Source organism: Pinus tabuliformis, chromosome J (genome assembly GCF_031772625.1).
Source record: "Pinus tabuliformis cultivar Carrire ecotype Pingquan chromosome J, CPIR1, whole genome shotgun sequence".
Taxonomy (NCBI): domain Eukaryota; kingdom Viridiplantae; phylum Streptophyta; class Pinopsida; order Pinales; family Pinaceae; genus Pinus; species Pinus tabuliformis.
The window spans coordinates 797,490,068-797,634,246 of NC_142295.1; the positions used below are offsets into that span (position 1 = coordinate 797,490,068).

Below are 144,179 nucleotides of genomic sequence, written 5' to 3' on the forward strand. Positions count from 1 at the left end.
CTCTGACACTCCTCTGCACAAACTAACCATGGTCCATCCTGCTACTTCTGATATGGGCTCTCGTAGGCAAGGTATTGATCCAAGAGGTGGACTCCTCAAGGATCCTACCCATCTGCAATTCTTTTGAACTACAATATTAGATCACCCACTTCTCCCCTGGAGGTATTTGGGCAATCACGATGAACTCCTCTTCCTCGAACTTTGCAATTGCAGCCTGCGGATCATGTTTCTTGTCATTATCCTTCTTCTTGATAGAACATTGTATAACATAGTGACCAAATTCACCACACCATAAACATTTGATCTTTGAGACATCTTTCTTCCTCTTTCGTTGCTCCTACTAGCCCTTTGATGCAAAGGTTGCATTCTCTTCCTCCTCCTTGGGCTTTGTCCCACTGTTGTTGTTGTCATCAAGTTTGCACTTGACTAAGTCTCGCCTCATCTCTTTTTGCTGAAGAGTGGCCCACATTCCCTCCCAATGTGACAATCTCTCTCTTCCCAACATACTCTAGACAAATACTTGTCATTCTTCTAAAACTGAATTCAGGGCCAACCTCACCATTTATGTAGATTGAGGTGTTGATCCTACCACTGCCAACTAATCTCGAACTTCCTGAAGCTTTGATAAGAATAGATCAATGTGTTCCCCTTTCTCCATCCATGTTGATCTTATCGTCTCCTCCAAATACATCTTTCACTGCTCGGAAGATCCTTGATATAGCATAGCCAAGACATCCCACATCTCTTTAGTCATCTCTTTTCCAACAATGTGACATACAACGTGATCCCTTGCTCCATTGAGGATCAATCGCTTGGCCTTTGTAATCTCAACCTTGTACTTCTTGAGTGGATATGCATCACAGGGTACAAGTACCACACTATCAACATACATCTTGAGATCATATTCATCCATAAGGCATGTGATCATAGCCTTCTAGATCACATAGTTGGATGCTCCATCTAACCAATCTTGATCTCTCAGCGCGTTAGCTGCCATCTCTACCAACAAAATGTTGAACTTCCTTCGCTCTCCTCTGCGTTGTTGCTCAGCAAATGAGAAATCAAATTCCAAGGCTAAGAATTCTCTGAAGAGAAAATTCCCTCTAGTAGTGTTTCCTTCCCTCTTCTAACGTTTTTCTACCTTTGCAACTACTACAGAAAATTGCAACTCACCAAAAAATTGCTATGCGTTGAATTTGTAACTACATTGCTCTCTCTACCACTCACAAATCATGAACTAGAAATCTTACCTCTGTGTCAACTCACTCAAAGAGAGATTTTCCTCTAGAATCTTTCCCTCCTGGCTTGGATTGCGCAATCCCTCTAGGGATTCAATATGTTGCCTGCATAGCACTTCGATCTCCCTCCTCTTCAACACTGGGCTCTTTCAGTCTACTCTTTTGCTTCACCTGCCCTCTGATACCATGTGAAAATCTAGTGACCCAACTCTTCAACATTGGGCTCTTTCAGTCTACTCTCTTGCTTCACCTACCCTCTGATACCATGTGAAAATCTAGTGACCCAGATCCCCCACTGCAGCAACTGATTATATTTATCCTACTAAATCAAGTTATTTACAGTATTATACAGTAGACATCGAAATAAATACAACTACAGCGTTCACAACTGAAATAATATGCAAAAACAAGAACTGAGCAAGAAAGGAATAGCACACACAAGCAACACCATTGTTTTTGGACAAATGTCCCCAAAGAAACCCAATGCGGAAAAATTGGTGCAACCGCTGAGGGTTTGTATTATTATGCAGTAGTTTTTTAATACAATCTTTGGATGTCTTAATGGCTATCCGATACAGAGAATATGGTTCGCAGAGAATTAGTGAGAAGTACATCACACTATCACTGGAGATTCAACCTTGATCCAACCACTGAATGGCTAGTCCCAAGCTGCCTCTGCACAATCACTGTGTTGCTCTGCGTCACATCTTTTGGGCACTGTGTCACTTCATCTTGCTGATTGATCTGTTGGATGGACTCTAACCTTTGGCCCTCCGGTCTCACACCATTGATCCCAACACTGGATCTGATCTACTCCTTAGCAAATCCATGAATCTACTCAAGGGCTTTGTGATGCCATAGCGTGGCTTTACGTTGCCCCTTCTAGATCTCTCTCTGCCTCCTCTGCAATGTATCCCTGAATTAGGAAACTCTCCAACCGAAAAACTATCCCTGCCCTTCACTGTAAGAAATCTCCTCAATGACCTCTCCAACAACTGTTGTGCAAGACTCTTGAGAAAATCGACCTTTTGATCTCACTGGATGTGTCTTCCAAATCCCCATTAAAGCCTCTTCTTATAATCTTCTTGTTGAGTAACCAATGGCCTAGATTAGATTCTAATCAATGGCTTAGATCATTTTGGCTTGATCCTCGTCTTCTTCTGGAAGTTTCACCCTCAGTGTAATTAATATTTTTTAATTATTTTAATTTCTTAAGTTTAGATTTTTTAATTATTTTTTATTTACAGTATTTGTTTCGCCTCATCTCTTTTTGCTGAAGAGTGGCCCACATTCCCTCCCAATGTGACAATCTCTCTCTTCCCAACATACTCTAGACAAATACTTGTCATTCTTCTAAAACTGAATTCAGAGCCAACCTCACCATTTATGTAGATTGAGGTGTTGATCCTACCACTGCCAACTAATCTCGAACTTCCTGAAGCTTTGATAAGAATAGATCAATGTGTTCCCCTTTCTCCATCCATGTTGATCTTATCGTCTCCTCCAAATACATCTTTCACTGCTCGGAAGATCCTTGATATAGCATAGCCAAGACATCCCACATCTCTTTAGTCATCTCTTTTCCAACAATGTGACATACAACGTGACCCCTCACTCCATTGAGGATCAATCACTTGGCCTTCGTAATCTCAACCTTGTACTTCTTGAGTGGATATGCATCACAGAGTACAAGTACCACACTATCAACATACGTCTTGAGATCATATTCATCCATAAGGCATATGATCCTAGCCTTCTAGATCACATAGTTGGATGCTCCATCTAACCAATCTTGATCTCTCAGCGCGTTAGCTGCCATCTCTACCAACAAAATGTTGAACTTCCTTCGCTCTCCTCTGTGTTGTTGCTCAGCAAATGAGAAATCAAATTCCAAGGCTAAGAATTCTCTGAAGAGAAAATTCCCTCTAGTAGTGTTTCCTTCCCTCTTCTAACGTTTTTCTACCTTTGCAACTACTACAGAAAATTGCAACTCACCAAAAAACTGCTATGCGTTGAATTTGTAACTACATTGCTCTCTCTACCACTCACAAATCATGAACTAGAAATCTTGCCTCTGTGTCAACTCACTCAAAGAGAGATTTTCCTCTAGAATCTTTCCCTCCTGGCTTGGATTGTGCAATCCCTCTAGGGATTCAATATGTTGCTTGCATAGCACTTCGATCTCCCTCCTCTTCAACACTGGGCTCTTTCAGTCTACTCTTTTGCTTCACCTACCCTCTGATACCATGTGAAAATCTAGTGACCCAGCTCTTCAACATTGGGCTCTTTCAGTCTACTCTCTTGCTTCACCTACCCTCTGATACCATGTGAAAATCTAGTGACCCAGATCCCCCACTGCAGCAACTGATTATATTTATCCTACTAAATCAAGTTATTTACAGTATTATACAGTAGACATCGAAATAAATACAACTACAGCGTTCACAACTGAAATAATATGCAAAAACAAGAACTGAGCAAGAAAGGAATAGCACACACAAGTAACACCATTGTTTTTGGACAAATGTCCCCAAAGAAACCCAATGCGGAAAAATTGGTGCAACCGCTGAGGGTTTGTATTATTATGCAGTAGTTTTTTAATACAATCTTTGGATGTCTTAATGGCTATCCGATACAGAGAATATGGTTCGCAGAGAATTAGTGAGAAGTACATCACACTATCACTGGAGATTCAACCTTGATCCAACCACTGAATGGCTAGCCCCAAGCTGCCTCTGCACAATCACTGTGTTGCTCTGCGTCACATCTTTTGGGGACTGTGTCACTTCATCTTGCTGATTGATCCGTTGGATGGACTCTATCCTTTGGCCCTCCGGTCTCACACCATTGATCCCAACACTGGATCTGATCTACTCCTTAGCAAATCCATGAATCTACTCAAGGGCTTTGTGATGCCATAACGTGGCTTTACGTTGCCCCTTCTAGATCTCTCTCTGCCTCCTCTGCAATGTATCCCTGAATTAGGAAACTCTCCAACCGAAAAACTATCCCTGCCCTTCACTGTAAGAAATCTCCTCAATGACCTCTCCAACAACTGTTGTGCAAGACTTTTGAGAAAATCGACCTTTGATCTCACTCGATGTGTCTTCCAAATGCCCATTAAAGCCTCTTCTTATAATCTTCTTGTTGAGTAACCAATGGCCTAGATTAGATTCTAATCAATGGCTTAGATCATTTTGGCTTGATCCTCGTCTTCTTCTGAAAGTTTCACCCTCAGTGTAATTAATATTTTTTAATTATTTTAATTTCTTAAGTTTAGATTTTTTAATTATTTTTTATTTACAGTATTTGTTTTGCCTCATCTCATCGCCTTATGTAAAAACTGCTTTCTTGAATGGAGATATGAAAGAAAATGTTTTTATGTCCCAACTAAAAGAATTTGTTGTGAAAGGTCAAGAACATTAAATATACAACCCTGTAAAATCCCTGTATGGCCTCAAGCAAACTCCACAAGCCTAGTACGAGAAGTTAACTGAGCATTTTTTAAAATTCAACTTCAAGCATTATGATTTTGATGATACAACTTTGCTTGTCAAGAAAGTTGACAAAACAATTGTATATCTTGTGGTGTCTGTATGTGATTTTTTTGATGACAAAAAACAATGAGAGTTATATTGCATTCATAAAGACGGAATTGAAATGACAGAGTAGAGATATGTTCACTACTATCTTGGTATTGAAGTAATTCAACCTCTAAAATTTATATTCCTCTCTCGAAAATACATTGAAGATCTGTTGAACAAGTTTGGCATGACTAAGTGCAATCATTTAACCACTCCAATGGAACAAAATTTAAAACTCTCATCCGCTGAAGAAAAAAAAAAATGATGCAACAAAATATAAACAGCTCATACAAAGTCTCAACTACCTTACTACTACCATACCCAACATTTCATTTGTTGTTGGAATCCTCTCCAAGTTTATGCAAAAGCCTTGTGAGGGACATTGGTCTGCTGCAAAAAGAGTTCTAAAGTACTTGAAAGGAACTCAAAACATTGGACTAAGTATACACAAGTGGGCGACTTCAGTGTGATTAAATACTCTAATTCAAACTTTGATGGAGAAAGAAATTGAAGTGTCTACTTCAAATTATGTTATGAATCTGGATCAAGAGCTATCTCTAAGAGATCACAAAAACAATCAGTTCCAATGGGTTCCACCACTCAAGCAAAATATGTGGTAGCAACAAAAGAAATTGTATAGCTCAAAAAAACTTTGAAAATTTTGCAAGAGAAACAAGTGCATTCAAATCCTCTCATGATTAACAACACTTTTGCAATAAAGTTAGCCAAAAACCCAAAGTTCTATTGAAAAAAAAAAAAAATCAATACAAAATACCATCTGATTAACATCATGTTGAAGCCAAGACAATCCACCTACACCATTGTTCCACATATGAGCAAATCACAGACATCTTGACCAAAGTTTTTGGAAGATAAAAGTTTGCAAAATTCATAATGATGTTTGGACTCGCCAACATCCTTTTAAATTAAGAGAGAGATGTTGACACTCAATCTTTGGAATTAGATAAATCCATGTAAATATTGTAAATAGAAAATAAGAATAGGAAAATTAAAAGATAAAGAGACATCAGGAGATGAGTCATAAGAGTCTCTCCTTCCATGTATATATTTATAATCAATCTTAATGTAAAAACACAATTATATTTGAGTTACATCCTAGCCTCTCTGAATGCCAAACAAATCAATCACCCATTTAGCATCCATTTGTGTCTTTTATTAATGAACTTTTGCTTTGTCCCCTTGAAACTAGCTATTAAAGTGTGACCTTTAGCTTCAAATAATCCATGAAAAATTTTGCATTCATACTTGAAACTAGTAAATATTGGATATGATACTATATTGAATATTAAGTATGTTACTAAATTTGAAATAAGAATTGGATTGGGTAAATAGAGGATACTTTAAATCGCTACAAAACCAAGCTCTAAATTTACCAAAACAATAATAACACTACTATTTTATTAATAAAAACCCATTACCCTATAGATATACTACCTTTTAAATATAGTATGTCCTAGCCATATAAACCAATCTTGAGCAGTGTCAGCGGAGCATTTATGTTGTTTTTTCAAATTTACAGTTACATCATTTACACGAATTTTCTCAGTATTCGTGTTTTCAATGTTGTATTTTTTTTATTTTAGATAATTATTCACATCTACACATTCTTGGATGGCCATGTTCTTCTGTGCCCAAGAATTTACTTAGCATATTAATGACTAAATAGAATTTTATTATTTGTTTTTTTTTTTAACAATTATTCAGATCCACCCATTTCTTGGATGGAAATCTTCTTATATGGCCCAAGAATTTACCTAACATATTCATTGCAAATAGAATTCATGTGAAAAGTGCAACCTTTGGCATATAACTTTACTTAACATATCCATTGCAAATAGAATTCAGTGAAGAGTGCAACCTAACATATCCATTGCAAATAAAATTCAAGTGAGAAGTGCAACCTTTGGCATATGACTTTACTTAACATATCCATTGCAAATAGAATTCAAGTGAAGAGTGCGATCTTTGGCATATGAGCTCAACATATATCAATTGTAAAAATAGAATCCCTTAGAATTATTTACACAAATTTTGCAGAAATAAAATCTCTTAGAATTATTTACATGAATTTTCTCAATATTTATGTTCCCAATATTACATTTTTATTATTATTTTATAGTTATTTATAATATTTATATAAATTTAAACAAACAAAGAAAAATTGCAAATAAAATTCAAGTGAGAAGTGCAACCTTTGGCATATGACTTTACTTAACATATCCATTGCAAATAGAATTCAAGTGAAGAGTGCGATCTTTGGCATATGAGCTCAACATATATCAATTGTAAAAATAGAATCCCTTAGAATTATTTACACAAATTTTGCAGAAATAAAATCTCTCAGAATTATTTACATGAATTTTCTCAATATTTATGTTCCCAATATTACATTTTTATTATTATTTTATAGTTATTTATAATATTTATATAAATTTAAACAAACAAAGAAAAATAAATAAGCAAAGTGTCTTTACTGTGATTTTTTAGCAGTGTTTTTCAGTAAATTTTTCTAATTTAATTTCTCTAAAATTAGGCAGAAATTTATTGAAATCACAAAACTTGATGGGTAACCCGTGCACAATTGAAGTGCCCTGAATCCATATATACAATTAAAAAAACAGTTTAAATAACACAAATCAAGATTACACCACAAATTTTTTTGTACTCGAAAATCCAAAAAATACACTAAAAACAACTCATGCACAATCGAAATGCCCTGAATCCGTATATACAATCAAAAAACCAGAATCCATATATACAATCAAAAAAACCAATTTAAATAACACAAACCAAGATTTCACCACAAGTCCAAAAAATTACACTAAAAACAACTCCTTCCATAAAAGCTAAACATAAGCTAAACATATCATTTGTTTAAACATATCATTTGTTTATGAATAAAATCATCAATCTAAGAAAATCAATCTGTATGACGCAGAAAATCAATCTATACGAGGCAGGATAAACTCCAAATAAATCCAATTGAAAATTGAGTAATAAAATACTTTAAAAATAATTATGCTGTGCTCATTCGAGTCCCGACCGCTAATTCGGGTCCCGACCGCGAGGCAGACAACAAATGTTATGACAACGCATTTTGTGTCGAAGTAAACACTAAAAGCTACCTTCTGATGACTTAATAAAAAATTCAAAAAAACAGAAGACATGTTCAAAACAGACATGTCCTCACATAAAAAACATAAAAACAAATTACACTAATATCTTGGTTAACTGTTAAAAAATAAATAATAAATAAAAAATCGCTTACCGACTCATAGGCAGTGCAGTTAGCAAATGTGATAACGACGCAGTTGCTGTCTAAGTAGACACTAACTACTAGCTTCTAATGATTCACCAAGAAATAAAATCCAAAGCCAGTGACAAATTATCGACCAATTATGAAATACAAAATTCAACATGCAGATCACAAAAAAAACGCTTGAGATCTAAGACAATTCCCCAGCTATAAAGCATAGTGAACACAGAATCTGCAAAAGCTATAATTCCCCATAACAATCGAATTATTAGCAACTAGCAGATATATACCAACAACCAATAGACTGTAAACATAATTCCCAGCTCAAGTTGGGACTTCAAAGCTTTACAGAATAAAGAAGCTGCAAACTATAAATCCTCGTAACAATAGACTGTAAACATAATTCCCAGCTCAAGTTGGGACTTCAAAGCTTTACAGAATAAAGAAGCTGCAAACTATAAATCCTCATAACAATCACAATATTAACAACTTAATTAGATGTTATGCAGATATACACCAACTTTCAATAGACTATAACGTAATTCCCAGGTCATGTTGGGACTTCAAAGCTTTCACCAATGGTGCAACACTACATCTATAAAGCTATTTTGACCGATGGCCAAGCCATACATCTATAAGTAGAAATTACAAAGAATTGCTCCCTCCCCGGTTTACATTTGTTAAGTTTTAGTTTGATTTTCTTTAAATAGAAAAATTAAAAAGAGGAAGTTGTTCAAATTTATCATATAAAAGAGCTACCCACATCTGAGAAAGTAGTTTGAACTTATAAAACTGAGACCAAGTGCCCCGCCTGTCATTCTCATCCTAAATACGTGGAACTTTTTCCATATCTGGAAATTAAAGAGAAGGATCAACATACATTTCCCGAATGCGATTCTATTTTGCCCTAAAATTAGGCTAGAGAGAAAAACTACACACGGGCTGAAACCTTCGGCGAAAAGACTCTCCAAATAGTTCATCTATTTAAATGCGACTAACAGAGACTCAAATAATTCAATTGTCAACTATTCAAATGCACCAACAAATGCCAAAACACTTGGAATGACTACAGATCACACCAGTCAGATATAGATGGCTACAGGAACGGACATCGTAGAATAGCCATAATCAAGTCCAGTCATGAAGACGCACACAACTCACAGTCCTGGATTCTTATAATAATATTGTGTACTTATTCCTCGAAGGATCAACAAAATAAAATTAAAATACAACACAAAGACAAAGATAAATACAATTATCATTGGAAATAACTCCCTTTAAGAAGCCACTCATAAAAATAACTCCCGTTAAGAAAGCCATTCATAAAATTAAAACTTTACTCATTACGTGAAAACAAAAATTAAAACATTCCAAATCAACCCTCAAATCTAACTGAACTTCCCCATTAATTGAAAAAAAAACAAAACACACATAAAAAAGCATTGGCTACAGTTGGACAAACTATACAAATCTGGCAGAGATGCAGTCAATCATACAGACTAGATGGGATGGCAAGATATTTAAAATCTGGAAATTCTTTATTGTGAATGCTAACGTAGCCCGCTGCAAAATTTAAAAGACTAAATGGGATGGGAAGATATTTAAAATCTGGAAATTCTTTAGTGTGAATGCTAACGTAGCCCGCTGCAAAATTTAAAATGAATATACTTTCTGTATGCAAAAGCTCATGCTAAAAACCCAACAGTTAGGAAGCCGTCAACCGTTAGTATAAACCCACATTTTGTAACATCCCTCGAGCTTCTTCTTGCATAACGCAAATGCCTCATTAAGTGCCTTCACACTTCCAAATCGTTTGTGTTAAATTAACCCCTTGCGGTTTGTCCATTTTCCATTTATATAATGGAAATGTTCTGTTTTCCCTGCGGCCCAATATTCTGGCCGCTTATTATCAGGGTTTGACTTCAAATATACAATCTAGTGCTTTGGCTGCCCACCTCCACACTTCGTAACCAAGAAGAGTCATTACAACCATGCCAATACTAGATTTAATATAACAAAATAATAATAAAGCAAAAACAAATAATAAAAACAAACAAACTAAAAGAATGTAATAGATCGAATGCCAAATAATCCAAAGCTTTTGCATATAATCATAGATTCAAAAGTCACGTCATTATATCCCGAAGGAACCCCTTATAAATCTTTGACAAATAGCTAATTCCCAATAGAAGATACAAAGGAAACCATATAAACAAAACTACAGGATCAACTTTATGCCGTAATTACAATTCTACTGTGTTCTACATTCTCCAAATACAATCCATGCATACTCTCAACGGATACGTGAAGATTATAAGTCACCAAGATTACTACATAGCTTTTAGCATTGTGATGAAGTGATTTACCTAATAGGCAAAAATAAAAATCGCATGTTCCCCCATCCAACATCCTAACACTTTTTTACTGATATCTGCTCTAGCTTTCATACATCCTTTGGTGGGTGATCGATGATCGTTCATGGGAAAAAATATTTGATCACATCTACACTGCCTTGCCTTTATCAGATTCACCTTCTTCTATGTGGGCCTCTTTCTTTGATTCTTCTATTGGTTCTTCCACTACCTCGTCATCTTCTGCTCGTGGCTCTTCATCTGCAAAAATATGATGGATAAATTTTATAATAAAAATTCAGAATCAGTATACAATCTTAAATAGGTCACAGATAATATTTTAGCAGAGAGATCAGGAGATACCATCTGCATCACCGTCATTCTCATCATTAATATCAAGGTCGTCATCATCATCACCCATGCCCAGTTTCTGAATGTACATGCAATTGAAAAAAATAAGTTCATGGCTGAACAAAATCTAAGTATTGACTTGACTAAATGTATTATAGATTTATAGCGAATAGGACATACCGAGAAGTCCATGCCACCAAAATCCATGTCCTGCCCGACTGGAGGCACTAAAACACATACATGGGGTTAGTGCAAATGAAATAAACAATAAATAACATAGGAACCATAAACAAATAAAGTACATCATTTATGTAAACATCTTACTAACATTTAGCATCTTTTTCTTCATCCTCATCAACCCATTTGTCCCAGTCAACTTTAAGGAAAGGCAGTCGCTTCGCTTCACTCTTCAACAACTGTTTCCACCATTTCTTTTCCTCTTTTTTAACGATGCAGATGATGTTTCTCAAACCAACACTGATTTTGCTTTCCTAAACAAGAACAATGGAAGTCAGTATTACTTCGATAGGACTCACGATAAATAAATATTGTTCAACTCTATAAATACAACTCAAATGAATAATGTATGCATAATATCCTCTATTTTCCTACCTCCGCATTCACCCTATCATACAAGTAAAAGTCAAGCTCATAATGTGTTTGCTCTTGCCCAGTAGTTGCAGAGAAAGTGAACTTTCCATCGGCTTCAAGCTTCACTTTTGGATTGTTTGCATCAGGTAACTCGATTGTGATATACAATTTATCAGACCTCTGGGCCCATTTAACTTCCGGATGTCGACTGAAAATCAGTTAAGTCCAACAAATTTCAGTTAACAAATAAGAGTGTTATATAAAAGGATATATCTCAAACAATAAAAAACAGTTACCTCCGTCAAGATGTAATCTTACACTCCCCTAACATGAAACAGATCTGATTTAAAACCAAACATATCCTAAAGAAAACACAAAAAATATAGCCAAAAACCTAACATATGCTATAACAAAACACACACATATATATACCTAACCACACTTGAAAACAAATTGAAAATCACCACTGTCAAAGCTATTTTTGGAATACTACCATCCTCTCATTGTCCTATATTTTTGTATTGCTATGAAAGTGCTTTACATTGGATACCATCGACGTTTAACAAAGGTTTTACTTAGACTTCACTAATATTAAAAATACGCACACTGCATAACCCAAACACAAATGCATACAGTTCAACTTAAAAGGTAAGTGGGAACAATAGGCCATACGAAGACTACCTTTCAAGGAGGAAATACATACTCTTGACACACATCATATCTAGGTCTGGCAGAATATTTATACATACAGATCACATCTAGCTCTCGCAGGATATTTCTACAGACACATCTTTAATTCCCCATATACCACACGTTGGCCTTACCAATAAACCGATATAGCCATCCACGTTCTCTTTTTGATGATCTACATTCCCAGTCCATATCAATTAACCCAATGATCTGAAATTTCATAAGTTTTAGTAGTTCCCAATGGTCTGAAATTTCATAAGTTTTAGTTATACAACTACTGAATTTCGAAGTCTGAATCCTCTTTCATGGGAGGAAATTGATATTGCATTCACAAAGACAGTTTGACTCCCAAAAGTGTTATGCTTCGATATGGATAAAGTTTAGACACCTTTCTAATATTTTGAAATATGAATTTCAAATGTAACATTCTTGCGATCAAGAGATTACGCAATAGTAAACAAATCCCAGAAGTGAATGTTGGAAGCAAAGATTGACTTCCAAAAGTGTCATGCTTGGATATGGATGAAGTTTAAACACCCTTCTAATGATATGAATTTCAAATGTAACATTCTTGTCATCAAGAGATCGAGCTATAGTAAATAAATCCCAAAAGTGAATGCTGAAAGCAACGAATATGCCAAATTATTTTACCTACAGGTAAAAAAGCATCTTCAAAGGGACTTGGTTTTCTATTCTTAATATATAGAGCATTGGTTCTATAATGAAACCCGAAGATTCTCGGGCTGTCCACCAGGGTTCCAATATCCTGCCCGGGTCACAAACATACGTCATGAGTTTCAAACGAAAGGAATGGAAAGGAATGAGGCTGGGCGCAAGACCTAGGCGAATTTGGCTTGCTCACTTCGGTGTATACCCTCAGGGCATGTTTCTGGAAACAATGAAAATAAGAAAAGTTAGACATTTTATTAGTGAACAGAGGCAAAATCTTCATTTTCCATTGTTTCAATTACAACTGCTAACTAACATGTTTTTCCAACAGTCTCAAATCCAGAGAATTCAGGAAGTGTTGGGTAGTTACACCTCCCTAGACTATAGGAGTCGAATCAGATTCTTTTTCTTTCTCAATACACAAAGGAGGTTCTCTGTCACAGAAAGAAAATGTCTCATACACCAGCACTCACCACCAATTGAATCAAATCACTGCACAGAGGTGGTTCTTTCTCACTACACAGAAAAGGTTCTTTGTCACAGAAAGAAGGGACCTCTTACACCACCAATCAACACGAATTAAGTGATTGTCTGGCTCCCTGCTGTGACTTTAAAATCCGATTATTATTTATATTGATAACATGCAATTTCATAAAATGGTATGGACATTAAGGGTCCAGCCTATAAGCCATTCTCAATCAATTGTATGATTGAGAACTTGATTGTTTAAAATCGCACGATCACCTATTTGTTCACCCCTCGCATATGCGAATGCCAAAAACAGAGGCACTGACAGAAAACAAAATAGGGAATACAACTTAGACACGAAAGTCCCAACAAAACAATATCATACAAATTATCAGCTTTGCTGTCATTTCAGAGAACGAAAGGGAAAAATTAGTATTACCAGAAGTGATGTGGCATTCTATTACTGCATACTTCTGAATTTTACATTACAATATCGAAAAATGCAATTCTCAATTTTAATTTGGCACTGTCTAGATGTTTTGGGATTCTTCTTAAGACCCTACAAAACAGCTAACTCCCAAAAAATAACAAAGGAAGTGCCAAGAATCCTTGGAAATAAAGGCATTGCCCCCTGTATATCAAAAAAGCCTTGACTGAAACCCTCCATGCATGCTAAATAAAAATAAGAAGCAAGGGCCAGCCAAAGGCTTATCACAAGTTCGAACAAAGAAGATAACACAAAGCCCGGGACGCCGATGTTGCATTTAATCATATAAAACTAAACTACTTCTTGGTATTGAAGGATATAAACCCTCAGAAGACATTTGAAACCCCAAATAAAGCAAACGAAAGGCAGCCATAATCAGAACTCAAAAAACACTTCATTGAGCTCAAGAAGCTTACCTCATTGTGCTTTAAATAGCTGTAAAACCGACAGAGAACGCTTCGATCCTCAAAACTCCCGGGGAAAATACAGCAAAACCGATGACAGAATGGCTTCTGAGAATAGCAAAGAGAAGAGGCGGAGGAGGAGCCTATAAATTTAAAAGGGTGAAAGGTCTAGAAGGTGCCAGAGACATAGATAAACGGACGGAAACAATACGGTAGGCTCCCGCCGTGATCATGGTTACCATATCAAACCCTCGTAGAGTGCCACGTCATCATTTCCTTGTACGTTAGTTGGGATCACTAAAAAGTTGTATGCCGCCTCTTCGATTGATTCTCTCTCATCCTTTTACCATATACGTAACGAATTTACCACTGTATTTGTTGTGATGCAAATTTACTTTACTAATTCATTCATGTGCTATCTCGAACATAAAGCATATTGTTACATTTTATTGTGACTAGTGATATCAAGTATCAATTCTCTTTAACACTTTGCATCTCTTTTCAAATAAAAGTAATGACTTTACCTAAAATATTTTTTTATTTTTATGTGAGGGCAAAATTTATGATATTAATTTAATCGTTAATCATTAATTAGGGCATCAATTTTTAGTTGTTATGTGTTAATAAAGGTCGATTCATTAAGGTTATTTAAGGGAAATAAGTAAACTATTACACCACTCGATTGTTGATGGTTCATAAAGGTAGAAACTTGATATCTCTACTTTTTGGGTTATTAAAATATTTCTTTACGTCAGATGAAAATGAGCTCTTACCCAATGAGACGAGTTGAGACGTATGCGGCTCGTTTAGACGAGATAAGAAACGTACGAGTTTTCTGAAGGATTTATGGACAGTCGAAAGACCGAGCTTTTGTAATGACTTGGGTTTTGGTATTGATTAAGGTGCAAGGTGCATAAGCAGCACACAAATTTGGATATTGGCTAGTTAGTCGTGCGAACTAAGGCTACACAAACCTGATGAAATTTGTCGAAGTTTTGAAGGTTTTTTGGCAGCGAACTACATAAGGGTTCAGCCCAACCTGTGTATACATTCTAAAGTTGTGCTACCTTGTGACAACAAGTCATTTGGGGCTTGGTCCAAGGCATGCCTTTGTAAACTAAAGTTAACGTAATAGAAGATTGTGGGGAAGCTTTGTTTGGGAGTTTCCCCTCCCTTTGCATATTGTTGTGTACTTGTACGTTTATTGTTGTTCATGGTTATTATGAAGTTGTTTGTTTATGAAGTATATATTGAAGTTAACAAAATTTGAAGATTGATACCAATTATCTTTCACGTCCATAACAATAGAACTGCGATCAGCTCTGAGCGCTGCTCCACGCCCCAGCTCGGCCCCTATTCGGCCTTTCCTGATCCCTGCGCATCCTCCTGACTGCGTGTGAGCCCGATCAGTCACGGATCTGCCCGAGCGAGGCCCCTCTGGCCATGGGGGATTGATTGGTCCAAGAGCAGCTGTCAAGCCAGATCTAGCGTACATGGAGGTGTTGGGCATTCCTCAGGCCCCTCCTTCTCCTCCTCCGTCGACGATCTCCTCAGCTGAGGCGTTCAGCCGGCTTCTGGATGGGCTACCCAAGAAGAAAAATGTAGAAGCGGCGAAATTCGTCAAGAAACTCGATGATATCCCTGAGATCTCACTTCCTCCGGCAACCCCGATACAGGTTGCTTTGTCCTTGTCCGAGCGGGCTCTCATAGGCCAGTTCACTGGTCTATGGCCATCCCCCAAAACCACAGAGAGTTGGGTCAAAAGAAACTGGTCGCTGCTGATCAAAGAAAGTGTGATCTCATACTTTCTGGGGCGAGGATTCTTCCTCTTTGAATTCACCTCCAAAGACGACAAAGATCTGATCTTCCGAAACGGTCCTTACTTTATGGGCCCCCAGGGTCTGTATCTGAACAAATGGACTCCTGACTTCGATCCAGCAGTAGACGTACCCAAAGTTGTCCTGGTATGGGTTAGGCTTCCTAACCTCCCAGTTCATTACTGGAACTGGGATTCTTTGATGCACATCGGAAATGCCCTGGGGAAATTCATAGACCGAGCGAACAGCAAGGATCAATATGACTATGCAAGGATCCACGTTGAGGTGGATCTGGAGGAGGGGCTCCCAGAGGCCATCAAAATCAAAGTAGGAAGCTGGACGCATGTGCAGAAGCTAGACTATGAACAGTTGCCCTTCAAATGCCGGAAATGCTAGGTTTATGGGCACTTCGCCAGAAACTGCCCAACGGTCAACGAAGCAGCTCAAGGGAAGGAGGTCGGCTGGAACCAAGTTAAACGATCCAAAATGTCTTCTAAGATCCAGAAGCCGGGAGGAACTAGCGGCAAAGGCCCTCAGCAGGATCCAGTTCAACAGATCCAACAGACCCAGCCCAAGTTCACCCCAGAGAACCGGTTCGATCCTCTTAGCTCCCAACCAAAGGACTCCCATGAAGTGGTAGCTCAAAAGCCAGTGTCCCCAGACAAAGGTTCCCAACCCCCCAACTTTAAAGACACGGGAGCTGCAGAAATCTCAAAAGGAACCCCCGATGTAGTCAAGGAGGAGGATCAAGAATCAGAAGATTCGGAGGAGGAAGGAGAAATAGGAGAATCCCAATCCTCTGTAAGGAGATCTACAAGAGGGCGCAAAACGGATCGGGAGAAAAGAGAGCATGAAACGTACAAAGATAAACTACAGGGCAGTCAACCAACTTTGGAGAAGCTGTTAGCAAAAAAGCCGAAGATGGTAAGAAATCAGCATCAAGGCTCCAAGGGAGCCCAGCCGAGCAAAGGTAAATAATGAAGATAATCTCCTGGAACTGTAGGGGTATGGGCAACAAAATCAAAGAAGAGGCTATATGAAATCTAATAAGAATAGAGGCCCCCGATATACTCCTTCTCCAGGAGACTAAGATGGAGGAGTCAGATTTTCTTCAGGTAAGAAAAAAACTTTGGAAAAAGAGTAATGCAACAGTTGTCTTAGCCCGAGGAGCTTCTGGAGGGTTGGGTACTCTTTGGAATGAAAACAGGGTTTCGCTGGTGTCAAAGGCATCAAACATCCACTAGGTGATGTTAAAGATGCAGCATCTAATTACAAAAGAAATCTTTTGTCTTTTCAACGTTTATGTACCGGTCAATGCTGGAGAAAAAAAGATCTGCTGGGACTCCTTAAGGCAGCAAGCAGATCTGGGCAATCTGGAAAATGTCATCATAGCAGGTGACCTGAACATCATGTTGCACTCTTCTGAAAAGCGAGGAGACTGCATTTTGCGAGACCCGGCAAGGGAATGGGTAGAAGATCTCCTCCAAGACTGGGATCTGCTAGATATCAAGCCTGTCTCAGGTAAGTTTACTTGGTCCAATAAAAGAATAGGTCCTGGCCATATTGCAGCAAGGCTGGATAGATTCTTTGTGCATAGCTCCTTTCTTTTGCTTGGTCTAGACGCTAGCATGCACATTCTTCCCTGTAGCACCTCTGATCATAAGCCAATCAAGCTAATCCTTCGAGCTCACACTGACCTTGGCCCCATTCCCTTCAAGTTTAGTCCTTTGTGGATCAAGGAACCCAGCTTCTTGCAGATTGTCAAAGAAAGCTGGTCCCAGCCAGTCAGCGGATCTCCATTTTATATTTGGGAAGAAAAACTCAGGAGATTGAAATCAGTCCTAAAGTGCTGGGCCAAATCTCTTGCCAATCCAGCAGCTGAAAGGAAAACTATTCAAAATCAGCTTGACGCCCATCAATTGATCACGGAAGAGGCATATATGTCTAGAGAAATCTTAGACAAAGAGATTCATCTCCAACAGCAGTATCATAAAACATGTCTGGCCGAAGAGGAAACGTGGAGGATCAAATCGCGCTGTCTTTGGCTAAAGGCAGGCGACAGAAATACCTCATTTTTTCACAAACAAGCTGAAGCCAGGAAAGGTTTCAATTCCATAACTGAAATTAAAGAAGCCGCTATCATACACAAAGACTTTGCAAGTATTAAACATGCAGCCCATCAACATTTCAAATGCCTGTATAGTGAAGAGACGAATACACACCAGAACTTTTGTCTGTTGGACGGGGTTCCCACTTCAATATCTGCCGAGATGAATCATCATCTAGAAAACAAAGTCACAATGGAAGAAGTCAAAAGTGCCCTCTATGCTATGGACCCAGATAAATCCCCAAGCCCTGATGGTTTTTCCGCCTCTTTTCTCCAAACCTGCTGGCACATAGTGGGGAAAGATTTATATAAAATGGTTCAAAAATCACAGGCTTGCCATAAATTAGGAGGAAGCACTAACTCCTCTTTCCTTGCTCTCATTCCCAAGGAAAAGGGAGCCAACTCTTTCAATAGGTTTCGCCCCATATCCCTGTGTAACATTGGCTACAAGTTGATCACAAAAATTATTGCTAACAGGTTGAAGCATATTCTTCCTAAAGTCATTCCAGAGAACCAAGGAGGCTTCATCCACGGAAGGCATTTGGTGGACAACTTCATCCTAGTCCAAGAGGCAATTCTGTCAAGTCAGCAGCGCAAAGAACAAGGTATGGCTATCAAACTGGATCTAGCAAATGCCTTTGACCGAGTTAATCATAGCTTTCTTTTGAATGTTTTGAAAAAATTTGGTTTTGGGGTGAGATTTATCAATTGGATCCGGGCTTGTATCTCGGAACCATGGATTGCTCCTTTAGTCAACGGTAGATCTGCAGGTTTCTTTAAAGCTACAAGAGGACTAAGACAGGGTTGTCCCATGTCTCCTCTGTTGTTTGTTATTCAAGCTTCAGTTCTCAGTTTCCATCTAAACAAAAAAATGCAAGAGCAGGAGATTTCAGGGATATCCATAGCGAGGGGGTTCCAAAACATAAACCACGCCCTATTTGCAGATGATACTCTGCTTCTTGGGGCAACTTCGATCCATTCAGCCAGAAGATTTAAAGAGGCGCTTGATGAGTATTGTATGGAGTCTAGAAGCAGTCTCAACAAGGGTAAGTGTCATACTTACTGCTGGAACACTCCGCCCTCTTTGCTCAATACCATCACCAGATGCCTAGGATTTGCAGCCTCCTCAGAATGGACATTGTTCAAGTATATGGGACTACCTATTTTCCTCAAGCGCGCCTATAGCAGGGATTGGTTTCCACAGGTAGAAAAATTTAAAAGCAAACTCTAGGCATGGGGAATTAATTGGCTAAATATGGCAGGCAAGACCGTTCTCATTAAAGCCATCCTTAGCAGCATCCCATTATATCAGTTCTCAGTGCTTCTAGCGCCCATTGGTATACTCCAGAAAATGGATCAATATATTAGAGATTTCTTTTGGAAAGGGGGTAAACACAATGAGAGAAGATTCCCACTGGTTAAATGGGAGACCGTCCTCAAACCTCAGATGGAGGGAGGGCTCAATTTTAAGAAGCTCCCTCTGCAGAACATAGCAATGGGAGCCAAGCTCCTCTGGAGATTAATTGCGCCTAAACCAGGCTAGGCACAGACATCACTCTGGAGAAAATACTTCAAAGGCACGAGGTTGAGATGTTTAGATGGACCTTTACCTCAAGGAGCCTCGCCTTTCGTCAGCCTCTGCTCCAAAGCTGCCCCGTTGATTCAATCCAAAGCTTATTGGATTCCCGGAAACGGGAAAAAAATAAGCATATGGAATGATCGTATCATGGACCGTGAGCCGATAGGAGACTGCCCAAAGGTGAAAACGTTGAAAGAATGGTTGACGGCAATTGGAAAAACCAAACTATGGGACATATCCGCATGGAACGGAATGCAATGGGCGGGTTGGAGTCTGTCGGATCCGCCTTCAGACCTCCACCAAGAATCCATCCACCTCCGCGAGCTTCTGAATGGGATTGCACCCACGCACATCAGCAGGAAAGATAGGCGAGGCTGGGGCGATCTGTCGGGCGGCTATTCAGTTGCCCAGGGATATGCGCACCTTGCTGCAATCCCAAATGTGCCTCCGGACCCGGCCCCGTGGAAGGCTATCTGGGGTATCTCTTCGTTGCCAAAAATTGACATTTTTTGCTAGTTTCTATGCCACAGGAAAATTTTAACCGAGGACAAACTCCAAAGGCGTGGCTTCTACGGTCCGTCCAGGTGCTCCTTGTGCAAAGAATCTGAGGAATGTGCCACGCATCTGGTCCTCAATTGTAGGTTCTCCAAACAAGTTTGGAGAGAACTGATGGACTATTGGAACCCCAAATTCGAGCTCCCTGCCTCTATAATAGATCTGTTCGCCACTTGGAAAATCTGCTATCCTGGACCCTCTCCTAAAAATAAAGTGATCAAAGCGGCCTGGGCATCACTGCTTCAAATTTGCCTCTGGCAGCTATGGCTAGAGCGCAACAGCAGAATCTTCAGAAGCATTAAGCATAATGCCAAGACGGTGGCGGCCAAGGTAAAGATTCAATTAAAAGAATGTTTGGGAGAACAAAAAGACGACTCAAACCTCAGCCAGCTAGACATAGATTGGGGGACCTCCTTGAACCTGCAATTCCACCAAAATATCAGAAGCATGGTTCCTCCCGAGGAATGGCAAATAAGGGGAAAAAATAGCGAGGATTTTCAAAACTGGATCCTCAAGCAAAAGGTGCACTCCCTCTTCTTCGACGGGGCAGCAAAAGGAAATCCGGGCAACGCTGGAGCAGGAGGAGTTATTAAAAACATTGATGGTACATCGATCCTCCAGTTTGCCTGGGGTCTAGGAATCAATTCCAACATCCAAGCTAAGGCATTTTCCCTCTACCAAGGACTCAAGCTGCTCTTGAAGCTGGAAGCCAAGGAGGCAAATATTTTTGGGGATTCCGAAGTGATCATAAAACTCATGGTGACTAATTCTACACCACGGGATTTAAGATTAGCAAGGCTGATCCAAAGAATCAGAAGCATGGCGAAGTTGTTCCAAAATCTGAAATACTTTCACGTGCTAAGAGACAATAACAAAGAGGCAAATCTTGAAGCCAATAAAGCTGCACATCTATCGGCCGCGGCAATGAAAAGAGACGGGGAAGAAACATGGGTCCCAATTCCTTAAATCATTTCAGCAGATATGTTTCTTTGTTTAATTCTAAAGCTTTTTGTATGTATATTTAAACTTGGGCAAATTGCAGAAATAAGCTCAATAGTTGATCACAAAAGGAGCTGGAAGTGGAAAGCAAACCTCATAGTATCTTAGAAGGACGAATCCAATTGGATCGTGCCCACTCCTAATGTAATCAGAAAATTGGTATTCAGACCGACCCATTAATACAATCCATAACCGTTCTTGTAAAAAAAAAAAGTATATTATTAAAGTTAAAAGAACTCTGAATGAAGTAAAATTGTTAAACATGCTAAGTGTTGAATTAATCGAAGGGCTGATCCAGGTGGATATTGGTGGCCACCTGCCAAGTCCACCTGGACCCCCACCATTGTCTTTCTCAGCATTTTCAGTTTCCTTAATTGTAGCACAACTTACTATTTTTAGCAGTTTTTCGGGTCCTAAACTTCCGGAGCCGTTTTGAGGCCCTAAACGACGTTTTTTGGGGAATCCGGGGGCAACATGGGTATGGACCGATGTTGCCCGTTCCAACAATGATAGTACTCGGATAGATCTTTCTAACGAGCTATTGTACGCGTCAAACGGAGATCATATGCCAAAGTTACGACCCCGGGAAGTTGATGTACCAATTTACCCCAAACGGGGCCCACAGTTTGGCGTTTCATCTCCTAGGGTTAGGTTTTGGAATGTTAAGGGTTTTCCATTGTTTCTCAACAATAAATAGGCCTTCGAGCCTCATTGTAACACAGTTCAGAGGCATGTAGCCATCACATCTCTTCACAGAGATAAGCTACCATCGCCCTAGCTGGTTTATTTCCATTTCTGGTTGTAAGCATATTTCAGTATTTTCCATTAATGAAATGAAGTATTATTTCCGCTGCATCTTTGTGTATATGGTTATCTCTGTAATTTGTTGCGTTCCTGTTTAAATCCGGATCAGTGGTATCAGAGCGGTCTGCTTTTTCTCTGTTTTTCTTTGCATGTCCCCAACAAGGTCGGGATATAAGGAGTTAGGGCTTGAACTGGTTGAACCTTTGCAAGACCAGCCTCGCAAATCCCGACGGCCTCCCATGGCGGACGAGAAGAAAGACGAGGGGGCAGGAGATCCCATCAAAATCTTGCTCGAAGAAGCCCTCGAGCGACAACGGAACGCGATGATGGACAGCTTTGCCCAGATCCTTCAGTGGCTACCCAGAAGCAACGCATCGGCTTCCAGCAGCTACTCTGGAAACGCCACACCCTTTAAGGTACAAGTTAATTTTGAAATCCCCATATTCGAGGGTCAGATAGACGCAGATGCCGTAGATAAATGGTTAAATCTGCTAGAGGGTTATTTTTCTGTTCATGAATTTTCGAGTCGGGAAAAGATTGTTTTTGCTCTTCTCAAAGCAGCCCCCCACGTCAAGGACTGGTGGGAAACCTACTGCGAGCAGAAGGATGAAAGTACTGGCTCACTATTTTCAGCCGCACCCACCTGGGATTCGTTCCGGGATGCCATCAAGGAGCAGTACTACCTTGTTGGAAGCTATGAGGATGAATACATAAAGTGGACCACGCTGCGGCAGGGAAGGGACCAAGACGTGCCGGAGTTCACCAATCTTTTCCATACCCTTCGCACAAAGTTGGGTATCAAGGATTCGGAGCAACATTTGATACTCAAATACCGTGGCTGCCTGCACAAGTACATCCAGGAAGAAATACAATTCCTAAACATCCCCTCGCTCGGCGCAGCATACCGATATGCCGTCAAGGTCGAGCAGAAGTTTAAACAAAAGAAGCGAGACTTTGGATCTGCGAATCCAAAGCAGGAGAAAGGTGCCCCTAAACCACAGAACAAAGGACAAAGCCAAGGCGGGACAGCCCAAGACAACCAGCCGAAGCTGCAAGCAAAGAACAGCGCCGCGAAGCCGAGAAAGGACACTGGAAAATGGTGCGAGTTCCATAAGAGCTCCACTCACAACACAAGTGAGTGTCGGGCCAAGCAGTCACTGGTGGCTGAGCTAAAGGTTTCAGAATCAGATGCATGTTCCGACTCTGAGTCAGAACCCGATAAGGGGTATGAAAAAGGGAAGCAGATCATTGATGCGGATCCCAGCGCCACTGTTGCTACCGCAAAGATCCAGAAAAATGAACCCGAAGATCCAGAGGAGGAGGAGCGTCTCTTCCACTCCCAGATGTGGGTAAAGGGCTCCCCGATACAGTTCATTGTTGATAGCGGGAGTCAAAAGAACCTCATTTCAGCAGAGGTCGTGAAGCGGTTGGGCTTACCGACCACAGCACATCCACAACCATACACCATTGGGTGGCTTCACCAAGGACGAGATCTTCGCGTGAGCCAGCAGTGTCGCCTTCCATACAACATCAAGCCCTTCACGGATGAGGTATTGTGTGACATTGCTCCCCTTGAAGTTTGTGATGTATTACTAGGACAACCATACTTGTGGAAGCGACATGCTGTGTATGAATCAAGGCCCCGTGCTGTTATTATTACATTGGGAAATAAGTTGTTCAGGATACTAGAGGTAGCACCACCTGCCGCCATCTCTTTGATTACTGCAAAACAATGCAGTAAGATCATTTCCAAAACCAGGAAATTTGTTTTCCTGATGATACGCCCTCAAGGAAAGAAGAAGACAGTGGCCGCGGCCTCCAGACGGGGTCCCTCTGCACGACAACTACAGATGGACAAGATTGTGGAGGAGTACGAGGACATCTTCACCTCCCCGGCAGGGGTTCCTCTGCACTGTCAAGTCAAGCACTCCATCGATCTGACCCCAGGTGCGCCGCTACCCAATGGACCAATTTATCGGCGCTCCGTTCTGGAGAACAATGAAATCAAGAGGCAGATTCAGGAGCTCCTGCAGAAAGGTCACATCCGTCCGAGTTCATCGCCCTGTGGGAGCCCGATCGTGTTGGTACAGAAGAAGGATGGGACGTGGAGACTCTGTATTGACTATCGGGCGCTGAACAAGATCACTGTCCGTAATAGGTACCCGATCCCGCGGATTGATGACCTCCTAGACCAACTAAAGGGGCAAAATATTTCAGCAAGATCGATCTGAAGTCAGGATATCACCAGGTACCAATCGAACCCTCTGATGTGTGGAAGACTGCCTTCAAATCCAAGGAGGGCCTCTTCGAATGGTTGGTCATGCCTTTCGGATTGACGAATGCTCCTGCAACCTTTATGAGGCTAATGGATGAAATCTTGCAGCCATTCACCAACTCCTTTGTAGTAGTATACTTGGATGACATTCTGATCTTCAGCCAGAGTTGGGAAGAGCACCTCCACCACATCCGACAGGTTCTCCAAACACTGCGGCAACACAAGCTATGTGCCAATTTGGAGAAATGCACTTTTGGCATGACCCAGGTTCAGTATCTGGGATACATTATTGATGAACAGGGGGTGCATGTCGATCCAGCCAAGATCCAAGTCATTCGGGATTGGCCCTCTCCAACCACTCTAACAGAGCTCTGCAGCTTTCTAGGTCTTGCCAACTTCTACCGCAGGTTTGTGTTGGGGTTTTCTCATATTTCTTGGCCCTTGAGTCAAGTCACCAAGGGAGGGGCTAAAGCAAAGTTCTTTTGGTCTGAATCTCAACAGAAGGCATTCATGGAGTTGAAGGATCGCCTCTGCACGGCACCAGTGCTCGCGTTACCAGATTTACAACAACCATTTGAGGTCGAGACAGATGCCTCTGACTATGCTATTGGGGTAGTCCTTACTCAACATGGACATCCAGTGGCATATCACAGTGAAACACTTTCAGACACAGTCCGGAAGTACCCGACTTATGATAAAGAGATGTATTCCATTGTACAGGCCTGCCGACAATGGAAGCATTACATTTTGGGGAAGGAAACGGTCATCCACACAGACCACCGACCCCTGCAGTTCATACAAACCCAAGGGAAATTGCAGAATGACCGCCATCAGAAGTGGTCTACATACCTGCAACAGTTCCATTTGAATATCAAGTATAAGAAGGGCAGCACCAATAATGTTGCAGATTGCCTCAGTCGACCACCGATCATGGCGTTAACCACCGTGCTCAACTCTTGTGGGCACGAGACTTCTGATTGGCCACTTCTCTACAAAAGTGACCCAGAATTCGGCCACACATACTAGACACTCTTGGAGGGTCGGCATGTTGCAGATTTTCACCTCCAGGATGCCCTATTATGCCACCTCGGTCACCTTTGTGTTCCTTCAAGCGAGCGTGCCAAGATGATTTGGGAAGCACACTACAGTCGGGCTGCTGGGCATTTCGGGGTTGAGAAAACAGTGGCAGTACTGCAAAATTATTTCTATTGGCCGAATCTTCGACAGGATGTTGGGAAGTACATCAGATCATGTACTGCCTGTGCCATTGCCAAACCGACCATTAAGAAGCACGGCCTCTATACCCCGTTGCCTACCCCTAGTCGACCTTGGGAATCCATCTCCATGGATTACATGTCAGGCCTTCCTTCCACTAAGCATGGAAATGACTGTGTTTTTGTGGTCGTCGACAGGTTCTCGAAGATGGCCATTATGATGGCCTGCAAGAAGAATATCACAGCAGAAGCCACTGCTAAACTCTTCTTTGAACGAGTGTGGGTGCACTTTGGGATCCCACAGTCTATCATCTCAGATCGGGACAGTCGGTTTCTCAGCACATTTTGGTCCAGTCTCTGGTCAATGCTGGACACCAAACTCACGAAGTCCACAGCCTTCCATCCTCAAACTGATGGCCAGACAGAGGTTGTCAATAGGATGATTGTGCACATTCTGCGCATGTATAACTCAAAGCATCCACGCACATGGGACGAGAGCCTCCCCTATGTTCAGCACAGCTACAACCGAGCTCTTCACAGCTCCACTGGCCATAGCCCTTTTCAGGTGGGTTTGGGATTCCAGCCACTATGCCCCATTGATGTGGCCATGCCACTTGCAGCTACTCACATGAATTCAGCTCATGTCCAGTCCGAAACAGATAAGGCCACCAGCTTCATTGAGCGCATCCAACATATTCGCCAGAAGGTCCATGACATTCTTGAGAAATCAAATGCCAAGTACAAGCAGCGACATGATCAACACCGGGTGCCACACAAGTTTCAGGTGGGCGACAAAGTCTGGTTGCATTTGCAAAAGGAACGCCTTACTGGAGCCTATCGGAAATTGAGACCACTCCGATATGGTCCTTACACCATTACTAAGGCTATGGGAGACAATGCATTTGAGCTCAGCATTCCCCCATTCCTTGGCCTGCACCCAGTGTTCAATGTGGACCGCCTTCGACCATACTTTCCACCATTGCTAGACACATCCGACATTGCAGAACAGCTCAAACCCACAGAATTAAATCCAGATTGCATGGAACAAGCTGCAACTGATCGGATCATGGACACACAGATCAAGAACACTCGCCAACAGAATATCCAACTGTATCGAGTTGTCAAAGCAGGCCAACTCCTTCAACAGGGCAAGTGGCTCACCAGGGAACAAGTTCAGCAAAAGTTTCCTCATCTCATGGAGGAGCTCAACGCAATGGGGACCATTGCTTCCTAAGGGGGGAGGAATGATCCAGGTGGATATTGGTGGCCACCTGCCAAGTCCACCTGGACCCCCACCATTGTCTTTCTCAGCATTTTCAGTTTCCTTAATTGTAGCACAACTTACTATTTTTAGCAGTTTTTCGGGTCCTAAACTTCCGGAGCCGTTTTGAGGCCCTAAACGACGTTTTTTGGGGAATCCGGGGGCAACATGGGTATGGACCGATGTTGCCCGTTCCAACAATGATAGTACTCGGATAGATCTTTCTAACGAGCTATTGTACGCGTCAAACGGAGATCATATGCCAAAGTTACGACCCCGGGAAGTTGATGTACCAATTTACCCCAAACGGGGCCCACAGTTTGGCGTTTCATCTCCTAGGGTTAGGTTTTGGAATGTTAAGGGTTTTCCATTGTTTCTCAACAATAAATAGGCCTTCGAGCCTCATTGTAACACAGTTCAGAGGCATGTAGCCATCACATCTCTTCACAGAGATAAGCTACCATCGCCCTAGCTGGTTTATTTCCATTTCTGGTTGTAAGCATATTTCAGTATTTTCCATTAATGAAATGAAGTATTATTTCCGCTGCATCTTTGTGTATATGGTTATCTCTGTAATTTGTTGCGTTCCTGTTTAAATCCGGATCAAGGGCTAATGTGTTGAGATTGTTTGAAATTAATTCCACAAGTTAAGATAATGATCTCATCAAATAACACATAGGCTAGAGGTGTAGTCTGGGAAAAGTAATCTCAATTTGGTTTTTCCTTTAAGAAGAAAATGCTAGAGAGAACCCCTCTCATTTAACATGACTCCTCAATAGAAAGCTACAATTCTAAACATATTGTGCCCCATAATTCTTGCTAGAAATCAAGTCTATTGAGTAGATCTTTGTAAAAAATCACCAACTCCATTTTAATCTATTTTTGGTCTTCTAGTTGTTATCCTATCGTTCTATTAGGTTTCCTGCGAACTCAAGTGGAGTGGTTGAAAAAAATTGTATTTTTGTCTCCCTCCCACAACCACCTTACTTTAGATTTGTATTTCCATAAAAAAAAATCTTCCTTCTTCTATTGTATCTATTTGTTCTATGAGTTTGGCTTCTTAGGAGTGGAGCTCATTATTTTATTTTGTTGTCCATAATTCTTTCTTGGATTTATGTCATTCTTGTTTCTAATTCTTGATTGCACTAGAAGCTATTGTTAGAGGTAGTATTATTCTATTCCTTTATCTTGACTCTAAGTTTCTTGAGTTTTGTTAAAATATGGACATCTTGGTTCCTTAAATGTTTCCCATAGAGTGCCAAAAATCATTTACCCACTCTTTAAGTTGTCTTGGTTCAGCTACATCTTTTCAAATGGAAATGAGGGTTTCCTATGAGCCTGAGTGGTGTCATGGAAAAGTGTTGTATTTTTGTCTCCCTCCTACAAACACCTCACTCGAAACTTTTGTTTCCAAAAAAAGTATTCTTTCCTTTCTAGTGTATCTAGTTGTTTTATGAATTTGGCTTCTGGAGAGAAGATCTCATGTATTACAACCATTGTCGATAATCGTTTCTGGAATTTCTATCATTATTGTTTCCATGTCTCACTTGCATTAGGAGCTATTGCCAAAGGTAGCCTTATTCCATTCCTTGAGATTGACTTTAAGTTTCTTGAATTTTGTTGAAATATGGACATATTGGATCCTTTAATGTTTCCCATAGAATGTCATTGATCATTTACCCACTCTATGAAGTAATCTACGCTTAGCTATAAATTTTCCAAAGAAAACGAGTGTTTCTTGGTCCTTTTTGGGTGTTCCATCTAGATTATGTGTCAATGGTTAGATCTAACTCTTCTAGTATGTTCAATTCTCGATCAAAGTCTTGTGAAGAAGGATTATGCAAGAAGGAGCTTGTCTGGCTTTTCTGCAACTAGATTGTTCCCTCCCCTTCTATTGTTCTAGGTAAATATGCAAGATTTGGGATCCATAACAACTAATATGGTTTGCTTCGAAAAAATTACAAATAACACATTGCTTTTGTTATGTCACTTATCACTTAATGTCACCTTTCTTTTCTCTTAAACTCTTGATGATGTTAAGCATCCTCCGAGAATTTTGGTGGGTTATCTACAAAACTTAGACTTTCAAGAAACTTGTACTTCTACCCTAAGATAGTGGGACCATAAACATTTGTTAATGAATTTGCCTCCCTAAGATCCACAACTTTATAAGCCCAATTATCTGCCACCTAGTTTCAATAAACTTGTCAATTTGCAACTTTTAGAGCTCTAAGGGATACTCTGTTGGGTCCCTATAATACTAGTGATTACCCCATTACTATTGTAGTTATACCCCTTATTAATATTGTTGTGCCCCTATTGCCCCCATATTGTTATTACTATGCCCCATAGAATCCCTCTATTGTTATTTTTGTGGCTTTATATTATTATTGTTAGGTCGGCTGGATTATATTGTGACTCCTTAGACTCCTATATATAGAAAGGAGGTTTTGTAATTTGAATCATCCAAGAATTGTTCATTTATGTAATGTAAAGGAGGTTGCCCCCTCGAAGAGGCTGAATTCTAAGGCGTTGATCTATCTTTTCTATCTTTTCTTGAGCTGGTTTCATAACATTTGGTATCAGAGCTTTGGATTCTAGGGTTTCGCTGCTCCAAACAGGTCATCGTGGCATTTTCGCTATAACTTTTTTTCTGTGATGTTTCAGAAGTCTAAAAAAAAACCCATTTGAGAAGAAATCGCGCTGAACCTTGGGTCCGAATTTTAGATCTTTTCGCGCGATATTTGCGGAGATATGCTCTGAGGAAGTTGGTCTTTTTGCAGACTCCTGAATTACATTTAAAACAGGTGACCTGGGGAAAATCGTCATAACTTTCTCTTTGGGGATCAGATTGAAATTTCGTAAGAAGGTACAGAAAGAGGACGGATTATAGTTTCTTGTATGCATGTTTTAGATCCAAAGGTCGAAACAGTGACTCGTGGCACGTCGTACAAGTTCGCTCTACTGAACTAGTCTATAAGCAAGTCACTGTGGGAGATTTCACATAACTCTTCCTTGGAGAATCCAATTTGGGTCAGACTTGTGGCATTGGAAAGAGGACACAGAGGGCTACTACAACTCAAAAATTTAGAACTAGATGATTGGAAAGTACAGAGATACATTAGAGGCGATATCGAGCTCCTACAAAGTGAAAAAAGGTGTGTAGATTTTCTTAAATTTTTGCTTAAGCTTGGTTTGAAAATTTATTTTGAAGGATTTCAAAGGGCATAGTAGAGCATTATTATCGGTAACTGATGCCCCGAGGAAAGAAAATGCAAACACCTAGTAAGGAACCTGAAAGCTCTAGCATGACTCATGAAGAAGAGGAAGAAACGCAACATGATATATCAAAATTACAAGACCAAGTGCAACAATTGTCCCTTGCACAAAAAGGAACAGAATCTAAGATGGATGGTTTAAAGAAAGATGTAGAAGCTAAGATGGATGGTTTAAAGAAAGGTGTAGAAGCTAAGATGGACTGTTTAAAGAAAGGCATAGAAGCTAAGATGGATGGCATGGAAGCTAAGGTGAATGGCATGGACGCCAAAATTGATGGCATGGATGATAAGATGGAAGAATTGAAGATAAATATGAATGAGTTGCTACAAGAAATGGTCACTAAGGGTGAAAGGGTACTAAAGGAAACTCATGATGAGAACAAAAGAAATGTTAATCATGATTCCATAGACTCTAATGTTGGATCGAAGACTCACCATGTTCCAAAAATCGATATGAGGAAGTTTGATGGCAAGGATCCCGCCACATGGATATTATAGATGGAGCAATTCTTCGATCTCAATAATGTGCAAAACACACAAAAGGTACGTATGGCAACTTTATATTTGGAACCAAATCAGTTTGTATGGTATCAATGGCTTTGCTCTCGTAAACAATTTATCACTTGGGCAATTTTTACGGAAGAATTGATAGCACATTATGAGGATACAAAAAGCAACACTTTTTTTAGCCAATTGATAAGTCTCAAACAAAAGGGTTCAATAATGGAGCACATTGAGGAGTTCCAAAAATTGAACATAAGGGTAAAAGATATTCCAGAGGAGCATAGGATTGATGTGTTCATAGGGTCTTTAAAGGATAATATCCAACATGATGTTCGCCTTTGGGAACCTGATTCATTAGAGAAGGCATTCAGGTTAGCAAGAAAAATGGAAAGCAAAATTATGGCAACCAGGAAGCATACCACTCACAACTATAAAGATGGAAGTGTTGTTGCCCCTAGTCTTCCACAACCTATAAGGTTGACACCACAACAATTGGAAGAAAAAAGAGCAAAAGGGCTTTGTTACAGTTGTGATAGCAAATACACTAAAGGTCATAAGTGTGCTGAGAAGAAATTATTCTACATAGATTGTGAAGAGGAAGAAGAAAAGGAGCAAGAAAGGTCAAAAGAAGAGGATATACTCCAGGAACAAAGCCTAGATGAAGAACAAATAAATCCGACCATATCTTGTAATGCATTGGCAGGAATTACCACTCCTCAAACCATCAAGATAGAAGGACAAATCAAGAAGAAAAAGGTAATAGTATTGATTGATTCAGGAAGCACCCACAATTTTATTCATTGTAAGGTAGCAAAAGAATTGAATTGCTTCCTATATCCAGCACCAGAGTGTCAAGTGATGATTGCAAATGGAGGAACAATAAATTGCTCTGGAAAGTGCCATAATATCAAGCTATCCATGGGAGAATATGTATTGACTAGCCCAATGCTTTCCATTCCAATGGGAGGTGCTGATGTTGTACTAGGAGTCCAATGGCTACAATCCTTGGGTACAATAGCTTTTAATTTTCAAGAACTTTTCATCAAATTTTCTACGGAAGGAAAGGAAGTTGAATTAAGGGGTATTGCAGGGAAACCAGGAAAGATAATCAGCTCTAATGGTATGACAAAGCTTCTAAAAAAGGAGAAAAGAGGTGTAATTGCACAATTATGTTCACTAGATGTTTCCACATTGGAATCATCTATTTCTCCAGATCTCCAAAAAGTCTTGGACAATCATTCCAAGGTATTTGAGACTCCCAAAGGTCTCCCACCTATGCGTGATCATGATCATGCTATTCATCTGATTCCAGGAAGTGTTCCTCCAAACATCAGGCCGTACAGATATCCCTATGTCCAAAAGAGTGAAATTGAACGTATGGTTGCAGAAATGCTAGAGGCTGGTATAATTCAACCGAGTCAAAGTTCTTTCTCTGCTCCAGTAGTATTGGTGCACAAGAAGGATGGATCATGGCGCATGTGTCCGGATTATAGGGAGCTCAACAAGCTCACTATTAAAGATAAGTTCCCCATTCCTGTCATTGATGAATTACTGAATGAATTGCATGGATCAATTTACTTCACCAAGTTGGATCTTCGTTCAGGATATCATCAAATCAGAATGAAGACTGAAGACATTCCGAAAACAGCATTTAGAACTCATGAGGGTCATTATGAATTTTTGGTCATGCCTTTTGGCCTTACCAATGCACCTTCAACATTTCAAGGTTTGATGAATTCAATTTTCAAACCATTCCTTAGAAAATTTGTGTTAGTATTTTTTGATGATATACTAATCTACAGCAAGTCTTGGAAGGATCATGTTGAACATGTTGACAAGGTGCTACAACTATTGGAGGAGAAACAATTATATGCAAAAAGATCCAAATGTTTCTTTGGAGTCCAGGAGGTGGAATATCTGGGTCATATTGTATCTCATGAAGGAGTTAAGGTAGACCCTAGCAAAATTAAAGCCATTAAGGAATGGAAAATCCCCACATCCATAAAGCATCTGCGAGGATTTCTCGGGTTGACAGGGTATTATCGCAAGTTTGTTAAGAATTATGGGAGAATAGCAGCACCTCTAACAACATTATTGAAGAAAGATGCATTTTCATGGACTCCGGAAGCAACAAAGGCCTTTGAACATCTTAAAGAGGCAATGTGCCAAGCACCGGTCTTAGCTACACCGGACTTCACAAAAACCTTTATTGTGGAATGTGATGCTTCAGGAAATGGAATTGGTGCTGTTCTAATGCAAGATGAAAGACCCATTGCTTTTGAAAGTCGTCCAATCAAGGGAAAGTTTTTAAGCAAAGCTATTTATGAGAAGGAAATGTTGGCAATACTCCATGCACTTAAGAAATGACGACCCTACCTAATGGGAAGACACTTCAAGGCAAAAACGGATCATGATAGCCTTAAATACTTTTTAGAACAAAGATTATCCTCTGAAGAGCAACAAAAGTGGGTCACAAAGATGTTGGGTTATGACTTTGAAATCATCTACAAAAAAGGGAAGCAAAATGTGGTGGCAGATGCACTCTCAAGAAAGGATGAGGATGTGGAAGCATTGTTGTGCGCCATTTCTATTATCCAACCAGATTGGATAAACGAAGCAAGGGAGGAATGGAAGAATGACGAAGAAGTGTGGGCACTTATTCGAAAGTTACAACAAGATTCCAGTACGTATGATACATTTAGCTGGCAAAATGATTCATTATGGTACAAAGATCGCTTATACCTCTGTAAGAATTCCCAGCTAAAACAAAAGATTCTTATGGAATTACACACTTCTCCCTTAGGAGGGCACTCAGGATTTTTAAAAACTTACCACAAGGTTAAGAAGGAATTTTTTTGGGATGGCCTTAAATCAAATATTCAAAAGTTTGTGGCGGAATGTTTGGTTTGCCAACAAAATAAGGTTGAAACAATTAAGACACCGGGTCTATTACAACCTTTATCCATTCCAAGCCAACGTTGGGAGGAGGTTTCAATGGATTTTATCACAGGTTTACCCAAGTCTGAGGGAAAGAGTGTCATCATGGTGGTAGTTGACAGACTTACCAAGTATGCACACTTTTGTGCATTATCACATCCATTTAAAGCCAATACAGTTTCTACTGCATTTATGGAAACAATTCAAAAGCTACATGGAAACCCAAAGATTATTGTAAGTGACAGAAATCCCATTTTCACTAGAAATTTTTGGACAGAATTATTTTCTTGTCTTGGTACTCAGTTAGCTCATAGCTCATCTTATCATCCTCAATCTGATGGGCAAACTGAGATAGTAAACAAATGTTTGGAAGGATATCTTCGTTGCTTTGTATCTGATAAACAGACACAATGGGTCAAATGGTTGCCTCTGGCTGAATGGTGGTATAACACTTCCTTCCATACAACAACAAAAATGACCCCATTTATGGAACTTTATGGGTATCAACCACCATCCATCACATCATATTTAAGAGAAAATTCTAAGGTTCAGGCAGTGGAACATCACATCGAACATCAACAACAAGTCCTCCAACTCTTAAAGGATAACCTCGTGTTGGCACAGAATAGAATGAAACAACAGGCAGATCAACATCGCAGTGAAAGAAGTTTTGATGTAGGTGATTGGGTATTCCTACGGCTACAACCATATAAGCAAATGTCCCTCAAGCAAGCTAAGAAGGATAATAAATTATCACCAAAGTATTATGGTCCGTACAAGGTGTTGCAAAAGATTGGTAGTATGGCATACAAATTGGAGCTTCCTGCAGCTTCTCGATTGCACCCAGTTTTCCATGTTTCATGTTTAAAGAAGGTTATAGGCGACAAGCTCCCAGTTCAAACAATATTGCCAGAACTTGACGAGGAAGGAAAAATTATATTGGAACCGGAAGCAGTCACAGAAACAAGAACTCAACAGCTACGAAATCGATCAATTTCAGAGTATCTTATCAAGTGGAAGAACTTATCCGCTGAAGATTCCACATGGGAGGATGAGAATTTTATGCAGAAGTATCCAGAACTACTCAAGCGTTGAGGACAACACTTTTTTGAAGGAGAGGGGCATGTTGGGTCCCTATAATACTAGTGATTACCCCATTACTATTGTAGTTATATCCCTTATTAATATTGTTGTGCCCCTATTGCCCCCATATTGTTATTACTGTGCCCCATAGAATCCCTCTATTGTTATTTTTGTGGCTTTATATTATTATTGTTAGGTCGGCTGGATTATATTGTGACTCCTTAGACTCCTATATATAGAAAGGAGGTTTTGTCATTTGAATCATCCAAGAATTGTTCATTTATGTAATGTAAAGGAGGTTGCCCCCTCGAAGAGGCTGAATTCTAAGGCGTTGATCTATCTTTTCTATCTTTTCTTGAGCTGGTTTCATAGCATACTCAAAACTCCCAATGAGGCTCTAGAATTAATGACTATCATTTTGAAACATTTATATATTAATAAAACCCTTCCCTAAGGAGTTTGCATGGCTACCAAATTTCCCTCTACCTTTGGCTAGTCCTTTGTGTAACACCCTCCTCCCACATCCACCCAAGTACCTATGCCAACCGAGGTAAACATGAGACAAGTGGCTACTATGATCATATTCGACCTCCTAGGTGACCTTAAGGAAGTGGAATCGACGAAACATCACACACAGTCATCCAACATCATCAATAGAACCCTCAAATGACAAGTCAACCACTTAGACAACCTATCCTTGGGTCTCACTATTGTTCTAGACCTCTTAGACCATAGTCGCTCTCATGTTATGGGCAAGGGAGCGACCAGAGACCTAAAGTCGCTCTCATAGGCTTGCCTGCGAGCAACTATGGACTAAAGTTGCCAATTCTGTGCCAGTGACCCTGGGATTTAAGCCACTTTTTCAAGCCCAAAGCCCAGGCCACTACCTAGAATGGAATGAAAGCTCAGAATCAAGTAAAGTACAGGGAAACAATGATGCAAAAGCAATAAGCTCAACAAGACCTTAACCAAACCCCTACTAGCCATGACAGGTATTTCGTCAAACATATCATCGACATGTAACCTACAGGTGTAAACAACATAATTAAGTGTAGGGATCTCATACTTATTTGAGAATCACTATGAACCATTGTTCCCTCATGCCATTTGTTGCATTATCCTCTATTAGGTCATAGACACATTATCCATTCATATATAAGTAAAAACATGTTGAGAGCCATACATAGTTGTTGTCATAAAATGTGCATATAACCAACATAATAGGATCAGAAATACAATAAACATATCGGCCATCAAAATCCATATATACACAACCAACCAACCAGGGAATGGATTTCTCATTAATGAATGTAATAAACCAACCAGGGATGGGACTACCACGTTCCACCTAACCATAGAATGGATGAGCCAAATATTTCTTCAGCCATTCACCCCTGTGTCATATTCCAAGCATGAATGTGGGACTCAAACCAAAAGAACTCAGCCAAGGCATATCGAGGCTAAACCACCTCATCCTCATCGAACCAGGCTTTGTTGTAATCCATCCTGAATCACTAGGCCAACACAATGAACACATCATAACAAACTTTACCATGATCTCCACCCGATCACTAAGCTAAACAAGCATGGATGCCACCGGATTTCTCCACCTACACCGTGAGGAATTTTCTTGTCTCCTAGTCTCTCAGGTTTTACCACAATCCAAACCTAGATCACTAGGCCCTAAACCGAGACCCATGGTGGGCCCCAGTATTGCAGCAATAATGCTACAACTCCTGGAACTCCCTTCTTTAATTTTATCAACCCAGTAGTTCGTAACAAACTTGGAAGCGATGGTGCTGTATGCACAAGTACTAGCTCTTGCCGCAGCTGTCACTTGGTCAGCTGGCACAAGTCCACTAGGAGCTTAAGCCAACTTCTATGAGCTCTTAGAAGAAGCTTTTTAATTGATGGATGAAAGTTAACTCGAAGGAAGCTAATCTAATTGCAAAAAGAAACTGAAAGCCAAAAAGAAACGCAAACCCTAGCAAACCCTAATTCTACCAGCTAGTCCTACTGACGCAAAGGAGAGCATGCAAACTACTGAAAGAGATGCCATTACTTCTATGAAGGTAAAATACATGTGTCTAGACTACCTCTATCTGAAGAAAACATCTTTTTGTATTTTTGATTAAGTTGTTGGAATTATCATGCATGTGCTTTTAACTATTTTTGACTGTGCAGAGGTGGATCAAGGAGGAGAAATGCTTGGAAGAGGTCGGGAAGGTTCAGAGAGGGTCTAAGGAGTCCCCAACACCCTTCCAGAGAGTTCAACAGAGTTTGGCTATCAAGAAACCTCATTCGTGAGCTTTTACAGGAATTCTGCAGGGGTTCTACAGGATGTTTAGGATTTCTACAGGATGTTCTGTAATTTTTCTACAGGATGTTCAGAAATGGGGTTTTGAAGCATGGATGGAGGAAAAAAGGTGGAGGAATGAGTATGGAGGTGAAATAGGGGTGTAGGGGAGTTCAAGACTTGGAGGATGGAGTTGGGGAGTGGCGTAGATGGTGAGATCTGTTCAAGGAGGGATGAAACGATGTTGCACAAGAATATGAGAATCATGGCAAAGTAAGCGGATGAGGCAAATGTAAGGTAAGGGTTCTAAGTGAAGGGTGAAGCGAGTAGGTTGGATGGAGTATGGGCAGGTAAGGAAGGATAACAAGTACTCTGCAAGTGGTTTTTCAAACTAAACAAACAAACACTTATAAAACCTATGACCTAGTTACTTCACTCTAATCTGACCTAACAGCAAAAGGAAATGAACAGAAGTGTATTTGCAAGGAAACCATGTGAAACAACTATGCAACTAAGCAATCATAAACCTAAACATGCATCCAAAACTGATATCAAGTTCTGCAAATGAGTTTTGAACACTAATAATTGCATGGTGAAGTAAAGAATGTGTTTTTGTGGGCAGCAAGGTTACATTGGTCCCAGCTCATGATTCCACTGAAGGGGAGGTGAGATCCAAAGTACTTGGTAGCCTTTTTCTGAATATATTCCCTGTTATTAACCAATCAAGTAAATCTGAACATGAAGAACCTTTTTAATCATCAAGAGCAACTTAAATAACAACACAACATTTAAATCTAAATAGCAGATTTTATTCTAAGAATGCAGCAAAAACACATAAAGATAATCAAAGGAGGTATTGGGCGCTTGAGATGGGCCCAACCCCAAGAGCTATAGCCTCTTAAGAGAGATTTAGAGCTGGTGCAAAGCTGGATTCATCTTTATTGAGCAAAAAAGAAGAGTTACATCAAAATTGTCCACAAGGAGAACTTGAAAATGAGCTAAAAGCAAAGCTAATCTATTGCCTAAAAATCGAAATACAAACTAGCTAACTTCTGCCTACAAAATGACTAACCATTGGCTAAAAAATGACTAACCACTAGCTAACCAAAATGACTCACCACTAGCTAACCCCAAATGAGGCCCTAAGCCTTCTTATTTATACAAATTGAGGACCCCAACAGTCCTCCTAAACTTTAGGGGCTCGACTGCCCAAAACTTGTAGTTAACAGCAGTCCTACTTGACTTGCTTGGCTGCCCTTGTGCTAATTGATTTGGTGGCCCTTGAACTCCGAGCTGATGGTGGAGAATTCGAGGTAAGGGCCCATAAATGAAGGGGACACCTTCCTACAAATCCTCTCCCTTGTTCTCCCACGAATTTGGCTACCAAGTGCTCATTAAAAACTTCAATTTTGTCTCCAAATTGACCAAAAAGGTTACACAAAGCACACATTAGACTTGTTGGCATAATGACTAACCCAATTCACTCTATTAGCATAAATATAATAAAAAACATGCAATAAACTAATGAGAATGGTGGATTAAGTCGAATTAGGAGGTTGAATGAGCCCAAATAATTATCCATTTTTGGGGCTCATCAACCCACTCTTTAGGCTTTACCATATATCCTTTCATTCACCGGTAAGGATTCCTAGGCCATCTGAGGCAACACAAAATCTAGCTTTACCGCAACCCACAGTCCGGTTTAGGGGTTACTAGGCCATGTGTTCTATCATTTTGAAGATCCACCTTAATCAGTTTCGAATCCATCCAGCAATCCAGCTCAACTAAAACATGAGAACCCCATCACACCATGGCTATCCGGAAATGACAAGGCTAGGCTGAAAAACATTGTCACACCTGGAACAAACCCATGCCATGATAGAAAAGAACCACATGCATGCCAAATCTAGCAAGGAAAATACACATGCAAATCGACACCTGCAATGAAGCCCATTGTAGCTGCTTGATCATGCCTTTCCCTGCGTGATCTTTGCTTCCTCTTGCCTTCTTTGTCTTTCTTAATCCCATGCATAACCATATCAAGAAATTGAGCCAAAAGCTTACACTGACTAAGAGCTTAACATTGAAAAGAAGAAGCTTGCCAACTGATCCTCATAAGCCTTTTTATTAACGAGGCCTATTTTCTTCATTTTCCATTATTTTTCTTCATTTTCCTCTTCACATGCAACCTATGACCTTTCACCTTCATTTTCTCCTAATTTCCTTTATTTTCATAAATAAATGTGCCAAAATACATTTTTTCCTCTTTAACGCCTTAGCCATTGCCTTTGTCAATTTCCTTAGCCATAAACAACCAAATGAACACCCCACTAGGGTGTTCTGCCCAACATTCAGCTTGGAATATGTGTCTCATCATTTGTGGTATTTATAAATTTTTACATGGAATTTTCACCAGGGCTGTTACACTTTGTGTAACAACTTGAGTCGAGTCTATGTTTTATTTACAAAGAACTCGTGCCCATATTTGGTCTCTAACAAAGCTAAGTCTACCTCTTTCATAAATTCACATTCTTATTCTCTTCTTATTGTGTTTCCATCTCATACACTTCTTGAAGCTTGAGAAATGATATCATTAGAGTGTCCTCCTCTACCTCTAATTTATTTTATTCCTTTTGTGTTTCCCTATTATCTTCCTAATGTGTTTTCCTATACCACAACATAGTTACCGATCAAACGAGAAAATTACTGATTACCCATTATTTTGAGGTAGCAAAAAAATCACCCGATTTTGAAAAGTGGTTGTTCAAAACATACCTTTTTTTAGCATATTTCTTATATTTTAAGTATCAAGTACGAACATTTTTTTAAATGTTAGTGATTTTTATGCTAATTTTGAAAAGTGTTGATGCACATCAACCCACTTTTTTAGAGGGCTTAATTTTGACACTTCAAATTTTTTTATGTATCAAGTATGAACATTTTTTTAAATGTTAGTGATTTTCATGCTGATTTTGAAGAGTTAATGCAATATCAACCATTTTTGTTTAGAGGGCTTATTTTTTACACTTCAAAATTTTAATGTATTAGGTGTGGGTATTTTTTTTAAATGTCGGTGATTTTCATGTTGGTAATATATATATATATAAACATGATCCAAAAAAAATCAAATATATAAAAATATATAATAAAAAAATGGAAAGAAAAAACAAAATCAACTCGTAAAAACTAAAAATTTAAACAAAAAATTAAAAATATCAAAAAATAAATAAAACTATTTAAAAAAACACATAATTTAAGAAAAATATTAAAAATTAACAACAAACATCAAAAACAATTTTTTTTAAAGTTAAAAAAAAAAAAACAACAAAAAAAAAAGAAACAAATTAAAAAACTTAAAAAAAACACACAATTGGAAAAAAAATTATAAAAAAAATAAATAAAAATAAAAACTATAAAAAATAAATTAAAAAAATTAACAATAAAAAAAAAAAAAAAACAAAAAATTAAATTAAAAAAAAAATTGTCCCTGTGCAGCATAGGTCAATTACAAGAATCGGCCAGCCACCCAGGCTCGCAGGGTCTCGGGCTTGGGTGGCCAAGGCTGAGCTCAACCATGGCCACAGGGCCTCGGGCCCGGGCAAGGCTACGCTGCATAGCGTCGCCCCATCCAGGCCCAAGGCCCCATGGCCTTAGGTGGCAGGTCGATTCCCGAAATCAACTTTGGCTTAGGGGCACAAAAATTGTGCTCCGGTCGACCTAGGTTGATTCCTGGAATCGGCCTAGGCCGCACAGACACGATTTAAAAAAACAAAAAAAAAACATTAATTTTTTTTTTATATTATTATTTATTTTTATAATTTTAATTATCCCTAATTCTTTAATTTTAATATTTTCTTTTAAATTTTTTTTTTCAATTGTGTGGTTTTTAAAAAGAAGAAGAAGAAGAAGAAGAAGAAGAAGAGGAGTATGTTTCTGTGTTTTTTTGGTTAATTTTATTTCTTTCTTAAATTATGTGTTTTTTGAATTTTTTTTCTTTTTCTTTTTTGTTTAAATTTTTATTTTTATTTTTATATATTTTTTATGTTTGATATTTTTTTGTCATGTTTTTTATTTTTATTTTTTTACTAGTTATTATTTTTTAAAACTTTTTGTGTGTTTTTTTTTTTTTTTTTTTTTTTTTTTGAATTTTTTGTTTTCTTTTGTATTTTGTATATTTATTTATTTTTTGTAGGTTTTGTGTCGATGCTCGACTAGCAACCTGGTCCCATTATGTGCAATTTGATAGTGTCCTACGATGTGTCAATTTTATGGTTGGTCTTTAAATTTTCATTACAATGGGACGAGTTCCCTTGCATTGCGTGTCAATTTGATGGTTGATTTTTAAAATTTTTGTTGCAATGTGTCAAGTTGTCTTGATTTTTAAATTTTTGTTGCAATGTGTCAAGTTGTCTTAACCTGAGATTTTAAAATCGCTATACATTTAGCATTTAAAAAATAATTTACTCTTGATATAATGACTCTTTCATTTAGGTGTTCATTTTTTAAATTTTTTTAGTCATAAAGTTTTCCATAATGTCATGCTTAAAATATTTTGAAAACTTAAGGTTTTTTTGTAGTCATAATTTTTGGTTTTAATTCCATGGTTAAAAAATTATCAAGATTTTAATGTTTTTCTAAGTCATGATATTTTATCTTTAATGTTATGGTTGAAAACAATTATAAGTATTTTTTCTTTAGCACCATGACTGAAAATTGTTGGAATTTTATGGTTTTTCAAATACGTGATATTTTATATTTAATGTCATGCCTAAAAATCGTTGGAATTTTAAGGCTTTTCAAAGACGTGATATTTTATCTTTAATGTCATACTTGAAAATCGTTGGAACTTTAAAGTTTTTTGGAGTCATGATATTTTATCTTTAACGTCATTATTAAAAAATGTTTAAAATTTACCCCGAAAAAAAAATGTTATTCCAACATCAACATTTTTCATTTTTAGGGTGTCTTTTGCACACAAAAATTTGGTTTTTACTGCCATTTTTAAAAAATGTTGAAAATTTACCCTTAAAAAAAATTGTTATTCCAACATCAACACTTTTCGTTTTCAGCTTGTTTTTTCATGATTTTTTGGGGTTTTTTAGCTAGAGTTCTCGTTTTGAGGTAATAGTTCTCATTTGATTGGTAACTTTGTTCCACTAGGGTAAAATTATCAAGGTTTCCCAAACCACACTTCTCTTCACTAAAAGCTTCGAAGATATCAACCAAGCAAGTCACTACTATATTTCCATTCCATATCTTATCTAACACAACACTTGGCACTCACTCCCTTGCTCCATACACCATAGGAAGTCATCCTTTATCTATTGTCCATTCCCTTAGGTATGACCTTCCTCTTCGTGCTCTTCATTATAGCCAAGACATCCCAAATCACTGCCTACTCCAAAATTTCATAATTTTAAGCATCGGGGTGCTTGTTGGGTAAAGATTTTTAGGTTATTTAGACAATCTAATAGGTCAACAACCTTCAAGGATTTGAAATGGTATGTAGCTACTCTCCAATGGTGTCTAATTTCATGCAACAACCTTTCTCTCACCTCTCCAAGGATCACATATCAATTATGATGAGTTTTCCCTTTTTAAAACCTCTCATTTACTAAAAAACTCTCCTTTTCCCAAGTTCCATTTTCCAATTCAAATTTGCATGAATGAACAAATGAATGGGTGAGAGGAGGAGTCTTCCCTCCACTCCTTTTTTTGATTCCTTAAAGGTGGGAGGTGGTTACTACAAAATAGGAGGTCATGGCTTGGGTGTTGGAGATAATTATTGTAATATAGCAATTATGCACTATGGCGTAGGATTACTAAGTTCCCATATTAATATTTCCCCACATTAGACCCCCTTACCATTCCTTTTTGGTGACTCATAGCCCCATCGATGTCATCCTCACTAGTCCACCTTGACACTCTTCATTAACTATAAAGTGATCATGTTTGTCAATATCCAAAATTATGATAGCAACTACCTCTTGGTGTTGAGCAACATAGTAAATGAAAATCATAGTTTTAATATAAACATAATGAAGTTCAAAGGGTCGAGATTGGGGTATTAAAGTTGCCTCCTTCTTCAAATAACAGTGTCCTTAGTGTAGCCCCGAGGGTTAGCTCAGTTGGTCGAGTCCCCGTCGTTAAAGCACCTCTACTATTGAGAGGTCACAGGTTCAATTCTTTCAACATTCTTCGGGTCAGGCTTGGTGGTTGAGCCAACAAGAAGTGATCCTTTTGGGTAGATTTCCTGGTACAATATTATGTGGACATAGCGGTCACTGATCTCTGAGGACCATGAATGACATAGAGAAAAAAACATTATCTTTGGTATCCTTGTTTTCAACAAGGTTCCATATCTTCATTTTGCACATGCTTCTAAAATATCATTCTCTTCACTATAACTTTTTCTTGTTGTTGGCTATCTTGGACAATAGTGTTCAATGACATATCCCTAAGTGGGGCATATATCGGGTTAAATGTGCATGTAATGTGTAAATGTATATGTAATAGGGTCGACCTAATAACAAAGATGCCACATGTATAATGTGTGAGAATATATATATATATATATATATATATATAGAGAGAGAGAGAGAGAGAGAGAGAGAGAGATGTAATTTGGATGTATGAATGTATTTGGGTTTTTTGTGGAGTTTCACCTCTTCTTTAAGGAGTTATTGTGTAACTTATCTCTCTTATCTATCTTGGAGTTGTGCTTCATGCTAAAGTTGGTGTACATGGTGAGTACTTCTGGTTTATTATGATATTTTGAATATTTGAAGCATAATATTTGGTATCAGATCTTATGATCCTAACATTTCCTCCAAATAAGACACAATGCCATTTTTAGTATAATTTTTTGTTTTGGGGCGGGTGGGGGGGGGGGGGGGGGTTGATCTTGGGGCGGGTGGGGGGGTTGATCTTTAGACAACAAAATTTTAGGGATACTAAGGATAAATAGTGAAGTACACATGTTCAATATTTTAAGATCTGATTCATTACAATTTCATAGACATGCCTTATGGAAGTTAGGGATTGTGACTAGTCATGAACTCAATTTCAAACTCATCCCCCTGGAAAGTTTTCTATAACTTTTTTTCCAGCTAAGATTTAGATAGAAAAATTGTATGGAAAATTAAGAGATATATCAAGATACATTTGGTAAAAAATCTAGGTTTTCTTCATTACAATTTCAAAGATATACTTTGCAGAAGTTAGAGTTTGTGATTGATCCATAAATTAGTCTCAAATGAGTCATTGCTTTATTTTCGCTATAACTTTATCCCTAGGATGTTTCAAACAACAACGTTTTTCATAAACTGAGGAGACATATCAAAGTATAGGAGGTTAAAAAAAAACATTTTACTTTTGGAGATATACCCCGTGGAAGTTAAGATTTGTGACTAATCTAGAAATTAGTTTCAAACATGTTTGTTGTAACTCTTTTCCAAAGAAGTTTCACATTATGAAAATTTTGAGGTTCTAAGAAGAAATAATGAAGTACCTCTCACAAAAATTTGAGAATTTGGACATGTGGCATGTTGTAAAATTCACTCTCAAGCAGGGGCCAAAAATCAATGAGTTTTAGTAAAGTTACCATAACCTTCACTTGACACGTCAAATTTTGGTCAAACCTATGGAATTGTAGAGAATAAACATCAAGTACCATATGCATAGATTTAGAAGGATTGAAATTGTAGATATACATTAGATGAAAGGTCAACTAGAAGGACAAAATCCATGGCAAAGTTTTAAAAGGCATGTTAACTTAAAACTATCATAACTTTTGATTGAGATGTTTGATTGAGGTGATTCAACGGCCAATAGAAAGAGAAAACATAGGAAAATATAAGAGAAAATGATCATAACTATTTTGAGATCAATGTTGTTAAAATATTGAGTTTTAAGTTAAGTTTTTGCGTTAACCTCACTTAGCAATCAATAACATTACTTATATTTATAGCAGAGGAAGATAAAGATGAACTAAATCTTGTGGAATGGATGAAGATGATAAAGGTAGTTTTTTCAAGTCTTCTCTAGCCAACATTTTCTTTTGAGGGTGAAGCTTGCAAGTGGTGGAAAGGCCTTGATGAAGATACTAGACAACATGTCAATTGGGAAGTATTTAAAAATTGTTCTAAAAAATGGAACAGGGACTCAAAAATAGAAGGGATGTGTAGAATTGAAGATGAAGTAAATGAAGCTAAAAGAGAAATTTCCAAATTACAATAAGATAAGAAGGAACTAAACAAATATCCTAAGAACAAGGGTGATCAGTTGTGTTAGTTGTAATCACTTATTGAATCACTCATCAAGGAGGTTAATAACTTAAAGCGAGAGGAGAATAATAAAATAAAGTGGGAAAAGGACAATTCAATGGAAAAAGTGAAAAAGAAAGATAATATGTAGATTACTAAATCATAGTAGAAAACCACTAAATGACATCACAATATTAAAAGAAGAAAATAAGCTTATTTAAAGTCAAGAAGAAACAATGATCTTAGATGAAGAGACTACAAAAACATTTGAAGAGTAATTTTTCAAGAAGATTGAAGAAGACCTAGACATATATGAGGTAAAAAAAAAAAAAATGCATTCTAGACTTAAAGAAAGATGTCATAATTTGACAGATGGGATCATATTTTAGCTTCAAGAAAGAAGCCAATATTCAAGAAGGTCACTAAAAGATACTTGAAGAGCTTGAACTCCATTTAGAATATGTTTATGTCAAATATGATGGTGTTATCTTTAAGGCTATAGTAATAAAAGACTAGGAAAAGAGGATAGAGGAGGTTAATGTCTTTGAAATAAAATGGATGAAATCGGTATGCAGAGTGAATGAAAGCCATCAAATGTGAGACATATCCACATCCCCATTACCAAAAATTATTTCATGGAAGACAAGAAGATCAATGTCACCATTACAAAGGAAACAGTGGGAATACTCATCAATATTCATGGAACTTGTCATTTGAAAATCATTATTCAACATTATATTATCACTTACCAACAACTAGCACAAATTAGAGAAGTCACAACAACACTACATTGAATCGAAGGAAAGAAAATTATGCAACAACCGACCTTTGAGTATTAATGCTCAAAAAAGGAGTTTGGATGGTTGGACCATCATCAATGGCAAGAAGAATGTAGGAATATAAGGAAATCCTATTATTTGGTTTCATCCCTTGATTGCAAATATTTGAGACAAATCTTTTTGAAGGAGGGTACTATAATATGACTCCAACGGGGGCATACACGGGGTTAAATGTATCTGATATGACCCCAAGTTGGGGCATATATAGGGTTAAATGTGCATGTAATGTGTATATGTAAATGTAATAGGGTCAACCTAATAATGAAGGGGCCACGTGTGCAATGTGTCAATAGGTATATACAAAGATCATGTAGTCATTATTGAGGACGCGTGATTTGTACGTATACATGTATTTTAGCATTTGGAGGAGATTCTCCTATTCTTTAAGGAGTTAATGTATAACTTACCTCTCTTATATATCGTGGGGTTGTGCTCCATACTCACATTGGTGTAGATGGTGTGTATTTATGGTTTATTGTGATATTTTGAATTAGAGCATAACAAAATAACACTATCCTTGGTGTTCTTCTTTTCAACAAGGTTCCACATCTTCATTTTGCACCTAGACTTAAAAATTTCATTCTCTTCACTACAAATTTTTCTTGTTGATGGCTATCTTAGAAAATAATGTTCGATCATTCCTTTGAATTACGTTGGAACACCTCCAAGGCCTTTAGCATTACAATATATGCATATAACATCCAGTAAGAGAAAAACATGCATATCATAGTCGCTTTAAGAAGCAAATATCTTATTCATTAAAAAAACTTCTAAAATTTCATTCTTGAAGCATATATGTTCATAACACAAGATAAAATATGAAAATTAGCCCACTACTTGTCTATATGAACATATATATGCTCCATAAGGCTACCATGGGTGATATTTAGCTCATTGTCTTCTTTAACACTCCCAAGTGTGTATATATATATGCATGTATGCGTATAGATACATAAGTGTGTGTGTGTACATACATACATACAAACATGTGTGTGTGTGTGCCACCTTCTTAATCTCAACTAATATTAACATGAATATTTCATAGTCTCTTCCTTATAGTCACTTACCCTCCAGGATTAAGCATCCCCTTCTCCACTAAATAAGCCCTTGGGAAATCCATCATTTCCCAAAGATGTTTTGCAAAAGAAAAGTAGAGACTAATAGAGTCTTACTACTAGGACATTCCACTGGCTTGTTCTAACATAACATAACTCACATCAATCAAGGCATCTCAAAGGGTTCTAGTGTCATTATAGTAGCATCCTCCTTGTGATTTTCAACTTCAAAAAGCACCATCTACCTTTACTAAACATGTCCATCTTATTATTTTTATCATACGTATAATTACCATGAGATATAATCATAATAATTTCAATTGGAAAATTTTCCAAATATGTTTCATAATTCACAAGTATGAAATCCTTCTCATAATGTTTGGTCATTGTATGTGATAACATTTAGTATTCTAATATGACCCCAAGAGGAACATATATGAGGCTAAATGTATATGATATGGGGCCAAGGTGATTGCACAAATGGGGATGTATGAATGTATTGGGGTATTTGGAGGAGGTTCTCCCATTATTTAAGGAGTTTTTTGTACCTTGTGTTGACGTATGTTTATAACACCCTCCTCCCACATTTACCCAAGTTAACCAGTCCACTGGGGTAAAAATGTGATGAAGAGTTACTATATATGATTCAACTCCCCAAGTACAATTAAGGAAGTGGAATCGACAAACCAAAACCAAACTGGCCTTTCTCGGGAGCTACAGGAACTCCAGAGGTTAACCAACCACTCTAGTTGCCCAACCCCTGAGTTAACTTTCCTTTTGACTAAACTAGATCCCCAATCGCTCCCATGACAAGCCCTCTATGCAACTAAAACCCTCCAGTCACTCCCACAATAAGACCTCCCTGCGACTGCAGTCTTTTTTCAAGTAGTTTTGTGCCAACAACCCTAAATTTTGAGCCACTTTTTCAGGGCTAGGATTCAAGCCTCTACCCAGAACTTGATGAAATTCTTAGAAATTATAAATAACAAGAAGACAATGCCTCTAATGCGAAAATTGAACAAGGACCTAACCTGACTCATCCTAACCATGACAGGAATTTCGTCAAACACATCATGAACATGTAATGTACAAGTCATAAAAACACATATGAACATAGGGATCTCATACTTATTTGAGAATCATCAAGAAGGTTTGATGCCCTCTCACATTAGCTGCATTATCATCTATTAGGTCATTCATTCATTAACATTTCATCTACTAACCAAAACATGATGAGAGTCGTAACTCAAGACTGTCATAAAACCATACTTATAACCAACATATAACCAAATAAATAACAACAATAGAACAACCATCAAAGCCATATAATAATAAGTAAATTTACACGCATAACATAAGAGGAAAAGAGCTCTTATTAACATATGCAAATATAACCAAGTCAGGGACTTCCATGTACCACCTGACCATAAATTGGGCTGAACCAAACCTCTCTTTTAGCTAATCACCCCTGTGTCATATTCTAAGCATGAATGTGGGATCTCATGGAATAACCAATCAAAACCAAACCCAAGGCTTCTAGAGGCCAAACCACCTCAACTAGTGATTCCACCTCAAAGTCGGACATCACTAACCATCATCAGATTGGTCTCTATCCAATCTATCCAGGGCTCCAAAGCGTTTGTTCCAACCCAACTTCCAAGACTAATAACTCAATCGACAACCATAAGGAACACGAGTACCAACCAGAAACAAAAGATAAAATCCACAACACCATCGTTATCTAGGAAATGGCAAGGCTAGTAAAAACCATTTTCAATCTAAGCAATCCTCCATGCCAATGATAGATCATAACCAAGAAACCACATGCATGTGCCATGCATGCCAAAACTAGCAAGGAAATCATGCAAGCAACTCAGTACATGCAAGAAAAACTCGGTGTAGCTATTGATCTCGTTGTCCTCTTGCGCTTTCCTGTTTTTCCTTTGCCTTATTGCTCCAAATCCCAAGTATGTAACACTCCTCCAAGAGTGCTTCAAGAAAAATCTAAGTGTCCAGGAGTATGAGAGAGAGAGAGAGAATAGAATGAGAATGCCAAAGACTTAACTGACCAAAATTGTGTATTGATCCTCGGAAGCCTTTTTATTAATGAGGCCTATATTTTCTTCATTTTTCCATTATTTTTATTTAATTTCCTCCTCATATGCAACTTGTGACCTTTCACCTTCATTTTCTCCTATTTTCCATTATTTTCATAAATAAAATGTCAATAAATGCCTCATGCATCTCCAAAACCTTTGTCATTTCCTTTGCCAATTTCCATAGCCATTAATTAATCACAAGTGATCTTTTGTTAGGTACTTGACTCGGGATAGAGTCAAAGTAGGTTAAACAGTGATGGTTTTGGGGCACATGGTATTATGCACCCATGGTATTCTGCCCGTGGTATTATATGTAATGGAGCCTATAAAAGGCTGGAAGGACTTCATTGTAATGAAAAGGGCCTGGAGGTGAGCGGTGAAGACTCACTTGGCCGGATTGGCCAGGGTTTTGGCCAGGGATAATGAAATTTCATTATGATCGGGTTTTTCCCCAGATTTGGGGTTTTCCCAAATAAACATGTGTGTTTATGTGTTTATGGTTGCTGCTGGTTATTTTTGTATTTGTTTCTCTCAGTAATTCTCCGTAATTAACTTGTGTTCTTGGGTAAATTTCTTAACAATTGGTATCAGAGCCTGGTAAACATAAAAAGGATTGATGCATAGTTTGTTCGCAAATCTAATCTAAATGCAGCCAAAATAAGGTTCTATAAAGGCAGATAGCAGAAGGTCATGTGGACTGTTCCGGAGGAGCCCAAGGTCAATATAGATCCGCGGTTGCAGTGGCAACGTTGATCGGAGGAGGCACGGTATTGATCTCAGGAGGAACGACGTTCTCGCGGGAGGTGGAGTATGCATTGCTGCAGAGGCAGTGTTCGACCTGTGGTGGATCACGGGAGTGTGAGCATCATAGGATCGTGGCAAATCTGCTGTGGAAAGATAGTGATTTGATTAGATCTGTCACATCTGATGTTTGAAGATGTAGATTCAGTGGTTGCGGGTTTCCATAAAGTCAGATCTGGTGTGGATCTCAATATCAACTACCGAGAGTCTGGCATGAGATGTCGATAATGCATCGGAGGCAGGTTAGGTCTGAGGTACGGGGCTTCGATGACGAGATACTTGCAGGTCGTTGGAGTTGTTTACAGGTTTGAATATCCAAGAGAGATCCTGTTTCTTGTCTCCTTTCCGTGGTTTTCCTGATCCTTCCGAATGCAAGCTAATTCGAAGATTGTGGAGAGCGGCGCCCAGGGCGTGGGTAAGAGCTAATTGAATTTAGATTTGGTATGAATATGGATCAATGATGTGGTCAGGGCCTACGCTAAAGGACTAAGACGGGCCATCGGGCTTCCGATCTGATCAATTGGTATTGGTATCAATTGGATTTCTGCATGCCTAATCGTGGCAACATGGAATTATGGAGGTTGTGATTTATCTGAAGAAGCTGGTTCAGGATGCAATCAATCTCCAAGATGAATGATTTGTCAAATCTGGGAAGCGATCGGCGTGCTGGTCGTGCCTTTAATGGATTCTGACTATTAGTGCTCTCGCGATGTTCTGGATTGAAGGCTGATGTATTGTGCTACTGATTCCAAGAAGGCAGATTTGGAGAGATCCAAGGATCGATCTTTGGTGGGTAGTTTTACTAAAGCAGCTCCAAATGGCGCCAAGACAGTGGCCTGGTGCTCGCTGGCTAAGCATCAACGGATCGAAATTGTCTGTGAAATCGACAAGAGCGAGGGAATTCAGAGCGACCGGATAGGATGACGGGATCAGGTATCGAACCGTCACCTGTTGAGAGAGGATGGATCAAAATCACAGCAGCAATAAACAAAAAAAAAAAAAAAATATTAATGAAGTGAAAATTATTGCATATAAATGGGCATACTACTGTAAGACCTGGTAATGCATGCGTACCCTGGTGATCATCGGTAAAGTCTGGGTTAGACCTAGGTGATAGGGGGGATGTCAGGTTAACAATACCCCGAGTAAAAACTTTGAGGGGGGTAAGAGCTAGAGTGAGCGGGGTTGTCTCACTTAGCAGGATTGGCTGGAGTTAGTCAAGGAACCCTAAGTCAAGTTTAAGGGGGGAATTGTTAGGTAAACTTGACTCGGGATAGAGCCAAAGTAGGTTAAACAGTGATGGTTTTGGGGCACATGGTATTATGCACCCATGGTATTCTGCCCGTGGTATTATATGTAATGGAGCCTATAAAAGGCTGGAAGGACTTCATTGTAATGAAAAGGGCCTGGAGGTGAGCGGTGAAGACTCACTTGGCCGGATTGGCCAGGGATAATGAAATTTCATTATGATCGGTTTTTTCCCCAGATTTGGGGTTTTCCCAAATAAACATGTGTGTTTATGTGTTTATGGTTGCTGCTGGTTATTTTTGTATTTGTTTCTCTCAGTAATTCTCCGTAATTAACTTGTGTTCTTGGGTAAATTTCTTAACATCTTTGTCACTATGTTTTTTCCCAACATTCAACTTGGAATACGTGTCCCATGGCCTTGGTTATTATTTTTCCTTTATTAAATTTATTACATGTATTTTTAACTCGGGTTTGTTACGACGTCAATAATTGAAAACATAAGTTTCGAAACTCGAGAAGAAAAAAAGAAAAAAACTATTGAAACTAGTAGATGGTACCCTACCTTAAGGAAACTCTCTACCATCTCTAGAAACATATGACAAATGCATGTGGCAAAGCTCCAGATCAAAAGTTTTGACTGTGAGTTCTATTGATGAAAAAGTGACCTGAACCTACATCCATGAGATGCTAATTTTATAAACATTTTTGTACATGTACTACTTTACACATGCACAGGGTTTGAGCCTAATTTTCTAACTAGTGTGTTTTATAATAAGAAGGATTTCTAACAGGAGGCATATTACATACATTCATGTGAATAGAAGCATGTTGTAATAGTTAAGTTGTTTGCATCTTTATGATTTTATAAATAAAATCAGTTCATAATATCTTATATGATATGTGCATTAGGGTGATTCAAACTATTGTTATAATCTTATTGCGTTGGGTTCTATATTGTGCAATTATGTTATGTGATCGAGTCTATGGTTATGTTGTTAGGTGTATCGCCTCTTTATGGAAAATGTAAGTTGGATATTTAAGACAAATGACTCATTTGCGTAGTAAACCTAGATCATATGGTAGATTTGTCGTATGGTTGAAATTTCAGTAATGTATTGTTGGAAATATTGAGAGGGGGGGTGAATCAGTATTTCTTTTTCAATTATTATTTTACCAGTTGAAACATTTATATTCAGAACACAAGACGAACAACAAGTATCAATGCTTTTATTAATATAATCTTTGCTATAAAATAGATACAATATATAAGTGGTTGCAATCAGTTGCCAAGCACCAACTTGGACTTTTGTGAGGCTCCAACCTCCAGAGCTCCAACTCTGTTTCACCAAGGCAACAATCTTGGACTTAGGAGCACCAACTCCCAAGGACTTCAATCCTTACAATTCCTGAGACACCGCTCCTTCCTACTTCTGAGGCACCAATCCCAAGGACTCCAATCCTTCTTACTTCTGAGGCATCAACCCCAAGGACTCCAATCCTTCTTACTTCTGAGGCATCAACCCCAAGGACTCCAATACTTCTTACTTTTGAGGCACCAACCTCAAGGGTTTCGACCCAATCTTGTCAAGGCATGTTTGATAGTAATGTTCTACTCTCAGAACTCTTCTTTATTGAGTTCTGTCTGTTTACAACTTCACTATAGTCTCCATGCTATAGCATCAATGACAACCAGTCTTCTTATGAAAAAGTCTTTGCAACTCTTCATACTGTCCACACAGAGTCTCCAATAGATGACCTCTGATAATGTATCCACACAGCTTTAGTGAGTCTACTATTAGCTGCACTAAGCTCTGCATAAGAACCAACTTTCTGTTCAAGCATTTGTTCTTACTGTCACAATAAATGCTTCAGCATAACTGCTTCCCTGCTGGCTACTTCTCCCCTTCGAATGCCTCCTGTCCTGTTGGTCCTTCGGCTCTTTTCTGTTCTACTGGACGGCTCTTTTCAGTTCTGCTGGACCCTACAGTTGCCTCTATTTCCTCCAGCCTTTTCAACAACATTCAACTTTGCTTGTTCTCTGTTTTTGTAACTTCTTGATGCCTTTGACCGTCAGTTTCCTCTTTCCGCTAGCTCTTTGGCTTCCTCCTCGGTTGCTGTAGTTTCATCTGCCTCGCTTGATTTTCGGCTTCCCTCCTTGGTCGCTATGGCTTCCTTTGTCTCTTCATGCTTACCAATACTCCTGGGACACATTGATTGAACGACGAGGACCGAATACACAAAGAAAAACTGTTGCATATTAAAACTGTAACAGAGCCCCCTTTTTTTAATGATAATAAGCATACACAAAACTTTATTGTTTAACAGAGAGACTGTACCAATCAAGAGGCCCCACCTGCCACGTCATCATCGCAGTCGCAATTGCCATGATTAAGCCCACTGAACTATCAGAACTGTTATTCATGCATTTTTGCCTTCAAACCCAATGCAATACAATTATTGGGAATACACAGGAATGTATGGAAAAACCCGACCGAATGCTTAAGGCCGGACTTCAAATTCCTTATGCCTGCATCTATAAACTTTATCGGGTCCGCTGTGTAATCGCAATCGGAAGTCGTAGCTTTCGGAGGTCATGTATAAGTTGAGCCCATAACATCGCCAATTGCCGATGGCCCTGTTGGACGCGATATAGTATTGAGCTATGTTACAATCGGACCATCAGGTCCACGACATATATCACAATCGACGCTTTCGAAGCAGCAAGGCCTTAAGCTCTTGCGATATGGAAGATGCGACATACAATAAAGTCAAATTGTAATGTTTAAGCAGGTTCGCATGCTTTATTGCATTCGGCGCTTTACGAGGTCCGATAGGCGGATGTGATATACAATAAAATGTTTCATAATGTTGCAGCGGGTCCGCAATGTATCGCTATTTCATATATATATGTGTGTGTGTGTGTGTGTGTGTTGCAATTCGCAAGTGTTAATGCGGCAAGGCTTAGAGCCCGATATATATGAAATACACTTAAAACCCGCTTAGAAGCACTTACCCAAACTTCTGCTGTTTATACACCCGGACATATATGTTTCGTCGGGTCCGCACATATATATCATTGTTGGGGGTTTCGGGTAGTGGCTCATAATAGAACCCGTCGATATGATTTCTCTGATATATATGTATATTCCGCCTCTGATAGTGTATTCTGATATATATGTACACTCTTCCTCCGATAATGTGTATATATATCTATATATATATATATATATATATATATATATATATATATATATATATATATATATATATATATATATATATATATATATATACTGCTCTTCTTCTCTTCTCTATGCTCCGCTCCTTTTAACTCTTCCATCTTCTTTGGCTGGCATACATTACTCTTGATATGGCTCTGGTAGCTCTAATAGCTGTGTTTTGCTTCTTCGATAGCTCTGTTTGCTCCTCTGATAACTCTGTTTGCTCCTCTGATATGTTCTGCTTTGGTATATATATATGACATATATATGGCTCCTCATGTAGCTCCAATAGCTCTGTTTTGCATCCTCTAGCATGTTAACTCCTTTTTTTTTTGACTTCTTCTTCTCGGTTCTTCTTGGGCTCCTCCGATGTGGCTCCTCTTGCTCCAATGTCTTCCTTTGGCTTTGTAATGACCTCGTCTGATGGCTTCTGCCTTTTCCGATATGCCTCTCTTGCTATGATATTCTGCAATACTCTTAAGCATAAGCGATAGCTTTGATATACCTCCTTTGTTAACTCTAGCTCATGGCTTGGCTATCCTGATGGATTTGCTCCTGTCTCTTCATGGATCTATTCTGCTTCCCCTTCATGGATTATCTAGTATCTAGAATATTGCCATATTGACATCAATGACAACCTAGGTCAACAATCTCCCCCTTTGTTATTGATGGCAATATTCTTCTTCTCTCCCCTTTTGACATCAATGGCAAAGGAGTGCTCTGGGACTCCCCCTATCAAACTGCTTCTGTTATTCATGAATGGTAGGTCTTCATGGGTCTGTGACTCCCCCTGTCATAGTGCTCTTCTTTTTACTCAAGATAGAAGGATTGATGCTTTATCATCAATTAGCACATTATTCCCTCTTCATGTCTCAGAACTACTTTATCATGGCTTCAACAATGCTTAAAGATGCTCTACTTCAATGCTTTCAATCAGATCGCAAATAGCCATACCCCAAGTGTCCAAGTCCAGGTTTTTATGCTTCAATCCATGTTGTTATCTCCATAGTTAGAATTGAGAGGTCTTCATAGTATAAATCAAGAGAAAACGCCACTGAAAATTTTCTTTCTTGCCATCTTTCTCCATATCCAAGTTCCTTTGTGTTTATGTGCTTCTCCTTAAGTCACTGCCATCGAGTATTCAACATCATTGCATTTGGATGAAATGGTGAGAGGTTGTGCCTCACTGCTGTTGTATTTTCTAAGTGACCAGTATCAGCTTAAGTTATATTTGACTGCACAACATTCTCCTTTCTGTGAGTCATCTTTTCCTTGTGCTTTTGTACATATCTCAGCAAGTTATTTCCCTAGAAGATTTGGATATCCAATCTGTGACTGTCTTTTAAATTCATTTTGTTGATTTGCATCTTCTTGCAATGCTTCAGTTTTGTTATATGCTGCTAGCTGCTCTTACTTCAAACTCCATTCCAGATGTATCTGTTTGTTTGAAGATTGCCTCTATTTGTGTCCATAATTTACCTGTTCTCACATTAAATCCCTGAGTCAAGATATTAACATCTGTAATATCAGCACCATAGTTATTTGCCCTATTTCTCTAGCATTAGATGACTTTCTCTGTTGCTCCAAATACTACTTAGTGATTAAGTGGAAAGCATCTTTAACAACAGTCCAAAGAATGGTTACAGGATCATGTTCTTCAATGGAGTACCCTGAGAAATGATCTTTATCAAAGAATGACTGTTAATATAGCTCAACAAGGATTTCATAGGGACCCTTTCACTAATAGCTTCTACAATAATGATCAAGAATCACAGGCTCCCCCTAACTGTATGCATCATCTCTTTTGGCAGAGTCTTCCCATCAAATGCTTAGATTGTCAAAATTCAGGCCAATGCCATGTGTTGTTGGCTGGAGAGTTCAAGGGACTTTCGGATTATATTTTCTTCCTTCTCCATACTTGTCTAACTTTCTTCTTTTGCATGGTTCTAGCTTGTGTAAGAGCCCAAGTTAAGTTACAATCATGTGCCATATGACCAATGTTATGACACTTGAAGCATTATACATTGTTCATGAATAAGAGTTCATGATTTCTTCTTGCAAATTTGTTTCTTGGAGATTGTTGGGGACCATAATATATATCTTTATGATATGCTTTACAATGTTTTTCCATGTGACCAAAGTTTGTACAGGAATAACAATAACCAAAAAATGAACTTTAGTACCTAGGAGATGGAGATTTCCTTGATGTAATTCTGAAGCCTTTCTGCCTTGAGATCCTTTGATGATAACCATTGCCTCTCGTATCTTTGACATCATCTACATTTCTTCTTGGAGCAAGATTTCTTCTTGGGGCATGATTTCTTCTTGGAGCAGAATTTCTTCCATTGTAGCCTTGATGTTTCTCCTTGCCTTTGCTGGAACTGGGAGCATCACCATTTCTTTCTAGCTTCTTCACATCCCTTTTGTTTTTAGCATTATCATTCTTGTTTGAGGATTCACCTACATACCCGAGACCTGATTTATCAAATGCACATCTGTGATAGCTGAGCATGTCATCTAAGGCTTGAGAGCTCTTCAAGATTTTGTTCATCCCTTCAACCTTTTTCTGAGGAAGACAATCTCTTCTTCCAATCTTTCACACTCATTATTCTTCTTAGCAAGTTGTTTCTCAGTTTCTTCCTTGGTATTAGTAGCTTCATCTGTTTCTATTTTAAGGGAGATGATATCTGACTTCATTTTGAAGATTTCTTTATTTTCCTTTGCTAGACTGGTTTCCATTTCTTCCTTGATCCTTGTAGCTTTACATGTTTCGGCCTTGAGAAGTTTGATGTTAGATTTTAATTTGAAGATTTCTTCATCCTTTGCTTTTAGTTGACAGATCATGGTGTTTCTTTCCTTTCCTGCTTCATCAACCTGTCCTTCTATGATTCCTAATGCTTCCATTGTCTTCTCAGCTCCTTGTGCTTGTTTCCTTACTTCTTGTAGTTGAGATTTGGGAGAGGAGACCTCTACCTTGTACTAACCAATCTCTTCTTCAAGTTTGTTCAAGCTCTTGTGCCTTTGTTCAAGTCGACTTGACAAGGTATGTTCTCATTTCTTTGCTTTATCCAATTGATTTGTCATAGACATGACTTCTTCATGATGCTTTCTTTTGCTTTGATGAAATTCCTTCTTAAGCTTGGCAAGCTCTTCATCCCTTTCTTGTACTTGAAGCTTGACAAGGTCAACTGTATCCCTTGTTTGATCTTGGTCACCAGCTAGTGATATCTTCTTAAGTTCCTCATTTTCATTTTTCAAATTGTTAATCTCTTCCATGGCAGCCATAAGTTGAGCGAGGAGATCTTCTACAAAATCTTTTTCATTCTCTTCATCTTCTAGGTCTGCTTTAGCCTTGATGTCATCATTCTCATTTTCAGCTTCTATGATGGGTTCTGGATTTCCTTCTTGATTTCCATCATCTTCTTGACTGATGGTCATGGTCAATGCTCCTTTTGAGTGAAGGTCATGAAGTTTGTCCCATATACCCTTTGCTGATGAATATTTTCCTAGATTGTTCTTTATAGAATCAGGCAGCCCATTCAAGATTGCCTTCATTGCTTTTGCATTGTACTCCTTGGATTCTTCATCCATCGTGCTATAAATAATCACTGATTTCCAGATTTCAATGCCTTGAGTCTGTAAGAAATTCCTCATTCTTGATTCCCATATATTAAAGTTCCCATTGAACCATGGAGCCTCCTCAGATTGATTGTCTTCTATTTTGGTGGTGGAGGGAGACACATCCTTAGGAGGATTGGAGACTTTCTTCCTTGACTTAGCCATTTGTGTTATAAAGATCAACCTTCAAGCTGCTAGGCTTTGAATGAAGGTACTGGCTCTGATACCAATTGTTGGAAATACTTGGGGGGGGGGGGTGAATCAGTATTTCTTTTCAATTATTATTTTACCCATTGAAACATTTATATTCAGAACATAAGATGAACAACAACTATCAATGCTTTTATTAATATAATCTTTGCTATAAAACAGATACAATATATAAGTGGTTGCAATCAGTTGCCAAGCACCAACTTGGACTTTTGTGAGGCTCCAACCTCTAAAGCTCTAACTTTGTTTCACCAAGGCAATAATCTTGGACTTAGTAGCACCAACTCCCAAGGACTTCAATCCTTCCAGTTCCTGAGACACCAGTCCCAAGGACACCAGTCCTTCCTACTTCTGAGGCACCAATCCCAAGGACTCCAATCCTTCTTACTTCTGAGGCATCAACCCCAAGGACTCCAATCCTTCTTACTTCTGAGGCATCAACCCCAAGGACTCCAATCCTTCTTACTTTTGAGGCACCAACCCTAAGGGTTTCGACCCAATCTTGTCAAGGCATGTTTGATAGTAATGTTCTACTCTCAGAACTCTTATTTACTGAGTTCTGTCTATTTACAGCTTCATTGTAGTCTCCATGCTACAACATCAATGGCAACCAGTCTTCTTATGAAAGAGTCTTTACAATTCTTCATACTATCCACACAGAGTCTCCAATAGGTGACCTCTGATAATGTCTCCACATAGCTTTAGTGAGTCTACTATTAGTTGCACTAAGCTTTGCATAAGAACCAACTTTCTGTTCAAGCATTTGTTCTTACTGTCACAGTAAATGCTTCAACATAACTGCTTCCCTGCTGGCTACTTCTCCCCTTCGATGCCTCTTGTCCTGTTGGTCCTTCGGCCCTTTTCTGTTCTGCTAGACCCTACAGCTGCCTCTGTTTCCTCCAGCCTTTTCAACAACATTCAACTTTGCTTGTTCTCTGTTTTTGTATCTTCCTGATGCCTCTGACCGTCGGTTTCCTCTTTTCGCTGGCTCTTTGGCTTCCTCCTCGATTGCTGTAGTTTCCTCTGCCTTGCTTGATCCTTCGGCTTCCCTCCTTGGTCGCTGTGGCTTCCTTTGTCTCTTAGTGCTCACCAACAGTCCTGGGACACGTTGATTCAACGATGAGGACCGAATACATAGAGAAAAACTGTTGCATATTAAAACTGTAACAGAGCCCCCCTTTTTAATGATAATAAGCATGCACAAAACTTTATTGTTTAACAGAGAGACTGTACCAATCACGAGGCCCCACCTGCCACGTCATCGTCGCAATCGCAATCGCCATGATTCAGCCCACTGAACTATTGAAACCGTTATTCATGCATTTTGACCTTCAAACCCAGCACAATACAATTATTGGGAATACACAAGAATATATGGAAAAACCTGACCGAATGCTTAAGTCCAGATTTCAAATTATTTACGCTCGCATCTATAAACTTTATCGGGTCCGTTGTGTAATCGCAATCGGCAATCGTAGCTTCCGGAGGTCCTGTAAAAGTTGAGCCCATAACATTGGCAATGGCTGATGGCCCTACTGGACGCGATATAGTATTGAGTTGTGTTAGAATCAGACCATTGGGTCTGCGACATATATCGCAATCGGCGCTTTCAAAGTGGCAAGGCCTTAAGCTCTTGCGATATGGCGGATGCGACATACAATAAAGTCAAATTGTAATGTTTAAGCGGGTTCTCATGCTTTATCGCAATCGGCGCTTTGCGAGGTCCAATAGGCGGATGCGATATACAATAAAACGTTTCATAATGTTGCAATGGGTCCACAACGTATTGATATATATATATATATATATATATATATATATATATATATGTATATATATGTTGTTGCAATTCGCAAGTGTTAATGCGGCAAGGCTAGAGCCCAATTTATGAAATACACTTAAAACCCGCTTAGAAGCACTTACTTCTGTTGTTTATACACCCGAACATATATGTTTTGTTAGGTTTGCACATATATATCGTTGTCGGGGGTTTTAGGTAGTGGCTCATAATAGAACCCGCCGATATGATTTCTCTGATATATATGTATATTCCGCCTCCGATAGTGTATTCGGATATATATGTGAATTCCGCCTCCGATAGTGTATATTGCGCGCGCACACACACACACACACACATATATATATTATATACTGCTCTTCTGCTCTTCTCTATGCTTCGCTCCTTTTAACTCTTCCGCTCTTCTTTGGCTGGCATACATTACCCTTGATATGGCTCCGGTAGCTCCGATAGTTGTGTTTTTCTCCTCCGATAGCTGTGTTTGCTCCTTCGATAGCTTTGTTTTGCCTCGTCTGGCATGTTAACTCCTTTTTTTGTTGACTTCTTCCTATCGGTTCTTCTTGGGCTCCTTCGATGTGGCTCCTCTTGCTCCAATGTATTCCTTTGGCTTTGCAATGACCTCCTCCGATGGCTTCTGCCTTTTCCAATATGCCTCTCTTGCTATGATATTCTGCAATACTCTTAAGCATAAGCGATAGCTTTGATATGTCTGCTTTGTTAACTCTAGCTCATGGCTTGGCTATCCTGATGGCCTTGCTCCTGTCTCTTCATGGATCTGTTCTGCTTCCCCTTCATGGATCATCTAGTATCTAGAATATTGCCATATTGACATCAATAACAACCTAGGTCAACAATATGGTATGGTTTAAATCCTATGTGACGGGGTCACATCTTAGGTTTAAGTTTTCGATGGAAAATTGTTGTACTATATGGTTTTTAATGTGATGGATCTACATTACACATAGATGTGATGGTTAATGATATTAATATCCCTGAGGCAGGGGATACAAAGTGATTTTGGGTGCATTTAATTTGCCTCGACCATCGACAATAAATTTGGAATGTGGCAATTGTCTGTCATGTCAAAGCCTCCAAAAGAGGTGTCTGTCCACCATGTCATCCGCCAATGATGGCTCTCTGTAATTAAAACTTGCCACTAAAGATTGGACTTGTCTATAATGTGATATTTTAGAGTTTCTAGTGCCGGAATCTGGTGGAAAATTTTGAGATGAAATCTTAATTTGTATTATTTAAAATAATTTTTTGACTGTATATATAGATTATCATGCCAATTAATAAAAAGAAGTCTTTGTCTTTAAAAAAAAAAAAAACAAAACCCTTCTTCTATGAACAATCTGATTACTGATTATACAGAGCAATTGGTATGGCTTTATTTCTCTTACCTTTAACAATTGTATTTTTGGAAAAATAACTCGTTCTAACCCACGTCTCTTTTAATAAATATATATATTAAGAAGTTACAAACCATGATTGTGGTTTTTATTCTTTATTTTTTTAGTTAACACGAATAAGGTATTAAACAGGGTATTCAAACCCGTTACACAACCCTAAACCATAATTGGTTTCTTTTTTCGATCGTCCATGGTAGCCGTCGAGACCTAGGGCCTTGGGCACAAAACCTTGGGACGATTACTCGTGCGCAATACTTTTTCCTCTACTTCATATGACCTGGGCATAACCAAGTCCTCGTATTGCACCAAATACACTTGATATACAAAACCATTTCAGATGCATATGTTCAATAATGAAAATTGCTTCGTTTAATAAAAAGAGGATACACCGTTCTTTGGATTTCAATTGTCATAACAATCTAGTTGCTTCTCACAATTATGTTCCCTCTCGTTCAAAAGAACGAGTCTCAGTTTGCCCTAAGTTGACAATGTAAATAATTAAAAAAAAAGAGTTTTCCCACCCATGGCAAAGTATGTGTTGATATTCTTTGAAATTGGTATTTGTGTCACTACGGTTTTCTATAAAGCAAGTTTTTTTTCGACCTTCAAGGAACACATTATAATCTATTCATTTATGTTTCTATGGTTTGCTTATGAGCTAGGTACATGGAACCCTTATACTTGCATTAAAGCTTTTCCTGGTTTTGTCTCTGCAAGATAAAAAAAAAATTCCAAAATTTTACTCTTTCAAGCCTTTAACTCTTACCAACATTGTTATACATGTGGCATAACCTATGAAAATTTTAAAGAAATTCTTGAATTGTTTTTCAATGCAAACTTGCGATATTAGATTAGTTCTATTGACATGCCAATCAACTTCCCTTTTCCTTGCAAATTATATTAATGTAGGTGTGTTTTTTACTAAGGTAATAATTAATTTGTTAATGTTGTAATGCCTTATTTTACCTTCTCCTAGTTTTGTCAATAGAAATTGTGGTAGAAGAAGAGGAAACAAAGATAGGAACTTGGGGATAAGAAGAGAAAGGAGATCTAGGGTGTCAGTTCACTTTAATGGGGAATCAGAGGAACTTAGGCAACTGTTCCAAACTGGCATAGTGAATCTTACAGGTCAGCCTATCGCTGAAACTGTCGCCCAACCTATCACTCAAGCATTAGCATCCCCGTGCCACCCCACATGTCCGTCCCTCTTGTTGTTCCTAATAATGATGGTTGGAAAAACATAATTTAAGCACAACCCATGTGTTATGTTCAAGGTTGGCCTACTATTTCATTTCCCTCTCCTCCTCTTGAAGCAAATGTATCTCATCACTTGCAGTGCATTGCTTCACGCATTGTGCATTCCCCACTAGTAACACCTTATCCTTATGAACTTGTTGGTCAACCTCTCACATCTACTGTCCAAGTTTAAAAACAACCTATAGTACTTGCACATCCAGTTTGTCAATCCTCCAAACGTGTGGCCACCCCTCAACCTACTATAAGCAATAAAATACAAAAGGTTCAAGTTACCTTATTAGATCCCTCTCATGGTTCCTCCCACTTCATGACATCCCACCCTCGCCAGGAGGAGCAGCAAGCCGAAAGTGCTCCTTCCCACAGGTTGAAGTGAAATTTTATGGACAATTTTAGTATGTTTTAATGCAAATATGTATGTTCTTTGTTTTTGCTACTGTTGGATTTACTAGCACTGGTTTATATGGACATATGGTAGTTTATGTATATATGTAGATATTTTTACAACACTTATGATCATGATGAAGTGACAAGGGAACTTTAAGGAGACACAAGGAGGCTTTACATTGTTGATTGATGACGTTTCTCTAGCACACATTTGCATGTTTGATGATGTTTTATTTTTATGAATATGAAGAGGTTATATTTGGTTATGCACATTACATGACAACATGGTTGTTTTACATATTTTTACATGGAACACATGCTTTATAAACATTATATTATTACGAATTGAAAGTCATACTAAATGACTTATATTATGGAACAAGGGGGGTCCCACCTACTCTAAAACATAAACATATAATTTATAAACTTTGTTTATTTAACTTCACCTTTAGAACCCCACCCTCAACCTCTAACCTAAACTGGATTAGAGAATATGTTGTATTTAGTTTCTGAAAGTGGTTCAACAGTCTAACCACTTTCATGGAGTATAAAAGAGGGAGAGGGCTATGAAGGTAGGGGATAGAATTCTGCAATGATATGTATGCACTAAGCTAATTTTTGTCATTCATTCCTCCATATAACAATTCTCTGTGAGTTACAAGAAGTTGAACCTATAAGTGACAATAGATCACTTTTGAAGGAAGGACATTGTTCATGAGAAACTCCACTCATCTAATGGACACATACTTTAGGTAACTTGTTTTTTTGATATTATAATTGTTGTTTGAAGGTCTAATTTTTATATGATCAGTGCTAACATCCATTAATTTTGCAGTGAGACAAGTTGTCTACCTTTATATCAAAGCATCTGAAAGTGTTTTGAAGGTTGTTCATTATTTATTTTTCTTTCATAATTTTTTTGTATATGGTTTTGTACATTGTGATATTTTAGAATTTGATTTGATCAATGGTTCTTCGTAGGGAACTACCTTTATGGTTCAGTTGTACTCACAAGTCTTTTTATTAATAAAATCAACATGTTTTATCTAAATTTTATGTGCATACTTCTCGCAGGATTTTATATTTTTGTTATTGGCATTTTTTTTAATCTTATTTATTTGTTACCTAAAGCAGCTGAGGTTCTACAACTTTTAAGACTTTAAAAGTCTTGAAACACTGATTAGTTTATTGTTATCCGTGTCTGAATTTTTAATTTATATATGCATATTTTAATGTGTCTATTTATACTCTTTATGAATTTTCAGACATTATGTTGTGGCTTTTGTATGTTATTTCACCTTCTTCCCAAATATCCTATAAATAATCATTTTAAAATTGAAGGAAAATTGTAAATTCTCCTTTAATGCATTACATCATATGGCATAAAACTATGGGCAACCTTGTCCCACTATCTCACTTTCCCTGGTGAGATTCAAGGAGTTGGTTAAGAGAAGCGCACAAAACTTCTCTTTGATCAACACCTCATCTCTCTTATCTATCTTGGAGTTGTGTTCCATGGTCAAATTTGGTGTACATGGTGTGTACTCCACTATATATTCATATCTTAAGTATTTGGTGCATAACAAATAATTCAAAACCACATAAAATGAATTGGAGTATAAAATTCCATGTCATAATGAAATATAAAAGGAAAAAGGACTCGAAACATGAGGGAATAAAAACAAGAGTTTTTAAAACTATTTCTCCTGATGTGGAAGCTCCTCCTCCTCTTGGTCTCAAAGAATCAATGGAGGACATATCTATCAGTAAGTTATGAGTTTGAGATACATAGTTAACATATTTTGTTTTTCTTTCATCTCAAGGGAAATTATTGATGAACTTGCTGAATTAAAAAAACAAAAAATGAATTCAATAATAATATAGAATCAAATAGAAAAAGAAAAGGACTAGAAACATGAATGGCTAAAAAGAAGTGTAATTCAATCTAATGTGCTATCTACTTCTCCTCGTAGTCTTGGAGAATCTTTGAAGGATCCATCTATCACTAAATTGTGTTTGGAAACCTTTTACATAGATACTTTAATGCTCTTTACTTACTACCATTACTTATTTTAACTAAATTCTCATGGTGTTCATTTGATCACTCCTTAGTGACACTGTCAAAAAAGAAATTCATGGAATTTTTTTCCAAATCCAAATTTTAAAAATTATCATCATGAATTAGCTTATATATCTCCATGATAAATTGATTCTCTATCTTTTATCAAGACAAATCTTGACCTTGGGTCATCCACATCTCTATGCCTTGTTTTCAAACATTAATATACATGTCTTGGAATGAATAAGTACCATGAAAAATTAGTATATTTTGAGTCAATTAATACTACAATGTACACTCTAGATTTCAATTAAATTTTTTAGGATAATCATACCTTGGCTAACATGATTAGGATGATTGAAACTAAGACTCTTGGAACTTGATCCCATTGAGTATATATTCCTCATATGTATGTGGTTTCTCTTTTGATGTTATATCCTTTAAAAGTTACCAAATTATTTTCATTAAGCTTTTCTACAAATTAGAATATAGTAAGAAATTATTACAATTGTAAATGAAATTATTCGTAAAATGAATACATATAATTAAATATTTTATAACAATCATAAAATATGTAATTACAACTCATCTAGGACACTTTGAATCCTGCATTGAATACCTTTGATTTACCCATTATTTTACTATGTTACATGTTTCTTTCCCTACATCTATTATCATCGTCTAATCCCTTTACACTAGAAGCCATATGATATGTGCATGCATTACAACAATATGCTACCAATTCAATTGGGTTTATCTTAGGTGGTTAGGAGGAATGATTTGTATCCTCCTTATCCAGGTTCAATTCCTGCAAGTGACACGTTGAGCTCGTATTGAGTATATTAAAATAATGGCTTTAAGCCTTGTTTTTGGACGACCTTGAGTGTCAAAGAATGTCTTACCCTTGCTTGGTTACATGGAAAAATAAAAATATGCTACGAAGGTAAGTTCATAGAGTTGGAATAAAATATAAGCATAATTTGGAATGACCATTGAAAATACACACATAAAATTAACATAAGCAAAGGTATTTTGATGACAAAACATGGTAAGTAGAAGATTATTTATATGCAATCAACAAGATACTTAAAGTCTTGTAGTTCTTATATTAATATAAATCAACTATCATATCATGATTAGTGTCATTGTGACTTGCTCACATTCCAATGTATCTATTTGGATGTATACAGATTAGGAGGCAAAGTACAATGTAACAGACAAGAGAGTTGGAGGGAACACTTTTCATACATTTATTTTATTGTAAATTAGTGGGCTTCTATAAATATATCATCCTAAGTGAGACCTAAATTAGTGAATTCTAGTATATTTAAGGGGAAGAAAGGATAATAATTTAACAATGGTAATAATAATAAACAATATTATTATTAGTTGGGCTTTCTTTTTTTGCAAGAGGAAGAGGAGTAGGGAGAGAAAGAGAAAAAAGAAAAACATAATGAGAAGAGAAACGGGAAAAGGGAGGTGGGATTAAAAATAGAAAGAATAAGATAGAATAAGGACTAAAGAGAGGTGGATGAAGGGGAAGAAAAATAAATATAAAAAGATAGGGGAAGGGGAAGAAAAAGAGGGTTGGGTGGGAAAAGAGGAGGAGCAGGGAGAGGAAAATAAAAATAATGAGAAGAGAAAGAGGACAAAGGAGGTGGGACTAAAATAAAAAGAATAAGACAAGAGAAGGAATACAGAGAGATGGGTGAAGGAGAAGTAAAATAAAGAGAGAAAGAAAGGGAGAGGGAGAAAAAGAGGTGAGTTGGGAAGGGAAGAAAAAGAGGGTTGGGTGGGAGAAAAAAAAAGGTGGAAAAATAGGAAAGTGAAATAAGTATAGGGATAAGATAAATAAGAAAAAGAAGAGGGGGAAGAGAGGGAGGAGAGAGAAAGAGAAGAAAAGGAGAGATTGAGAGGGTAAAAAAACAAAGAGTAATAGAACTAGGGGGGATAAAGGGAAAGAGAAGTAAGGAGAGGGAGTTAAATAAAAAGAGAGGAAGAAGGACATGAAGAGGAAGAACAAAAAGAGGGAGAATAAGAAGGGGAAGATCATAGAGGAAAAGAATAAGGAAGAGGGAGAGAGATAAGAAAGATGAAGGAGGGGGAAGGACAAGAAGAATGAAGAAGAAAAGGAAGGTGGGAGTAAAGAAATGGAAAGAGAAAGAAAGAACGAGGAAGGAGGAGGAGGCGAAGATAGAGTATAAGAATAATAGGAGGAAGGATAAGGAGGGGAATATAGAGGATATGAAGAGTAAGAGGAAATTGAAGGAGAATGAGTTTAAGAGGCAAACTAGGAAGAGGTATAAGTTATGTAATCCCTAAACCTATATTATTTAGTTATTCATTGTAACATGGGATCTCAATTCATATGGTTTTAGGGTAACACCCATCCTACCTACATCCCAAATTTCGTCCCAATTATCATTTTGAAACACATCCCAAATCTACAAATTTCTAAATAGGTGGGGCAAATGAGAAAAAATCCTACCTTGGAATCCAATAGATCTAGTAAAATCACTTAAATATCCATTGGATGATCATGTTGAATGCCCACAAAACCTATCTCAAATCCAACATGATATGCCCCACAAGTCCACGTGAAAATGAAATGATAGAGAAACCCATTTTCCACTTTTAGGCTTAGAATTGATAGATTAAACAACACAAATGCAATGTTTGCATTAGATTTTTCCCAAACATTGTGTGCTTACATCATAGTAGTATTTTTATAGTGTTGTGTCCTTGATGAAAACAATCCAATTACATTGACTCTTCCAATGCATGCAACAATTATGCATTGCCATAGCATCAAGATTCCATTGCAGGGGTGTCAAAGTGGACATTGAGGTTGCAATGAGTTTGTGTCATTGTGTTGTCAATTGAATTGCTTATAATATTAAATATAATAAGAATTAGAATTTTAATAATTATCACACTAATAATTTAATTATAATAGTTTTTTTTTCAAAGAAAAAACTTGTAATTTTATAAAAAATCAAAATCATATTTTGTATGTGCTCAACACACGCATAGCATAGCTACTTGCACTCAAAACACGCACAAAATTCTCAAACTAGAATTACATTTACCCAGATAAATTGAGCTTTTCTTTTTTACTTTTCTTCTTTTGAACTTTTTGCAAACCCCTAGAATTGGAGTTGGCAATTGCTATTGCCATTTCCTCTCCTTTAAATTCTAAGGGAACTTCTTTTTTCGAGTCTAAACTCTCAAATGTATGTGTTCATTTTGTTTTCGCCACTCCTTGACTATTGCATGTTTTCTCGTGTTGTTTTTCTGGAACCCGGATCATTGTTAAATTAATAACTTTCTCTGCGTGTCTTTAATGATCATTATGCTTCTTTTCACCCTCCTCCACTTGGGAACCTCGTTGATTCGATTATTCGATTATTTGATTAATCTCGTCCATTTCTTCGTCTTTGTCTTCTAAAAGATGCAGATCAGGAAACTACCACCCCTTTTACTTTTGAGATATTTTCTTTGTCCTTTTTTTTTCTTTGTGGGCATGTATTATGCAGATGCATTGTCTGAAGACCAGTTCGACATCTAAATTCTATATTTTAAAAATCCAACAATTGATTCCACTTAAAATATTTGTGAACCAGATGGATGTGATATGGTAGACCTTTGCTAAGGACTATTTCTACACAAATCATGGCAAAGATAAAAATACATTTTTTTATTCTTTCTTGGTTTATCTTCAAAAACCTCCCCAATGTGTTTCTAATACCTTCTAAAACTTGGTGGTGACAGAAAGGGAGGGAGGTTGTGAAGTCTTACCCATACTAACATCTTCATAATCACCATAGTTGCAACATCAAAATATGGAAACCTTGGAGTTACGAAGAGGTAGCTCTTCCCTAAAACCATGGTTCCTTGTTTAAAACAAAATTAAGATCTTCTTGATTATCGAACTATACCACTAAAACCCCCTTCGAACATAGGTAAATGTCATTTTTATTGGTCCAATTGGTGAAGACCCATTGATGTAGATCACCGGAATTGGGATAGAAACCATTAAATCTACAAGTAATAACTCTATCTTGGAGGACTCTAAAAAGACCACTTACTTATGATAAATTTACTAACAGATCTGGTGTTTTTTCCATTTGTTCAATGAGTTAAGGACCTAGGATTGACAGATTTGGGAATTGCTTGTTTGGTGTATTAGCTTTCCCTTTTAAAACATCCTTAAAGGGACTAGGCCCTTTGGATTGTAATAATTTATCTTGTTATTGCTAACAATAATTATTGTATACATAATAAATGGAATAATAATTATAATAATAATAATATTAATATTTATAAGGTTGATGAACACCATAAGGAAGACAACAAAAGTGTTTTTTGGATAGATGGAGTTCTCTTGGTGCTTTATTGATTTTATTGGCTACGAGATTTCGCCATGTGCTGTCAACAACCACGGGCTCATGCTATATAGTGAAGGATTGTCATGGAAGAAATATGAGGATATCAACATCCTCCAAGGCATAAGACAGTGGATGTTCGAGATGACGGTTGATGCAAATATGTCTTTTCCCTGCCACATATTTCCCAGGGATTATGTGTTCAACCGATGGCTCAAACCTGAGGAATGCCTTGTTCTGCGACGAGATCCTCTATCAGAGTTCCTCTCGAAGTGGATCATCCTTCAAAACCCAAAAGGAAACTAGATCTTGATTAAAGACCAATGCATAACAGCTAATCCCCATTGTTGTTCTCCAAGGACGAGCTCGCTTTATGCAGAACATGGTGGATGGATGTCTTTACTCACATTTGGCCTCGTATTGACATTGCTTCAAAGGATATAAGATCGATCGAGGGCTTCCAAGCTTGTTTTAACAACAGATGCATGGAAATATCGGGGAGGACGTGGCGGTCTAGCTCATATGGGGTGTTGTTTGATTGTTATTTTGTTTTCGACTCATGTTGTCGCTCTACCCTGATGAGAGTGTAGGTTGTGGAGGAGAAGGTGCCCATTGTCATGCATGACTCTCACCAATCTGAGTGGGAGGGAATAAAGGAAGAGTTGGAACAGGAAGACTTCCATATCTTCATCAAGAATCTACACAGAAAGTCTACATTTTTTGGGATCACGGATTCAAACCCAGTGGAAAAGTTGAAGCAACACATAAAGAGTAGATTGAGTATTCCTACCAACACACAATGTCTTCTTTTTGAAGGAAAGGTGCTATAGGACTTCTCTCAGATGAAGGAATACCCCATCTTTAGAAAATCTACTATAATCTTAAATTTGAGGCTATGTGGAGGTGCTTAGGGACCACAACATGGGTGGATTTTTCTCCTACAAGGATGTGGTGCAAGGGAAGGGCTCCAAATCTGTGCATTTGTCTCAATACAACCCAAGACCTTACATTGTAGAAAAAATGGAACAAGTGTTTTCCATGAAGGTTAATCTATCAAAGGTAAACCATATGGAGAAATTTATAAATGATGGGCCATGGTTTTGGGGAAGAGTTGGGCTCTTCATCACCCCTTGGTTCCCATATTTTGATGCCACAACAATTGTGGTCTCAATAATGCCAATATGGGTGAGACTACTAAACCTCATCCTTTTTTGCACCACGAGGTTCTAGAGGAAATCAAGAACAACCTAGGATAATTAAAAAATAAGGACCTCGAAATAATGGAGAACGGTTTATTCACCTTTTCTAGAATATGTGTAGAAATATACCTCAGTAAAGGTCTTCCATATAACATTCAACTGAAACATAAAAATGTTCACTGGACCCAATTGTTGGATTATGAAAATACAACATTCAAATGTCAAATATGTTACCAAACATGACACTTTTTTTGTTTTGTGAATAAGATAAAATATATTACTGTGGAAACTGTCAGATTACATAATTTGGGTTGTGTGGAAGAGAGAACCTGACACAAGACCCAACCAAAATCCCTGAAATGGCCATGGATTCATCTTTTTTATAGTGCAGCCATGAAAAAACTAGGTTTTGAGTCCAGAGGTGGAAACCGAGAGGAACCCCCTTTACAACATTCTCAAAACTAAGAGTATAGAAACCAAGAGAATACAAGAGAATCGTAGCGAGGCTGACAGGGCAAGAGTCATTTATCTTCACGACGGACAACCCTCCATGGAGGAAGAAAAACAAAAAGGAGGTTGACTAAGTCACTCCTGGTTGATGGTTACCAGATCCTCGTTCAGATGAATGGGAGTCCTGAGAGCTTCCCTCCTGCTGCACGGTGGTGTTCTGTCGACTAGTGGAGGCTCCAACGACTTCTTTCTTGATGCTTGGGGATCCTTCAGTAGTCGAATGGAACTTCATCATCGACTTCTTCTTGATAAATGTGTATTGCGATGTGTCTCGAGTAATGAATCTGCAGTGGTGGATGGCTTCGACATACATCATAAACTTCTCATTCAGTAGGTCAATATTTGTTTCCAGTACCTTGGTGCGCTCCTCATGCTCTTGGATTGCTAACCCCATGATGGTTTTCATTTTCCACCATGTTTCGATAGTTCGCGTGTAGAGGTTTTCGCGCGCTCGGGTGAAGGCAGGGTCCAGAATCCAAGCAAAGTCGGCGTCGACTTCCTCAGTAGTGACCTCTCTATGAAGATCATTTACTTGGGCTTCTATTTCAACAATGCGCTATTGAGTTTCAGGATTTACTGCCGCCACGTAGCATAGAGTTGCACGCCTCGCAGAGGTCTTCGCGTGAGTGGTGGGGGGTGAACCCAAGGACTGCCAGCGGGAGGCTGTGCGATTGCGCGCACCTCCCTGACTGGGACCAGGGGTGGAGCAATTCTTTGGGGTGATGAGAGAAGCAATAGGCCTAGGGAGCGAGGGGAGCCAAAGAGCAAAGGACCAATGGAGAGGGGTAAAGGCAGAGAGAAGAATGAGGGGGAGAAGGTGGAGGGGAAAATATATAGAAGCCGAGTGATGGAGGGAGGTCGGGAGTAGGGAGAGGGGGAGGGAAGGGGAAGCATGTGAAGATTTGATGCACAAGAGTGGAGGAATGTCTGAGCAGAGAGGATGAGACTGGGAGGCGGCGGGCACACAAGGGAGAGGGGAGGTGGCATTGTGGGTGCTAGAATCAGGCAAGCCAAGGATGAGTCTGTGCATGTGCACCATCCACCTGTCCTTCCAACGGAACATAGAATTGACCTTGAAATGATGAAGGGTACGCGAACAATTATTGTTCGTAGAGTGGTTATATTAGTCATTGATTGATGCGCATTGCTGACGGAGTTCACCTTCCCCCAAATCTTGCCATGCTCAGGACTTTAGGCATAGGTTACCATCCATACCCTCATTCACCAGTCTGTCTGCGAGTTTATTTCCCTTCCTTCCGATTGCTTGAAAGTGGAGAACTCCAATTCTGTCAATTCTCTGCTTATCTGCTGTATTATTTTGTTTAGGTGCCAATTTTTCGAAATTTTGTCCACCTCGATGCCCTGCTGAAGTTTTTTGCCAATCTAACTGGCTAACGTGGAATCTCCTATAATCAGAGGAATGAGGTTTAGGTTGTGCATTGTGGTGATGCAATTTTCCAGGGCATGAAGTTCTGCGACATTGTTTGTGGTTGAACCTATATTGCCCTCATATATCCAGATTATCTCTCCTTTAGAGTTTCTAAATACTTGATGCAGGAGCATCTAGCACTCTTGCCTCAAATAAATGCTTTTGATAGGTTTGTGGGCCATAACCCACAGGCCTCAGGATCGAAAATTTATAAAGAAAGGGGAATTTGGTTTACCCCCAAAATCTCCTTTCATCAAGTGGTATCAAAGTAGGGAAAGGTTAAAGGGAAAGTTTTCCTGCGAGAAGGAAGAAAGAGTGCAAGCAGAAGGAGAAGGCGGTACAGTTGTTGAAGTATGGAGAGTTTATGGTCTTACTGTCATGCAGATAGCGACAACTGAAGGTGAGAAGACTTGCAACAACCTAGAGTGAGGAGTGCTCAATTGGTTCAGAGAAGAGAACCAGAAGGATGCCAAAAGACTAAGCTCAGGGGAAAGCTTGGTGAGGTATCGTGTAGCAGAGGAAGACTGTTACTGCAGAGGTTGGTTGTAGCTCACAGAAGATCATGAAGGCAGTTCAACTGAGAAGAGGGTAGAATTGCTAAGGACAAGGAGACACATATGACAAGGAGGTCATAAATTTTTGTGCCTCGGGAGTCTAATGCAGGAGCATCTGGCACTCTTGCCTCAAATAAATGCTTCTGATAGGTTTGTGGGCCATAATCCACATGCCTCAGGATCGAAAATTTATAAAGAAAGGGGAATTTGGTTTACCCCCAAAATCTCCTTTCATCAAGACTCCTCCAAAACCGGTTGGGCTCGGATTCCCCTTAGCTGCGCCATCGTAGTTGAGCTTGAAAGACCCCTTCTTTGGCAGCCTCCAGGTGTTTTTTTTTTTTTTCCAAGTCTGGATAGGGGGTGACTTCATGGACCTTGATCTGAAGGAGATCCAACATTGAGATAATTCTCTCTTAGAAGAAGGTGGGAGGGGCTTTGACAGTTTGAGTGGGTAGAGAGGTCATTGTTTCCCGGATCACACTTTTGATCTTTGAGATTATGATTTCCTCCTGGGTGGAGATGCCACAAAAGATTCTTGCATTGCACTCCTTCCACAAAGCCCAGCAGATCATACCAGGAATTAAATTCCATGCCAATTAACTAGAGGATGTGAGTAGAAGACGAATCTCTAGTTCGCGATGGTACTTTGAATAAAGGATGGGTCCCGAATAGAGCTATTGAAGACCAGTGAAATCGAATCCCACAAATTGGAAGCGAATGGGCATACATTTAACAGATGATTGGGGGTTTCTTCTTCTTGTTGGCAGAGAGGGCATCTCGATGGGCCAATAAAGCCTTTTCTTCTTAGGTTGTCCCACATTAAAATCTTTCTATGCATGACTAACCATAGAAAGATAGATATTTTCGGCTAGTGCTTCCTGTCCCAGATTGAGTTCCACTTCGGTTCTGGTTGAAGTTGATCTTGCTTGGCTATGTATCTATAGGCTTCTTTTAAATTGAAATGTCCTATTGAGTTTTTCCCCCATCTGAGTTGATCCTCGGCAGAGTCAAGGAGGATTTGTCTTTTTTGTAGTTCTGATGAGAGGTCCGACCAGGCTTGGGGATTCATATGGGGAGTCCAATCCTCTTGTTCCATCCAAATTCTCCATCTATCCTTTTTGTCACTCGTTTTCCAGTACTGGCTGACTTTGATCTTCCCTCTGTTTTGCATATCAGCCTTGATTTGGTGATAATGATCTTGATCAAGTTTCGACCTTTGTTGCCAGGCGTCCTCCCAGAAAAGAGCCTTGTTTCCATTGCCTATTTCCCAGAAACTATGATTTTGAATGATATCCCTGTTCTCCCACGCTTGGTTCCAGATGACTGAACCTTTGATATTTCCATTTAGCCTAATAATTTTCTCTTGCGAGAGGGAGGGGGTATACTTTGCTTTCCATAGGATTCCCCAAGGGGAGTTGGGGTTTGCAATCCATCTCCATAAGTTTTTGGCTCCCAAGGCCCTTCCCAGGAGGTCTATGTCTCTAAGACCAAGGCCACCATCTTTTTTGGGCTTGCAATTTTTTTCCCATGCCACCAGAGCCCATTTTTGTTTTACCTCTGCACCTCTCCATAAGAAGTTCCTTTGAAGGTTTCTGATTTTGTTCGAAATCACTTTTAGGGTTGCCAAAGTCGAGTACAAGTAGAGTGGGATGGCCTGTAGAACATATTTGACCAGGATAAGATGACCTTCCAGATTGAGACATCTGAAGGTCTAGTTGGCAATTCTTTTCTCCATCTTGTTAATTAGGTCCTCCCAAGTGGCCCAAGATAGAGGCCTATTTGTAAGGGGAACACCAAGGTAAGTGGAGGGGAGGGTATTGATGGGAATGGCCAGGAGTCTGATGATGTTCTTGCAAATGGGTAGCAGAGTGTTAAAGAAGAACAACTTGGATTTCATGGGGTTGATGGAGGTTCCAGATGTAGCAGAGCAGGGAAAATTTTAAGAACCACCCTAAATTTATATGTATAATAAATGGGCGAATCCCCATGATACAAAGGAAAAATGGGAGGCGATTTTATCACTAATATATATATATATATAGATATATATATTGGCGAATCTCTCACCAGATTATATTATCTTGTAAAGTCATGGCAAATCTTTCATTGAATTATACAATCTTGTAAGATCTTGGAAAATATTTCATTGAATAATAAAACATTGTGAAGTCTTGGCGAATGTTTTGTTAAAGTATGAAACCATATATGATAATAATAAAACATATTCATTAAACTATAATATACTAACATACATGTTTGGAAAAAAGAAACATAATTTTCACTTCCTACAAACAATGTTGCAAGTTTTAGTGGCCATGTTTGTCATGGTAGGAGAGATTAATGTTTTCTCTACCACTTTTGTCAAGCTACCACTTTTGCCAAGCTATCAAATTTCTTTCTTATTCCATAGACCCCAAATGCGAGATAAAAAAAAACACATCAAGTTTGTTTACCCCAACACGCCAACAAGTAGCAAGCCCCAACTATATAATATAATGAAGTAGTAGGTATCCCAAATGCCTAAAGGGGATCTAATGGAAAGAAGTGACCGTTGTCAGAAGCCTTTCAATCAATATATAAATATATAAATGTTGATTTATTATTATTTTAATTGAAAATCTTCAATTAAATAATAAAATTTAATTACGTCTCTCCCAATCTAAATTTCATATTAGCATAATTCACTACCTTCATACCATTTTTAACAACATTGTAACATGTGGATCTCCGCCTTTTAGGACAATATGGTGCAGTGACCCAACCCCTACAGATCATTACGACAAACTAAGGATAGCATAGAAGATGAAAGGTTGTAAAAACCATCATATTTTTCAAACAATTAATCCAAGATCAGTACCTTAACTTTTTCATGAAGATATCATATTGAGAATGTTTGAAAAATGGCGGGAATAGCGAATATCTCTCTTCTATGAGGGTGATGCAGAAAGAGTTAAGATTTCATTGTTTTGAATTTTTTTTTGTTAAATCAAAAAAACCAATATTAATATAGATATCGGTATTTTTTACTAAATTTTGTGAAGTGACTAAATGTAGCTTTAACGATTCACCTTAAGATTTTTTTTTACAATATAATTTCCTAAGTCTATTTAATATCTTCATTATCATAAAAACCAATCTATATCCATCTTAACTCCACATCTACCACTCTTAGAGGGATGAAATTTATTTATCCCTCCTAGCACTTGGTAGACCCGGAATTAAGATGGATCCAAGCTGATAGAATTTCCCCTTTAAATAGTCTATGCTCACATGAATACCATGGTATTACCATGGGTTATCATAAACTTGGAGCTTAAAAACTACTATTAGTAATTTATAAAAATTAATAAAATTAATAATTGATTTTTATTTTTATTTTAACCAAGTTAAAATGTTTAAGTGACATTAAATTACAAGATCCATTTTTACTCTTGATCTACCATGCCCCGAGAGGGATCAAATATTTTTTCACTCTATGTTAGTTTGCATATCACGATATTTGATTCAGAGTAAAGATGGATCTAGGCTAGTTTTTAATTCCCCCCTTTAAATAGGCTACATTCCATGTGAATACCATGGGTCAATACCATGTGTCATCTTTATTTTTATTAATACTAATATTAGGGTTAATAATGTTTTTTTGCATGGTATTAATAATAATTTGGCCCATGGTATTTGGCTCATAGGCTTCACCTAAATATAACACATTTTTTGAGTGTTTGTAAATATAAGGTGGCTTATGGAGTAAATATAAAAAATATTTTATTTATTTACCATACCTCTCGTTTATTTATATTTTTATTAATTTACCATACCTCTTTTGTAAATATGGTATTTGACCCATAAGATTCAATTAAATAAAACCTCTTTTTTGAGCCTTTTTAAATAGAAAGAGGTTTTATTTATTTACCATACCTATAGTTTATTTATATTTATATTTATTTACCATTCCTTTGAAGTATAAAAAGAGGTTTTATTTATTTACCATATCTCCACTTTATTTATATTTTTATTTATTTACACGCTTGCGTGTTCATAAATATAAGGTGACATATGGAGTAAATATAAAAAAAATGTTTTATTTATTTACCATACCTCTCATTTATTTATATTTTTATTAATTTACCATACCTCTTTTATAAATATGGTATTTGGCCCATATGATTCACTTAAATGAAACCTCGTTTTTGAGCCTTTTGAAATAGAAAGAGGGTTATGGACTAAATTTAAAAAGAGGTTTTATTTATTTACCATACCTCTAGTTTATTTGTATTTTTATTTATTTACCATACCTCCATTGTATTTATATTTATATTTATAACTATCATAAATACATTTTCTTGAAAATGAGGGCGAATGGAAGATTGTAACTCCTAATTTCAAGGGCTAAATTTACTTTTTTTACCCTCTCCGTTAAACTAAGGTGGGCTAACCTCCATACCTACTTTTTTTATAAAATAAATTTGAGGCGATTTGTAACAATGTACTATGATGCAAAATATTCGCCCAATAAAAATATAAAACCCCTTAATTTAGCTCAAGGGTGAAAATTTGCCCCTAAAATTTTCCATGTAGCAGAGAAGTCCGACAGAATGGACATGAAAGAGGAGGCTTCTTTGATAGATGGGAGGCCCATGAGAAGGGTATCATCCACAAATTGTTGGTGCGTAGATGGGGGAGCAAAGGCATGGGGTTGGAGACCAAAGAGCTTATTTTCTTGCAAGGCAGTAGAGATAGAGCGGCTTAGCCCTTCAGCCATTATAACAAAGAGGAAGGGAGAGATTGGATCCCCTTGCCTGATACCCCTAGAAGGATTAAAGGGTTGCGAAGGGGATCCATTCATGAGGATGGAGAAAAAAGCTCCTGACACCATAGCCATGATCCACTTGATGTTGTCTTTGTGGAACCCAAACGCTACCAGGACCTGTCTCATATAGTTCTAGCTAATTTTGTCAAAGGCTTTGGACATATCTAGCTGAATCATCATACCTGGTTTTTTTTGGGATTTAAGAGAGTGGATAAGCTCATGAGAGAGGATGATACTATCCATGATTTTCCTTCCTTCCACATAGCCAAATTGTTGATGGGAGATGAGGAGAGGGAGGATGACTTTAATTCGATTGGCGAGAACTTTGGAGATTATTTTGTAGATGACATTGCAAAGGGCTATGGGCCTAAATTTGTCTGGGGAATCAGCAGAAATGCCCTTGGAAATCAGAGTTAGGAAGGTGGAGTTAAGGGCTTTAAGGACATACTTCTGAATTCGAGATTCTTCCACAAGGGCATGCACTTCCAAATTGATGATAGGCCAACAAGCTTTGTAGAAATCAATGGTGAAACCATCCGGACCTGGTGCTTTGCCATTGGGCATTCCCATGACCACATATTCCACTTCCTGGAGGGAGAATTTCCTTAGGAGCATTTTGTTATGATCCTCCGTTAGGATTTTGGGGATATGCTTGGTGATTTTTTTGATGTCCTGATCCTGGTCATTCCTTGGCTCTTTGAGAAGAGAGCTGAAATAGTGATTGAGCTCTGTTTCCAACTCCTCTTGAGAGTGAATGAGATGACCATCTTGGTTCTTCAAAGCTAGAATTCTGTTGTTTCTCCTATGATGTATCATTGCTTTATGGAAAAAAGTCGTGTTCCTTTCCCCACATTTCAGCCAATTTATTCTGGATTTTTGTTGCCACAACTTTTCTTCCTGGATGGCTCTTTCCTCCCAGATTTGTTGTAGTCTTTGTTCCTCTTGCTTACTATTCTCTGTTAGCCCTTCTTCAATTATGTTTTGTTGGAGAAGTTCCAATTGATGCTCCAAGTTTTTTTTATCCGTGATGATGTTGCCAAATGTTTCTCTGTTCCATTTTTTGATTTCCTCTTTGATATGTTTTAACTTTTGTTGGAACGTATACATTTTGTTTCCAGTTCTGATGGGAGTGTAAGTCCACCATTGTTTAATTTTTCCCATGGAGTCTTGGTGATCCAACCAGATTTATTTATTTATTTTTATTTTATTTTATTTTATTTATTTTTATTTTTATTTATTATTTATTATTATTATTATTATTATTTATTATTATTTATTATTATTATTATTATTATTATTATTTTATTATTATTATTATTATTATTTATTTTATTTTATTTTATTTTATTTTTTATTTATTTATTTATTTTTTTGACTTTAACGGTTATGTTTTTTATTGATTGGCGGCAAAACAGCTACCGCATGCTGGATACATTGAAATAGTTCCTCAAATTTCTTGATCCTCAGAAATTTTGTTACATGGCAAATCCATGGACAAGCTTTGATTCTTAAACTTCTTTTAGGGAAAAACGCAGAGACTCTGCCTGAGGATCTGGACATTCTTAAGGGAGCGATTGTCCACACATCCAATGGCTGTTACCTGTTGCTCCTGGGAGATTGCAGAAGTTGGCTTGCTTAAACCTGAAATGTGAGATGCTGACCACTAACTCGACTACCTGTAAGACCACTCGGATCTGGGTTTCTTCAATCTGGCAGTTGAAATGTCGACTTCCCTCTCTAATCATCAATCACACGTATGCCTCAGGACGTTTTTGAAGAGTTGTAATGCAATTTCCTTGGGCAAACAACCTGCTGTGTCTGACTTATTTAATCCGATGCTTTAATAGGCTCGTAGTTTAGATCAGCTTGCTCTAATACTTGTTTCGAACTTCCCTTTGCAGTAGACCGGACGGTGGAACCGATGGAGTTGGGACGAACTATCACAGGATCTTCTTTCTGAAGTTAATCCAAAATCTGGAAATGAATGAGTTACTGACCGATTCAACAAGCTTGAGAATTGACAAACAGAGGAGGAATCCGAAATTTGCTGCCGTTCTTGGCTTTCTTCCAACAAGGGATTGGGAAACCAGAAAAAGACTCTTTTGTTTCTTTCAGGAGCTCACCTGTACCGTGTATTCAACCAAACAGTCACACAACGTCCAAGACAGTTCAAGGTTCTGTTGGAAACAGAGCATAAGAGACTGCCAGATACAGGGATTCCAAAATAATAACTTATCATGAATGCCTGCCCTTGGAGCTAGTTGAGACAAGGTAACTGGAACAGCAAAGCCTGATGGGAATCCAAGATTGATGTCTTAGTAGCTGATCCCATATACATCAAGTATCAATTTCCTGGTAAAACCTGTTAAGGGATGATACAGAGAGAATCAATCGAATTGACTGAGAGGGTTCTTTGGCTTTTTGCTGAGCCAAGGTTGGCTTCCGAATCTGCCTCAGAGTTTAGCTGCCTCAGGATGTGGTAGAAGGAAATTTTCCGAAACTTAGCCAACATGGGTCTAATTTTCTTGAGAATATGGTCTAAATGGATCTGCAAAGGATTTGACTGTGAATTCATTGCTTGGATGATAAGCCGAGAATCTCCAAAGACCGTCAGTGATTGAATATTCCATTTAAGAGCAAGAGTCAGTCCCTGCCACAAAGCTAGAGCCTCTGCTCTATTGTTTGATTCGATTCCTAGACCCCAATGAAACCTGAGTAAAGAAGTGCCATCAGGTTTCAGAAGAACTCCGCCTCCACCCGCAGCGCCAGGGTTGCCCTTAGAGTGTAGGAATTTACAGGGTAAGTTCCTCAGAAAGAATACCAAAAGGACACCGCTCACAACCAGATCTCAAATCAATACACCAGTATTTTTGACGTGGTTAAAACCCTCAGAGTGCAAGGAGGGAAACAGTCCACGGCCTGTCCCAACGTGGGTACAGACAATTTATTAATCAAAGAATGAAAATTTACATAAGCTTCTCTCATGCACGGATTACCCGAACAATGACCCTCCATGCGCTTTAAATAGAACTCATGGACCAATCGGGTGTCAAGCCACGGATCAAGTGTCGATAATACCGAGGTGAGAGTGAACCGTCGGATCACTACATATCGTGACCGTCGGATTGTAAGTTACAATATGTACAACGGTAAAGAAAGACACTTTACCTAACTCTATACCTAACTCTAAACTAGACCAAGTTGATCTTAACTATATCCTATGTGTCGGAATATCCTAACATCCCCCCTTAAGAACAACTTGGGATAGGATTGAAGGATTTACAAATATGACACAATAGGAGAAGGAAGGAGGCACTAGAGCCTATCCCCCCTTAGTGACAACTTCCTGAACTCTAAGCATATATCGAAGTTTAGTGAGCTTCGCCTCTGTGAGAGCCTTTGTGAAGATGTCTGCAATCTGATCATCTGTTGGACAATATTGTACTTCAAGAGCATGGTCATGAATGAGTTTTCTGATGAAGTGCATGTGTAGTTCGATGTGTTTGCTGCGCTGATGCTGGACTGGATCTTTGCATAGCTGAATGGCACTTTGATTATCACACCAAAGGGAGGTTGGATGCTGCTGCTCAAAGCCAAACTCTGATAGGATCTGACGAAGCCATAAGGCTTCCTTACTAGCTTCCACGGCACCACGATACTCTGCTTCTGCTGACGAAAGAGAAATGGCAGCCTGTTTCTTACAAGCCCATGTAATAGGTCCTGAACCAAGAGTGAAGACATAACCGGCAGTAGACTTCCGATCATCAGGGTCACCAGCCCAATCAGAATCAGTGAAACCAACTAACAGAGGAGCTGCTTTGGCACTGTAATGAATCCCAAACTGTACTGTACCTCGAACATAACGAAGTATTCTTTTGGCTGCTTTCCAGTGACTTTCACGGGGGTTTTGCATAAAACGAGCAACAAGGCCAACAGCAAAGGAAAGATCAGGACGAGTATGGGTTAAGTACAAGAGTTTTCCTACAAGTTGACGGTATAAGGTAGCATCAACTTCAGGAGAAGAACAAGAGACTGAAAGTTTGACTCCAGACTGAAAGGGAGAAGGGGCTGGCTTACAGTCTTCCATGTGAAAATGACGAAGAATATCACAAGCATACTTGGACTGGGAAAGGGAAATACCCTCCTTGGATTGCAAGACTTGAAGACCGAGAAAATAGTGTAAGTGTCCTAAGTCTGTCATTTCAAATTTCTTTTTAAGGATAGACTTCACATGGTTTATAAGGTTGGGATCACTACCAGTAAGGATAAGATCATCAACATAAAGAACAAGGATGATAAGAGAGTCACCCACTTTCTTGGTGTAGACAGTATTGTCAGAATGACACCTAGAAAAGCCAGATTCTAAAAGAAAGCTATCCATTTTGGCATACCAAGCCCGAGGAGCCTGCTTGAGACCATAAAGGGATTTCTTAAGTCGACACACAAGGCTTGAGTCTGTTTGTATGAAGCCAATGGGTTGTTCCATATAGATTTCTTCCTGCAAGTCCCCATGCAAGAAGGCAGATTTAACATCCATTTGATGGACTTCCCATTTTAAAGAGGCAGCAAGGGAAAGAACAAGGCGGATAGAGTTCATTTTGGCAACAGGGCGAAGGTTTCAGTGTAGTCAATTCCTTCAACCTGTGAAAAGCCCTTAGCAACAAGACGAGCTTTATGTTTATCAATTTTGCCATCTGGTCCATACTTGGTTCTGTAAACCCATTTACATCTTACAAGTTTTCGTCCCGTTGGTAGAGGAACAAGATCCCATGTATCATTTGTCATCAATGACTGATATTCTTCATTCATAGCTGCTTCCCAATGTGGATGGCCTGAAGCTTCTGCAAAAGTGTCAGGATCATGATTTACTGGAGCTTGAGCCAGTAAAGAAGAGGCTCTTTCAAACTGAGAACGTGTACGTCGCTGATCTGTAGGATCACCGGCAAGATCACCTGCTGCATCTCGAGTAGCACGGACCCATCTTGGAAGTTGAGGATCCTGAGAAGGTGGGGGAGGATTGTCATCCTCACTTTCATCATCTGAAGAAGAAATGTTTTCAAAAGTAGAAGAGATAGGAAGAGGTGGCACATCCGCCGGACTAGGCTCGCAGGCCGATTTATTTTCATCAAATTTTACATCTCTTCTAATGATAACATTTTTGGACTTAAATGGAATAAGTCTGTAACCTTTTACATCTTCAGAATATCCAACAAAAGTGCATTTCTCACTCTTAGGTTCTAAAGCTTTATGCTTTTCATCTGGAATATGGGCCCATGCTTCACTTCCAAACACACGAAAGTGACTTACATCTGGTTTAATGGAACTCCAAGCTTCTTCTGGAGTGATATTCTCTAGAACCTTAGTAGGAGTGCGATTGATTATATAATTTGCACAATTAATTGCTTCGGCCCAAAAACTAAGACTGAGTCCTTTAGATTGCAGCATACAATTAGCCATTTCCTTTAAGGTGCGATTTTTCCTTTCAGCTACACCATTTTGTTGTGGAGTGTATGGAACAATATGTTGCATTTGAATTCCATTTTCAGTGCAAAAGTTGATGAATGTGTTTTTAACATATTCTCCACCATTATCAGTTCGTAGCTTAAGAATTTGATGTCCAGATTGTTTTTCAACAAAGGCTTTGAAGGCCAAAAAAGTGTTAAATACTTCGCTCTTGAGTTTTAAGAAGTATACCCAAGTGCGTCTGGAGAAATCATCAATGAAGGTTAAGAAGTACTTGCAACCAGAGAATGAAGCAACAGGAAGAGGACCACATAAATCACTGTGCACAAGCTGTAAAGGGGCTGAGGCGTGCCAAGAGGCACGTTTGTCAAAACTGTCGCGATGATGTTTTCCGAGTACACATCCGGAACAAACACCATCTCTGCAAGATATCATAGGAAGACCTGTCACCATATTTTCTTTACATAGATGCTGAAGGGAGCGATAGTTTAAGTGACCAAATCGCTCATGCCAAAGTTTGCTCACTTCATCATTATGAGCAACAAATGCTGAGGGAAGATTTGATGACCCAAAGTTGTGAAACTTATACAACCTTGTGGAATCATCAGCAAGACCAGTAGCTAGAATCTGTTTAGGATCTTTTAGATCCTTGATTACAACATCATGAGGTGAAAATTCAACAATTTTGCCTTCACCTGAATGAGTTATCTGATAGACAGATAGAAGGTTGGAGGATAAGGTTGGAACACATAATACATCATTAAACTGACCATTGTCTAGATGAACAGTTCCAGTCCCTACAACACTAAGAGATCTATCATCACCAACATATATATATTTGGTGTTACAATCTTTTAAAGAAGAAAACATGGCTTGGTTTTTGGCCATGTGATAAGAGGCTCCAGAATCAATGAGCCACTCATGAGAATGAGAAGAAGAAGAAGATACATTTAAAGCATAACCAGACTGAGATGATTGACAACGACATGCAGAAAGTGCCATTCCGGAAGTTGAAGTTGGAGTAGGCTCCACATGGATGTTATGTTTCTTCATTGCGGCTTCCAAGGCTTCCATCTTCTTAAAGCATTTAGATTCTAAGTGGCCATCTCGATTACAAAAGTTACAATGTCTGTCAGTCCTCTTCCATTTGTTTTTATTGGTCTTGTCATTTTGCTGAAATGATCTTTCATCTTGAGGCTGAGTTGGTTTAGGACCATTCCTTTGAGGATAAGACTTCTTAGGATTCTTTGAATTTGGTTGCTGCTGGGCGGCTAACGCTTTCGAGGAAGAGTTTCCAAGATTAAGAAGACCAAGGTGTAAGAGTTTTTCTTGTTCTCTTATTAAGGAATCACAAAAGGAGTCAAAGGAAGGGGGTTTGTAGTCTTTGCCTTGACAAATGAAAGCTTCCCTTGTAGAATGGAAAGTGGAAACAAATACAGAGTAGGCTGGTCCCAACTTAGTAAGGATGGAATAAATAAGGTTACCATCTTCTTTCTTAACTTTAACACCTTCCAAGAGATATCTAAGGGTCTTGAATTTGGACAAGAAATCTTCAATGCAAGAAAAATTATTAGGATCCAAAGTAAGCAACTCATTCTCAAGTTGATGGGCTCTAATTTCATTTTTAATCCCAAAAACTTTAGCAAGTTTTTCTAATGCTTCATGAGGAGTTTCAATTTCTGCAATGTGGAATCTAAGATCAGGAGAAACAGACATTCCTATCAAACCACGTGCTTGATCTTGTCTATTTTCCCATTTTTCGGCCTTGTCTTCATCTTTGGGTTTCTTCTCTTGGTCTGTGGCTATTTTGAAGAGACCTTTACTTCTAAGTAAATCTCCCATGTAGGCTACCCATTGGAAGTAGTTAGTGCTGTCAAGAATGACTTGGCATGGACTTTCCATTTTTTGAAAAAAAACCTGAAGCTGAAGATGCTGAAAGTAAGTGGTCCAATGGATAGATCTCGAAAAAATAGGCGGTTTTAAAAAAAAACGGCTCTGAAAAAGGCTTCCGGATGAAGAAGTTATGGCTTTTTGAAAAAAAATTGTTGACGTTGCCGGCAAAGTGCGCGAATGTGCGGGAATGAAAAAATCCGCCCCCACAAAATGGAGACTTGAACCCAAGACCTCTACTCTCTTAAAAAGTCTTTGAACCAATTGATCTATACAAAATATTTGAGAGAGAGAGAGAGAGAGAGAGAGGGGGGGGGGGGGCCTCGATTTGCGTGCTTGCCTTGGGAAGGCTCTTTTCCCCTACAAAACACAAAACACAAAACCCAACACGAATATGCAAAGAAAAACGAACCTTACGGCTCAAAGTTAGCTTTAGCCAAAAAACTAGAATTTTAAAAAAAAATCTGAAAGTTAGCTTTTAACCGAAAAACTAAATATTTTTCTCAATGTTTCTGATTTTCCAAGATCACACTAAGGTGCAGGGAAAAGAGCATACGCATGAGAAAAATCCTTTCTTTCTGTTTCTGATTTGCCCAGATCGCACAGAGTCGCAGGGCAAAGAGCATACGCAGAAATGAAAGGTATAGATCCGGGAAAAAAAAGGCTAAATAAACCGAAACCGAAATAAGCAGAGAGAAAATGACAGTAAACTGCAAAAAAAACACTGTATACCTCCCGATCTGAAAAATGACGCAGCTAGGGCTACCGGAAACCTTTTCGCGTGAAACGAAAGGGGTTCCTCACTGAAACAAATGCTCCGAACGCAACAGAGCAGTCCTCTCGGCCCGAAAGCAGTCAGAAACAGCAGATCTAGGAAACGACAGCCGCATGCAGTTCTATCGGCTTCAGATTTGGATCACCAACGGACGCGGCCCTCAAATAGCTCCGATACCATGTAGGAATTTACAGGGTAAGTTCCTCAGAAAGAATACCAAAAGGACACCGCTCACAACCAGATCTCAAATCAATACACCAGTATTTTTGACGTGGTTAAAACCCTCAGAGTGCAAGGAGGGAAACAGTCCACGGCCTGTCCCAACGTGGGTACAGACAATTTATTAATCAAAGAATGAAAATTTACATAAGCTTCTCTCATGCACGGATTACCCGAACAATGACCCTCCATGCGCTTTAAATAGAACTCATGGACCAATCGGGTGTCAAGCCACGGATCAAGTGTCGATAATACCGAGGTGAGAGTGAACCGTCGGATCACTACATATCGTGACCGTCGGATTGTAAGTTACAATATGTACAACGGTAAAGAAAGACACTTTACCTAACTCTATACCTAACTCTAAACTAGACCAAGTTGATCTTAACTATATCCTATGTGTCGGAATATCCTAACATAGAGGCCCCGTCGAAGAATAGACAGTGGTCATCAAGGGCCGATCTCCACTTTAGAAATTCCTGTTCTTCTAGGCGAATTTCCCACATAGCGTGGCAAGGGGCTGGGTTAATAGAGATGGATTGATTTTTTGGGACAATATCTTTCAGCCAGAGCTCCTCCTCACTGTCAAGCTTCGCTTCATTCCTTAAGGCTGGCTTAGCTTCCAATGTTTCTCCCAATATAGCTTTGATTTTGGAAATTACGCTGTTTGCTGTGCAAAATTCTCCTCTAAAAATTCTGTTATTCCTTTCCAGCCATAACTTCCAGCATATGAATTTGGGTGTCCACATCCATGCAGTCTTTAGCAGATTTTTTTTATTGAGGCAAAAGGGTGATAGCTTGGCCCACTCATGGAGCAGATTTGACACATTACTTGGCAGCTCAAACTTGTTCATTCTTGAACTCAGAACCCCCTTCCAAACTGTCTTGGCAAATGGGCACAGCAACAGCAGGTGATCAGCTGATTCTTCCTCTGATATACATAATGGGCATCTGGTTGGCCCTTCCATTCCCCGCTTTCTCAGGTTGTCTCCTGTCAGAACACTGTTATGGGCAAGCGTCCAGCTGAAGAAGTCGATTTTTGGGAGAGAAGGGAAGCTCCATATGAATTTCCATTGCGTTGGGTCTGGAGGAACATTCGGAACAACAATCAAACTTTTGTATCCTTCAGCTACCGAGAAGATACCAGTATGGGAGCCCCACCCTCTTTTGTCCTTGGCTGATGCTGACAGAGGAGATTTCCCTTGCAGTTTGTCTAACAGTAAAGAAGCTTCTGAATGCAAATGATGTGGAACCTCTCCTAGATTCCAGTTGTCCCATCTTCTGTCAACATCCTCCGTCCAGTTGGATATGTCCCAAAGGGTTTCCTTATTGTTGGAGTGCAGCCATAGTTTAATATTTGCTAGGCCTTCTATTTGGTGTAGTGGCTGGTCTCCAAGAATCTGATCTTTCCAAATTCTAATTTTCTTCCCATTGCCTGGGATCCAGTAGAGATTGGGATTGAAGTTCTCAAGAGCTGCGATACAAAGCTTGGATATAGGGGAACCTTTGGAGTTTTTTGGGGGGAATTCCAGACATCTCAGTCGTTGACCTTGAAAGTATTTCTTCCACAGAACTTTTTTGCTCCAGCTTATTTTCCCTGCCACAATATTCCACAAAATTTTTGAGCCTAGAGCGAGGTTTTGAGCAGCCAAATCTCTCATTTGCAGACCTCCTTCTATGAATGGTTTCTTAATGGTATCCCAATTTACTAAATGAAGTCTTCTTTCATTGTTTTTCCCCCCTTCCCACAGGAACCGCCTCAGCAATCCTTCCATTTTACTGAGAAAGGTTTTGGGGGCAAGGAGAATGGAGTGCTGATAGAGAGGCATGCTTGTTAGGACAGATTTTATAAGAATTGTTTTCCCAGCAGTGTTCAGCCAGGAGGCTCCCCAGGCTTGTATTCTGAGCTTTAGCTTGTCCAGCAAGGGCATCCAATGGACGACTTTAGGGTTGGTTCTGAAAATTGGGATCCCAAGATATTTGAATGATTCCCAGTCCTGACAGATTTTCATTTCCAGAAGCCTAGCTATGTCAGCGAGATTTTTGGCTGAGCAGTTCCAGCCATAGATTGTGCTTTTTGAGTAGTTTATTTTACTGCCGGATGCTTCCTTGTAGATGTCCAGTTCCTTTTTGAAAGATCTGGCCGAATTAATGCTCGCTCCACCTAGCAGCAGAGTATCGTCGGCAAATTGGGCATGGTTTATATCTTTGACATTATGCACCATTCTAAGGCCTGGCAGAGTTTGGACTTGCTGGCAGGAATCAAGCTGGAAACTAAGAACTGAGGCTTGAATAGCATAGAGCAGAGGGGACAGCGGACATCCTTGTCTTAATCCCCTGGAAGCTGTAAAGAATTCAGTCGATCGACCATTAACCAACGGTGCAATCCAAGGAGAGGCAATGCATGCTTTCACCCAATTTATGAAGTTTATTGAGAAGCCCATTTTCATCATAACAACAAACAGAAAGTCGTGCCTCACCCTGTCGAAGGCATTAGCCAAATCTAGTTTTATTACCATTCCTTTCTCTTTTCTCTGGCCACTTGAATGAACTGCCTCTTGAACCAGCACTATATTATCCAGGATCTTTCTTCCTTTGATGAAGCCTCCTTGGTTCTCCGGTATGATGTCCGGCAAAATATTCTTGAGTCGATTGGAAATTATTTTGGTAATCAGTTTATAGCTAGTGTTGCACAATGAAATGGGTCGAAATCTACTGAAATCTGAGGCTCCTTTCTCTTTCGGAATCAAAGCAAGGAAGGCTGAATTGGTACTGCCTCCTATCTTTGCGCAGAGTTGGGACTTCCTGGCCATTCTCAGAAGGTCTTTTTTGATAGTTGACCAGCAGGTTTGGAAGAACCTAGCAGTGAACCCATCAGGCCCTGGCGCTTTGTCCGGTTCCATGCCATCCACGGCTTTCTTGAGTTCATCCATGCTGATCGGAGCAGTCAGCATATTATTGACAGAGTCTTTCACACAATGAGGGATCAGATTATACGGATAGGCTTGAGGATCTATAGGATGGTCCTCTGGCGCTGAGTAGAGATCTTTAAAAAAGGAGAATGCTGCTCTCTTGATACCTTCAAAATCATTAACCACGGCCTCTTGGAATCGGATTTCTGAAACATTTTTGAATTGCTTTCTAGCTTCGGCATGCCTGTGGAAAAAACTAGTATTTTTGTCGCCGGCCTGTAACCATAAATTTCTAGATTTTTGTCTCCAATACTCTTCTTCGTCCCTACTAGCTTTATGAAGGGCTTTTTGCAGCTCAACTTCTTTTTGGAGTAGACTTTGGGTAATAACTGAATCCTCCATTGATGATTGGTGAACAGCAAGGTTTTCTACAGACTCTTTTCTCTTGACAGCAGGTGTTTTCAAAGTTTTAGCCCACTCCTTGAGTCTTCTCTTAAGAGCCCGCAACTTTTCTTCCCACACGAAGGAGGGGGATCCCTGTATTTTCCGATTCCATACTTCAGAAACCACCTCATTGAAACCCTCTTGCTGAATCCACAGTGGGCTAAATCTAAATGGAATTGGACCCAGAGAAACATTCATGGAGAGCTCGAGACTTATGGGTTTATGATCGGAAGTGCAGTTGGGCAGAATTTTGGATGAAGCCATAAGCCCATTAGTTAGAAAGGTGGCTTGGACAAGGAATCTGTCCAATCTAGCAGCTATATGGTTGGGGCCTAGTCTTTTATTAGACCAAGTGTATTTCCCAGCTGATGGTTTGATGTCCTCCAAATCCCAGCCAATCATGATATCTTCTACCCATTCTCTGGCCGGATCCCTTACAGGGGAACCTCCTTTTTTCTCTTCAGCAGCTAGAGTAACGTTCAGATCCCCTGCAATAATGATGTTTTCTGGGTTGTGCAAAACAAGAAATGACTGGAGCGAATCCCAACAAATTTTTTTCTCCGATGGAGAGACCAGAGCATAAAGGTTAAATATACTTACTTGTTGGCCAGAATCTTTGTGAAGGAGCTGAGTGAAAATCCAGTGCTGGCAACTTTCTTCCTGAATCAAGTCGTATTTGGAACTGTCCCAGAAGGAGGCAATCCCACCAGAGGCACCTCTAGCACTGACAGCTCTACCAGGGCCTTTGCGCCAAAATGTTTTGCTGGATTGGAGGAGAAGAGTGTCCTCCAGTTTTGTCTCCTGGATGAGAAAGATTTCAGGCATATGCAACCTCACAATATCTTTCAGGGCCTCTTCTTTCAGCCTGCTACCTAATCCTCTGCAATTCCAGGAGACGTATTTCATTATTTATTGGAGAGGGGGGGAGTGGCTCCTTTTGGAGCCTTGTTATGCTTGCGCCCGGATCTTGTGTTCATCATTCCCTTTAGAGTTTTCTGAGAACCTTGGAGAACATCCATGTAGGTTTTCTCCTCTCTCTGTTTCTTCTTGGATTTTCGGCCCCTGGTCGATTTGATAGGAGTGATTTGTGAGCTGTCTGATTCGGAGTCTCTTTCTTCTGATTCTTCCCCTGAATCAGAGGCAAGACTTATGTGTTCATCATTGCCTGCTTTTTCCCCTTGATCTGCCTTGGCTGGTTGGGCATTTGATTCTTCTTCGGTATCCTTCCTTTTCTTTGGCTGATCTTCAGTTTCTTCATTTTTCTCTGAGGTCTCCCCCTTTTCAAATGAGGGTGGGCTTTCATTTGAGACTGGATTTGTCTTGTCATTGGTCTGGGGATTTCCCTTTGATACTGATTGCTTCTTCTCGTTTGGCTTTGAGACTACCTTTCCCTTTTTTATTTCCTTCCATCCTTCTTCTTCCTCTTTGTCCCCTGACGGTGCTTTGGGGCAATTTCGTTGAAAATGGCCGTGCTCATGGCAGATTCTGCATTTGAATGGCAGTTGCTCGTAGTCCAACTTCTGGAAATGATGCCAATCTCCCACTGAAAGCTTGATGGCTTCCGGTAGTCCAGCTTCTAGGTCAACTTCCACGCAAATTCTGGCGCAAGTGTATTGGCCCTTGTTATCAGCTTTGTCTATGAATCTGCCCAGTCCGTTTCCTATCTTTTGCAGAGCTTGATAGCTCCAGCAGTGTATTGGCAGGTTGGGGAGCCGGACCCAAACAGGGACCTCCTTTGGGACATCAACTGAGGGGTCAAAGTCGGGTGTCCATTTATTCAGGAAGAGACCTTGATTTCCCATGAAGTATGGACCATTTCTGAACACCAGATCTCGGTCTTCTTTGGTAGTGAATTCGAAGATGAAGAAGCCCCTTCCAACCGCGTAGCTGATCACATTGTTGGGGAGCAGGGGTCTCCAGTTTCTTTGCACCCATTCATCAGTAGATTTTGATGTTGGCCACCGACCCATAAATTGCCCTACTAAACCTCTGTCAGCCAAGGCAAGGGCGATTTTGATTGTTTGGTCTTCTGGCAAAGCTATTTCTGGGATTTCTTCCAGCTTTTTTATAAATTTCGGGACTTCAGGTTGATTTCGTTTTTTCCCTCTCTGCGTTAGAATGCGTCTGAATGCTTCTGCTGGGGAAATCGGTGGGGTGGGAGAGGTCTCCGCACCCCCTGGAGCAGCCATGGCGGCGGCAGTTGAGCTCTGACCTAGTTGATCGCATCACAGAGCGCGCGCAGCTTCCAAAGTTCATCATTTTCCATTTATTTATTTATTTATTATTATTATTATTATTATTTTTTTTTTCGGGCCATTAGAAATTTGAATCTTGAGAGAGATTGGCCAGTGATTAGAGCCTGCTTGTGGTAGGATTCTCGCCTCTGTTTCCCAGGAGGTAAGATAAGTTGCCTCGGATAAAAGGAAGCAGTCTAAATGGGAGGCAATTTGACGGTCTCCTCCTCTTCTGTTATTCCAGGTGAAAATTCCATTGCTGGTGGGAATGTCGATGAGGTTGAGGTTTTCAATGGTGGTGAGGAAAGCCTCAGAGTCCTTATCAAGCTTCCGGATACCTCCTTTCTTCTCAGACAAGTTAGTTATCATATTAAAATCACCTGCTATGATTTTGAGAGGATGGTGAAGAGGGTCAAGGAGATTGGAGATGTTTTGGAGAATTTTGATATGGTTTGTCACCTTATGTGGGGCATAAATATTAGTTATGAAAATGCTCTCGTTGGTACCTATGATTCTCAAGATCACTGTTATGGAATGATGAGTGGCCAGAGAGGATATGAGGTCGAATTTGGAGTTTTTCCAGAAGGTCATTATGCCCCCCTCCGTACCTATAGCCGTGTTGGCCAAGGAGCTGTAAGGCTTGAAGCAAGAGTTGAGAAGGAGGGGGGGTGAGTCGATTCAAGTTTAGTTTCTTGAATTAGCAGGATGTCAGGATGATTAGACAGGATTATGTTTTTTAAGATATGTTTCTTCCCAGGACTGTTCAGTCCCCTAATATTCCAAGAGATGCAATTCATTGACATGGAGATGGGTATAGAGCCAAAGCCTTTACCTTTCCTTCGTTGATTAATTTGGCGCCTAGTTCTTGGAGGAGCTAACTGGTGGTCTTTCGACCTCGCTTTTGGCTTGAGCCTTTGAGGTTGAGTCCTTCTACTGGAATATTTGCTAATATGCCCTTTGAAACTATGCTTTCTTGTGCTGGATGGTGAGCTTTGAGTTTTAGTTCTTCCTGGAGGAGATAAGCTCCTTCGATTTTTTGTAACTGTTGTTTTGATATGGCATTTATTCCTTTTTGTTTCCATTCCTCTATAATTGTTGCAAGGTATACCCCCTTCAGAGCTTCCTCTATGGTGTTTTCCTCTAGTGTTTCCTCTGTTTCTATTTGCTCCATTTTTGTATCTCCTTGCTTTTGCTCCTTTCCTCTATTGGTATAACCTGTATCCCTCTCATCATATTCGTTGTCTACTGGGATCATTTCTTCCTCTCCTGCTTCATCTCCTATCAGTTTGTTAGGATCCATTTGCTCCTGGGTGTTGTTCAATACATTGAACTGGTTCTGGCCTACTTCTTTAAATTGGTTCTTCTTGGGGATAGCCTTTTTCCTGTTGTTCTTGTTCCTGGAGATGAATTTAGTAAATCCTTCACTATCTTTTCGTTTACTTGCTTGCTCTTGCGATTGAGGGGTTTTATTCATTGGATAGTCTCGGAAGAGATGCCCATGCTCATGACACTTTCTGCATCAGAAGGGAATATTTTCATAGTCTATACTTTGTAGCTAGACTTCGTCCCTGGAAATTTAATTTCATTTCTTCTAGCAGGGCACTAGAGATGTCTATATATATGCAAATTCGGGTGTAGGAAACATAGTGACTCGTTATGGTGCCTTTAGACATTTTGATGTACTCCCCAGCTGGTCTCCTATACCTTTTAAGACTGAAGGAGCCCAATAATCAGTTGGTAAGGAGTAGAGGCGTACCCAGACTGGAACCCTTGTAAAATCCTCTTTTTCTGGTGTGAAGTTCTCCCTCCAAAATCTCATGTATAAACCAGCTGAATTGTAGAAATAGGGTCCTCCTTCAAATATTATGTCTCTATCTTCTAGGAGGTCAAAGATGACTGTAAAGAATCCTTTGGAGCCCAACTGAAGTTTGATCTCCCCTTTGGGTGTCCATTTTCTTTGAATCCACCAGTTCAGGGCTCTTTCAGTTGGCCAGATGCCCATGAACTTGCATATTACTACGTGTTCTTGCATGTATTCTCTATATACTGCTACCCCGGGGTCCTGGATTTCTAGTTCTGGGATTTTCTTGGCTTTGGGGTTGCAGTTATTCTTAGTCTTTTTCCCCTGATCCTGCGGCTGCTCTTGATTTTTTGAAGGATTTACATTAGCAGGGAAGGACCCTTACCTTTTTCTGCCCGAGTATCCTTGGTTATCATTTTCACTGTATCTTTGTTCCTCTGAGGCAGCTCTTTTTGCTGTGGATGTGTTGTTTCTTCTTTGTCAGAGTTTCCTCTTGGAGGCGTTGATGAGCCCCAAAAATGGATAATTATTTGGGCTCATTCAACCTCCTAATTCAACTTAATCCACCATTCTCATTAGTTTATTGCATGTTTTTGATTATATTTATGCTAATAGAGTGAATTGGGTTAGTCATTATGCCAATAAGTCTAATGTGTGCTTTGTGTAGCCTTTTTGGTCAATTTGGAGACAAAGTCAATGGTTGAAATGAGCACTTGGCAGCCAAATTCGTGGAGAGTATTTTTAGGAAGGTGTTCCCTTCATTTATGGGCCCTTACCTCGAATTCTCCACCATCAGCTCGGAGTTCAAAGGCCACCAAATCAATTAGCACAAGGGCAGCCAAGCAAGTCAAGTAGGACTGCTGTTAACTACAAGTTTTGGGCAGCCGAGTCCCTAAAGTTTAGGAGGACTGTTGGGTCCTCAATTTGTATAAATAAGAAGGCTTAGGGCCTCATTTGGGTTAGCTGGTAGTTAGCCAATGGTTAGTCATTTTGTAGGCAGAAGTTAGCTAGTTTGTATTTCGATTTTGAGGCAATAGATTAGCTTTGCTTTCAGCTCATTTTCAAGTTCTCCTTGTGGACAGTTTTGATGTAACTCTTCTTTTCTTGCTCAATAAAGATGAATCCAGCTTTGCACCAGCTCTAAATCTCTCTTAGGAGGCTGTAGCTCTTGGGGTTGGGCCCATCTCAAGTGCCCAGTACCTCCTTTGTTTACCTTTATGTGTCTTTGCTGCATTCTTAGAATAAAATCTGCCATTTAGATCTAAATCTTGTTTTGTTATTTAGGTTGCTTTTGATGATTAAAGTAGATTTTCATATTCAGATTGATTTGATAGGTTAATAACATAAAGGATCCTTGGAAAAAGGGCTCAAGCACCTCTGATCTTACCTCTCCCTCAGTGGGATCGTGAGTTGGGACAAAGGTGACCTTGCTGCCCAACAAAAACACTAGTTTGCTTGTCCATGCAATCTTTGGTGTAATGTTTTCATTTGTAGGAGTTAATCATGCGTTCAGGCCTTTTGAAATGCTTCTTTGCTTAAGTGCTGTACATGGTTCTCTTTATGAATAAAGCTGCTATTCATTTGTTTCATTGACAGTTAGACTAGATTAGCTAAGATTTCGATTGTGTGGAGGACTTAGTTGATTCAGTTAAGTGTACACTGTGCAAGGCATCTCCATCTCTCTCTCATTCACCCAAGCTTCGTCCAGGCCAGCTGCTCCATCTCCTAGTTAGGTTCCTCGTCTCACAACTGTCTTTCTGCCCACGTAACCCTACCTTATTGCTCCTCCATTGTCTTAGCCTTCTTTAAGTCAAGCCAGCTTTCCACACCCTCTCACCACTCCAACCATCAGTCCTTGGGTCATTTCAGGCCCCTACTCTGCCTCCCTATCCATTCATGCACCTTACCTCACTCACCCATCCTCCAAAATCCAATTTTTAAACATCCTGTAGAAAAATTACAGAACATCCTGTAGAAATCCTAAACATCCTATAGAACCCCTGCAGACTTCCTGTAGAAGCTCACGAATGAGGTTTCTTGATAGCCAAACTCTGTGAAACTCTCTAGAAGGGTGTTGGGGACTCCTTAGACCCTCTCTGAACCTTCCCGACCTCTTCCAAGCATTTCTCCTCCTTGATCCACCTCTGCACAGTCAAAAATAGTTAAAAGCACATGCATGATAATTCCAACAACTTAATCAAAAATACAAAAAGATGTTTTCTTTAGATAGAGGTAGTCTAGACACATGTATTTTACCTTCATAGAAGTAATGGCATCTCTTTCAGTAGTTTGCATGCTCTCCTTTGCGCCAGTAGGACTAGCTGGTAGAATTAGGGTTTGCTAGGGTTTGCGTTTCTTTTTGGCTTTCAGTTTCTTTTTGCAATTAGATTAGCTTCCTTCGAGTTAGCTTTCATCCATCAATTAAAAAGATTCTTCTAAGAGCTCATAGAAGTTGGCTTAAGCTCCTAGTGGACTTGTGCCAGCTGACCAAGTGACAGCTGCGGCAAGAGCTAGTACTTGTGCATACAGCACCGTCGCTTCCAAGTTTGTTACGAACTACCGGGTTGATAAAATTAAAGAAGGGAGTTCCAGGAGTTGTAGCATTATTTCTACAATACTGGAGCCCACCATCTTTTTGGCGCCGTTGCCGGGGAAGCGTCAGAGTATTGGTGATTGCCGCTTTTCTTCTGTTTTCCACTACAATCTTCTGCTAAGTAGTTTATTTCATTTCCATTATGCAATTTCGTTTCTGTAAAAGTAGATTAGCATTTCCCGCTTTCATAGATTAGCATTTCAATTCCGCAATTTCATTTATGCAAGCGTATATTAGAATTTCAATTCCGCAAGCGTAGACTAGCATTTCATTCCTGCAATTTCATTTGAGCAAAATAGATTAGTTATTTCCTGCTTTCATTTCAATTCCACATTTTCATTTCAGCAAGATAGTTAGTTGCAGTTCATTCTATTTTAGTTTTTGCAGGTACAAGCAGAAAAAAAGAAAAAAAAAACAACCAAAAAGATTTCATTTCATGCCTTGTACGAGTAGAGATAAGTTAGAAAAATGATTGCACAACACCCCCACTGCTTCACACAGCCAACATTCTCTCTTCTTCCATGGCTGTGATTAAAGAACCCTTAGGTGGACAGCAAGACACATTTGAAGAACCTCAAGGGAAGAAGAAGAAGAAACCATTCCTCTGGAGCAAATGGCTACAAGCAGAAATGTTGGGAGCAGTCCCTTGTCCAAACACGAATTTCAAGATCAGATAGAAGATTTCAAGAGTGATATGAGGCAGTTTATTGCCATGCAATTGGATACCCTATGGATCCAAAAGAAGCAAGAGGAAGCCAAGGGGGCTTTGGTCATCTTTTGTCCTAGGTGCACTAAAAAGCATCCTAGGAACGAATGTCCAATGCACTCCCTAGAAGTGTGTTTCATCTGTGAAGAATACCATCCTACAGATCAATGCCCTTCCTTACCCAGAATCAAAGCTACATATCAGAGAGCAAAAGGAGCCATTGAATCACTCTACTATATGAATCAAAGGAGGCCACATGAACCTAGATCTTATCAGCAGGAACTGCAAGGGACATCCGAGACCTATTATGACTCCTATCAAGCCACTTTCATGCCTTCTTGGGGTCCCCCTGCTCATCCTTCCTGGTTCGCACCTCCTCCTTGTTCCTTCATAGATCCATATTATGCCCAACCAGCTGCTCATTCGTTTCACTCTTATGCTCAGCCACAGCCTCAGTGGAATGCACCTCATCAGGGGTGGAGGCCCCAGTACAACACTCCTCCCACTTCTTTTCCTCCACCACCTGCACAACCACAACCATCACCTCCTCCACCAAGGCAACCCCAAATGCCTGCCCAACCCCAACCCCATCCACATCCATCTCAAATATACACCCCCACTCAGCTACCCATACCACCATTTCCAAACCCGCACATTGGAATAGCTCAACCTAATTGCGAAGCTGAGGCACAACATGTCCGAACAACTCCTCTTGAGCTCAATGATCTTCACCATAGCTCAGGAAGAGTATCGCAAAAAAGAGACTATATTGCAAGCATTGAAGGACCACATCTAGCAGAAGAAGATTCAAAAGAAAAGATCAGAGAACCATGGGCTGCACTTGATGAAGAGAAGGCATCAAAATCAGAGATCGAGAGAGTTCCCTCATGGTTACCGTCAAATCTTCCATGTATTCAAGAGAAAGATCAGCAAAAAGTGGAAGATGAGGAAGTCATAGTAGAAAGTGACATGAAACATGACCCAGATCAGCAAAAGGACCAAGGATGTCAAAGCTATATTGAGATATGGTTTCAGAAGGTCACTAAGTTGCAGCGGTACTCTCTTCCTCAGTTATGTTTGATCCCTTCAAAGTCAGATCATTTGGTCTCTAAAATCCAGATAGCTATCCAAGCATGCATTTCGAGCCTCCACATCATTTTGTCTCTAATCTCGATGTGCACATGGCTCCATTGGAAGTATTGTTATACTTGAGAACGATTTTGTTTTTCAAGTAGGGTAGGGTAGAAAAAAAAAAAAAAAAAAAGAGAAAAAAAATGAAAATAAGAAAAAAATAAAAATCTAAGGTGAAAACCTCCATGAGGCGGTCAATGGGTTGGAAAAAAAGAGAAAAGAGAATAAGATCTTGGGGTGAAAACCTCCCTTGGAGGCGCCCAGGGCAAGCAATTAGGGTGAAAACCTCCATGAGGCGCCCTAGTTGTTTTTCAAAAAAAAAAGAGAAAAAGAGAAATAAAAATAAACCTAATTTCCGTTGGCTAATTTCAGGTTTCAAGAAGGACATTTCAGGTTAGGAGGATCACTCAAAACAAAGACAAAGGAATTTTTGTGCTTCTTTTATGAAAACTGTGTTTTCTACAGGAAGTTTTGAATTTCTACAGGAAACATCCTGTAGAACCTTTGGATGAACCAAATTCAATTCTAAAATGGAATCTGATGGTGGGAATCTGTTGGTTAGGCCTGCAAGCACCTCTGTGTCCATCCCTTGCCTTTCTCCATCATTTTTCCACCTCATTGTGCTTCTACATTGTGCTTCTACAGGAAGTTCCTGTAGAAATTGTAGGAAGCTAGAAATGGATTTCAAAAAGGCGGTTTGGCGAACATGGTAGCTTCCTCGAGGGTTCAGAAGTCCTCCTGCAATCTAAAAACTCCTCCTCCATCATCTCCATACCTGCATCACAGCCCAAGTTCATTTTTCATGCCATGCAACAAAACTGCAAAATGCCTTGAAGAAAAAAACACATAGAACAGAATTTGTTTCTCCCATAACTTGAAAACCATGCATCCATTTGAAAAACCGTTTTATGGGGAAGTGTACAGGGGTGATGGCAACATGCCTGAGCAGTTTCAGCCAATTCCGGTGCATGGTTTCCAAGAAATCAGCCTCCATCTCCTTCAACCATTTTTGCATTTTCTCCATATCCGTGCATCCGTTTCAAAACTTGTTTCATGGGGAGATGCACATGGGTGATAGTAGCCTACCTAAGTAGTTTCAGCCGATTCCGATGCACGGTTTCCGAGAAATTGATCTCTGAAATCTTCAGCCATTTTCCATTTTTCTTGAAATCTGTTTATCCATTGATCACGATTTTGCTATGGGAGGTGCATCATGATGATAGGAACATGCTCAGCAATTTTCAGATTGATCCGATCTATCGTTTGGGAGCAATGGCGAAAACAAGTTCTGGTCCGGTGAAAATTCAGCAGCAGCAGCTTGAAGGTGCAGATCTGAGCGTGGAAATGAACTCTTGCAGCATGCATCCGGCCAGAGGACACCTGCACAAGGAAAACAACCAAAAAATCATCAGCCAATCCCTCATGCAACCAAAGAAACTAGTGCATGCAACAATGACTAGCCTCAGCACCTCACAGCAGCCATTTGACTTCAGGTACGTGACTGAAACTCGTTCTTCTATTGCACAAATCTAATTTAAAAACTGCATGAATGAAGGGAATGGTGGAATTGAGCCACGAATATAGCAGGATTAAGCCGATAATTCCTTGTCCAATTCTCTATCAATCAGCCAGGAATCATGCAACGTATGTGTTAGACAACTCACGTGAAATTTGAAAAAACACAGACAGTTGTGGATATTTTAAACTCCAGTGCAACTAATGGTAAGGGATTACAGGCAGATGGCACTGCAGGGGACCAACAGTTTGCATGAGCAGCGCACGTCTCTGCCACCTCACCACAAATCACGCAGTAATTAAAGGAATGCTCGGCTGAAGACTCACGTTAACTGCTGATTCATTTACACTTGCAAACCTCTTCAGCTGAATCCTCTGCCTCTGAATTCTGTTAAACTAACGTCCTTCGCCAAGTTTTTCGGCTTGTTAAAAATTCTCCCGCATACCAAGATCATTCAAAGGCGCAGAGACATCCTACAGGCATTTCTACAGGAAGTCTTCTACAGGAAACACAGAAAACAACCATGCAAAAAGAAAACCTGGGATTTTCGGCGAATTTCAAGCTCCAAACAAGGTAGGAGTGGGGAAGCTTCGTTGTGCATGATTTGTTGGTGCAAAATGGTGAATTGAACATGGAATTAAATTTTAAAAATGAGAGGAAAAGTCTGCCTGCACATTGAAAAAATGTGAAAAGTCTGCTTGCATATTTTCTGAGTTCTACACAGTACTTTTTTCCTCTGCATTCGAAGCCTGGCTTCTTCCTTCTCACCTTCTTCTGAAAAGAGAGATGCAACCATAGGAACTAGGCTTGTGTGAAAGAATGAATTTGCAAGACTGACCACTTTCTAGAAGGAAAAGAAAACTATGTTATTTGGTCTCTGTTTTGTCAAAAAAAAATTGATTTCTTTTCAAAAACTAAGGAGCAAATTCAGGTTGGAAAAGTTTGAAGAGAGAAAAAATTGGAAGTTGTTGTTGTGAAAAACACGAAAATTCCAGGAGCAATAACAAGTTTACAAGAGGGGCAATGAGCTATCTTTTTAGAAGAAAACACAGGTTTTTGCAAAATTCTTGGCTTCAAGAGAAGAAGAAAACAAATAGTTTTATTTGTTGCATGTTTATGCAAAAGCAGCGATGCAATTCTAGGGAAGAATCAGGCCTGGAGAATGTGAAAAAACCAATGATGAGGGAGCACAAATCATTCAAGCAGAGGGCAAAACAAAGGCAGAACAGAGAAAAAAAGGCTACAGTAGAGAAGGCAGAAGCTAAACAAGATGAGAAGAAAGCCAAAACAGAGCATGAGGAAGCAAGCTAACAGAGGCAGAAAAGACCAAAGAAGAGGAAAAAAGGAGGAAGAGACACACCATGAGATATCAGTGACAGTAGACCGAAACAGTTTCTACAGGAAGCCAGAAAACAACCACTACAGGACTTTCTACAGGAAGTTTGGGGAAAGGGCAGCAGAAGGAGAAATTGGCTGAGATTGTAGCTAGGGAGGCAGCACCTGTGCTGGCCACCCTAAGCACATCCATCCCCTCCATGAACACTCATTTTTTTCAAGGTTCAGACACAATTCAGTCATGGTTCAACCTTCTACAGGAAGCTACAGGACTTTCTACAGGAAGTTCTGTATTTTTACCAGAAACATCCTGTAGAAGCCTTTGGGCAGGCCATAATCAATTATGGAGAGGGATTTGAAGCTTGGAGTCTGTTGAGGAGGCAAGCAACCACTATTTTCTTCCATCCTCCACTGGTTTCATCTCCTTTCACCACCATTTCCGCCATTAGATTGAATATACTTGCACAATCATACCAAAGTTGAGAATTCTCTAGGAAAAGAAGCACAGGTAGTGAAAAGAAGAAAAGAGAAAAGCATGGTTTCATGACAGAGAAGAGGACATCACTTCAGAAGCTTGGCATGACAAGGAGGCCACCAAGGCCATCAAAGATGAGGAGATAGATTGGTTGCTCAGAGGATGAGCAACACTTTCAGTAGGGGGGTGATGATGAGCCCCAAAAATGGATAATTATTTGGGCTCATTCAACCTCCTAATTCGACTTAATCCACCATTCTCATTAGTTTATTGCATGTTTTTGATTATATTTATGCTAATAGAGTGAATTGGGTTAGTCATTATGCCAATAAGTCTAATGTGTGCTTTGTGTAGCCTTTTTGGTCAATTTGGAGACAAAGTCAATGGTTGAAATGAGCACTTGGCAGCCAAATTCGTGGAGAGTATTTTTAGGAAGGTGTTCCCTTCATTTATGGGCCCTTACCTCGAATTCTCCACCATCAGCTCGGAGTTCAAAGGCCACCAAATCAATTAGCACAAAGGCAGCCAAGCAAGTCAAGTAGGACTGCTGTTAACTACAAGTTTTGGGCAGCCAAGTCCCTAAAGTTTAGGAGGACTGTTGGGTCCTCAATTTGTATAAATAAGAAGGCTTAGGGCCTCATTTGGGTTAGCTGGTAGTTAGCCAATGGTTAGTCATTTTGTAGGCAGAAGTTAGCTAGTTTGTATTTCGATTTTGATGCAATAGATTAGCTTTGCTTTCAGCTCATTTTCAAGTTCTCCTTGTGGACAGTTTTGATGTAACTCTTCTTTTCTTGCTCAATAAAGATGAATCCAGCTTTGCACCAGCTCTAAATCTCTCTTAGGAGGCTGTAGCTCTTGGGGTTGGGCCCATCTCAAGTGCCCAGTACCTCCTTTGTTTACCTTTATGTGTCTTTGCTGCATTCTTAGAATAAAATCTGCCATTTAGATCTAAATCTTGTTTTGTTATTTAGGTTGCTTTTGATGATTAAAGTAGATTTTCATATTCAGATTGATTTGATAGGTTAATAACATAAAGGATCCTTGGAAAAAGGGCTCAAGCACCTTTGATCTTACCTCTCCCTCAGTGGGATCGTGAGTTGGGACAAAGGTGACCTTGCTGCCCAACAAAAACACTAGTTTGCTTGTCCATGCAATCTTTGGTGTAATGTTTTCATTTGTAGGAGTTAATCATGCATTCAGGCCTTTTGAAATGCTTCTTTGCTTAAGTGCTGTACATGGTTCTCTTTATGAATAAAGCTATTGTTCATTTGTTTCATTGACAGTTAGACTAGATTAGCTAAGATTTCGATTGTGTGGAGGACTTAGTTGATTCAGTTAAGTGTACACCGTGCAGGGCATCTCCATCTCTCTCTCATTCACCCAAGCTTCGTCCAGGCCAGCTACTCCATCTCCTAGTTAGGTTCCTCGTCTCACAACTGTCTTTCTGCCCACGTAACCCTACCTTATTGCTCCTCCATTGTCTTAGCCTTCTTTAAGTCAAGCCAGCTTTCCACACCCTCTCACCACTCCAACCATCAGTCCTTGGGTCATTTCAGGCCCCTACTCTGCCTCCCTATCCATTCATGCACCTTACCTCACTCACCCATCCTCCAAAATCCAATTTTTAAACATCCTGTAGAAAAATTACAGAACATCTTGTAGAAATCCTAAACATCTTGTAGAACCCCTGCAGACTTCCTGTAGAAGCTCACGAATGAGGTTTCTTGATAGCCAAACTCTGTGAAACTCTCTGGAAGGGTGTTGGGGACTCCTTAGACCCTCTCTGAACCTTCCCGACCTCTTCCAAGCATTTCTCCTCCTTGATCCACCTCTGCACAGTCAAAAATAGTTAAAAGCACATGCATGATAATTCCAACAACTTAATCAAAAATACAAAAAGATGTTTTCTTCAGATAGAGGTAGTCTAGACACATGTATTTTACCTTCATAGAAGTAATGGCATCTCTTTCAGTAGTTTGCATGCTCTCCTTTGCGTCAGTAGGACTAGCTGGTAGAATTAGGGTTTGCTAGGGTTTGCGTTTCTTTTTGGCTTTCAGTTTCTTTTTGCAATTAGATTATCTTCCTTCGAGTTAGCTTTCATCCATCAATTAAAAAGCTTCTTCTAAGAGCTCATAGAAGTTGGCTTAAGCTCCTAGTGGACTTGTGCCAGCTGACCAAGTGACAACTGCGGCAAGAGCTAGTACTTGTGCATACAGCACCGTCGCTTCCAAGTTTGTTACGAACTACCGGGTTGATAAAATTAAAGAAGGGAGTTCCAGGAGTTGTAGCATTATTGCTACAATACTGGAGCCCACCAGGCGTGTAGAAGGTGGAGCTGGAGGCAAATTTGGTGAAGAAGGAAGCTTGGTCTGGCGGCTGACCAAAGACCATATCCTTGAAGGAGCGGGCGTCGAGATTTTATTGTGGATCCACCATGGCGGTCAAGGAACCGAAGGCCTAAACCAAAAGCGCGAGAGGAGGCCACAGAGAGCGTTCAAACCCTAAAGCTCACCACTAAAAATTGGACAAATTTCAAGGCATACACTCTGGTTTTAAGTTTCTATGTTACAAAACATGACACTTGCATAACACATGCCCGTAGGAAAAAATATCCCCAAAAAAGAAAAAGGGGCATTCCCAGAAAACAAAAGGATGACAACCTCTTGATCTCTACCTCTAAGAAGAGGAAGAATAAGAATCCACGAAGAACCCTACAGACCAAGAAAAAGGGAGTGCCATGACACATAATGGCAATGAAACACATATGCAGCAGGGCATCAAATCACAAGATATCCAAGCGCTACAAAAATGGAAAAAGGAGGCACACAATGAAAACGGTTGGGGAGTACAAAGAGAGCTCATGTTTCTCAGAGCTTAGACTCAAATAAATAACTCCCATTGAAGACAACAAGAAATAATTTGGTAATGGTTCTAGCTAGTCCCAATGCAGGGGGATGGCAGAAGGTCCAGGAAAAAAAGACAATGAAAAAAAAAGAGAGAAACTATGTGATATTATCATTCGAAAGTTTCTTATGTAATTTTTTTTAGTTTTTTTTCTTCTTCTGGCTCATAAATTGAGAAGCTTATCCTACGAAATGCTTACAACATCTACACAATGTAATTTTTCTTGTTGCTTCAAGTTGAATAAAATTACAAATCTCTCTCTCTCTCTCTCTCTCTCTATATCTATCTATATATATATATATATATATATATATATATATATATATATATATATATATATAAGTTATTTAAATATTATAGATGAGCTAAGTGCCAAATAATAATACATTTAAATCATAAGTAGAATTAAATGTGCATGTATAATATGAGAACAATATATTCAAATAGCTCAAAATTTTTAGCAAACATAAACAACTAAAATGCACTTCGTAATGGACTCCACATTAACATGAGAAATAGAGTAAGTACTAAATTTAATAAACATTTGCCATTAAAACCTCACCTCGCTCATTGTTAGCCATCTACACCATATAAAAACAAATACAAAACAAGTGTAATATGCAGCGTTGCTCCTTAGTATCTGCCTTTTACGCAAAAAGTAGAGAACCCTTATGGGGTGAATGTAATCATATAACTTAATTATATTAAGTGCATTGTTTAAGCACCACAACCTTTGTGGAGGGGGAATCAAATTGCTAATAATCTATTGGTACATGATAACATAGTTTTATATAAAAAAGGTTGGCAATAATTAAATAATCAAACTATCAAAAAATATTTTGATTAATAAAATGTATTAATGGAAAAAGGTGAAAAAAAATTGTTATTAGAAAGAATACAACAATTAATAGAAAACAAGCAAGGAATAATTATAGGTTAATAAATATTTATTATTAAAAATGAAAATATTAGTTATGGAAATATGTATATATATATATATATATATATATATATATATATATATATCTATATCTATATATATATATATAATTCATTTATGACACTTGGCGATTATAGGTTTTTTTTTTTGGTCGATTTAACAATTTTTAATTCTGACAATTTGATTTTAAACCACATAAAATTAGTCATCTACCAATCAAAGATTAGAAATTCAAAAACTAATTTTCAATCTCTAAAAAAATAAATTTAATATTTAGTTTTACCAAAACTTTAATAAATTTTGCAAATTAATTAAGAGTTGAAGCATTTTTTTGGGTGTGGAGCCTGATTATTTTCCTGATTGAGAGGTCTTGTTTCAACTGGGTGTATACCCCAGAAATACTGTACACCTCCTCCATGCGGCCGGGGGGGGGGGGGGGTCTCCCACAACCCATCCCCCCACCACGTGGGGGTCAATAGATGAAAAATTGTCTTATAAAATATTGTAACTTCATAGTTAATCTGGGTCGTTCATTAGGCAAATGATCTGACGATAAAAGTTATGTTAATTTAGGGGTTTTTTCCCTAGAAGGCAACCCTCGATTTATATTAGGGAATCATATAGCAGCGATGTATTATTATTCTAAGCGAGAAAGAGAGATGAGATTGTGTGAGAGTGAAGAGGAAATTACAACGGATTTGTTGTAGGTTGTATCTCTTCATTTTGTTGGATAATATTAAAGGAAGAACTAGTTGTTTCTTCATAGATGTAGCCCAAATTTGTTGAACCATGTATATCTGTGCCGCTCTTGTTTTGTACGTTTCTCTATTTTGTTTCCATAATATTTTATGTGTTCCATTGCTATGCTATTTACTTTTCTAACAACTAGGATTAGAGCTGAAGGTCTATTTGGCTAATAAACTCACATGAGAGAAGGGTTCCTGGTTCAAGTGGGAGTAATGGCGGAAGATGGTAGGTTTAGGGTCGAGAAATTTAATGGCAAAAATTATCAACTATGGAAGATGCATATGGAATATTATATGTATTAAAAATATTTGTACCTACCATTGAGCGGAAAATCAAAGAAGTTGACGAGTATGACAGACGAAGAATGAGATTTTCTCAACAAAAAGGCACTAGGAACAATACAGTTATGTCTAGCAATGTCCGTGGCATTCAACATTTCAAAGGAAACGACAATAGAAGGTTTAATGACTGCATTGGCCAAACTATATGTAAAACCATCAGCCTCAAATAAGGTATTTCTCATGAAGCGTCTATTTAATATGAAGGTTTCAAAAGGTGAATCTGTTGCTAATCATTTAAATGAATTTAACACACTTGCCAACTAGTTAAGTTCTGTAAGGGTAAACTTTGATGATGAAGTCAGGGCTCTATTATTTCTGTGATCATTGCCAAAAAGTTGGAATGGTTTAGTTATGTCCATTAGTAACTCTGTTTCTTGATCTAGTACTTTAAAGTTTGATGATCTTGTTGATGCCATCCTTAGTAAGGAAATGTGACAAAAAATCTATGGTGAGACATCAAGTAATGCTTTGATTATAGAGACTAGAGGAAGAAAAATGGAAAGAGGAAGGAGCCCAAGAAATCACAGTAAGTCAAGAAAAGGCAGATCCAAATCCAGATCAGGGATAGTGTGCTGGAAATGTGGGAAGAAAGGGCACCTGAAGAAAGACTGCAAATCTTGGAAGGGAAAAGAAAGAGATGGACAACAAGAGAACAATCATGAAGCAAATGTCGCAGGTGATGTGTTGCAAGATGCTTTGATTATTTCATTAGAGAATATTATTGATGTCTGGGTTGTAGATTCAGGGGCTTCATTCCATGCCACACCTGATAGGAAACACTTTCATGCCTATGTTCAAGGAGATTTTGAACAAGTTTGTTTGGGTGATGATAAACCCTGTAAAATCATTGGAATGGGTAAGGTTTTTATAAAGCAACAAAATGGAAACCAATAGCTATTGAAGGAGGTAAGGAATGTTCCAGATCTGAAGAAAAATCTAATTTCAATAAGGTAGTTAGGTGATGAAGGTTGTGTAACTACATTCACAGACAAAACTTGGAAGGTCATTAAAGGAGCCCTGGTAATAACAAAAGGAGGAAAGGTCGGTACATTGTATTTATGCAATGGTATTTCTAATTTTTTTAATGCTTTAACCTCCATAGGATCAGATATGGCATTGTGGCATTATAGGATCGGGCACATGAGTGAGAAGGGGATGCAAATTCTTCACTCGAGAAATTTGTTTCCAGGTTTGAAGCGTGTTCATTTGGATTTCTATGAAAATTATGTTTATAGAAAACAAAAGAGAGTTAGATTTCTCAGAGTTGGGAAGGAAAAGAAGAGCAAAAAATTAGAGCTTGTGCATGCATATGTATGGGAACCTGCTCAGGTATCATCTCTCGGTGGCTCTCGCCATTACGTTAGTTTTATTAATGAAGAAACTTGGAAAACCTGGATTTATAGTATTCTAAATAAATATGATGTATTTGATACTTTCAAGAAATGGAAAGCTTTGGTTGAGAATGAGAGAGGAAAGGAATTGTAGTATCGCATATCATACATTGGAGGTGAATATTGCAACAAAAAGTTTGATAACTATTATTATAGCATGGAATTCACAGAGAGAAGACAGTTCCAGTAACACCATAGGAAAATGGTGTGTCAGAAAAGATGAACAAGACAATCATGGAGTGTGCAAGATGCATGAGATTGAATTGATTTCCCTTACAATTTTGGGCAAATGATGTAGATATTGTTGTTTATCTAATAAATTGATCCGAATTGGATCCATAAAGAACAGTAAAAAAGAACCATGACTGTATCAGGTCGGGACAAACTTCTAAGAATTCAAAACAACAATAAAAAACACCCTGAACCAGTGGAAATGGTAGCCAGCGTGGAACGACGAGGACCTCGGTCAAAGCGCGCTGACCGAGGCCCATGGAGACTGCGCGGGAGGTCAAAGTAGCCCTTAGGAGGCCAGGATCGGGAAATGGAGGTGATTTTTGATGCGCGATTAGGACTAATCACGCATTGCTGGGCAAAAAAGGTCGAAATGGAGAAGCCCCAAGCACTCGGATGCGTGGGGAGCCGGAGAACCGTGGGTGAAAGGCAAAAAGCACTAAAGGACAAAGGCGGGACTCGCGCTCTGGAAACCGGTGGTATTGATCGGGGCACCCTCAAACGGTAAGCATTTTTGGAGAAATTGGAGTGATCCCACTCAACGATCGATGCGTGGCAAGTGGAGAAGAGAGAAAACCGTTGTTGACCGCGCGCTAAAGGTCGAGCAAGTCAACTGCGCGAAATGTGCATATGGCGTTGGATCTGGGGAATCCAGATCGGACGGCTGAGATCGCGCCCACTGGGGGAAGCAGAATCGATGAAGGAATGAGCCGCGATTTAGAAGGATCTGAAGTCCGTTTTGACCGCCACGGTGGAGGAAGACTTCATCCATGACATAATTGAATAATTCAACCGACGAAGTAGGCTGGCGTGAGTTACAGGAGGACATGTGGCCACGCCCTGAGAGTTGATGATGACGCCGAACAAGGAACTCCAAGTGCAACTGTAGAAGGTGATTCGACGGAGGTGGAAGAGGAACTGAACAGAAATGGAAACGAATAGCTTCAAAGCCATGAACAGAGACAGAATACACAGTCAGTCAGTCAGAGAGAATCTCGAGAGGATGAGAGACAGAGAGACCAGAATCCCGAGTGGAGGACGGAACACAGAGAAGAAGACAGTGAAGCAAAAACAGAAGAAGACAGAGGGCCAAGCTGACCAAAGGTAGCGTCGAGCACCAGAGAGCTTGAGAGACTCAAGCCATCCCAGAGAGGATCTGTCCAGACTAAGCACCACATTGGGCTCTCACCGTTGTAGACCAGAAGGTCACAGAGCTGGTAGGCAGAAGAGTCTGTGTAGTCCAGTGGCTTGGGAAATCCAAGAACCACCCTGCCAAGAAAACCTGTTTCAGGAGACTCACATTGAGTCCCTGCATTGTAATTCTTTGCTTAAGACACAATAAAATAAGGCCACCACTGAGAGCTGGACCAGAGATGTAGCCCTGGAGAATAGGGTGAACTCCTTATTAACTTCTTGTGTTTTGTGTCTGCTTACTATATTTCTCTGCTGTCTTTCCATTTAAATGTCTATGTATTGGCAATTTGATCGATCCGTTGCTTAAATAACACAGAACACACACCAACACATGAGTCTATAATACCTTTATTCAATAAATCTTTAACTGAGGTCACTCATAGGGTGATTACCAGATCAAGTGGTATTAGAGCAAGAGGCTATAAGGTTACACAAGCTTGTGTTGGTTAGATGTTGAATGCTCACTAGATCAAAGCTCAAATTAGGAGAAGGAGAGTTGGTGGAAACTAATCCTGAAATTGGGAGAGCCTATCCTCGGAGGACAATGTCAGAGGAAGGTTCTGTGGGGCCAGACCCTCAATTCATAGAAAGCTTCCTAGCTATAAAGTCTATGGTAGAAGAAATGTATAGGGACTTTAGAAAGCATAAGACTGAAGACTCCTCAGATTCTAAATAAGATAAAGAAGAAGATGAGTCTCACTTCCATGACCACTCGAAAGGAAAATGGAAAGAGGAAAGCTTTCTCACACCTCCTAACAACCCTGTGCATAATAAGAAAGCATCTTTGATCAAGCTAGATGTTAAATTTGATTTGCCTATATATGATGGAGAGCTAAATGCTGAAAAGTTGGACAATTGGATTAAACAAATTGATGTGTATTGTAGGGTACAGAACATAGACTCAGACAAGAGTAAGATTCAGCTGGCAAGCCTACGCCTAGGAGGCACTGCCTTGGTTTGGTGGGAAGGCAGAACCCAAGCTGATATGAAAAGACATGGTAAGACCATCTCTATCTGGAGTGAATTTGTTGCTGCAATCAAAAAGCAGTTCTATCCATTGGCCTACATGCAACAAGCCATGATGAGTTGGCAAACTCTTCGACAGTTGAAAGGGCAAAGTGTGCAAGGGTATACTCAAGAATTTAGAAAGAGAGCATTGATGTTGGGTATCTCATTAGACTCACCAGAGACTCTTTTGAAGTAAATTGGTGGTCTACACAGCTACATGAGGCATACCATCCTCATGTTTAATCCCACTAGTATAGATGAGGTATCTGTACAAGCTACTCATCTAGAAGCTAGAGGAAAGAATGGAAATCCAGAAGTTGGGGGACCATCCCAACCCACTGCAAGCAAGAGCAAGGAGAAAAGAAAGCAGAAGTGGAAAGCAAGGAAGGCTAACACTGCACAGAAAAGCAAAGCTTCATGCACTCACTGTAAAAAGGATGGGCATGATGATGAGCATTGTTGGATTCTGCATCCAGAGCTGAGACCTAAGAAGTCGAGGGCAAGAAGAAGAAGACTGTTGCAGCTATTCAAAAAGATTTGGGGTCAGACTCAGGAGATGAAACAACTATTGCAACCACATGTATAAAAGGTAAGAATTCTGAAGCATCTACTAGTAATTCTGCTTAATCTATTATTGATGAAGAAAATGAGAGAAAAAGACATGAGATTTTTCATATTCGAGTTATTTCCAAAAATCAAAAGATTGATACTTTGTTTGATAGTGGCTCACAAGTAAATCTAATTTCTAAAGCAATTGTAAAGAAATTGGGATTAGCAACTACACCTCATAAGAAGCCATACCCATTAGGATGGTTGAATGATAAAGCACAACTACAAGTGACTAGACAGTGAAAACTCAAGTTTTCTTTTGGGTCAGCAATTGTAGATGAGGTTGAGTTAGACATAATTCCTTTGGATATATGTGGAATTGTTTTATGAAGCCCTTACTTGTATGATAGAAAGGCTATTTTCTATAGAGCTGAGAACAAGTATCTACTTGTCAAAGATGGAATCGAATACTTTGTAAGAGCTCATACGCTCAAGAATAATTATACTCTCATAAACTCAGGGCAGATGAAAAGAATGATAAATTCATGCAAACAATTCTTATTGATGGTTGTAAAGGAGAAGAAACCTGATAAAACCAATGTATTTGAGGGCTTTAATGTTGAATATCAAGATGATATAGAAAAGGTTGTTTCAGAGTATGATGTCTTGTTTCAAGAACCTAAAGGTCTGCCACCTAAAAAGGGAATAGTACATGATATTATTTTGCAGCAAGATGTTCCATTGCCTAACATTGGGATGTACAAGTTGTCTGCTTTAGAGAATGCTGAAATCAAGAAGCAGGTGCAAGAGTTGCTGGAGAAAGGGTTCATCAGGCCTAGCACATCACCATGTGGTTCACTAATCGTTTTGGTGAGAAAGAAAGATGGCTCATGGAGAATGTGCATTGATTACCAAGCACTAAATAAGATAACAATAAAAAATCGTTATCCCCTTCCTCGCATAGATGATCTTTTAGATCAATTGAAGGAAGCTGTTTATTTCACCAATCTAGATTTGCATGGTGGATACCATCAGGTCAGAGTTGCAGAGCAAGATGCATGGAAGACTGCGTTCAAAACAAAACAAAGATTGTATGAATGGCTGGTTATGCCTTTTGGCTTAATTAATGCTCTTGATACTTTCATGAGATTAATGAATGATGTACTCAGACCTTTTCTTGATGATTTTGTTATTGTGTATCTGGATGACATTCTAATTTTTAGTAAAATGTGGGAAGAACATTTAAAGCATGTTAAGCAGACATTAGATGTTTTGAAAAGAGAAAAACTTTATGTTAAACTCTTAAAATGTGAATTTGGAAAAACATATCCAAACTACTTGGGTCATATAGTAGGGGGAGGTGAATTGAAAATAGATCCCTCTAAAGTGGCAGTCATTGTGAACTGGCCTAAACCCAGGTCTGCAATAGAAGTGAGAAGCTTCTTAGGAGCAACACAATATTGGAGGAAGTTCATTTCTAACTTTTCCTCAATTGCAGCTCCCTTACATGCTTTAACAGGATTGAATAAGGTGTTTCAGTGGGAAGGTAAACATCAGAAAACCTTCGACACCTTGAAAGAGAATATTAGTACAACACCTGTACTAACATTGCCAGATCTACAAAGACCATTTGAGATCCAAACTGATGCCAATGACTATGCCATGGGAGCAGTGTTAACACAACACGATAAACCCATATGTTATCATTCCGAGACTTTTAATCCTGCAGTAGTTAATTATCCTACATATGATAAAGAATTGTATGCATTAGTTCAGAGTGTGAAAAAGTGGAAACATTACTTAATGGGAAAAGAGACAGTAATACATACTAATCATAAACCACTTCAATATCTACACTCCCAAACTAAGTTGCAACAATCAAGACATTATAGATGGATGGTTTTTCTACAACAGTTTCATTTAATCATCAGATATAAAAAAGGCATACATAACAAGGTTGCAGACATGTTATCTAGACCCATTATAAATGCATCTACCATACTTAAGCATAATCCTGTGCTACATGAAAGATACATTGAACACTATGCTCAGGATATGGACTTTAAAGATGTATATGCAACTTTGAGTCAAGGCAAAAGAGTAGAAGAATTGGACTATCATATGAAGGACCGAATCTTATATCATTGTGGGAAACTCTGCATTCCACAAACTGAGAGAGTAAAGATAATTAGGGAAGCACACACTTCTCTGATATCAGGTCACTTTGGGGTAAGTAAAACAGTTGCACAGCTGCAAAGATTTTGTTATTGGCCGAAAATGAATGAGACAGTTTCTAGATATGTAAGAGGGTGTGCTATGTGTGCTAAAAGCAAGCCCAGCAACAGAAAACTAGGCTTGTACACTCCATTGCCAGTTCCTTCTCACCCTTGGGAAAGTGTTTCCATGGATTTTGTTGGAGGACTGCCTAAATCTAGGAAAGGTCATGATTATCTATATGTTGTTGTGGATAGGTTCAGCAAAATGTGTATTTTGATACCTTGTAATAAACAGATTACAACTGAACAGACTACAAAATTGTTCTTTGAACATGTATGGGTTCATTTTGGATTACCCACTTCCATTGTATTTGATCGAGACACCCGATTTGTGAGGAAGTTTTGGTTGAGTCTGTGGGAATTGATGGACACCAAACTGAAGAAAAGCACAGATTTTCATCCCCAAACAAATGGCCAGAACGAAGTTGTTAACAAGACAGTGATCCAGTTACTGAGAGGTTATTGCAGCAAACATCCTAAGCTTTGGGATGAACACTTGTGTTATGTGCAACATGCTTACAACAGGGCAAAACACTCTTCTACACAGAGATCTCCTTTTGAGACCTATTTTGGTTTCACACCAAGGTCTCCTTTGGATTTTGTCTTTGGTAAAGATACCATGGTTGATGGACATAGTGATGTGGACAAGGCAACTAGGTTCATTGAACAAATCCAATAGATCCACCAGGCAGTACAGGAACAACTGGAAAAGAGTGATTTGATAATCACCCTGTGAGTGACCTCAGTTGAAGATTTATTAAACAAAAAGGTATTACAGACCCATGTGCTAGTGTGTGTGTTCTGTGTTATTGAAGAAACAGATCGATTAGATTGCCAATACATAGAAAATAAATAGAAAGACAGCAAAGAAATACAGTAAGCAAGACAAAGACACAAATAGTTTTTAATAAGGATTTCATCCTATTCTCCAGGGCTACGTCTCTGGTCCAGCTTCAGTGGTGGCCTTGTTTTATTGTGTCTTTCAGCAGAGAAATTACAATGCAGGGACTCAATATGAGTTCTCCTGAAGTAGATTTTGCTTGGCAGGGTGGTTCTTGGATTCCCCAAGCCACTTGGAGTACACAGACTCTTGTTCTTCCTACCAGCTCTGTGACCCTTGATCTACAGTATAAAGAGCCAACTATGATGCTCAATCCAGACAGATTCCTCTATGGGAAGGCTTGATTCTTCAAGCTCTCTGGTGCTCAATGCTGCCTGTGGTCAGCTCGGCCCTCTGTCTCCTCTGCTTGGCTTTACTGCTCTCTGTGCTCAGTCCTCCTCTCAGGGTTCACTGTTCACTGTCTCTCTTGGTCGCTTGGACTCTTCGCTCTCTCTCTGAATCCCATTCGGCTGTCTCTGTTCATGGCTTTAGCCATTCGACCTCCATGCCTGTTCGGTTCCTCTCCCGCCTGCGTCGATTGGAGTTCCCTATTCGGCGTCAACATGAACGCTCAGGAAGTAGCCATGTGTCCTCATTGGAACAGCCAGCCGGTTCATCAATTCGTTTCTTTCTCCATCGTGGCGGTCAACGGATTCCAAATCCCCTTAAATCGCGGCTTAATTCCCTATCAATTCCACTTCTGTCTATCGGGCGCAATCTCAGCAGTCCGATTTGGGCTCCTCCAGATCCAACGTCATACGCACGTCGAGCGCGGTTGACTTGCTCGACCGATAATGCGCGATCACAGCAGTTTTTCTCTCACCTCTGCTGCCACGCGTCGATCGCTGAGTGGGATCGCTCCGCTCACCTCCAAAACCTCTTACCGCTCAAGGGCACCCTGATCAATACCACCGGTTTCCAGGTTGTGGGTCACACCATCGTAGGATGGCGCTTTTTGTTTCTCTGCCCACGGTCCTCTGGCTCCTAACGTGATCGAGTGCTTAAGGCTCTACCATTTCAGCCCTATTCGCCCAGCGATGTGCGATTAGCACTAATCGCGCATCGAAAATAAGCTCCTTTTCCCATTCCGGGGCTCCCAGGGGCTACATCGACCTCCTGCACAGTTCCATGGGCCTCGGTTACCGCGCTTTAATCGAGGTCCTCGTCATTTCGCGCTGGCTGCCATGGCCACTGGTTCAGGGTGTTTTCGATTGCTATTTTGGATTCTTCAAGGATTTGTTTCGTCTTGATATAGTCATGGTTCTATGACAGTCGTTTACGGATCCGATTTAGATCACGGCCTCCCTACTGAAAAGCTTTTGGACCACCAAAAGTTGGTTTTTTTTTTTCTTCAAGCATCGACTAAGTGAGGAAACTGCTGTCTCACTTGTCCAATCTCAATCCACTTCGCACTGCTCGACTTCGAACCTTTAAGCCCAATTCTGAGGTATTCCACCTGTTCACTGCGCATTGTCCTTACCTTCTTGTCCAGCACTGTATCTTCCTGCAACTCATTAAGATATTTAGGTAGGAGGTCATCAACAGAAGGCAATTGACTATGCTCTTCGGGGTCCTCAATCATTTAAGGTTCAAACAACCTCAAGAAATCTCCGTTCACGACTGAGTAGATGTGCATGTAAGCTGGCAGATCAAGGCGAAAATCATTTTCACCAATCTTTTCAAGTATCTTGAAGGGTCCATACCTGATAGGTTTTAGCTTCTTACCTTCACCTTGCATCCTGTCCTTGCTGATATACAGCCAGACTTGGTCTCCAACTTGAAAACTATGCTCCATCCGATGCTTATCATGCCTAGCCTTGTACTTGGCCTGGCTCTTTTCCAGCTGTTCCTGTACTGCCTGGTGGATCTCCTGGATCTGTTCAATGAACCTAGTTGCCCTGTCCACATCACTGTGTCCATCAACCATGGTATCTTTACCAAAGACAAAATCCAAGGGAGACCTTGGTATGAAACCAAAGCAGGTCTCAAAAGGAGATCTTTGGGTAGAAGAGTGTTTGGCTCTTTTGTAAGCATGCTTCACATAACACAAGTGTTCATCCCAAAGCTTAGGGTGTTTGCTGCAATATCCTCTCAGTAACTGGATCACTGTCCTGTTAACTACTTCTGTTTGGCCACATGTTTGTGGATGAAAAGCTGTGCTTTTCTTTAATTTGGTGTCCATTAGTTCCCACAGACTGGACCAAAACTTTCCCACAAATCGGGTGTCTCGATCAGATATAATAGAAGTGGGTAATACAAAATGAACCCATACATGTTCAAAGAATAGTTTTGCAGTTTGTTCAGCTGTAATTTGTTTACTACAAGGTATCAAAATACACATTTTACTGAACCTATCCACAACAACATATATATAATCATGACCTTTCCTAGATTTAGGCAGTCCTCCAACAAAATCCATGGAAATGCTTTCCCAAGGGTGAGAAGGAACTGGCAATGGGGTGTACAAGCCTAGTTTTCTGTTGCTGGGCTTGCTTTTAGCACACATAGCACATCCCTTTACATATCTAGAAATTGTCTCACTCATTCTTGGCCAATAGCAGAACCTTTGCAGCTGTGCAACTGTTTTACTTACCCCAAAGTGACCTGATATCAGAGAAGTGTGTGCTTCCCTAATTATCTTTGCTCTCTCAGTTTGTGGAATGCAGAGTTTCCCACAATGATATAAGAGTCGATCCTTCATATGATAGTACAATTCTTCTACTCTTTTGCCTTGACTCAAAGTTGCATATACATCTTTAAAGTCCATATCCTGAGCATACTGTTCTATGTAGCTTTCATGCAGCACAGAATTATGTTTAAGTATGGTAGATGCATTTATAATGGGTCTAGATAACATGTTTGCAACCTTGTTATGTATGCCCTTTTTATATCTGATGACTAAATGAAACTGTTGTAGAAAACCCATCCATCTGTAATGTCTTGATTGTTGCAACTTAGTTTGGGAGTGTAGGTATTGAAGTGGCTGATGATCAGTATGTATTACTGTTTCTTTGCCCATTAAGTAATCTTTCCACTTTTTCACACTCTGAACTAATGCATACAATTCTTTATCATAGGTAGGATAGTTAACTACTGCAGGATTAAAAGTCTTAGAATGATAACATATGGGTTTACCATGTTGCGTCAACATTGCTCCCATGGCATAGTCACTGGCATCAGTTTGGATCTCAAATGGTCTTTGTAGATCTGGCAGTGCTAGTACAGGTGCTGTACTAATTTTTTCTTTCAAGGTGTCAAAGGATTTCTGCTGTTTGCCTCCCCACTGAAACACCTTGTTCAATCCTGTCAAAGCATGTAAGGGAGCTGCAATTGAGGAAAAATTTGAAATGAACTTCCTCCAATACTGTGCTGCTCCTAAGAAGCTTCTCACTTTTGTAGCAGACTTGGGTTTAGGCCATTTTACAATGACTGCCACTTTAGAGGGATCTATTTTCAATTCACCTCCCCCTACTATATGACCCAAATAATTTAGAGAGGTTTTGCCAAATTCACATTTGGAAAGTTTAACATAAAGTTTTTCTCTTTTCAAAACATCTAATGTCTGCTTAACATGGTTTAAATGTTCTTCCCACGTTTTACTAAAAATCAGAATGTCATCTAGATACACAATAACAAAATCATCAAGAAAAGGTCTGAGTACATCATTCATTAATCTCATGAAAGTAGCAAGGGAATTGGTCAAGCCAAAAGGCATAACCAACCATTCATACAATCCCTGCTTTGTTTTGAAAGAAGTCTTCCATGCATCTTGCTCTGCAACTCTGACCTGATGGTATCCACTGTGCAAATCCAGCTTGGTGAAATAAACAACTTCCTTCAATTGATCTAAAAGATCATCTATGCGAGGAAGGGGATAACGATTTTTGATTGTTATCTTATTCAGTGCTCAATAATCAATGCACATTCTCCACGAGCCATCTTTCTTTCTCACCAAAACGATTGGTGACCCACATGGTGATGTGCTAGGCCTGATGAACCCTTTCTCGAGCAACTCCTGCACCTGCTTCTTGATTTCAGAATTCTCTAAAGCAAATAACCTGTACATCCCAATGTTAGGCAAAGGAACATCTTGCTGCAAAATAATATCATGTACTATCCCCTTTTTGGGTGGCAGACCTTGAGGTTCTTGAAACAAGACATCATACTCAGAAACAATATTTTCTATATCAGCTTGCTGATCAGAATTACAACCCTCAAATACATTGGTTTTATCAATTTTCTTTTCCTTTACAACCATCAGTAAGAACTGTTTGCATGAATTTATCATTCTTTTCATCTGTCCTGAGTTTATGAGAGTATAATTATTCTTGAGCTTATGAGCTCTTACAAAGTATTCGATTCCATCTTTAACAAGTAGATACTTGTTCTCAGCTCTATAGAAAATAGCCTTTCTATCATACAAGTAAGGACTTCCTAAAACAATTCCACATATATTCAAAGGAATTATATCTAACTCAACCTCATCTACAAATGCTGACCCAAAAGAAAACTTGAGTTTGCACTGTCTAGTCACTTGTAGTTGTGCTTTATCATTCAACCATCCTAATGGGTATGGCTTCTTATGAGGTGTAGTTGCTAATCCCAATTTCTTTACAATTGCTTCAGAAATCAGATTTACTTGTGAGCCACTATCAAACAAAGTATCAATCTTTTGATTTTTGGAAACAACTCGAATATGGAAAAGCTCATGCCTTTTTCTCTCATGTTCTTCATCAATAACAGATTGAGCAGAATTACTAGTAGATGCTTCAGAATTCTTACCTTTTATACCTATGGCTGCAATGATTGTTTCATCTCTCGAGTCTGACCCCAAATCTTTCTGAATAGCTGCAGCAGTCTTCTTCTTCTTACCCTCGGGCTTCTTAGGTCTCAGCTCTGGATGTAGAATCCAACAGTGCTCATCATCATGCCCCTCCTTTTTACAGTGAGTGCATGAGGCTTTGCCTTTCTGTGCAGTGTTAGCCTTCCTTGCTTTCCACTTCTGCTTTCTTTTCTCCTTTCTCTTGCTTACAGTGGGTTGGGATGGTCCCCCAACTTCTGGATTTCCATTCTTTCCTCTAGCTTCTAGATGAGTAGCTTGTACAGATACCTCATCTATACTAGTGGGATTAAACATGAGGATGGTATGCCTCATGTAGCTGTGTAGACCACCAATGTACTTCAAAAGAGTTTCTGGTGAGTCTAATAAAATACCCAACATCAATGCTCTCTTTCAGAACTCTTGAGTATATCCTTGTACACTTTTTCCTTTCAACTGCCGAAGATTTTGCCAACTCATCATGGCTTGTTGCATGTAGGCCAATGGATAGAACTACTTTTTGATTGCAGTAACGAATTCACTCCAGACAGAGATAGTCTTACCATTCTTCCTCATATCAGCTTGGGTTTTGCCTTCCCACCAAACCAAGGCAGTCCCCCCTAGGCGAAGGCTTGCCAGCTAAATCTTGCTCTTGTTTGAGTCTATATTTTGTACTCTGCAATACACATCAATTTGTCTAATCCAATTGTCCAACTTTTCAGCATTTAGCTCTGCATCATATATAAGCAAATCAAATTTAACATCTAAATTAATCAAAGATGCTTTCTTATTATGCACGGGGCTACTAGGAGGTGTAAGGAAGCTTTCTTCTTTCCCCTTTCCTCTGGAGTGGTCATGGGAATGAGATTCATCTTCTTCTTTATCTTGGTTAGAGCCTGATGAATCTTCACCCTTATGCTTTCTAAAGTCCCTATACATTTCTTCTACCATAGACTTTATAGCTAGGAAACTTTCTATGAATTGAGGGTCTGGCCCTATAGAACCTTCTTCTGACATTGTCTTTCGAGAATAGACTCTCCCAATTTTAGGATTAGTTTCCACCAACTCTCCTTCTCCTAATTTGAGCTTTGATCTAGTGAGCATTCATAGCTAAACCAACACAAGCTTGTCCAACCTTACAGCCTAGAGCTCTGATACCACTTGATCTAATAATCACCCTATGAGTGACCTCAGTTGAAGATTTATTAAACAAAAAGGTATTACAGACCCATGTGCTGGTGTGTGTGTTCTATGTTATTGAAGCAACGGATCGATCAGATTGCCAATACACAGAAAATAAATAGAAAGACAACAGAGAAATACAGTAAGCAACACAAAGACACAAACAATTTTTAATAAGGAGTTCACCCTATTCTCCAAGGCTACGTCTCCGGTCTAGCTTCAGTGGTGGCCTTGTTTTATTGTGTCTTTCATCAGAGAAATTACAATGCAGGGACTCAATATGAGTTCTCTTGAAGCAGATTTTGCTTAGCAGGGTGGTTCTTGGATTCCCCAAGCCACTTGGAGTACACAGACTCTTGTTCTTCCTACCAGCTCTGTGACCCTCGGTCTACAGTGGAAAGAGCCAACTATGATGCTCAATCCGGACAGATTCCTCTATGGGAAGGCTTGATTCTTCAAGCTCTCTGGTGCTCGATGTTGCCTGTGGTCAGCTCGGCCCTCTGTCTCCTCTGCTTGGCTTTACTGCTCTCTGTGCTCAGTCCTCCTCTCAGGGTTCACTGTTCACTGTCTCTCTTGGTCGCTTGGACTCTTCCCTCTCTCTCTGTGAATCCCATTCAGCTGTCTCTTTTCATGGCTTTAGCCATTCAACCCCCATGCCTGTTCGGTTCCTCTCCTGCCTGCGTCGATTGGAGTTCCCTGTTCGGCGTCAGCATGAATGCTCAGGAAGTAGCCACGTGTCCTCATTGGAACAACGCTAGCCAGTTCGTCAATTCGTTTCTTTCTCCACCATGGCAGTCAACGGATTCCAAATCCCCTTAAATCGCGGCTTAATTCCCTATCGATTTCGCTTCTGTCTATCGGGCGCAATCTCAGCCGTCCGATCTAGGCTCCTCCAGATCCAACATCATATGTACATTGAGCGCGGTTGACTTGCTCGACCGATAATGCGCGATCACGACAGTTTTTCTCTCACCTACGCTGCCAGGTGTCGATCGCTGAGTGGGATCGCTTCGCTCACCTCCAAAACCTCTTACCGCTCAAGGGCTCCTCGATCAATACCACCGGTTTCCAGGTTGTGGGTCCCACCTTCGTACGATGGCACTTTTTGTTTCTTTGCCCACAATCCTCTGGCTCCCAACGTGACCGAGTGCTTAAGGCTCTACCATTTCAGCCTTGTTCGCCCAGCGATGCACGATTAGGCGCTAATCGCGCATCGAAAATCAGCTCTGTTTCCCATTCCGGGGCTCCCAGGGGCTACATTGACCTCCTGCACAGTCTCCATGGGCCTCGGTCAGTGCGCTTTGATCGAGGTCCTCGTCGTTCTGCGCCGGCTGCCATGGCCACTGGTTCAGAGTGTTTTCGATTACTGTTTTGGATTCTTCAAGGATTTGTTTCGTCCTGATATAGTCATGGTTCTATGAGAGTCATTTATGGATCCGATTTGGATCAAGGAGCCAAGCCAAGTACAAGGCTAGGCATGAAAAGCATCGGATGGACCATAGTTTTCAAGTTGGAGACCAAGCCTAGTTGTATATCAACAAGGACAGGATGCAAGGTGAAGGTAAAAAGCTAAAGCCTATCAGGTATGAACCCTTTAGGATACTTGAGAAGATTGGTGAAAATGCTTTTCGCCTTGATCTACCAGCTTACATGCACATCTACTTAGTTGTAAATGCATATTGCTTGAGATTGTTTGAACCTTAAATGATTGAGGACCCTGAAGAGCAAAGTCAATTTCCTTTTATTGATGACCTGCTACTTGAATATCTTAATGAGTTGTAGGAAGACACAGTGCTGGACAGGAAGGTGAGGACGACGCACAGGGGAGATGTGGAGTACCTCAGGATTGGGCTCAAAGGTTCAAAGTCGAGCAGTGCAAAGTGGATTGAGATTAGACAAGTGAGAAAGCGATACCCTCACTTATTCGATGCTTGAAAACCAAATTTTGGTGGTCCAAAAGCTTTTTCAGTGGGAAGGTCGTGATCCAAATTGGATCCATAAAAGAACTGTAAAAAAGAACCATGACTGTATCAGGTTGGGACAAACTTCTAAGAATTCAAAACAGGGATCAAAAACACCCTGAACCAGTGGCAATGGCAGCCAACGTGGAACGACGAAGACCTCGGTCAAATCGCACTGACCAAGGCCCATGGAGACTGCGCGGGACGTCAAAGTAAACCCTGGGAGGCCGGATCGGGAAATGGAGGTGATTTTTTTATGCGCGATTAGCGCTTAGGGTGAAAAAGGCCAAAATGGAGAAGCCCCGAGCACTCGGACGTGTGGGGAGTTGAAGAACCGCGGGCGAAAGGCAAAAAGCACTAAAGGACAAAGGCGGGACCCGTGCTCTAGAAACCGACAGTATTGAACGAGGCACCCTCAAACGATAAGTGGTTTTGGAAAAATTGGAGCGATCCCACTCAACGATCGACGCATGGCAAGCAGAGGAGAGAGAAAATCGTTGTTGATTGCGCGATAAAGGTTGAGCAAGTCAACTGCATGAAACGTGTGTATGGAATTGGATATGGGGAATCCAGATCGAATGGTTGAGATCACGCTTGATGGGGGAAGCAGAATCGATGAAGGAATGAGCCACACTTTAGAAGGATCTGAAGTCCATTTTGATCACCATGGGGGAGGAAGACTTCATCCACGACGTAATTGAAGAATTCCACCGACGAAGCACGCTGGCGTGAGTTACAGGAGGACATGTGGCCACTCCCTGAGAGCTGATGATGACACTGAACAGGGAACTCCAAGCACAACTGCAGAAGGTGATTCGACAGAGGCGAAATAGGAACCGAACAAACATGGAAACAAATGGCTTCAAAGCCATGAACAGAGACAGAATACATAGTCAATCAGTCAGTCAATCAGCTAGAGAGAATCCTGAGAGGAGGATGAGAGACAGAGAGACCAGAATCCTGAGCGAAGGATGGAACATAGAGAAGAAGATAGTGAAGCAAAAACAGAAGAAGACAGAGGGCCGAGCTGACCAAAGGCAGCGTCGAGCACTAGAGAGCTTGAGAGACTCAAGCCATCCTAGAGAGGATCTGTCAGGACTGAGCACCACATTGGGCTCTCTCCGCTATAGACTAGAAGGTCACAGAGCTGGTAGGAAGAAGATTCTGTATAGTCCAGTGGCTTGGGAAATACAAGAACCACCCTGCCCATGCAAACCTGTTTCAGGAGACTCACATTAAGTCCCTACATTGTAATTCTTTGCTTAAGACACAATAAAATAAGGCCACCACTGAGAGCTGGACCAGAGATGTAGCCCTGGAGAATAGGGTGAACTCCTTATTAACTTCTTGTGTTTTGTGTTTGCTTACTGTATTTCTCTGTTGTCTTTCCATTTAAATGTCTGTGTATTGACAATTCGATCGATCCATTTCTTAAATAACACATAACACACACCAGCACATGAGTCTATAATACCTTTATTCAATAATTCTTTAACTGAGGTCACTCATAGGGTGATTATCAGATCGTAAATAGAGGGCCTTCAAGTTCCTTGGATGGTGGTATTCCAGAGGAGGCATGGACAGGTAAAAATGTAAACTATTCATTTTTAAAGACTTTTGGTTGTGAAGCCTTTGTTCACATCAATAAAGAAAATAGAGCAAAGCTTGAGGCAAAATCAAAGAAATGTACCCTTATTGGATATGGTGTTAATGATTTTAGTTATCGCTTATATGATTATGAAAATCACAAAATCATTAGGAGCAAAGATGTCATATTCAATGAAAAGGTCTTGTACAAGGATCAAATGCAAGAAAAGAAATAACAAAAAAGATTTTAAATAATACGCAGTGCTTGATGAGATTACAGAAAAAGTAAAGGTGTATTAAAATCATAACGATCAACATCCACAACAATAATAACAACCACAACAGCAACAAGCACCTCAAACACCTTAAAGTGGTGTTAAAAGATCTACGAGGATAAGGTAGACCTCCTTAACGATACTCTCCTTTATTATATTATGTATTGTTGACTAATTCTGGTGAACCGAAAAAATATGAAGAAACAATGTAGGTAGAAACCATGAAGAAGTGGGAGCAAGACATGGAAGAAGAGATGGACTCCTTGATGCATAAAATTCATCTCATCTGCACTGATCATCTATCTAATATACTCTAATGTAAAGATCCTCATGGGGAGGAACTTTGGCAGCTTGTAGGGGGCTAATTCATAGCCATACACTCTTATTTCAGTGTAGTTTTGGTACAAGTACCAATAACCAATTTTGGCTTGATCAGATAGTTGCATAATTCCTTTTATGTCTTCCCTTATCCTTGGTTCTGCAGTTCCACTGATGAGGCTCATTGCTGGGTGTACAAACATTTCCACAAATGTCTTGTAACTGAAATCCTTTTGATCTTTCATAACCAATGTTGTCCAAAATATCACTGATTGAGGCTCACCTTCCTTATTCATTTTACTCAATGAAAACTAAAACATGTCTGCTTGAAAATACACAAAGATGTAAACCAACAGTGGGGAATAATGAAAAACTTCTTCTGTGAAAAATTTGACAAGTTGTTCATGAATTACATCTGCTAGAAACTGGTTGAAGTTGAAAATGATTGAGGGCTTGGATTTAGTGGAGAGGATAGATAAGAAAGCTATAATAGCTTCATCAAGCCATTGATCAGAATAATAAGCAAGTAGGTAGGAAATAACTAAGGCAATATGTCTGGTTCTATCAGGGAAAATAGAGGAGGAATAAGGAGGGTCTTTTCCTAGCAGAGGTGTGTTCTCGACCATGAAAAGCTCTAATATTTTAGATCTTTTGGAGAAATCAAGTTTTTGGTATATTTCAATCAAAACTTCATGTGAAAAAGGAACAACTCCTTCAATAATTGGGGCCTACATCATCTGCATGATTGATTGAGCATCAATTGTGAATAAAATATGTCCTGTTGGGGCCATCACTGCTCTTTGTTGTGGGTTGTAACATGAATGGCACTTCCTGATTAGTTCTGGACAGCTTTATGTTTTAGGGAAGATATAGAAAGGCAGGTTGGTGTCCCACAGACCTATGTCATCCATTTCCTCCATGAATTTGTCCTCCCACCAGCAATATATATTAAACAGATCAAATTCTGAGAGGGTTTCATGGATCTTGAAATCCCTATCAGCCAATGGTAAATGATCTAAATCCAGTGGTGGGTGCACCATTGGGTTGAATATTTCTGGTTCTTTTTGCTTAGGTGCCATTGTTGTCTACTCTGTAACAGAAAAGGATGAAAGAAGTGGGATTTTTAGTGAGGGAGAAAGAAAGGGATTTGAACAATGGGATTCAAGAATAGGAATTGATGACCACTGCTTGAAAATTAGTAATCTTGGACTATGTTGTTTTTCTCTTGCTCTGCTTTGTGTTCCCTACAATAGATGAATGGAGTGGGAGGAAGCGCCTGCAAGTGAACTATAACATTTAAAGTTTTAACTCGACAAGAACTTGATGGTTTTATGATTTGAAATCAGGTCATTGGATTGGCTTAATTTGGTGCAGGTCCATTGGCTAACGGCCCAACCTCATTTATGGCTCAATGACAGGAATGGGAATGATTGGATGGATGGGACAGTTTGGCGCGGTGAGGTGGCGAGTGTTCAATGGTCGCTTGGGTGAGTGGTTTGGACGATATTGGATACAACTTTTCGGGGGGCCTGTGGAGCGGTAGGCGGTATGAGAGGGGGGGGTGTGAACTCACAAGATCACGACATGTAGGGGAGCGAAAACTGCTGAATTCAGACCCCCCCCCCCCCCCCCCCCCTGGGATTAACTTTCAGATGGTGAGGGGGGGCCGAAAAAAGACGTGGGCCATTCGATCGGGCGGAGTGAGCGGAGATGAGGGGAAATATGGTGGGTTGGTTAACGATGACATGACAGGTGAGTGCGTGGTGGGGTCAGGTTATGAATGGGGGTAGACTATAGGAATATGAAAGGGAGAAAAAATAAGGTTTAAAGGGGAGAATGATTATTAAAGTTTCATAAGCCCCTTTTCCTTACAGATTTTGCTATCTGACCTTAGAAAGATCGAATTTTCTTCGAACCTTAGGAAATGTCTTCCAATTTTTTAAGAAGGTCCTTTGATACCCCTTCTTTATTCCCTTATTCTACCTACCCTTATTCTCTATCCTAGCATTTTTTGTTCTTTTCCATTTATAGGGTGCATTTAGACTTGCAGACCCTTTCATTGTTTTTTTTATTTTTTCTTTTCATCTCTTTTCTTTTAAGATCTAACCTACTCTATCACTTATTTCTCCTCTTTGGTCTAGATTAAACAGTTGGACCAAATTCCATTTCTACCTAGCTACTGATTTGCCAAGATTTAACTGTTTGGCAACTCTTTATTTTCTAACCTATCAACATAAATTGAAATTTTTTCAATCATGCTTAAACTGTATGATTTGAACAATCTTTGGGGTTTTCTTTTTCTTTTTCTTTTTCTCTTTTTTTATACCCTCTTTTCATTTCTTTTTCCTCTTTTTTTATGAAATCAATTGAAAATTGAAATCTATGAACAATTTGAAACCTGCAAACTGTGAAATGCTTAATCACCTTGAGATCCTATAAATTATAGGACCCTAACAGTGGCTCCAGTTGGGGATGGCACTTCTCAGCTTGAAGTGTCAAGAACACATGACTAGTAGCCTTGAGTCTTTCAAATCTGTTTTGTCTTCAATCTGATTTCTTTTATCAAATAAACTAATAAAAAAAACCTGAAACTTGTGATATTTACAATGGAGTGAGGAGATTTTTGTGCTTATGAGAAATAATGTTTCAACATCCTGCCATTGACAAGACCTCCTGATAATTTTGTTCCATCCAATTCTTTGAGAAAAAATGCATTATTTCCTCTGAAAGCTGAAATGATATATGGACCCTTCCAAAGATTCTCAAATTTACCATGTTTTCCTTTGTCTTCTCTTCTTGAGTCCCACTTTAACACTTTGTCCCCCATGTTGAAATCATCAGCCTTGGTTCTTTTGTCAAAAAAATTCTTTATATTTTCTTGGACAACCTGAGTTCTGTTGTAAACTTCTTCTTTGGATTGTTGTAATTGAATGGTCTGATATATCCTCCTTTGGATATCATTAGGTTCACTTTGTATCTCCTGGATGATCTTTATAACTGGTACTCCCATGGAAGTAGGAAATACTACATCTATACCATAAACCAACTGAAATGGGGACATGCTAATTGATTTCTTTGTAGTCAATCTGTCAGCCCATAATGCATAGACCAATTTGTTGTGCCATGACTTCTTATTGTCCTCCAATATCTTCTTAATAATGTTCACCAAACTTTTATTAGAAGATTCAACTAACCCATTACCTTGAGGGTAATAAGTTGTTGAATGTCCCAAAGAGATATGATATTTGTGACAAAAATCCACCATCTTTTTTGACTTGAAAGTTGCAGCATTATCAGTGATCAGTTTCCTAGGACAACCAAATCTAGAAAGGATATTGGTTTCTAGGAACTTTATTATGACAGAATCAGTAGCAGCTCTTGAAGGAATGGCTTCTATCCATTTGGTAAAATAATCAGTGGCAGTTAGGATCCATTTATGTTGGGTAGAGGATGGAGGATGAATTTCACCAATGAAATCCAGTCCCCATTGCTGGAAAGGGCTTTCAACAGAGATGGGTTTCAAAGGTAGGGGTAACAATTTTCTCTTTCCTTCAAAAAGTTGGCATTTGTGGCAAGCGGTTACCATCTTATGGATGTCTGGGAATAGTGTAGGCCAATAATAACCAGCTCTAAGGATTTTATTTGCAGTTGTCTTCCAATAAAGATGGCCTCCATAGTCACCTTCATGGAATTCCTGCATAACTTTGTCAACATCATCCTTTAACAAGCATCTGAGTAAAACACCTCCAACATCTTTCCAATACAATATACCACCAACAATACAAAATTTGACAGCTTTCAATTTGAGAAATCTAGCTTTTGTTTTGGATAATCCAGGAGGAGCATTTAAATTGAAAAGAACATATAAAAGGTCTGCATACCAGGGAGAATTTAAATATGCCTCATCTATGGGTGGAGTCGCCAGTTCCTCAAGATCATCCAAAGCAAACACCATGTTGATGTCTAAAGCATTGAAATTCGATTCAGCCATTAATTTGGCTAATCATTGTCCTTTGATCAACTTGGTGGACTTAATTTCTATATCATATTCCAATATCACAGCTATCCATTTGCCTCTCTTCCCATCTGGTCCATTTTGAGTGAGAATGTCTTTGACCACTACATTGGGCACATAAGAAATGATATGAGAATGTAAAACATAAACCCTGAAATCTTTGATTTCTTTGACTGAAGCAAATACTTCTTTTTCCATGATATTGTACTTCAAAGAAGCATCTCTCAGAGCTTTGCTAAATAATGCTATTGGCTGTTCATGGCCATCATTGTTTTTCTGTAATAACACAACAACAATAGTATGTTTAGATGCAAAAGAAAATATTATGAAATCCTTGGTGAAATCCGAGCTGATTAAAACTGGAGCTTGTGTTAATGCGTGTTTAACTAGGTCAAAAGATTGCTTAGCTTCCACATTCCATTTGATTTTTGTATCCTTTTTAAGCATGTTTGTTATATTCTTGAGTAATTCGACCAGATTTGGTATAAATCTTCTAAAAAAAATGATTTTCCCAATAAAAGGTTTAAGTTCTTTCATGTTTCTTGGATGAATGATTTTTAGGATGCCTTCAATCCTACTAGGGTCAATCTTGATTCCATCTTTGGATATGATATGGCCTAAAATCTTTCCTTCTTCAAGGCCAAACAATGATTTCTTAGGATTAAGTGAAATACCAAACTTTCTGCACTTTTCAAATACCTTTCTTAGATGTGCTAAGTGTTCTTCATCAGTTTTTGAAAATATTGTGATGTCATCGAGATAAATTACAATGAAATATCCAATCTCTTCTGAAAAAGCAATGTCCATTGCTCTCTGAAAAGTGGCACCTGCATTCATTAATCCAAAAGGAATTTTAACATACATGAAAGTTCCCCAAGGGGTAGTGAAAGTAGTTTTATCTTGATCATCAGGATGTACTAAGACTTGATTGTATCCTGAGAAACCATCTAACAAGGAAATCCTACTAGAACCCACTACCCTTTGCAATATATGATCCATCTTTGGTAAGGGATAGTTGTCCTTGAGAGAAACCTTGTTTAAATTTCTAAAGTCAATGCACAGTCTTATTTCACCACTTTTCTTTCTTGTAGGCACTATGTTGGATACCCATTTAGAATATCTTATCGGGACTATGATCTTAGCATCATACATCTTCTTGATTTCCTTTTCAACCAAAGGCATTAAAACAGGGTTTATCCTGCGTAGCTTTTGTTTAAATGGCTTTTGATCTTCTTTGAGTGGAATTTTGTGTTGTATAATGCTAGTATCATAAGCTTTCAAATATTCATAACTCCAAGCAAACACATCTATGAATTCTTTGAATAGAGCTATATATTTTCTTTTAGCCATGAGGGGTAGTGATTTTGACAATTTTATGATTTTGGGGTTCAATTCACTACCTACATTGCATTCCTCGATGTTTGTCCATGTGGGTTCTATTTTTGGTTTTCTAGTAACATCATTAAAATCAAATAGTTCTTCCAAAGGAGCAAGTCCTCTAGGGAGAACATTATCTTTGAGTTGCAGTACTTTAAGTTCTTATTTTTCTCGGTTTTTTGTACAATTTTATCTACATGAAATTTCTCCTCATAGACAACAGTTTGTTCTAAATCACTATGTACAACAATTTGACTGTCTATTTCACTTTCCAAATCTATGCTGCAGTCTTCAAATTCATCTTTTGATTGCAAAAATCTTTCAATCTGTTTGTCATTCCCAAAAACTTGCCAGTATCTCATGTTATCAGGCACTGCAGGGTGATGCTTTACTTCAACTGTGTATTGTTTGTTTGGATGAGGTAATTTGCAAGTGCTGGCTGAAAAAGCTAGTCCATTGGCCAAAGCATTCTGGAGCCTAGGGATAACAACAAGGTCATACTCTTCAAATGTTTTGAGGAAATCAATAACAACATTTCGATATTCTCTCAATCTGGGGTGTTTAGCCGAGTATTGTCCTTTGATTTGTCTAATGATAAGCTCAGAGTCTCCCTAGACAGAAATCCTTTTGGCACCTATCTTTTTAAGCAACTTTAAGCCTAATAATAATGCCTCATATTCTGCTATGTTGTTTGTACACAGAAAATTCAGTTTATAAGAGTAACCTTGAGCCTGATTAGTTGTCGGATTATATAACCAGATTCCTGCCCCTGATCTTGTTTTACCACATGAGCCATCGAATGTCATATTCCACAGAGGTTCTGTTTCAGAGTTTTGCTGCATAGTGGGTACTTGAGTGTTATGTTTTTCATCAGATTCATTTTCTGCCTGTTTTACCTGAGTATCTATGTCTCCAACATTGTCATTATACAGAATGAAGGAATCAAGATCAGTGTGGACTGAGTAGAGGGGATAATTGTCTGGCCTTTCTTGACTACTCACCATGTACTTCATTAATGTTTCTCTATATAGTCTCCTTGATTGACCAAATACTGGTATTGTGGCATATGTCATATCCATTTGAAGTGTTCCCTGCAACTTAGCCCCCCAAGACCGTGATAACAACATACCATACTTAGGAGGGATATCTGCTACTACAATGTCCATCACTAAACTTTTGGCTGGTATCTGGGCTAGCGTGACACAAAGGTCCTTAATTAGACCTAGACATCTAACCTTGTTGGAGTCAAAAGAATATAGATCTTTATATGGTCTAGTGATTTCCAATCCAAGTTTCTCCATAACAATTTTTGGCATGAGATTATGTGATGCACCTAAGTCTAACATGGCATTATGAAGGATCTTATCATGAATATTAAGACTAACATAAAATGGAGGAACACCTCCTTCTTGAGGCTTGCCATCCACCTCTGGTCCAAACAAGAGTTTAGGCTAGTCATCACTTAAATTCACTGTATCTATGTTTTCTCCTACATTGAGTGCCTTTAAAACTTGAGACCTATAAACATTCTTGTTCACCAATTCAGTAAGGGGAATAGAAATCTTAAGTTTTGCAATTTCATTCTCAATACTGAAGGGTACCTGACTTTTTAGCAAGTTTGAAAATCTATTTTATCAGCTATGGTCCTTGTTATTAGTTCAGCTTGTTTACTTGTAGTAGGTATTTTAGTTTGGACAAATTTTGTTGAGACATCAATCGTTTTCTTGGTAATATTTTCTGTATTTCTCTTTTCTGCATTGTTGTCATTTCTCTTTGAGCTTTCAGTTGTTTTCTTAGGATCAGATTCTAAAGTTTTCTTTCCATAATTGTTTAGATCTTTTTTGTTGGAGTTATCATTGTTTTTCTTGCTCCTGAGATTATATTGTCTGTGGACTTCTAATATAGCATTTTCAAAACCATGTTTATAATCATCAGATTCTTCAGATTCCAGTTCCGTTTGAGTCAATAAAAATAATTCTTGTTCTTCTTGTGTAAGAAAAACATAATCATCTTCATTAGTTCCCATCAAATTTATTTGATTTTCCTCAACTTCTTCTATCACCTCCCTGCCTTCCTCTACATAATTTTCTTGAAATGGAGGCCTAATTTGTTGATATGGGCCTCTTTGTCTGTTCTGTTGAGAATGTTGGGTTGTGTTATGTTCTTTCCACGACTAGCCCACGTAGTTAATCGGGGGTTAGAGGGGGGGAGGTCACAGGGGGTTTGAGGCATACCCGTACCACACTGTTGGGCGGACCCACCTATGGTTTTGTGCATGATTTTCGCACATGTTTTTGGATGCGATGGTTTTCAGTCCATGGTATTGGACGCGATGGTTTTTCGGTCCATGGTATTGGATGCTTTGGCATGTATAAATATGTATTATAACATTGAAAGGAACATAATGAAAAATCAAGCTGGTAGTCCCAGTTTTGGGATCCAGGGGAAAATCTCTGTGTATATGTGTTTTATGTGTTATGTTCTTGCATTGTTTATTTTCTGTGTTTTAGAATTCGTATGCAGGTAATTTCTGTACGGGGTTAAAACCTACATTTAGTATCAGAGTAGTTTTGGCTTCAAGGGGATGCCTTTGTTGCTGAGGGGTTTCGCTCAGGCCTGTGGTAAACCCTGTTCAGTGGGAGATCTACGAGATCGATTTTGGTGGTGAAAGAAGATGGCGAGCAGTGGAAAGATAGAGATCGAGAAATTTAATGGTCAGAGTTTTGAGTTGTGGAAACTCAAGATGGAGGATCTGTTGGTGGATAAAGATCAGTGGATCGCGGTAGATCTAGGTACTAAACCAACGAGAGTGTCTGATGAAGAATGGAAGAAGTTGAATCGGAAGGCAAAGAGCATAGTATTATTGTGTGTCTCAGATTCAGTATTGCTGAATGTATCAGGGGAAGCTACGACAAAGGCTTTGTGGGACAAGTTAGGGACTTTGTACCAATCTAAGTCTCTAGTGAATAAACTGTTCATGCGAAAAAAGTTGTATAACCTGAGGATGAAAGATGGAGACTCGGTGACAGAGCATCTAAACGCATTTAATACTGTGGTAAGTTGGTTACCATCTGTTGATATTAAAATTTTAGATAAAGATAAGTGCTTCAGTTTGTTGTGTTCTCTACCAGATTCGTGGGATAGGCTGGTTATTGCAATAGGTAGCAATGCAACTACCTTGTAGTTTGATGAAATAGTCTTAGCCTTGCTGACGGAGGAGATGAGACGGAAAAATATGGAGAGCCAGAATGGTGATGCCTTGTCTATACAAGGACGGTCCTAGAACAAAAACAAAAATAAGTCATCGAGTGGGAGATCTAAATCTAGAGGGAGATCTAAATCTCCAGGAAAACCTGTAAAGGTGGTGTGCTGGAAATGCGGAAAGAAAGGGCACTAAAAAAGGGACTGTAAATATAAATCTCCTGACAAAGGAAAGGGATCTGATGATGCTCCTTCTGTAGAGGTGAAAACCACCTCAGATGAAGGTGGGGATGTGTACTTGGCTTTTTCAAGTACACATGTAGATCATGAGGCATGGTTGATTGATTCAGGTGCATCCTTTCACTTCACTCCCCATAGAGAGTGGTTCTGTGAGTATGAGAAATATGATGGTGGTGATGTCTTCTTAGGGGATCATAGGAAGGCTAGAATCGTTGTCGCGGAAAAGTAAAGTTGAAGTTGCAAGGTGGAAGGGTTAGAACACTTCTGGGTGTTTTTCATATTCCCGCATTGGCCAGAAATTTGATTTCTGTAAGCAAGCTGGATGATGCAGGTGTAAAAATAGTGTTCGAGAAGGATACCTGCAAGATGGTTAGGGGAGCACTGGTATTGATGCGAGGAGTTCGGATTGGAACTCTGTACAAGCTGCAAGGTAGCACTGTTATTGATGGGTGCAACAGTTCTGTGGTTCCTGAAAGTGGAGCAGAAAATCTAGTGGTCTCTGGAGAGAAGACCATGCTGTGGCATCAAAGGCTTGGAAATATTGGAGAGAAGGGCCTTCGAATACTTCATGGTAAAGGTATGGTAGAAGGTATGAGTAATAGCTCTCTGTATTTTGATTTATGTGAAAATTGTGTATACAGGAAGTAGAATCGGGTGAGTTTCCCCTCTGGTAGTAAGAGGGCGAAACAGATATTAGAGCTTGTGGACAGTGATGTGTTTGGACCTGTGAAGGTTCCATCACTAGGTAAGTCTATGTACAATGTATCATTTATAGATGACTTCTCAAGGAATACATGGATATATTTCCTTAAGAAGAAATATGAAGTCTTTGACAAGTTTAAATAATTTAAGGCTCTCATGGAAAATCAGACAGAGAAGAAGATAAAGGTGCTGAGGATAGATAATGGTGGAAAGTTTTGCAGCAAGGAATTTGAAGAATTATGTAAGAAGTGTGGTATAGCACGACAGAAGACTGCTCCATATACACCTCAGCAAAATGGAGTTGCAGAAAGAATGAACAAGACATTGATGGAAAGGGCAAGAAGCATGCTCAGTGGTGCCGGGTTAGGACAATAATTCTGGGCAGAGGCGGTGGATACTGCATGTTACCTGGTCAACAGGTCACCTTCATCAGCGTTGGAGGATAAGACTCCATAAGAGGTATGGATTGGTAAGAAACCCTCTCTTTCACATTTGAGAGTATTTGGATGTGATGCATATGTACATGTTCCAAAGGAGAAAAGAACCAAGTTGGATAGTAAATCTGAAAAGTGCATCTTTATTGGGTATAAGGATGGTTTAAAGGGTTATAAGCTTTGGAACCCAGTAACAAGGAAGGTTGTGTACAACCGAGATGTGGTGTTCAGAGAGGTGAAAGATGTTATTAAACATGAATTCCAACCAAAGGAACCTGAGAAGATAGAGTTTGAGCTAAAGGAGGAAGAGTCAAACTCTACAGCAAAGGAGGAATCAGAAGATGAAGAGCCACAAACTCTGGCTGTGAGAAGATCAGTTCGAGAAAGAAGGCAACCAGAAAGATATAGTCCATCTGCTTTCTGTTCAAATTTTGCTTTGTCTGTTACTGATGATGATCCCAAAACTGTGAACGAGGCAGTAGATTCAGAGGATGGAAAACTCTTGAAAGAGGCCATGGTTGATGAAATGGCATCTTTGCACAAAAATGAGGCTTGGGATCTGGTGGAGTTGTTGGCTGGAAGGAAACCCATTGGTAGCAAATGGGTGTTCAAGAAGAAGACAAATGCAGAAGGAAAGGTGGAGAAATACAAAGCTCGGTTGTTAGCAAAAGGTTATTCCCAGGTGCCGAGAATCGATTTTGGTGATATTTTTTTCTCTTGTTGCCAAGGTAACTTCTATTAGATTGTTTTTATCTGTTGCTGCTGCTTTTGATTTTGAGGTAGAATAGATGGATGTGAAGACAACATTTCTTCATGGGGATCTGGAAGAGGAGATCTACATGAAGCAACCTGAAGGCTTTGCAGTGAAGGGTAAGAAAGAACTGGTATGCAAGTTAAAGAAGTCTCTGTATGGTTTAAAATAGTCATCAAGGATGTGGTATCAGAAATTTGATACATTTATACGGGGACTTGGCTTCACCAGAAGCAAAGCAGATCACTGTGTGTATTTTAAATTAATTGGTGACCTTGTTATTTATTTGGTCTTTTATGTGGATGATATGTTGTTAGTTGGAAATGACAAAGAAGTTATCCAGGATTTGAAGACCCAATTTTCCTCCAAATTCGACATGAAAGATCTTGGTGCTGCAAACTATATTTTTGGCATGGAAATTAAAAGAGATCGGGAAAAGAGGAAGCTCTGGTTAAACCAGAGGAAGTATGTCGAGACAATATTGCAGAGGTTTAATATGCAGGATACTAAATCGGTGAAGGTTCCTATTCCTGTAGGTGTGAGGTTATTTGCTGAACAGTGTCCCAAGACACAAGAAGAGCAAGAGGACATGTCCCGTGTTCCATATGAAAGTGCAGCAGGTAGCTTGATGAATGCAATGGTCTGTACTATACCAGACATTGCACATGCAGTGGGAGTATTGAGCAGGTTTATGTCAAAACCAGGGAAGGAGCACTGGATAGCAGTGAAGTGGGTTTTCAGGTATTTGTGTGGCACTAGTGATTAAGGTTTGTGCTACCAAGGAAGACTAGGATTGGAAAGAGTGTTGGATATTCATGTCTTTGTTGATGCTGACTGGGTTGGAGATCTGGAACAGAGAATATCTACAAGTGGGTATGTGTTTAACCTATTTGGAGGTGCAGTCAGTTGGATGAGTAAGAAACAATCTGTAGTGGCACTATCAACTACAGTGGCAGAATACATGGCAACCACTCATGCAAGCAAGGAAGCAGTTTGGTTGTAGAGATTGTGTTCAAGTATGGGTTAGTACAGGAAGCTATAAGGATAGGCTGTGACAGACAAAGTGCAATTTTCTTGGCAAAGAACCCTGCATATCGTTCAAAGACAAAGCACATTGATGTTCAGTATCACTTTGTGAGGGATATGACAGAAGCCAAAAAGGTGTTGCTGGTAAAGGTGGACACTTTGAAGAATACTACAGATGCATTGACAAAATCTGTGAGCTTTGAGAAGTTCTCTTGGTGTAAAGAAACAATGGGCGTTGCAGGGATGGATAAATGACTAAGCCCTCTTTTTTCCCCCTTGTAGAAATTTTTGAATAATATGACACTTATTCACAGAGATTATCCTCATTATACACTATTTGTGGAATGCATGCATAATACATAACCTCCTCTACGTTGATCATCAATTTGTAGAATCTAAACATTCGAATGCGCACATTGAAACACATCAATAACACATATCAACATAGTATGTAACCGGGGAAAGCATACAGCTAAAAACCCCCAACTATTTGTATATTATAATGATAGAGAACATGTAACAATACATAGTACAATACTCCTCACAAGTACTCAGTACTATCTCCACCTGCACACCCAAACTAGCTCAGATCTGAATCAAGTCACAGGTTCAAATCTCCTCCGCTGTCTGCCTGCCTCTACTGCGCAATCCAAAGCAAGAATAGGAATGATCCAAGCTCGTTTTTTTTTTGGCTTGTACTGCACAATCCTCATTGGCAATCTCCATCAATGCATGTGCAAATCTCATGCACAACTATAGTCACAACTGATAGCAGTCTCCACTAAACTGTCCATGCACTGAGTTAACTGATGTATTCTTTAGTTGCTTTATGAGTTAATAATTAGTGAATTAATTAATAATTTATTCAAATCACTCATCACTAGTGTATTATGCAGTTAGACAAAATACAACTAGTTCAACCAAGTCAAACTGAACACAACTCCATCAACTCCTCAATCACTTGAGTTCTAACTGAAGTCCATCATGCAATAGCTCAACTGACCCATAAGAAAAGCGTATTTCCTTCTGATAGTTGCATGTGCCACATCCGTAGCTCGAACTGAAGTGCTCCAAGAGGATAAGATAATGTTTATAGTCCAAATATTATTAAGAGCTAATAATATTTGATTGTTCTATTTTTAGCCTGGCAGTCTAAAAATAGACTCTGCCCATATGTCTAAAAATAGAAGTCCATCTATTTTTACCAACATGACCAATCATCCACAAATAGCATCCTGCAACTCATAGACCATGATCCATATGTCTAAAAATAGACATAGTCTAAAAATAGACTTTGTGCCAAAAATAGCCTGCGGGCCCACTTAGTGAAGGCGACTTCTTTTCACTAAGCTCCATCATCTTGTTGCATTTTCAACACTCCATCTCAACAAGATATGGATTATCTGCAACCCCTATCCTGCCTCAGTGGTATTCGAATTTTCTCCTGGTGAGTGCCTTCGTCAAGATTTCAGCATCCTGATCCTCCATTGGAATGTATGAAAGTAACATGATTCTCCGCTGCACAAAATCTCTGATATGGTGGTACCTGATGTCGATGTGCTTGGATCTATCATGAAATATTGGATTAGTCGAGAGTTTAATGCAACTCTGGTTATCACAATAAATCACAGTAGGCTCCAAGTGTGACCCGAACAACCCGACCAGGATCTTCCTCATCCATATAGCCTCGCATGTAGCCGAACTTGCTGCCATATACTCAGCCTCTGCTGAACTGAGTGCCACAGATCTCTGCTTCCTACTGTACCAAGAAACTGCTGTCGACCCGATACTGAAAATCCCTCCAGATGTGCTCTTTCTGTCCGTTGGGCTCCCTGCCCAATCTGCATCCGTGAAGCCACATAACTTCACCTCATCCTCTTGTCTGTACCACAATCCATATCTCGATGTGCCTCTGAGATAACGCAATACATGCTTGCCTGCCTTCCAGAAGAGCTTGGTTGGCTTAACCATAGCTTGTGAAAGCTGGTTAACAGCATAGCATATATCGGGTCGTGTATTGACCAGATAGATAAGCGACCCCACCAACTGTCGATAAACAGTGGCATCCACTACTTCTGCTGAAGTAGCATCCTCCTTCCTCCAACCTCCAGGAAGAGGAGTATCAATAGGCTTGAAGCCATGCATGTTGAACTTCTCCAGTATCTCCTGAGCATACTTACCTTGAGAAACAAATAGTCCGTCACTGCGCTGCCAAATTTCCAATCCCAGGAAATAATGAAGAAGGCCCAAGTCCTTCATCTCAAACTCCCTAGCAAGATCATCCTTGCATGAAAGTATCAACAGCTCATCACCTGTCAAAATCAAATCATCTACATAAAGTAAAATGATAAGCAACTTACCCTCCACCATAATCTGGTATATGTTAGGATCCGCCTCACTCTTGGAGAATCCAAGTCTGGTGAAATAACTTTCTATACGTGTGTACCAAGCACGTGGTGCTTGTTTCAACCCATACAACCCTCTCTTGAGCCTGCACACATGCGACTCGCTGCTGAAGATCTTGAAACCTTTGGGCTGCTCTATGTACACATCCTCCTCAATGACTCCGTTGAGGAACGCAGTCTTCACATCCATCTGATGAATGTGCCACCCCATTTGCGCTGAGAGAGAAAGAATCGTCCGTATGGAAGAATACCTTGCGACAGGTGCAAAGGTCTCCTCATAATCGATCCCCTCTATCTGTGAAAAGGCTTGGGCAACAAATCTTGCCTTGTACTTCTCCTTTGTAGATCCGTCTCGAACCCACCACTGATTTCCCTTCAGCTGCCTGCTTCACTTTGTAGATCCATCTCGAACCCACCACTGATTTCCCTTCCGGTCTTGGGACAATCTCCCATGCACTGTTTCTGACAATCGAATCATACTCTTCCACCATGGCATCTACCCATGCGGAATCCTCCATAGCTTCCTTGAAAGAGGATGGCTCAGTCACAACACATTTTCTCACAAGAGCCATGTATCCAGTGTAATGATTAGGTGACTGACTCTGTCTGCATTGGCCTGTAGGTGGTCCTACAACCTTCTCTGCATCTTGAGCCAGTCGCTCAGCTTCTGTAGTGCGCTTTTGCCCTCTAACGGTTGGCGCTGCATGAGTGGTCTCTTCCACTCCATGAACTTCATCTTGTGGCTGATTGACATCCTGAAGCTCATCCTTAGGAACTAATAGCTCCTCATCTGCATGCAAGTGTGGCTCCCTCTCAAGCGAACACTTCATGGCTTTCTCCTCTTGAAATTTGATATCCCGTCACACAACAGTCTTGCGACTGTCTGGCAAATACACACGATAGTTGTGGGGCGTATCAGTGTACCCCACAAATATCCCAACCTCTGCGGTCGACTCCAGCTTCTTCTTGGCATCCTTCATCACATGCATGTAAACGTTAGAACCAAAAATCCTCAAATGAGAAATATCAGGCCTCTTACCAGAATAAGCCTCCTCGGGTGTACTCATGCCAAGTATCTAGTGAGGACAACGGTTCTGCACAGATACTGCAGTATTGCATGCCTCCGCCCACAAGTGAAGGGGTAGGCCCTGATCATGCAACATCGCCCGTGCAGCACCCACGATCGTTCTGTTCTTCCGCTCAGCGACCCCGTTCTGCTGTGGGTTATGGGGAACTATGAGCTCTCTTCGAATCCCTTCTGTGCTGCAGAAGTCCTTGAACTCGCCAGAGATGAATTCACCACCATTGTCGCTCCTAAGAGCCTTCACCTTCTTCCCCGATTCCTTCTCGACCAATGCTTTGAACTCACAGAACTTTGAGTATGTCTTGCTCTTCTTCTGCATGAAGAAGATCCAACACTTCCGAGAGAAATCATCAACAAAGATCACATAGTACCTATGCTTTGCTGTCGAAGCTACTGAGAAAGGTCCACACACATCTATGTGAATTCTCTCAAGGATCGTTGTGGCGCGACTATCCTTCTCGTGAAAGGTGGCTTTCACAAATTTTCCCAAAGTACACCCCTTGCATTAATCTGACTGCGCAAGAGTGCCTTTAGGAAGCCCAGTAGTAATCTGATGCAGTATCTTCAAGGCTGCATGGTGAAGGTGGCCCAATCTCTTATGCCACAACTTGCCATCATCTCGAATCACCAATCCTTCTGCCTTGCATGCCATTGCTTCGCAGCCATCTACATGCAACTGATAAAGGTTCCTGACTCGAACCCTTATCTTTTGGGTTTCTCCAGTTGTCTTACTGCGCAGGAAAGCCTTTCCCTCGCTGAAAACAACACCATATCCCTTGTCTTCTAACATCGCCACAGAGATAAGATTCCTCTTCAATCCTGGAACACGCATCACTTCCTTCAACATGAAGGGTTTACCAGACTCCCTCTCAAAGGAAATGGTACCGATATCGGTCACACTGTATCTACCATCATCGCCCATCTAGATGTGCACTCCAAGATCTTTCTCCTCCAGATCAGAAAACAAATCTCGATCCCCTGTCATGTGAAAAGACGCACCACTGTCCAAGAACCATACCGATCCCATCACACTTGATACCAAGCATGCGATCAATGAAAAATCCATCTCAAACTGCGAGGCTAAGGCCTCTCCCGCTGCAGATCCAGCAGCTTGCTTATTTTTCTTCTTTTGTGGACAATTTGTGGCATAATGTCCGTGCTGGTGACAGTGAAAGCACTTCACCTTGGACATGTACTGCTTCTTGCCTTTCGAACTGGAGTGAGAAGCTTTCTTGTTCTTCCCCTTCTTTGCTTTGGAAGCCAAAGCGCAATTTTCTTCATCAGGGGCATTTGATGAAGATCCGTCCCTGGTATTCCGCCTGATCTCCTCTTGCAATTTCTCCTGACCATTGACAGAGTCCTGATAGGAATGCAAACTCTTCTGAAGACCAAGTAGAGCCAAGCTCACCAAGTCCTCATCATCGACAGTCGCCCCCACACTTCCCAGCTCATCCCTGCATTGGGTGAACTTCGTGAGATACTTGGGCATACTGTCTCCTTTCTCACACTTAATGTTTCTGAGTTTATCCTTGTTACACAACAATTTGTCACCGCTTGCATTATATTCCTCTGAGTATGAGCTTCATTTGCCCTGAAGACATCTCCTGCAGAATATCCATGAAAACAACTCTTTTTGCATTAGCGCGGGTCCACAGTTCACTGCCCGCGCCAATGAGGGAAATCCTCTAAAAAGGGCGCGCCATTGGCGCTCTGTCTCAGAGTCGCACTCGCGCCAACCGAATTGAGTAAAGTTTTCAACCACCAAACTCCCGAAGGTTCTCCTCAACCCATTCACCAACTGAATCTATGTTGAGCTAGGATGGTTTGGCTTCGAATCTCCATAGAAGGGAAAGTGGTTTGCCACCTTTCTTGGAAGTTTCCAAGTGATAAAGCCAATCCCATGAATAATGTGGTTGATCCTATCTCTTTCCTCTCTATCTATAAAAGCTTGCCTCTATGCCTTGAGCAAGCTAGTGATAGTTACAATAGTTACAGTCACAATAGTCAAGAGCCAATAGTTTGAAGCTGCAAGAGCCTTCTTTGCACCCATAAGGCCAAATCTAAGTAAGGAGATTCTTGTCACCCAAAGAGAGAGAGGCTTGTTCCTCATCCCAACAAGCTTTGCAAGACTTGTGTAGCTGACTACCCAGCCAAAGGAGGATTTGACGTCAGAACAATGGTTGTATTCTTCTTTGTTATTTATTAATAATAGATGACTATCATTATGGTTCCACTCTCATTGTCTTATGTTTGATGTTGAGTTATATCTTTTCTGACTGATATATAATTGCATCTACTAGATTTTATGCTTGTTTTCGTGTTGTTCTTTGCATGTGCAGGTGTCCAATCACGGAGATCGTGAGGATCATGATCGGCCAAGGCAAAGGAATGAGGGCGATATCTCTTCAACGAACACTAGCGTTGGAATCCAAGTAGGTTCTCACCATCTACTTTTTATTTGCAATTAGGGACTTGCGTGATAGCATTGTGTGATTGTTGCTAGACCCGGTCTGGGCTAGTAGGGATCGTCTCTGTCCACAGAGAGGATTTACCTCCACAACAATTTGGCGGCTCTGCTGGGGAGATCTTGTTGTTTGATTTGTAAACTTTAGACGGAGCCTGAAGTACGACCAGCTAGCCTTCGAAACGCTATTGCTTTGCATTAGCGAAGTAGATCAACGCCACTTCAGTCAATCTCCGGTTTGGTTTACGGACTAAACAACTTGGAGTTTGTCTTGTCTCTTTGGTTTTTCTTGCTTTGATTGCTTAAATAGCTTTCTGGGTTGGATTTCTTGCTATTTCTTGCTTCCTGATTTGCCTAGATACTGTTCTCAAGCCCTGAGTTGCTTGCTTTTGTTTTTGATTTAGCAAACTTGATTAGCGCGTTTTTTAGCCTTACAGTCGCGCTATTGGCGCAAGTTGCTCAAAGACAACCCGCGCCAATCCTATAAAAGCGCGAGTTGCAGCCTGACAGTCGCGCCAGGCCTGTCAACTTTTCAGTTTGCTTGTCCTTAAGCCCTCTGAGCTTGGATTTGTGTCTTGCTGTGTCTTTTTCAATTACTGGAGTGTGTTTGATCCTGGTTTGACTGGTTTTAGACCTTCATCATTCGGGTGTCTGCCTTTTTCTATCGATTTCACATTTTAGCCCTAGGGCATCTAGTGGCTTTGTGCGTCGAGCCTCCCGTAGGTGTTTTGTGTTCTTTGATCATCCGGTCAACATTGTGATTATCCTTTTGCATTCGCTCAGTAGTTGTCAAAGTTTTTTCTTGTTATTCAAGTGATTTGCTTCTTTTTCGCTTGGGTTTCACTTGGCTTCGTTTGGGCTTGGATCACATAGCTCATAGAGGTCTTTGTACTTTCTTCTTGGTTTGAAGGACTGTTTTGGTGTTTTGGGGATTCGATTGTGTTCTCATTGAGTGAAATTGATCTTTTGCTCGGTGTTACTGTCTCTCAAAATTTGTTTAGTGCACTTTGCCATTGAAAAGAAAAACGAATAATCTCTTTTGCGTTGCATTAGTTAATTGAAATTAGAAGCTTTTCATTGATTAAGTGATTTAAAACAAAAGAAAAGTTTCGTTTATTTGTCATTAGCTGCATCAGAGTGATTCTTGCTTGTTTGTGGTCATTTTGTTTGAAAAATCCTCAACTCTCTCGTAGTTAGTATTCATCGAACGAAATGATATTCTTTGGCATATAGCTTGCATTTAGGGAATTGTGAGAGATTACATACGGTAGGACCTGGAAACTGAAACTTAACTAAAGATCAACCATAAAATGAACTGAATGAACTTAAAAATGCATTGGAACATAACGCTCACTAATTAGAGGTCTAGGCTAGAGACGTGCTCTGGCGTCGTTAAACCTAGTCACTGTTGTTTCACACTACGGTTGGGTGATTCCTCCTTTTGTGACTCGATAGTGGTCTAGCACGGACTTGAGCTCCCACGTACCGTCGCGTATATAGGGGAGACCCCACTAGGTTATCATCCTTTATCCACAGGAAGCTGTGTCTGCCGCCTTACAAACCGTAACGCACCGAACACAGCATTCGGGAAGATTGACTGCCGTACGGGAAGTCCTTGGTTTTCATATGACTGCCAAGGTGTATATGCAGTTTTACGGATTTGTTTGGTAAACCCTTTTGCCTAGTTCTCCAGAGTAGTCACTTTTGATCCTTTTCAGACTCCTTAAAAGAAAAGGCTCACTTGAGCAGTTTGTCACTTCGGGCTCACAAAACATTCGAAGGCGACTAGAGTCACCTTTTTGTCCTTTTCTCGACTCTTAAAACATGAAAAGGTCAAGTTGTGTCCTTGCGTCTTAAAATTCATTTGGCCACGATAAACATTACCTGGTTAGATCTTGTGTGCGTTAGTTTGAGTAGGGTCCTTTATCGTTAGATTCCCTTAGGTTTGTTTGAAGTTTGTCATCCTGGCTGAACCGTCGACTCCCGTTCCAAGTGATCAAGGCTCTCCGTCTTCCACTGCTCCTGAGGTACCGGTTGTAAGTGATACTCTTCCTGTTATCCCAAGTATCCAACCGATCAACTCTCGCGCTCCGGACGACGAAGGTTACGAAATTCATTGGAACCCCATCTGGGAGCCTGACGAGGACGATATTCCTTTTACCCCCCCTGGTGTTTCGTCTCCAATGTCTACCTCTCACATGGATGAGACATCTCCTAGAGTGAGTGAGACACCTGTGTTGTCGAATATCGACACTCCCATCCCAGCTACTTCTCCGCTCCCCCCACGCTATCAGTCGTTGAGGGATAGGGTAAGTGCCAGGACCCCTGCTTCGACCATGTGGGATCCCCATATCACTCCCACCACGGGATCTTTTGTTTCACAAGTCCACACTACACCTGTCACTTCAGTTCCGA

At 39.5% G+C, this 144,179-nt stretch overlaps 3 protein-coding genes across 4 annotated transcripts; 1 reads left to right on the plus strand and 2 right to left on the minus strand.

Moving 5' to 3' along the window:
• Nucleotides 1–10,308: 10,308 nt before the first annotated feature.
• Nucleotides 10,309–14,291, minus strand: LOC149229127 (co-chaperone protein p23-1-like). Of its 2 annotated transcripts, none has more exons than XM_089378490.1 (6): nt 14,123–14,291; nt 11,414–11,600; nt 11,130–11,292; nt 10,982–11,019; nt 10,814–10,880; nt 10,309–10,711 (listed from the first exon to the last, which is right to left on the minus strand). In XM_089378490.1, the coding sequence occupies exons 1-6, from the start codon at nt 14,125–14,127 to the stop codon at nt 10,602–10,604; spliced, it is 570 nt and encodes a 189-aa protein (XP_089234616.1). In that variant the 5' UTR covers nt 14,128–14,291; the 3' UTR covers nt 10,309–10,601. The 2 variants fall into 2 exon arrangements, with proteins under 2 accessions (XP_089234616.1, XP_089234615.1); XM_089378489.1 differs by having other exon boundaries at nt 10,982–11,028; nt 14,123–14,287.
• A 1,312-nt stretch (nt 14,292–15,603) lies between these two features.
• On the plus strand, nt 15,604–16,323 carry LOC149229128 (uncharacterized). Its single transcript, XM_089380958.1, has one exon. The coding sequence runs from the start codon at nt 15,604–15,606 to the stop codon at nt 16,321–16,323; it is 720 nt and encodes a 239-aa protein (XP_089237084.1).
• Nucleotides 16,324–21,218: 4,895 nt separating this feature from the next.
• Nucleotides 21,219–90,577, minus strand: LOC149229129 (uncharacterized). Its single transcript, XM_089380959.1, has 3 exons — nt 90,272–90,577; nt 87,148–89,815; nt 21,219–21,364 (listed from the first exon to the last, which is right to left on the minus strand). Exons 1-3 carry the CDS (start codon nt 90,575–90,577, stop codon nt 21,219–21,221), a joined length of 3,120 nt encoding a protein of 1,039 aa, XP_089237085.1.
• Nucleotides 90,578–144,179: the final 53,602 nt, after the last annotated feature.

Coding starts and splice junctions, on each gene's coding strand:
- LOC149229127 (XM_089378489.1), bottom strand. Junction 11,293..11,413: donor ATGATAGGGTGAATGCGGAG/GTAGGAAAATAG, acceptor GTTCTTGTTTAG/GAAAGCAAAATCAGTGTTGG. Junction 10,712..10,813: donor GAATGACGGTGATGCAGATG/GTATCTCCTGAT, acceptor ATATTTTTGCAG/ATGAAGAGCCACGAGCAGAA.
- LOC149229128 (XM_089380958.1), top strand. CDS start 15,604: ATGGAGGTGTTGGGCATTCCTCAGGCCCCTCCTTCTCCTCCTCCGTCG.
- LOC149229129 (XM_089380959.1), bottom strand. CDS start 90,577: ATGAAATACGTCTCCTGGAATTGCAGAGGATTAGGTAGCAGGCTGAAA. Junction 89,816..90,271: donor ACAAAGATTCTGGCCAACAA/GTAAGTATATTT, acceptor CTGTGGATTCAG/CAAGAGGGTTTCAATGAGGT. Junction 21,365..87,147: donor GAACAAGTTTGAGCTGCCAA/GTAATGTGTCAA, acceptor TTTTTTTACAAG/AACGGTTATGGATTGTATTA.